Source organism: Theropithecus gelada, chromosome 6, assembly GCF_003255815.1.
Source record: "Theropithecus gelada isolate Dixy chromosome 6, Tgel_1.0, whole genome shotgun sequence".
Classification (NCBI taxonomy): domain Eukaryota; kingdom Metazoa; phylum Chordata; class Mammalia; order Primates; family Cercopithecidae; genus Theropithecus; species Theropithecus gelada.
In genome coordinates, this window is record NC_037673.1 from 66212099 (window position 1) to 66322647 (window position 110549).

A 110549-nucleotide genomic window follows, 5' to 3' on the forward strand; every position below is an offset into this window, starting at 1 on the left:
GAAGGAGGAGGAGGGGAGGAGGAGGAGGAGAGGAGGAGAGGAGGAGGAGGGGAGGAGGAGGGGAGGAGGAGGGGAGGAGGAGGGGAGGAGGAGGAGGAGAGGAGGAGAGGAGGAGGAGGAGAGGAGGAGGAGGAGAGGAGGAGGAGGGGAGGAGGAGGGGAGGAGGAGGAGGAGGAGGGAGGAGGAGGGAGGAGGAGGAGCAGGAGGAGGAGAAGGAGGAGGAGAAGGAGAAGGAGAGGAAGTAGTTGAAGTTGTTGAGGCTAGACTACTGGATAAGATATCACAGGGAAAAAGCTCTGGACAATATGAGGCCATCTTGGATGTTCCAGCTCCAGCCAAGCTCCCAGTTGAATATAGCTGCATGAATGACCACAGCTCCACCACATGGAGCAGAGACACCACCGAGCTTAGCCCAGTCAACTCACATAATCATGAGAAATAATGCATGAGAGTTGCTTTGAGCCACTCCATTTTGGTTGTGTTTGTTTGTTTGTGATGGAGTTTTGCTCTTGTTGCCCAGGCTGGAGTGCAATGGTGTGATCTTGGCTCACTGCAACCTCTGCCTCCTGGGTTCAGGTGATTCTCCTGCCTCAGCCTCCCGAGTAGCTGGGATTATGGGCATGCGCCACCACACCTGGCTAATTTTTTATTTTTAGTAGAGATGAGGTTTCTCCATGTTGGTCAGGTTGGTCTCAAACTCCCAGCCTCAGGTGATCCGCCCACCTCAGCCTTCCAGAATGCTGGGATTACAGGTGTAAGCCACTGCATCTGGTCAGTTTTGGTTTTTTATGGTTTGTTATGCAGCAGTTGGTAACTGAAGCATCATGATTTCACCAAAGTCTTTCTCTTTCCCTTAATTCTTGTTAATTATGTTCTTTTTTAATTTTTATAGTTTTATTCCATTCTATGGAGATTTCTAATGGATCCTAAATTTAACATCACTTTCTTGGCTGTTTGTGGTACATTGAAGAGTTTTATGTCAATCTGCTTCCTGATATTCATATGCTGAAATCTTGGGACAACATTTTCTAAATGGTCTGAAGAGAATTACCTGGAGAGCTTTATAAAAATTAATTCTCCATTCTCCCCTCCACGCCCTCACCATGATGGATAAGAAATTGGTATCCAGCTGCTCCCACAACAGTGTACAAGTTAATTTGATAATCTCACCAAGAAAGCTATTTCAATAACTCAATTAAGTATTTCCTGAATTTTGATTAAAGGAAAAACCAGCATGCTAAACCCTATGCATAAAGTTACAAAAACTATCAAAATATAACCCTTACCCTAAAAAAGTTTATAATTAGATTGCAAAAAAAATGCATGGCAATATATGATTAACATTCAGTCAACCCTTGAAGTTGACTGACATTCAATCGCCCTTCAAGTTTCAGCCTCAGCCTGCCCTTTGAGTTGTCCAACTCTAGGGGGCACCATTCACAAAGAAAACCACATGTACGGTGCCTCCCTAGAGTTGTTTAACAGACTACATTCAACAGCAAAGATAAAAAGGGCTATGACTATTCCTGCATATCGTTCAAGAGTTGGAACTTGTTGTTCATCTTTGTTGATTCACATTCTCCACCCAGCACCTGGCACAACACGGGTGTTAGATAAAGCTAAGTCAGTGAACATCACTGAGATGACAAAATTTCTATGGGCTTTGGTGGTCAAGGAAGTCTTCATGAAGGAGAGGAGAGGAGACTGAAGGAGGAGCGGAAGCTGAAGTTGGACACTGGGGAAAGAGGTGCAGTGAAACAGACATCATAGGAGCTAAATAGGCCTAATCAAGCTTTGCTTCCTTCAATGGAGAAGAAATCCTCAATGTGGAACTAGATGAATACACTGGTCAGCAAATACCACCAGAGTCATGCTTACCCAGGAGTCTTAAAAACTGCCTTCCTCAATTCCAATCATCTGCATGCACCTCAGATAAGATAAAGATACAAAGAGGAAGAAGGTAAGTGCCACCATAACAATACCCCACATGGAAGGATCTATCTCCTGCTTTGAGCAACATAGTTCTCTAGAATCACAGAGCAGGGCAGCCCAAGGACTCTCTTTACAGTTTTGGGGGTTTTTTTTTGTTTGTTTTTGTTTTTGAGACAGAGTCTCGCTCTGTCGCCCAGGCTGGAGTGCAGTGGGGCAATCTGGGCTCACTGCAAGCTCCGCCTCCCGGGTTCACGCCATTCTCCTGCCTCAGCCTCCCGAGTAGCTGGGACTACAGGTGCCTCCTGCCACCACGCCCAGCTAAGTTTTGGATTTTTAGTAGAGAGAGGGTTTCACCACATTGGCCAGGATGGTCTCAATCTCCTGACCTCGTGATCCGCCCACCTCGGCCTCCCAAAGTGCTGGGATTACAGGTGTGAGCTACCGCGCCCGGGTTACAGCTCTTTAAATTGGTATGGCAAGAACTACAGAGCTGTAATATTGAGGTATGTCTCCATCTCATTGTACCTCTGCTGTATTTGAATGGGAGCTCCCAAAAAATGAGACTAATCCTAATTTCTCATCTTCTGGTATCATCAGAGTCTGTAGAGAACTTCAGATGGCTGAGAAGCCAAGCGAAGTCTGAAGAAGACTTGTGTTTGAAGCAGGAGGCACCCAAAGATGGTCACACAACTTTGGTTGGAGCCCCCAGCACTCGATGGCAAAACATAATGCTTCCATGCCAGTTTGAGAGGCTGCTCAGAGATAGGTCAGAAGAAATACATGCTAATTAAAATATAAAACACATCCCCCAACATGAACCCTCTGTCAGCAGGCTGATAGAGACTGTTACCACATCATATCAGTGACTAAATTGTTAAGTAGGGGAAGATCTAAAGCAAGGGTGTCTTATTGACTCATGGGTTTACAGAGCTTTCCCACAAAACCAACAAGTCCCTGAGAAGGAAAAACAAGCATGACTTTCTATTGGTCTAAGACAAAGTACAACTCAGCCATGGGTGACATATTGTGCAAATGCCATGGAGCAATCTCTACAGTGTTCATGAGTCTAGAGTGGGAGGAGTGGGTGGGAGAAGGCGGGCCCTGTGCAATTTGGATACTTCACAAATGTGAAATATTTATTTATAATTTATTTATTATTTGTCCCAGACAAACGTGGCCAGGCCTAAGGTATCACAAATAAATATTTTAGAGAAAGTTGTTGTGTTAGGCACAGAGGTTGTGACCAGGACACCCACTGCAAGAAATGAAATGGGAAGAGAGAATGAAGCATGTATGACTGAGCCCCTTCTGGAGACCGCATCTTTCTTTCAGAGTGGCCCTTTCTTGAGAAGTAGGCATTGTCTTCCACATACAGTAAGCTGCCACCTTGCAGTACTGGCCCAGATCTGCCCATGACTCTTTGAGTAAGTGTAAGTTTCATTCCCCAGTTACCTCTACTAGGAACAAAGCTGTTCTTCATCAATCTATTCCATGTTTTATTACCCAGGAAAAAGGGGTGTTGTATATGCTCCTTCCAAAGCCCCCAGAATGACCTTCTAGCCGCCCCCCCGTGCCTTCTGAGGAAGAATCTGTCTTTGCACTGTCTAGCTTCCGGAAACTATTGCAATGATCTCAGTGTTGGGTAAAACGAAAAGCTGGAAGAGCTAAAGAAAGGTCAAATTAATTTACTTATGAGAAAGAGTATGGAGCTCATCTGGAAAGAATATAATAGACCTCGGAGGTGAGAGGAAAAATCAAAGGGCTAGAGTTTACAGAAAAGAGGCTACAGAGAGACATTGAGAAGCAGCTAAGGAGTTAAGGCGGCCTTCGGGAAGAGAGATCTATATCACAAGAACAGAAAACCAAACACCGCATGTTCTCACTCATAGGTGGGAACTGAACAATGAGATCACTTGGACTCGGGAAGGGGAACATCACACACCGGGGCCTATCATGGGGAGGGGGGCGGGGGGAGGGATTGCATTGGGAGTTATACCTGATGTAAATGACGAGTTGATGGGTGCAGCACACTAACAAGGCACAAGTATACATATGTAACAAACCTGCACGTTATGCACATGTACCCTACAACTTACAGTATAATAATAATAAATAAATTTAAAAAAAAATAAAATAAAATAAAATAGAAAAAAAAAAAAAAAAAGATGATTCTGGGTGGTGCGGTTATCCTTTTGCTCCCTCTCCAAGAGGCATCTGTCTTGACCAGCATACATTGTTTTTCAAGGTGGGTGACTTTTTTAGCCAAACTTGGATTTCCTTTGGATGTCTCAGTATGCTGAGACTGGCATAAAGGACAGCCCTGTTTCACTCAAGTTATAATACATTGAGACTGGCTCAAAAGATCAAGAAAAGGGAAACATTTCCCAGAGTGCTTCTCAGAACACTGGTACCCATGTAGAGATTTACAATGGATATTAACATTCCAGTCAAGGTTCTGGAAAAATGGTCAGCAAAAGAGCTTATAAGTCTTTAATCAGCAGCTCCCAAATGTAATGTGCCACAGAGTTTTTTCACGTAAGACACCTTGAGAACCCTGGCACAAAGGACAAAACAGTAAGACTCAAAATTACTGCTTGGTGATAGGAGGAGAGAGTACATTAGATGTTATTAAAAGAGAACTATAGCATTCATATGTCTGCCTATGAAGAAACTGTTTTAACTTCAGCTTCAGTTAAAAATTAACTGTTGGCCAGGTGCGGTGGCTCACGCCTATAATCTCAGTGCTTTGGGAGGCCGAGGCAGGTAGATCACCTGAGGTCAGGAGTTCGACACCAGCCTGACCAACGTGGAGAAACCCTGTCTCTACTAAAAATACAAAATTAGCTGGGTGTGGTGGCACATGCCTGTAATTCCCAGTTACTCGGGAGGCTGAGGCAGGTGAATCGCTTGAAACCTGGAGGTGCAGATTGCAGTAAGCCGAGATCACGCCATTGCACTCCAGCCTGGACAACAAGAGTCAAACTCCATCTCAAAAAAAAAAAGAAAAAGAAAAAAAGCTAACTGTTTTAATGTTAACTTCAATGAAGAAGAACTCCTGTCATAAAAGAAATTGGAAGGAGGAAAGGACGTTGGCAGGGAGGGAGGAGGTGACGAGAAATAATCTGCCATGGCCTCAAGAGAACAGGAGAGTGCAGCTCTTGCAGAAAAAGAGGTAAAGACACAAGACTCCTGCTTGTTGGAGAGAAAAGAAGCTTTGCACAACCAGGGCCAGTGGATGCTACATTAGAGGGAAGCCTTCCATGAAATCAATAGAGGAAAACACAATACCTAAAGACTGCATAAGCATAGATTAGAATTTACTAGTAAGGCCTTGGAAGCAAGAAAAGGGTGAGACAAGAACAAGACAATATCTACAGAAGGAAAGCCAGACCAGGCCATAACTAGTCACACAAGTTAAATGCTATCTCCAGTTCCTCAGTGAAGCGGCCCTGGAAAATACTGTGAATAGCAAGACCGACCTTAGAACTACTGTGTATCATTATAGTTTATTGTATATTGACTGCTACAGGTGACTATGTTAAATAACCTATATATTCTTCTAGTAACAAAGTGCTTTTCTCAACTCCATAAAGTCCTGAGTTAAATAAACCTATTAGGTGAAAAATGTGACTAGATCAAGCATTGTAAAAAAAAAAAAAAAAAAAAAAAATTTGAAAATGTGATCAATGATGTAATTTCTAAAGTGGCATCTGGCCTAAGAGAGTTGTATTCAATGAATTCCACCAAAATTTTAAGAAACAGGTGATGTTTGGGTTTTTTTTTTAATTTTCACAAAGTATCAAAAAAAAATGCAGGTAATCTGAGGACCACCACTGGAGAACCACTGTCTTTGTAGAATGCTGCCTTAATGAAGCTTATTTTGATCTCCGTGTGTTTCAGCTACTAGAAAAGGAGAACTTGAACTCTAAACATGGAAGACAGTAGTCAGGGCAGCAACACAGAAAGGAATTATATGAGGATCTCCTTATCACAGTGGCCTGGCAAATAGGGCATAATGAGATACAACATTAGATAGACCAGTCTTCCTAAAGATCCAGCTAAAACCAAAGAAGATAATTTGGAGTTGGGCCAGGGTAAGATCCAGAAATTAGGATTTCTCAGTTATTTAAAGAGCAGTCATCATATATGTAAGGTGCATATGAGATACATATATATGACAAAGGAAGGAGGTGGCTCAGGTCTGTCTATTAGGGATTCCTTCAGCAAAGTCCCAACTAGGGTCAAGTCTTGTTCAAAGTAAAGCCTTCTTTCTAAATCCACCTACCTCTGTTAACTATTGTTTTCTTCCCTCTCTTCTCAACTATGCTCTTATGGAAACATCAGCTCCTGGGACATCCCTTGTCTTGTTTCCCAGTTTTGTTCCTACCAATGTCTTGCCAGGATTCAGAGGAGTTGGGTTCTAGCCTTGATTAAAATCTTTTTAATTGTGTCATCTTGTTAACATCTGGTTGGTTATCTGTTTACACCTCTTCAGTATCAGATCTAGCCCAGATCTGATCCATTCCCCCATACTCATATTAAAATGCACCCCCACCTTTGCCTGTGGATGACCATCCTTGCCCCGCTCCGTGCATTTAGCTCAGCAGTTATTGTCTCCATCCTGGCTAATCAGAGTTAACCACATACTAGGAAAACAGAACTGAGAGATGTCAAGGGAATCTGGGCCCTGATGGTATCAATCGAACATCTCTTTCAAGGCACACTGAAAGCTCGTTCTAGTCCTGAACTTTTCAATTTTGTGAGCCAATACACAGAGACAGAGACAGACAGAGAGAGACATATACCTTTTATTGTGTAATCTACTTTGAGTTTTCTGTCGCTTGTAATGCATCTTTCTTGGAAGCATGTTTTTCATCGATAAAACAAGAATAATACTTGCTACCAAGCTTCAGTAGGATGTGAGTATTTTGGAAAATCTAAAGCCTATTCAAATATAAAATATTATCCTACTTCCTCTTTTATGCTCTTGCCTGAGTTTCTTGCATACTAATACTTTTAAAGCATAAAACATAATACCGTACCAAAAGAACATTTTCATTACCTGATACTCCTGTTCTGTGTTCAGGGACTTTTGATCCCATCTGTTCTACAGAATTTTTTGTATAATAGAATTCTTTGAAACCAGACCAGCAAAGTTCTGTTTCAATGAACCATTTGCTCCCTAAGCCACAAAAATAGCTCCTGCAAATAAATCCTATGTTTAAAATGGTGTTTGTGAAAACCTCATTTTACCTGTGATATATGTGAATGTACTTTGCAAATAAATTTGCCTTGTAAATTTGTTGTTGATGTCTAGTAAATTTTCATTACTACTAATTAGTTAAAGTCTTAATTCCTTCTGATTTCTTGATCTTGGGACTTGCTGCTCAAAAAGGGCACTGCCTTTGAAGACCCAGCAGTGAAAGATCTCGGGTCTTTATTCGAACAGCAGACGATATTCTTTTCAGTGCTGCTCATTTTATTTCTGTGTTCTTTTTTCTTCATTTCTGCTTCTCTCTCCTTTTCATGACTCTTTAATTTGGCTTTGAAATTTGATTCTTTGATTTAATCCATCTGCAATATTTATTACTCATAGCTAGTATCAGTTCCTTTGCAGAAAGTCATCTGTTGCCTGAGGAATTAGAAGACAGGGAGATATTAGGGGTTTGAGTTGCACTCTAAAAAATTAGGGAACAGAAGCAATATATTGGTATGTGAATCCGATCTCAATAAAGCTGTTACTTAAAGAGAAAAAAAGCAATGCGTCAATACTGGCCGACCCCTCAAGAACCCATGCAGAGTCACAGACTGATCCTCCCTGAAACAAATCATTTTTCAGGGTTCATCAGCATGAAGAACGATGGCATTCTTTTCTCGGTACCAAAATAAAACCCAGCAAACCCTTCTTCAAGTGTTACCAATGAGGCATGTAGGATCACAGTAAGGAGATTTAACTGATAAAGGCATTTTATTTTCCAGCATTTAAATGTACCCTTTAAAGACTAAAATCAATTCCAACATCCCTATTTATACTCTGGTGGCACACATGTGTATATATAGCAAACCAGCCATTAGGAAAGAAGCTTTACACCTTTCCACATAATCCAAAATAATGGCAAATTATGATGTGGTGATTAAATCAAGAGCTTCCATATGAAAAAAATATATTGTGGACTGGATCTATTCAAAGCTACCTTCTTTTTCAATTTCACTTCCTATTTTTTATATTTTATTCTACCTTGCCAATGTACTTTCCTTATAATTCATTCTCTAGCTCAGCTGGACTTATTGCTACTTAGAATGGCACATACAGCAGTGAAAAGATGATGTCACCCTTTAGCCAAATTACACTATTATTCCAGAACTGCATGTACTCTCATTCATTTATCTCTGCTGACATCGCTCCACAGGAAGGTTTTCCAGGGCAGATGTGTTCTCCCTTGGCAACAAAAGTGGTGGAGATTGCGCATCCATTTTAAAATCCCGAAAGGTAGATTTTAGTAAATCTCGACTTTTTAAAAATGTGTTGTGAATAAAGGAGGCATCAGTTGTTGTCCTCAGACCTGTTCTGATTAAAAACCTCAAAGAATCTTGAATGTGAAACAACCTTCAAAATTTATTCTCATTATACAAATATTTTGTTCATTTAAAGGCATGTTTTAAATGCTGAATTTCAAAGAATTGTGCAGATTAAAGTGGTCTATTTCGCAAGTCTGTGCGTATATGCTAAGAAATAACTATACACTTTAGTGAGCATTTCATAAGGAGTCGGGGAAAAAACTAGTGAAAGATTATTATGCAGGATTCCATCCGAGTGTGCCAGAACAGCTTTAAAATCAAACGCAAGCATTAGAGATAGGAAGAGACTGGGAAGAGGAAGACAAGCAATTGCAGAAATGGTGTAAAACAGAAAAAGCAACGTGGGAAGTAAGAGTGAAGAGAAAATCCAGGAAATATAGGGCTGGGTACGGTGGCTCAAAGTCGTAATCCCAACGCTTTGGGAGACGGAGGCAAGAGGATCGCTTGAGGCCAGGAGTTCAAGACCAGCCTGGGCAATTCAGTGAAACCCCATCTCTACAAAAAATTTAAAAATTAGCCAGGTGTGGTGCACACACCTGTGGTCCTAGCTACTCAGGAGGCTGAGGCAGGAGGATGGCTTGAGCCCAGGAGTTCAAGGCTGCAGTGAGCCACGATCACACCACTGCACTCCAGCCTGGGCGACAGAGCAAGATTCTGTCTCTTAAAAAAAAAAAAAAAAAGTGAGGAGATAGTTTTTAAAAATACATTTTATTATGTTTTAATCTTTTTAGAATGTAATCCATGCACATAGCAAAAATTCCAATAGCACAAAACGATATACAAAGAATAGGAATCTCTTTCCCACTCCTGACTCCAGACCCCTAGAATTCATCCCCCACCCAGGGCAAACATGTTACCACTTTCTTGTTCTCTTCATTTTTGTGTGTGTACCACAGACCCCTTCAGTATCCGATGAAGCTTATGGATCCCCCTCTCAGAATAATGTGTGAAAATATGTAAGCTAAAGTGCAGAGGATTACAAAAGAAACCAGTTTGCCTGTAATACGGTTCTGTCTGTGAATCCCTTAAGGATCCATGGACTCCAGGATAAGAGCATCTACTCTTAGATTCCCATGAATGTACAAGCATATATAGTACAGTATCCTTCCTGCAGTATGCCTTCTGCAGGGGATGCTGCTGCAGCTCGGCCTAGATCCCCCGTGGAAGCCAGTGCACCCATCTCTTGGCCGCTATGAGTGTTAGCAGCTAATGGTTCACAGTTGCCCCCTGCTATAGAGAATTCTCCATCCTGCGGCACATTGTAGCCAGCACAGGGGCACAAAAGGTTGGACAGCTTTACGGTGCAATTCATGCTCCAGAGCTCCCTGTAGGATCAGGCTAACGCTGATATCCACTGAGATCATCTCTTGCTTACCTTTTATCCACTGTTCTATGCTGTTCCCACCCCATCTCCTGGGAGCACCCTCTCCTAAAAACACAAGGATCTCTGTCTCAGTCTTTGTTTCCAGAGATCTCAGCCTAAGACACTTACTGTTTCTTACCTTACTTTTTTCATTTATTAATTTCTTGGAAAGAATTCCATATCTGTACTTTGGAATTGTTGTATTCTTTTAACTGTTGCATTCTTTTAACAGCCCCAATACTATTGTATTCTTTTAACTATTGCATTCTTCTAACAGCCACGTACTATTCCATTAAATGGATTTACCATAATTAATTTAGCCCATCTCCAACAGAGCCATTTCCAATAGTTCCTCTCTGGAAACTTAGAAATCTAATTTTTACACATCTAAATGCAATTACCTGTACCGCCTTGCCACATTTTAAGTATCTAACTAGTTGCTAAGAACCTTTTCTTTAACCTCATGAACTACAAAGCTTTAGTAATTTGCTTTCTTTTTAGGATAAAGCTTTATTCTCAAAAAAATTTATCTTTATATTTGACAAACTGTGAAGACTCAGCTGGCTGTTAGCCCCTGCATCTCTTAATCCCCACACCCCCAGCCTCAGAGCATCAGATCAAGGATTGACCAATGGACCAATCTCCATTCTAAACTGAAGAAAAACAAGGACCTGTAAATGCTTAACTTGGACCCTCAAATCTCTGGTCCTCATCACTTGAGTCCCTGCTGGCGAGAGGAGTAGATGGGCCTCTTGATCCTGCTAGGAAACTGCTAGATCTTTTGCTCTGTCACACAACCCTCCTAATGACAAACATTAATCCCCAGGGACAGCACAGTATAAACCCCTAAAGGGAAGAGAAACAGTTTCCTATCTGCCCACACACTGAAAAGCAGTTTTGGCTGGACGCAGTGGCTCATGCCTGTAATCCCAGCACTTTGGAAGGCCCAGGCGGACAGATAAGTTGAGGTCAGGAGTTCGAGACCAGCCTGGCCAACATGGTGAAACCACGCCTCTACTGAAAATACAAAAAAAAAAAAAAAAAAAAAGCCAGACATGGTGGCACACACCTGTCATCCCAGCTACTCGGGAGGCTGAGGTGTGAGGATCACTTGAACCCAGGAGGCAGAGGTTGCAGTGAGCCAAGATTGCCACTGCACTCCAGACTGGGAGACAGAGCAAGCCTCCATCTCAAAAAAAAAAAAAAATTTTTTTTAATTTAAAATTTAAAATTAAAAAACATAAAAACAAAAAAGAAAAGCAGTTTCACCCCACGGTATAGTACTTGCCAAAGGTATTTGTTTCAGGCTGCCCTGCACATTTTGAAAAGCCTTCTTATGTTTAAGAACTTCCCATAGTTTAAATTCCACTTCCCCAATACTGAAATCAGCACTCACCTCCCCTGTCTTGCAACTGACTCACACTTTGCACGACTGTCAAGAAGAGAGGGATGCAAATAGGCAGGTGCTGCTGGAATTCATTTTCTGGCCAAGAAGGAACTGAGTGACCAAGGGAGCCTAGGCTGAAGGGAGGGTGTCCATGGATTAGTTTGATGGTATAAGTTCTCTTACTTGCATCAGAGAACTCAGGCTGATATCTTCCTACACATTCATTTCTCTTTCCCTCACAGGCTCCTCTCTCCTCCAGCCATAAAAAGATACTCAACTTCAATCAAAATCAGAGAAATGCAAAAGAAATCAAGAGAAATATCATTTTCTACCAATAGATTGGCAAAGATGAAACATTTGATGTAGTGAATGGGGGAGATATATGGTTGATTCATGGGTATTAAAAAACAGTTCGAATGAATAAGGCCTAGTATTTGATAACACAATAGGGTGACTATAGGTAATAATAATTTCAGTGTACATTTTAAAACAGCTAAAAGAGTATAACTGGATTGTTTATAACACAAGGGGTAAATGCTTGAGGGGATGGATACTCCATTTTCCACGATGTGGTTATTATGCGTTGCATGCCTGCATCAAAACATCTCATGTACCCCATAAAATACACCTACTACATATCCACAACAATTATAATAAATTATTTTAAAATTATTTAAATCGTAAGCCAATAAAAAGAAAACATTTGATGTGCTACAATGGTGAGAACATGGTAAAGTATACTGCTAGTGGAAGAATAAAATAGTACAACCTCTATGAATAGAATTTGGCCATAACAATCAAGTAGGAAATGCAAAGTCCTTGACCCAGCAATTCTACCAATAGGAATTTATCAGCTGGGCGCAGTGGCTTACGCCTGTAATCCCAGCACTTTGGAGGCCAAGGCGGGTGGATCACCTGAGGTCAAGAGTTCAAGACTGGCTTGGCCAACATGGTGAAACACTGTCTCTACTAAAAATACAAAAAAAAAAAAAAAAAAAAATTAGCCACGTGTGGTGGCAAGCACCTGTAATCCCAGCTATGTGAGAGGCTGAAGCAGGAGAATTGCTTGAACACCGGAGGCAGAGGTTGCAGTGAACCAAGATCACGCCACTGTACTCTAGCCTGGGCAGCAGAGTGAGACTCTGTCTCAAAAAAAAAAAAGAATTTATCCTATAGCTCAGAGGCAAGCAAACTTTTGCAAAAGGACCAAATAGTAAATGTTTTAGGCTTCCAGGCTATCCATCACTATTACAACTACTCAACCCTGCTATTGTAGCATGAAAGGAGCCATAGACAACAGGCAAACAAATGGGCATAGCTGTGTTCCAATAAAACTTTATTTTTTTTAATGGCAGGTTGAATTTGACCCACAGGCTATACTTTGCCAACCTCTGCTAGGTATCCTAGCACATATAAACAAAAACATGTATACACATAATTATTATATTTATCACAGCAATAGCCTAAGAGCAGCAACCATCTTGATATCCATTAAGAGAGGACTAGACAAGTAAATTATGGCACCTCTATTCAATGTAATACTTGCAGTCATTAAAAAGAAGGAGGTAGCTCTATGTGCACTGATAAGGGTTGGTATTCAAAATACATCAAATTTTTTAAAAACGCAAGTACAGAACAGGGTACAGTATGCCTCCATTTTTATTGAAAATTTATATGCGCGTATGTACATATTTGCTGATCTAAGCATAGCATGTATCTGAAGGACAAAGAGATCGGGGAGGGGAATTGGATGGCTGGGGAACCAGAGCATGAAGTTTTTTTTTCACTATGCCCTTTTGTGCCCTTTGAATTTTATATCACGTGCTTTACCAATGAATGACAAATAAATATAATTTAATGTTTTAAATGTGTATGTTCTTGCAGTAGTGTTTTTAGATTACCAAGTATAGATATAAAAATTAATTGGAGCTCTGGATAGCAGACTATCTATTTCCAAAGTCCTCTCTCATGCCCAGAGGCCATGTGGAATCCATCAAAGAACATCATAGTGGGAACCGGGAGACCTGGCTTCAAGCCCAGGCTGTTACCCACTCTCTGCGCTGCCTGGGGCCAGCCACCTCATCTCTCTGAACATCTCTTTCCTCCTCTGTAAAATGGAGGCAGTAGTACTTGTGAGCTATGTTATATAAAATAATATTACTGTTATTGGGGAAATCTCAATGCCTCTGGACCTATTTCTTGATCTGCAAAATCAGAAAGTTGGACAAAATGAGCCTTTTGACTCCCCTGTCAATAAACAAAATTGTTATTTATAAGAACTCAAGCAAAATCAAACTTGGTAAGCAAGTGAGGACTCTTTTTACTTATCTCAAGAAAGTAATCTCCAAGACCAAAAAGGAAATAGGAGACATGTTTGGACTCAGACATCAAGTCCAACCTGGAGGTGAGGAAAAGCTGCCTTCCTCCAAGGACACCACTTCTTCTTTCCTCGGCCCAGCTGACCCAGTGATTATCAACCAGGCAACATTTTTTGAGCTACCACTGGGTACAGAACACACTCTGTAGGAAGAAGTTTAGGAAATGTCACTCATAAAGAAGGATACATTAATAGAGTTAAATAATCGACTCATGAAGGCCAGTGGGACAAATGAATGAAAAGAATGGCTGAGAGGGACCATTCAGGGAGGGTCCTCTGCCCTGACCTGACTTCTGGTCTCTGCTAAGAGCCATCATTTGTGTTGTTTCAGGGACTCCAGGGAGATGACAGGACAGTAACAAGGAAAAAGCCATGTTGCACTATTCTCTTCTCTTTTTTTTTTTTTTTTTTTTTGGACACAGGGTCCCACTCTGTTGCCCAGGCTGGAGTGCGGTGTCAAGATCACAGCTCACTGCAGGTTCAACCTCCCCTGGCTCAGGTGATCTTCCCACCTCAGCCTCCTGAGTAGCTGGGATCACAGGTGTGCCACCCTGCCTGGCTAATTTTGTATTTTTTGTAGAGATGGAGTTTCACCACTTTGCCCAGGCTGGTCTCGAACTCCTGGGCTTAAGGGATCCACCTGCCTCAGCCTCCCAAAGTGTCCTCTTATTTCTGAGAATTAACAACAGGAACTGGTTACTGTTAAACAAAAGTTTGGGGTGAGTTAAACTGACAGGAAATAGCATACATGCTGAATTATAAGGTGGGAAATGTGAAATCCATTTTCAGACAAAGCCAATTCAATGAGAATGTGCTGATATGACAAGGGGCAGAGCTCTCAGCACCGTGTCAACTGGTGGAAAACTCTTTCCTTTCCTTCCTCACTTCTGTGGGCTTGAGTGTAACTCTCCAGACCCTTTGAAAATAATGTTGCAAAGACTGTGTTCCTGACTCTAAAGAACTTTTTACACCCAAATAAACCGTTTTTGCCCTCTCAACCTTAAAATTAGGGCAGCCAGTCAAATCTAAGAGAATTCAGCTGGAAACCATCATTCTCAGCAAACTATCGCAAGAACAGAAAACCAAACACCGCATGTTCTCACTCAGAGGTGGGAATTGAACAATGAGATCACTTGGACTCGGGAAGGGGAACATCACACACCGGGGCCTAATGGGGAGGGGGGAGTAGGGAGGGATGGCATTGGGAGTTATACCTGATGTAAATGATGAGTTGATGGGTTCCGACGAGTTGATGGGTGCAGCACACCAACATGGCACAAGTATACATATGTAACAAACCTGCATGTTGTGCACATGTACCCTAGGACTTAAAGTATAATAATAAAAAAACAAAATTTTTAAAAAAAAATCTAAGAGAATTTCACAAATCATAGGCTCTCCCTGGCAATACAGAGAGCATGGCAAGTGTACAGTCCCACAAATGATGGGATGGGGCAAGGGCGGGGGATGTGGTACCCTAAGCAAGCAGAAAAAGAGGGTGGGATTTCAAATGTGAATTTAAAAATACACTTTCTCTTTGAGAGGTGGAAGATAAATGTTTATTTAGGGTTTGGTAACAATTTTGGTGGAGTATGGGAACAAGAAGGAATAGGATGAAAAAGGGAAGAGGAAAAGGAAAACGAGGCCGGGTGTGGTGGCTCACGCCTGTAATCCCAGAGCTTTGGGAGGCCAAGGAGGGTGGATCATGGTCAGGAGTTTGAGACCGGTGAAACCCTGTCTCTACTAAAAATACAAAAAATTAGTCGGGCATGGTGGCAGGCGCCTGTAATCCCAGCTACTTGGAAGGTTGAGGCAAGAGAATCGCTTGAACCCAGGAGGCAGAGGTTGCAGTGAGCCAAGACGGTGCGGCTGCACTCCAGCCTGGGCAACAGAGACTCCGTCTCAAAAAAAAAAAAAAAGGAAAATGAATGAGTGAATTCAGTATGAGAAAAATTTGCTATGTGCCCACTCTTTGGGCTGCTTCATGAGGAGGAATCTCCTGAAAGGGGACTTTGTGCTAGAGAAGAACAGGCAAGCCTTGATGGGGCTGGGGCCTAAGAGAGAGCATTTGAAAGACCAGCAGTCGAGAGTGTGAGAAGGGGACCCAGTGGGATGGCCTTTTTGCTCCCTCACAGTCTCAGTCCCCTCAGACTCCCAAGGGAAGCAGTCCCCAACCTTTTTGGCACCAGGGACTGGTTTCATAGAAGACAATTTTCGCACAGATGGAGGGCAGGGGGGTGGTTTGGGGATGATTCAAGCACATTGCATGTATTGTGCACTTTATTTCTGTTAGTATTACATTGTAATATATAATGAAATAATTACACAACTCACCATAATGTAGAATCAGTGGGAGCCCTGAGCTTGTTTTCCTGCGACTAGACGGTCCCATCTGGGTGTGATGGAAGACAGTGACAGATCATCAGGCATTCTCATGAGGAGCACACAACCTAGATGTCTCACATGCATGGTTCACAATAGGGCTCGCGCTCCTATGAGAATCTAATGCCACCACTGATCTGACAGGAGGCAAAGCTCTGGAGGTAATGTGTGCAATGGGGAGCAGCTATAAGTACATACAGATGAAGCTTTGCCTGCTTGCCAGACACTCACAACCTGCTGTCCAGCCTGGTTCCTAAATTAGCTTATTTCCACCATACCAATCCATGGCCCAGGGGCTGGAGACCCATGCCCTGTGAGGAACTGTTACCATGAATTAGACTTAGCATTTTTTTTTTTTTTTGAGACAGAGTTTTGCTGTGTCGCCCAGGCTGTGAGGCGGCACGATCTCGGCTCACTGCAAGCTCCACTTCCTGGGTTCACACCATTCTCCTGCCTCAGCCTCCCGAGTAGCTGGGACTACAGGCGCCTGCTACTGAGCCCGGCTGATTTTTTGCATTTTTAGTAGAGACGGGGTTTCACCATGTTAGCCAGGATGGTCTCGATCTCCTGACCTCATGATCCACCCGCCTTGGCCTCCCAAAGTGCTGGGATTACAGGCGTGAGCCACCACGACCGGCCTAGGCTTAGTCTTTCAGCCTGTGTTTTGCTGCATATATACCTATCCACAAACAAAAGATGCTCTTCTTTGTGTGTTAATTTCTACCCAAGTTGAAAAAAATAGTGGCATCTAGTATACATCTTTCTGCAACTTGCTTTTTCAAAAAAAAAAAAAAAAAACTCATTGCCTCCTAATATATATTGATTGAGTTCATTCATTTCAACCACTTTGTATCATTTCATCATATAAACATACCTTGATTATTTATACATTCCCTTTTTGATGGACATTAGCTTATTTCCAATTTTCATATTTTGCAAGCAGTGCCACAACGTACATCCTTTTCCATGTTTCCTAGTGCATATGTGCAAAAAGTTCTAGACCAATGAATATCTAGAGTTAGAATTATTGGATCCTGTGGCATGCTTACTTTCAGCTTTACAAAATATTGCCAAATTATTTTCCAAAGTGGTTGCACCATCTAGGCACAGTGGTTCACACCTGTAATCCCAGTGCTTTGGGAGGACAAGCTGGGATGATCACTTGAGGCCAGGAGTTTGAGACTTGCCTGGGCTACATAGCAAGATCCCAACTCAATTTTTAAAATAATAAACATATAAAAACACAAAATATATATAAATAAACAAAGTGGATGTATCAATTTACACTTGTACCCACTCCCCAAAGACTATTCAATGACTTTTTTTACTTTTGCCCTTATAACACATATGAAGTGCTATCTTGTTTTAGTTTGCATTTCCAGATTACTAGTGAGGTTGTGCATCTTTTCATATACATTTTCCATCTGTGACTTGTCTATTTATACCCTTTGCCCATTTTTCTGCTTTATTTTTTGTCTGTTCCATATTGATTTGTAGGAGTTCCTTATATATTCTAGAAATTATTCCTGTGTTTCATATACCTGTTTTTTGTCCAACAGTTTGGAAACCAAAATATCAGCAATCATTTCTGGAATATAGCATTCAGTTATATAGATATTAATATGAGAAAAAATACCACTTGGTTTTCTAATCTAAAAAATTCATAAAATAGTTTCTCTCTTTGACTCTGATGCACCAAAAATTTTACAAAGGGTCAGTTACTGGACCGTCCAATAATAGTTTATCACGCTGTCCAAAAAAACTTGACACAATAGAAGAACTTCCTCTCACCCTTGTTTTAAACTTTCTGTATCAGTCCAGTTCTCTCCACCTCAAGGAACAAAAACAGATGGCACACACGAATTAGGAAAATTGGAGGAGGTTTTATTTACAGAGGGACTAACTACAAAGGGGTGAGTGGGGATAGCAGAGCCATAAGAGATAGTGGCAGTGGAACTGTATAGGAATAGGGTAAAAGAGAACTTGCCAGAACCCAAAAAGAGAATGGCATAGAGCAGGCCACCTAGATAAGAGCAGTGACATTCTGTTGAGAGACACAGCAACTTGTGTCAACCTCACAGGAAGGAACCAAGGAAATATATGCCCTGGCCCCATGCTCCTCTCTCTCTCCCTCCCATCTCCTGCAGAAAGCCAGAAGGCATGGGTGCCTTTGCTATGATCCACAGCCTCCCAGAACAGAAAATTATGGAGAAAGGTGGAAAATGAATCTAAAAGATCAAATTGAAGAAATCCAGCAAGCTTGCCTAGCCAAATAACTTCAGATTCTATACCACCCAAAGGAAAGGCAAATAAACTTTTAAATGTAAAGAGTGACTTAAAGCACTTTCTGGGCATGGTGGCTCACACCTGTAATCCCAGCACTTTGGGAGGCTGAGGCATATGGATCACCTGAGGTCAGGAGTTTGAGACCAGCCTGGCCAACATGGTGAAACCTCGTCTCTACTAAAAATACAAAAATTATCCCAGCATTGGGGTTCATGCTACTTAGGAGGCTGAGGCAGGAGAATCGCTTGAACTCAAGAGGCGGAGGTTGCAGTGAGCCAAGATCATGCCACTGCACTCCAGCATGGGCAACAGAGCAAGACTCCATCTCAAAAAGAAATTTTAAAAAAAAAAAAAAAAAAGAGCCCTTTCTGGAATTATACAAGAGTAGTGAAAGATAGATAATAGAGGCAGATACCACTTTATCTCCTATTTTCTGTCTTTAATTTCTGCCAAGGAGAAATATTACTGGCCAGAAAATAATACAACAAGCATCCATATGAGAGATCTATAAATCCAAACTGGTGGAAAGATCATAAGAAAGCATCTGGGTTCTCTACATTGGTGCAAACCTCCTGGCCCAAACAAACTACATCCTAGCCTACACCTAGAAGAGACTGGTGATAAAATGAGCTGCTGTTCATTATCACAAAAGAATTCTAGAAACTGGGGTGGGAATCAATAGTGCAATTCTCAGGCAGGTTGTCCAATACCACCTTGAACACGGAGAGAAGAAAGGGGAGCATTTAATTGTGCATAAGATTCAGATAGGGAAAGTCATGATTTAATGAATTAACAGGACTTTGGTTTTTATCCAAACTCTGCCAGACTGACTAATCAGAAGAAGCTGTCAATATGCAGCTTCATCTTTTGAACTCAGCATATTACAGAGACTTTTACCTTGTGAACAAGACGGAAGAATGTGGCCCAGATGATCACAAAGATAGGTGCTAATTATGAATCAATGTCAGCCCAGAGTTTCTAGTGTCAAGGAATTCTGTGTGCAGTCTTGTCCTGTTCATTGAGTAAATAGCTGAGTGTACAGTTGGCTTGCTAATGCACTTCTCTGACTGCTGGGAAAGGTAGCCAATACATTTAATATGGCAGAGTGAAGATCCAAAGGCTCTAACGACAAGCCAAGCTTAATAAAAATTTTAACTGAAATAAATGTAAAGCCCTATGCTTACATTTCTTTCATGCATAAGAACAGAATCAGGTCTAGGCGCGGTGGCTCACGCCTGTAACCCCAGCACTTTGAGAGGCCGAGGTGGGCGGATCACCTGAGGTCGGGAGTTCAAGATCAGCCTAACCAATATGGAGAAACCCCGTCTCTACTAAAAATAAAAATAAAAAATTTTAAAAATTAGCCGGGAATGGTTGTGCATGCCTTTAACCCCAGCTACTCGGGAGGCTGAGGCAGGAGAATCACTTGAACCCGGGAGGCAGAGGTTGCAGTGAGCCAAGATTACACCACTGCACTCCAGCCTGGGCAACAAGAGTGGAAACTCCGTCTCAAAAAAAAAGAGAACAGAATCAGAAAAACATGACTAGGCCCCTAATTAAACATGGTGGGGTTTATTTCTTCTGTCCTCCAAAGCCCATCAAAATGATAATAGATTAATTGTTGACAAAAAGTAAAACTCAAAAAAAAAAAGAGAGAGAATGAGAGAGGAGAAATGGAAGACAGGAGATGTGAGCAATAATTTGAAAAACAGAAAGTGTATAGTAACTAATTTAGCAGAACCTACCGTCAATGAGTCTGCAAAGAGGAATTCCAATGAAAGTGAAGCCAATTCACTCCCAAGAACCCTGGAAAGACCTAGGACTAGGTTCTGTCCAGGTGCTGCAGAAGGGAGTGGCGAAGCACTGAGTGAAAAGTAAAAGTGTGTGAAAGTATTCATATTAATAGAATGAGGGGCTTAGTGAGGGTGTGTTTTCATTCACTGAAGATGTTTGAGCAGAATTAAACATTAATCAAATATGTTATAAAAGTGATTCAAATGTTGGGCACAAACTTGACTCCAATTACTTTTAAAGCCCCATCACTCTGAAATCCTATGATTCTACAATTTATAGTTACTTACAAAATTGCGTTGACAGGACTTCAACAGGTTTTAGGTACTTCCGGATGTATTTTTATCAGTGTCCAATAGGTGGCGCTGTGGTATAAGATGAGACTCAGCAAACGGCTGCCCTTACTTGATTCTCCTGTGCTCTTCCGAGTGTCTAGTGACACGTAACAGCTAGAATGTTTGATTTTTTAAAAATCGGAAATCTAAACCCAGAGATTCAGAACACCTAGGTTTCATAGTTCTTGTGGCGCATGAGCCTTTGTGTGATTTAGTTTGTCATCCTTCTCTGTCCTTCCGTCTTATTCCTATCTAAGCTGTGCCACTTCATTGATTTGTCGTTCTCGGACAGCAAAGTCAGTCAAACGCGAAACAAGTCCCCCTTCACATCCCGGAGGCCCTGCCTCATTGCGTGTACCCTTTATCTCAGGGCTCTGGGTATGTGGGGCTCTACCAGCATTATCTCCCTTGATTTAAAAAATAATAACAAATAAAAACAAGACAAAACAAAGAACTCAATGTTCCAGCACCAGTTTAGATCAGTATCAATCAGGAATACGATCGTCTCCGGCTGTACTTCCTTTTCTGCTGATTAGGAGATTCATGCTTCGCTTCTTTGTTTTTGTTTTTGTTTTCGTTTTGATTTATTAAATGAATTCCTTCACATCACAGCCAAATCCAATACACTTTGCTTTCCAAAAGCTAATTACTTAATATTCTAGCTCTTCTTGACAAATTTTGCCACTCATCAAAGCTGTAAAACTTGGTTTCTTCATTTCCCTTTATCTGCTTCAGATTTACAAGGTCCCTGGGGAATTTCTGCTCCTCATCAAGGAATGTCTGTCTCTATCAACTCCACGTATTCAGATAACTCTGCTCCTACATTCAAAACTCAAATCCACGAACATTTCCTAACATGAGGCATCTGTAAAGCTGTCCAATTTACCCTCTCAGCATAAACTGTCCCGCAGGGTTTTTCAACTTAATGATTTTTTTTTTTTTTCCATTTTGGCTAAATGCCATTAGTCCACCCAAAAAGCAAGACTGGCTTTTTTTTTAAAAAAAAAAAAAAAAAAAGGAGGTTTCACTCTTATCACCCAGGCTGGAGTGCAGTGGCACGATCTCAGCTCACTGCAACCTCCGCCTCCCGGGTTCAAGCAATTCTCCCGCCTCAGCCTCCCAAATAGCTGAGATTACAGGCACGTGCCACCACTCATAGCTAATTTCTGTATTTTTAGTAAGGACAGGGTTTCACCATGTTGCATGTTGGCCAGGCTGGTCTCGAATTCCTGACCTCAAGTGATCTGCCTGCCTCAGCTTCCCAAAGTGCATTACAGACGTGCGCCATTGCACCTGGCCAATGCTGCCTTTTTTAAATACTTGAGTCTAGTCTGACAAGAAAAGTTAGTGAGTTGAGTTGGGGGGAAAAGGCCCATACTCACAATACAAAACAGTAACAAACCCCAAACAACAGCCACAACAAAAAACCAGCATTCTTTCCATGACCAGATTTTCAATAGTAAGTGCACCTTTGCGCCTTCTGTAAGTACACATCCTAGCAGCCTTGCTCAGTTATATATCTGATTGACTCTGGTTGTTTTGTTTGGTTTTCTAAAATGTCCTCTGTACTAACCTGATCTGAACTCATATATTCCGTCAGTTCTACACCAACTTTCTAGACTTGATCTTTCTGTCATTCTCTGGAAAGAACAGAATTATTTAGAGCAGTTAATATGCACCTGTGGAAACCTCTCTGGGTTGTTTGTCTCACAGAAGGAAGAGTTACATCTGGCTAATTAGTCCTCCAACTACATCATTTCTATAGTTTCAGAACGTTCTCACATTTCCAACATCGTTGGTATAAGTGAACACCCACCCACCCCAAATCACAAAATAAAAAACTTTCAAAGGAATATTATGCATTTGTCATACAGATTCTCATATGTTTATTTTAAATTTATTATGTTCATAACATATTTAGTCTGTTAAGTGCTTATAAGGTTGGGTTGGAAGCAGTGCTCTTTGTGGTCCTTGTAATCTGCTATCAGGCAAATTGCAGAGCCTATTGAAAAGGAAAGAATTTCAACTTTGTGGGTTCAAATTCAACATACAAGCCCCTACTCAAGCCGCATTCATTCATGTTGTGATGAAGCTGTGCACTGGGAGACCCTGGAACTGCCTAATGGGTTCACCTTGCCCGCTGCCTAGACAGAGCAAATTTATCAAGACAGAGGAATTGCGGCAGAGAAAAAGTAATTCACACAGAGCCAGCTGTGCAGGACACCAGAGTTTTTTTATTACTCAAATCAGTCGCCCTGAGCATTGGGGTATCAGAGTTTTTAAGGACAACCTGGTGAGTTGGGGTTAGCCAGTAAGCCAGGAGTTCTGGTTGGTTAGGTAGGAGATGAAATCATAGGGAATTGAAACTGTCATCTTGCGCTGAGTCAGTTCCTGGATGGGGGCCACAAGATCAGATGAGCCAGTTTATCGATCTCGGTGGGGCCAGCTGATCCATCAAGTGCAGGGTCTGCAAAATCTCTCAAACGCTGATCTTAGGAGCAGTTTAGGGAGGATCGGAATCTTGTAGCCTCCAGCTGCATGACTCCTAAACCATAATTTCTAATCTTGTGGCTAATTTATTAGTACTACAAAGGCAGGCTAGTCCCCACACAAGAAAGAGGTTTGTTTTGGGAAAGGGCTATTCTTGTCTTCGTTTTAAACTGTAAGTTCCTCCCAAAGTTAGTTCAGCCTATGCCCAGGAGGGAGAAAGGACAGCTTAAAGGGAAGAACCAAGATAGAGCCAGTTAGATCTCTTTCACTGTCTGTCATAATTTTGCAAAGGCAGTTTCAACCCTAAGGATGAGGCACACCAGTGTCTCTGTAACTCAAGCATCTTAAACATAGATGTGGTTTGCCTCCCACCAGGACAAAGGAGAAGCTTTCTAAAGCTGATGAAAGAGCTGCTTAAGAGAGCATACAAGGCCAAGCGCAGTGGCTCACCCCTGTAATCCCAGCACTTTGGGAGGCTGAGGTGAGCAAATCACTTGAGGTCAGGAGTTCAAGACCAGCCTGGCCAACATGGTAAAACTCCGTCTCTACTAAAAATACAAAATTAGTCAGGCATAGTGGCGCATGCCTGTAATCCCAGGGATGCCCAAGGCAGAATTACTTGAACCCAGGAAAGAGAGGTTGCCTGACCCGAGAGATGGAGGTTTCAGTGAGCCAAGATCATGCCACACTGCACTCCAGCCTGGGCAACAAGAGTGAAACTCCATCTAAAACAAAACAAAAAAAAGTATACAAGTTTTTGGTTTCTAAAGAAAAATAATAATAATCAACTTGAGCCTATACCTGCTTCAAGAACATTTTCAGCGAGATTTAAAACAAATAACAACCACCAAAACAAAAAAAAAACCCAGCATAACAGATGCTACAGAATTAATTTCTCATTAGGGAACCAAGCAGTCCAGCATAGGTCTCTCCAATAATCTACTCAAAGAAGCCTAGGAAAATTTCCCCAAATTGTGACAGTTGTGATATTCCTCTTCTGATGTTTCTAGTAAAACTATGGCCAGTTATATGAAGATAAAAACTGACTTGGCCAGCACAGTGGCTCACACCTGTAATCCTAGAACTTTCAGAGGCCAAGGCAGGATCATGAGATCAGGAGTTTGAGACCAGCCTGGCCAATATGGTGAAACCCCGTCTCTACTAAAAATACAAAAATCAGCCGGGCATGGTGGTGCATGCCTGTAATCCCAGCTACTCAGGAGACTGAAGCAGGAGAATCACTTAAACCTGGGAGGCAGAGGTTGCAGTGAACCGAGATCGTGCCATTGCACTCCAGCCTGGGCAATAAGAGCAAAACTTCGTCTCAAAAAAGCAAAAACAACCTGACTAGATTTCTATGAGATTATATCACCTAAAGTATGCCTTAGCTCAGGCTGGCACAACAAAATATCACAGGCTGAAGAGAAACGATGGAAATCTATTCTCTCACAGTTCCGGATGCAGTTCCCAGAACCGGAAGGTGCAATGCTGCCATAGCAACAAATAAACCCAGGTCACCATGGTGACTCTTCTGCAGCTGTGTTCATTGACCCACACCATCATGGTGACTCAGCAACTTTCTTTCTCTTCTCCTCCAGCTCCACTGCTACCATCCTCTTTGATATCAACTTTGAGTATCTTTTCTCTGCCTCACAACTAATATAACTTCCACTAGACCATGGCTTTTACAATCTCTTGCATTTGTGAACTGCATCTCTGGGCAGCCCAGATCTACTGCCTCTTGTCCTTTATTCATCACCAGTACAAATTCTTGAGAGAGAAAACCTGATTGAGTTAGCAAGTAACTATAGGCTTCCTCACAGGCCTCCAGCCCAGTGGTTCTCTAATGTGAGCATGGAATCACCTGGAAGGCTTCTTAAAACACAGATTGCAGCCCAGAGTGGTGGCTCACGCCTTAATTCCAGCACTTTGGTAGGCCAAGGCAGGCAGATCACTTGAGGTCAGGAGTTCGAGATCAGCCTGGGCCAAGATGGTGAAATCCCATCTTTACTAAAAATACGAAAATTAGCCAGGCATGGTGGTGCACACCTATAATCCCAGCTACTCGGGAGGCTGATGCAGGAGAATCGCTTGAACCTGGAAGGCAGAGGTTGCAGTGGGCCGAGATTGCACCATGGCAGCACTCCAGCCTGGATGACAGAGTGATTCCCTGTCTCAACAAAAAAAAAAAAAAAAGAAAAGAAAAGAAAAAGGAAAAACACACAGATTGCTATGCACTACCCTCAGAAGTTCTAATTCAGCAGATCTCCAGCAGAGTCCAATCACCCATATTGCTATACATTTCCAGGTGATGCTGATGTTTCTGATCTTGAGATCACACTTTAAAACCACTGCTCTGGCCTGTAGGTGGATGGTCCTCAGCTGTAGGCGGATGGTCCTCAGCTGTAGGCTGGGGAATATGTGATGTGGTTGTGGATGTAGCCACCTATGGATAAGGATAATAAGCTTTCCAGGTGATTCCATGCTCACATTTGAAAACCACTGGGCTGGAGGCCTGTGAGGAAGCCTATAGATACTTGCTAACTCAATCAGGTTTTCTCTCTCAAGAATTTGCACTGGTGATCAATAAAGGACAAGAGGCAGGAATTGGTAATCGAAGTAGATCTGGGCTTTCCAGAGATACAGTACACAAATGCAAGAGGCTGTAGAAGTATCCATTTCCCTCAACAAAAGGCTCTGGACATAAACATTTTAATATGGCCTGTGAACAGGCAAGCTGTTATCTGACATTTTCCCTATTCTTTTAGTAAGAGAGGTCCACCAGGCTTTCACTGAGTGCCTACTACATGCCAGGCTTTCATTGTGCTAAGCACCGGAGATACAAAACTCAGCCATTTTAACTTGTAGTCACTGAGGACTTAGCTAGATAAATTTTAATGGCTTGTAAAAATTAAGATAAATGTTTTGGTTCCCTTTTAATAGAAAGACACATCAAAAGATAACTATAGAAATTCTCAAAAGTTTCTACTCAAATCATGTTGTGATAAAAACAGAAGTATGAGGGGTGCATAAGTAAGAAAAGCACATTCAAAAAATAATAGAGTTAAAAGAATTAGTTATGAACTACTCAGGATGTTTAACACAGAGCAAACCAATATATTATGTTGAAAATAGACTAGCCTCGGTGCTCTCAAAATCCAGATTCATGCAAAGAAGTAAAGCCAGCATTTCTGAAAAGGAAGGGGTATTCAGCAGGTCTGCTAGAGGCAGAAAATAAGCCAAATGTATACTGTTTTTTTGGTAAAGGCTAAAAACCTGCTTCCATCCCCTAAGTCATTCAGGTTTCATTGCCCACCCTTCCCGTCTCTGAATTTTGGCATTTGGCCTGCCTAAATTCAGGGTGGATTGTGTTGTATTATGTCGTCCTCTAGTGGTTTCAAAAATTTCTTTTCTCCCTTCTCTACAGGCAGTGCCTATCACAGGGCCACACAGACGCTTGATATGTCATGCATGTCTGTTAAATGGACTGATGGATGACATAGGTCCTACATCCTACTCAATGATAATGAATGTCTGTTAAATGGACTGATGGCTGACTTAGGTCCTACATCCTACTCCATGACTGAGCCTGGGTGACACAAACTATGTCAGCTTCACTAGAAGAATGAGCATACAAGTATTTTAGGCTCGAGCTACTTATGCCATCATTCATTGTCCTTAAAAATGGACAATGAAGCCGGGTGCAGGGGCTCACACCTATTACAAGTAATAGGTGTAATTCAGGCACTTTCGGAGGCCGAGGCAGGCAGATCACCTGAGGTCAGGAGTTCAAGACCAGGCTGGCCAACATAGTGAAACCGCATCTCTACTAAAAATACCAAAAATTAGCCGGGCGTGGTGGTGGGTGCCTGTAATCCCAGCTACTCAAGAGGCCGAGGCAGGAGAATCGCTTGACCTAGGAGGTGGAGGTTGCAGTGAGCCGAGATCGCCCCACTGCTCTCCAGCCTGGGCAACAAGAATGAAACTCCGTCTAAAAAAAAAAAAATTATGTGACCTAAACTTTTGTTGTTGTTGTTGTTGTTGTTGCCAGCTTGGTATATTATGCTTTGTGGTTTGAGGTGTTTTTTGTCTGTGTATTTTTTTTTCCACTTTATGTATTTGTTCAACAGGTGTTTATTGCTCCCACTATGTGCAAGGGACCCTGATGGTCAGTTTGGGGAGCAATTGAGGTGCAAATGGGATACATCCTTGCCCTCGAAGTGCTTACAGCATAGGAAGAAAGCAGCGTAAACACAGATTCCACTCCAGCACTGTTTCAGGGTGCCCCAAGAGAGGAGTGGTTTTAATAGTTCAGAGAAGGGAAAGTTGCCTCTGAAATAATTATCTCTGGACATATGACACCTGTCTCTCTTTCCTAAATGAAGACGACTCAACAGCAAACAAACCACAGGATGTCATCATGACAGAGCTGATGTCATAGTCTACACTGAAGCTGTGACTAAGTTCAAGACTCTATTCCTGTTCTTCAAGTAACAAAAATGCTGCTAGATTCCAACACAGAAATAATATTCACTCAGTATTTACTGACTTTAAAATACCTTACCAGTTACCATGAGGAAAGAAAAAACAATAGCTAAGATATTGACTCTGACATGAAGGAAATTATTATATAGTGGGAGAAAGTTGCTTAGGATTAATAATTAAGTAATATATCAGAACTGAGATCTTATGATTCTCAGCTATTTTTAAAGTTTATTAAAATAATTTATACCGTATCTAGTATTGAAACTGGAGGTAGAAAAAAGTTTTATCTTCTTTGCTGGAAAGAAATTTGCAAAACGTTTGTGATAAAGAAATGATATAGGCAGAATATAATGTTTTCCTACAAGTTAGTAATAAAAAGACAAACCACCTAAACAAAAGTTAGATGAAATACTCAAACAGACATTTGTCAAAAGAAGACATTAAAAAGGTGAGCACGTTTTCAGGTGCTTATTGATCATTTCTATTAGTCATCAGGGAAATGCAAAGTGAATGAGATACCACTACCCATCTATCAGAATGGCTTATAATTAAAAAGATTGATAGCACCAACTGTGATGCAGATCTAGAAAACCAGAACTCTCAGAGATTGTTGGTAGGCTTGTGAAATGATACAACTATTTTGGGAAAAGGTCTGACATGTTCTTATAAAGCTAAACAGACACCTGCTCTGTGATGTCACAATTCTACTCCTAGATATTTAACAAAGGAAAAAAAAATACTATCTAGCCAAATGTGGTGGTTCCTGCCTGTAACCCCAGCTACTTGGGAACCTGAGGCAGGAGGATCCCTGGAGGCCAGGAGTTTAAGACCAGCCTGGAAAACATAGCAAGACTCTGTCTCTACAAAAAAGAAAACAATGTTTAATTAGCTGGATGTAGTGGTGTGCACCTGTAGTCCTAGCTACTCAAGTGGCTGAGGCAGGAGGATTGCTTGAGCCCAGGAGTTCAAGGTCATAGTGAGCTACGATTATGCTACTGCACTCCCGCCTGGATGACAGAGTGACCTCGTTTCTTTCTTTTTTTTTTTCTTCTGTGAATTATAAATAACCTTGGAAGAGACCTTGTTTATTTAAAAAAAAAAAAAAAGCCTATCTTTCCGCTAAACTGTATTCATCAATAAGGGAATTAATAAACTGTGCTGCACTTATGCAGTGAAGAAAACGTAACAAAATACACATCAACAAAAAATAGTAAATTATTGATATAACAGCAACATTGATACATCCCAAAAACATTATGTCGAGTGAAATAAGTCTTACTCAAAAGAGAACATGTTGTAAGATTCCATTTATATGAAGCTCTAGGACAGTCAAATCTACTCTGTGGTAGAATAAAAAATGAAAACAGTTGTTTCTTCTTTTGGGTGAGTGCTATCACCTGAACGTGTATGTTCCCTCAAAATTCATATCTTGAAACCTAATCACCAATACAATAGTATTAAGAGATGGGGTCTTTGGAAGGTGATTAGGACAGGAAGGAGGAGCCCTCATCAGTAGGATTTGGGCTCTTAGAAAAGAAACCTAGCCTGGCACTGTGGCTCACACCCATAATCCTACAACTTTGGGAGACATGGATCACTTGAGCTCAGGAGTTCGAGACCAGCCTGGCACCATGACGAAACCCCATCTCTACAAAAAACTACAAAAATTAGCCAGGTGTGATGGTATGCTCCTGTAGTCCCAGCTACTTGGGGGACTACGGCAGGAGGATTAGCTTGAACCTGGGAGGTCAAGGCTGCAGTGAGCTGAGATCTTGCCACTGCACTCCAGCCTGGGTGAAAAAGTGAGGCCCTGCCTCAAAAAAAAGAGAAACCCAAGACAGCTGCCTTGCCCCTTCCACCATGTGAGGATGTAACAAGAAGTGCCATCTATGAACTAGGAAATAGGCCCTCACCACTCACTGAATCTGCCAGAGCCTTGATCTTGGACTTCCCAGCCTCCAGAACCATAAGAGACAAATTTCTGTTGTTTATAAACCTCTAGTTTGTGATATTTTGTTATAGCAGCCTGAATGCACAAGGACAGTGGGCGTGGAGATTGACTGAGACAGGACATGAAGGAACTTTTTGAGTTGATGATAATGTCTCATGTCTTGATGGGAATTTGGTTAGAAATATATATGTATTTGTCAAAACTTGATAAATGTATGCATAAGATTGTGTATTTCATTTTACATAAATTTTATATAAAAAGAAAAATCTACAAATATTAAACTTCGCTTAGTAGTATACATGCTGAAGTGTTTGAGGAAAGTGTATTGATATCTGCAATTTGAAATGCATCAAAAAATATAATGGAGGGGTGTGAGTGGGGCTTGTGGGTTAAAAATACACATGATGAAACAATTAATAAGTAGATGAACAGAGATGACCAAACAAGCATAATATTACATTAATAGAATCTATATCATGGGTATGTGGATGGATGTTCATTGTAATTCATTGTAAAATTCTTTCAACTTTGCTGTATGTTTGGAGATTTTTATATCAAAATGTTGAAAAATATATATATAATCAATAGACTTAAAAGTGGAGCATAATGGTATAAATACTGAAATAAGTGTATCTACAGAAATTTATTTTATTTTATTTTATATATTTATTTATTTTTTGAGATGGAGTCTTGTTCTGTGGCCCAGCTGGAGTGCAGTGGCGCAATCTCGGCTCACTGCAACCTCTGCCTCTTGGGTTCAAGCAACTCTGCTACCTCAGCCTCCCGAATAGGTGGGATTACAGGTTCATGCCACCATGCCCGGCTAGTTTTTGTATTTTTTGTGGAGACGGTGTTTCACCATGTTGGCCAGGCTAGTCTCGAACTCCTGACCTCAGGTAATCCACCCGCCTCAGCCTCCCAAAGTGCTGGGATTACAGGCATGAGCCACCACATGCGGCCTACAGAAATATTTTTTAAAATACAGTTGTAGTCAGCATTATTACCATGATATTCTACTTTTTAAAAATCTGTCATTATTTTACACTGTTCTATGTTTATTCATTGTCTTCATATTTATCCTTTTAAATGACTGCATAGTTGTACACCAATATCACTATGCCAAAATCAATTTAGCTATGCCTCTACAGTGGACATTCACTATAGCAGAGGCAGGAGGAAAAGCCCTAGAATAGCGGCCAGTTGTTTGGGGTTCCAGTCCTCCTCATCTCAGTCTCTGCTGGTTACGCTCTGTCTGATCCTTGCTGGGCAGTTTCTCTATCTCACCTGTCCTCAGTCGTCTCCTGTGTTAACTGAGGTACCAAGATTAAAAGAAATATACAGCCCCTGCCAGCTCTGCACTTGGTGCTTTTATAAAGGTGATTTGTAGTTTTTACTTTGTTATTAATAAAACCATTATGAATAATTTTAGAGTTACTTTTCAAATTGTAAAAATAATAATATTGACTGAGTGACTTAAGATTCAGAAAAATAAGAAAATGTTTAAAAGTTTAAACAAAAAAAACTAATCACCCATGAGCCCTCTACCCAAAGATTATAATTGTCAACATTCCAGTGTATCTTCTTCTAGATTAGATTTGCAGTGAGCCATGATTGCGCCACTGCACTCCACTGTATGTATTTTCAAACATACAGCAAAGTCAAAAGAACTTTAGAATGAATTACAATGGGGCTGGGTGCAGTGGCTCACGCCTTTAATCCCAGGACTTTGGGAGGCCGAGGAGGGTGGATCACGAGGTCAGGAGTTCGAGACCAGCCTGGCCAACATGGTGACACCCTGTCTCTACTAAAAATGCAAAAAAAAAAAAAAAATTAGCTAGTCATGGTGGCATGTGCCTGTAATCCCAGCTACTTGGGAGGCTGAGGCACGAGAATCGCTTGAATCCTGGAGGTGGAGGTTGCAGTGAGCCAAGATCATGCCACTGCACTCCAGCCTGGGAGACAGAGCAAGACTCCATCTTGGGGAAAAAAAAAAAAAAAAGAATGAATTACAATGAACATCTATCCACATACCCATCACCTAGATTCTATTAACATAATATTATACTTGTTTTGTCACATCTGTCCATCTACCCGTTAATGGTTCTGTCATACATATTTTTAACCCAGAAGCCCCACTCACACCGCTACATGTTTTTTGATGCATTTTAATTTTTGTTTTTCTTTTTGAGAGAGGGTCTCATTCTGTCACCCAGGCTGGAGTGCAGTGGTGCAATAATGGTTCACTGTAGCCTCGAACTCCTAGACTCAGGTGATCCTCCCACCTCAGCTTTCCAAGTAGCTTGGACCACAGTTAGGTGCCACCATACCTGGCTAATTTTTTTTTATTTTTTGTAGAGACAGGGCTCTCACTCTGTTGCCCAGGCTGATCTTGAACTCCTGGCATCAGTGATCGTCCTGCCCTGGCCTCCCAAAGTGTTGGGATTACAAGTGTGAGCCACTGTGCCCAGCCTGATTTGCCAGTTTTTTAATGTGTTAGTTTGAAATTTCTCAGAAAAAATATCTGACACAAGTTGGGTTCTCCAGGAGCACAGTGATTTGGGATCTGCATGCAATATATTTATTCAAAATCAACACCCATAGAAGGAACAGAGAAGGAAGCAGGATAGGGCAGATGGAAAAGTGGAATGTCAATGCAGGCCTGGCAAAGTCTCAACCACAGGATGTGCTGTGGAGTATGTATGATGGAACAGAATTGCTGTGCATTACGACAAAATAACCAGGCCTTGCAACACGGCTTCAATCAGTCATTGGTTGTGGGCTACCCCAGGAAGCTGAGGCAAGCCTTAAAGAAGCTGACAGTTGCAGGCTGTGAGCTAACAACTAGACAAGCTCCCCCTGAAAGTGGGATCCATGACACACATCTCTGTGTCCGCCACGGCATATTTTCTTTTTTGATTTGCATTTCTTTCACTATTAGTGAAGTTTTAAAATATTTACAGATTAAAATGCACATTGAATCCTGCTTTAAAACACTTTCAGTCTAATGTACAACCCCTTCCCCAACAAGAGGCCGTTGAATTATTCCATTCCTTGAAGTGCCTTCAAGCCCCAGTGCAGTTTAGGCAGGAAAGATAGTGACGAGGTTGAACAGAGAGGGAAGAATAGAACCCAATTGAGGAGAGAACTTGGAACTTTATGTACTGGCAAGAAGACAGTCACCAAATGTCCCTGAATAGGAGGGTGTCATGATGAAATTCTGGCCTATCACAGTGATTCTAGCCAAAGATGTCAGCACCACAATCCAGCCTTAAACGACACTCAGACAACTCTCCTTGAGCAAGACTTGACCTTTCTGACTTTCTGAGAGTTTGACCTTTCAGAGTTCTTCCATATCCAATTCTCACTGGACAACCACCCAACCACGGTGAGTAAGTTAAGGTTAAAGATTATGGTAAGCAGCAACAAGTGACAGATTAGAAAATAAAGAAAACATGGCCAGGTGTGACGGCCCACACCTGTAACCCCAGCACTTTGGGAGACCAAGGCAGGCCAATTACCTGAAGTCAGGAGTTCCAGACCACCCTGGCCAACATGGCAAAACCCTGTCTCTACTAAAAATACAAAAATTAGCTGGGTGTGGTGGCAGGTGCCTGTAATCCCAGCTACTCAGGAGGCTGAGGCAGGAGAATTGCTTGAACCCGGAGGCAGAAGTTGCAGTGAACCAAGATCTCAGTACTGCACTCAAGCCTGGGCAATAGAGCAAGACTGTCTCAAAAAAAAAAAAAAGAAAGAAAGAAAGAAAAGAAAAGAAAGAAGCAAGTAAGGAGGGAGGGAGGAAAAAAGGAAAAAAAAGAACACAGTGTAGAAGCTATACCTGAACATGGTCCAGGCAAGAACCCCACAGTTGGAATTAGAGTCAAAGGAGGCCAGATGCAGTGACTCATGCCTGTAATCCCAGCAGTCTGGGAGGCCAAGGCAGGCAGATCACCCGAGGTCAGGAGTTTGAGACCAGCCTGGCCAATATGGTGAAACCCCATCTCTACAAAAATACAAAACTTGGTTGGGCATGATGGCGGGTGCCTGTAATCCCAGCTACTCAGGAGACTGAGGCAGGAGAATCACTTGAACCCAGGAGGCAGAGGTTGCAGTGAGCCAAGATTACGCCATTGCACTCCAGCCTAGGTGACTGAGCAAGACTCGTCTAAAAAAAAAATAAAGTTGTTAATTGTTATATTGTTATAAGTACATAATAGATATATATATCTATGGGGTATATAAGATATTTTGATACAGGTATACAATGAGTAATAATCACATTAAAGTAAATGGGGTATCCATCAGCTTAAACATGTATCATTTCTGTATGTTACAAACATTTCAATTACAGCTTTTTAGTTATTTTATTTTAATTTTATTTTATGTACTGTTTTTTTTGAAATGGAGTTTCACTCTTTTTGCCCAGGCTGGAGTGCAATGGCTCGATCTCAGCTCATTGCAACTTCTGCCTCCCAGGTTCAAGCAATTCTTCTGCCTCAGCCTCCCGAGTAACTGGGGTTATAGGCATGCGCCACCACTCCCAGCTAATTTTTGTGTATTTTTAGTAGAGATAGGGTTTCACTATGTTAGTCAGGCTGGACACGAACTCCTGACCTCAGGTGATCCACCCGCCTCAGCCTCCCAAAGTGCTGGGATTACAGGCGTGAGCCACCGCATCTGGCCCAGTTTTTAGTTTTTTAAAATGTACAGGCCCGGCGCGGTGGCTCACGCCTGTAATCCCAGCACTTGGAGAGGCTGAGGCAGGTGGATCACCTGTGGTCAGGAGTTCAAGACCAGCCTGACCAACATGGCAAAACCCCGTCTCCATTAAAAACACAAAATTAGCCGAGTATGGTAGTACACACCTGTAATCCCAGCTACTCAGGAAGTTGAGGCAGGAGAATCGCCTGAACCCGGGAGAAGGAGGTTGCAGTGAGCTGAGATCGCACCATTGCACTCCAGCCTGGGCAACAAGAGTGAAATTGCTGGCTGGGCGCGGTGGCTCACGCCTATAATCCCAGCACTTTGGGAGGCCTAGGCGGGTGGATCACGAGGTCAGGAGATCGATACCATCCTGGCTTACACGGTGAAACCCCATCTCTACTAAAAATACAAAAAATTAGCCGGGCTGGTGGCGGGCGCCTGTAGTCCCAGCTACTGGGGAGGCTGACGCAGGAGAATGGCGTGAACCTGGGAGGCGGAGCTTGCAGTGAGCCGAGATCGCACCACTGCACTCCAGCCTGGGCGACAGAGCAAGATTCCGTCTCAAAAAAAAAAAAAAAAAAGAGTGAAATTCCATCTCAAAAAAAGTACAATAAATTGTTGCTGACTATAGACACCCTGTTGTGCTATCAAATACTAAATATTATATTCATTCTATGTAACCGTATTTTTGTGCCCGCTAACCATCTCCACTTCTGCCCACTCCCAACTATCCTTCCCACCCTCTGATAAACATCCTTCTACTCTGTCTCCATGAGTTCAATTGTTTTAATTTTCAGCTCCCACAACTAAGTGAGAACTTGCAAAGTTTGTCTGTCTGTTCCTGGCTTATTTCACTTAACATAATGTCCTCCAGTTCCATCCATGTGGTTGCAAATGACTCGATCTCATTCTTTTTTATGGCTAAATAGTACTCTATTGTGGGCGGGCACGGCAGCTCACGCCTGTAATCCCAGCACTTTGGGAGGCTGAGACAGGTAGATCACAAGGTCAGGAGTTCAAGACCAGCCTGGCCAAGATGGTGAAACTCTGTCTCTACTAAAAATACAAAAACTTAGCCGGGAGTGGTGGTGGGCACCTGTAATCATAGCTACTCAGGAGACTGAGGTAGAGAATTGCTTGAACCCGGGAGGCGGAGGTTGCAGTGAGCCAAGAGCACCACAGAGCAAGACTCCATCTCAAAAAAAAAAAAAAAAGAAGGCCACGCAGTGGCTCATGCCTGTAATCCCAGCACTTTGGCAGGCCAAGGCGGGCAGATCAAGAGAAGGAGATCATCCTGGCCAACATGGTGAAACCCCATCTCTACTAAAAATCCAAAAATTAGCTGGGCGTGGTAGCATGCACCTGGAGTCCCAGCTACTTGGGAGGCTGAGACAGGAGAATCGCTTGAACCGGGAGGAGGACGTTGCAATAAGCCTAGGTCACGCCACTGCACTCCAGCCTCAGTAACAGAGGAAGACTCCGTCTCAAAAAATAAATAAATAAATAAATAAAAATAGTACTCCATCGTGTATATGTACCACATTTTCTTTATCCATTCATCCATTGATGAACACTTAGGTTGCTTCCAAATCTTGGCTATTGTAAAGAGTGCTGCAATAAACATGGAGCGCAGATACCTCCTCAATGTGCTGATTTCATTTCCTTTGGATAAATACCCAGTAGTGGGATTCTTGAATCATATGGTACCACTATTTTTAGTTTTTTGTTGAACCTCCAAACTGTTCTCCATAATAGCTGCACTAATTTACATTCCCACCAAGAGTTCCTTTTTTTCCACATTCTCACCAGCATTCATTATTGCCTGTATATTGCTTAAAAGCAATTTTTACTGGGGTGAGATGATATCTCATCGTAGTTTTGATTTGCATTTCTCTGATGATCAGTGATGTTGAGCACTTTCTCATATACCTGTTTGCCATTTGTATGTCTTCTTTTGAGAAATGTCTATTCAGATCTTTTGCCCTTTTTTAATCACATTAATAGATTTTTTTCCTGTAGAGTTGTTTGAGCTCCTTATATATTCTGGTTATTAATGCCTTGTCAGATGGATAGTTTGCAAATATTTTCTCCCATTCTGTGGGTTGTCTCTTCACTTTGTTGATTGTTTCCTTTGCTGTGCAGAAGCTTTTTAACTTGATGTGATCCCATTTGTCCAGTTTGGCTTTGGTTGCCTGTGCTTTGGGATATTACTCAAGAAATCTCTGCTCACACCAATGTCTTGCAGTTTCCCTGATGTTTTCTTTTATTAGTGTCATCGTTTGAAGTCTTAGATTTAGGTCTTTAATCCATTTTGATTTGATTTTTTATATGGTAAGAGATAGGGGTCTAGTTTCATTCTTCTGCATATGGATATCCAGTTTGCTCAGCATCATTTATTAAAAAGACTGTCCTTTCGCCAACGTGTGGTCTTGGCACCTTTGTCAAAAATGAGTTCACTGTAGATGCGGGGATTCGTTTCTGAGTTCTTTATTCTCTTCCATTGGTCATGTGTCTGTTTTTATGCCACTACCATGCTGTTTTTATTACTGTAACTCTGTAGTATAATTTGATGTCAGATAATGTGAGTCTTCCAGTTTTGCTCAGGATGACTTTGGCTATTCTGGGTCTTTTGTGGTTCCACATAAATCTTAGAACTAATTTTTCTATTTCTGTGAAGAATGTCATTGGTATTTTGCTAGAGATTATATCAAATCTGAGGATTGCTTTGGGTAGTATGAATGTTTTAACGATATTCATTCTTCCAATTCATGAACGTGAAATATCATTCCATTTTTTTGTGTCATGTTCAATTTCTTGCATCAATGCATTATAGTTTTCATTGTAGACATCTTTCTCTGCTTTCATTAAGTTTACATGTAGGCATCTTATTTTATTTTTAGCTATGATTAATTCTTGATTTCTTTTTCAGATTGTTCACTGTTCACATATAGAAATCCTACTGATTTTTGTGTTGATTTTGTATCCTACAATTTTACTAAATTTATTAGTTCTAATAATTTTATGGTGAAGTCTTTAGGTTTTTCCAAATATAAGATTATCTCAACAAACAAGGATAATTTGACTTCTTCCTTTCCAATTTGGATACCTTTTATTTCTCTTATCTGATTGCTCTAGGTAGGACTTCCAGTACTATGTTAAATAACAGTAGTGAAAGTGGGTACCCTGGTCTTATTCCAGATCTTAGAGGAAAGGCTTTCAGTTTTCCCCTGTTCAGTATGATACTAGCTATGGGTCTGTCATATATGCCTTTTACTGTGTTAAGGTATGTTCCTTCTATTCCCAGTTTTTTTGTTTTTTTTTTTTTTAGGGATGTTGGATTTTATCAAATGCTTTTTCAGCATCAATGGAAATAATCATATGGTTTTTATCTTTAATTCTGTTGATATGATATATCATGTCGATTGATTTGCATATGTTGAATCATCCTTGCATCTCTAGAATAAATCCCACTTGGTCATGATAAATGATCTTTTAAATGTGTTGTTGAATTTAATTTACTGGTATTTTGTTGAGGATTTCTATATCAATGTTCATCAAGGATATTGGACTATGGTTTTCTTTTTTTGATGCATCTTTGTCTGATGTTGGTATCAGGGTAATATCGGCCTCATAGGATGCGTATGGACTTATTTCTTCCTCCTCTATTTTTCAGAATAGTTTGAGTAAGATTGGTATTAGTCCTTCTTTAAATGTTTGGTAAAACTCATCGGTAAAGCCATTGGGTCCCAGGTTTTTCTTTGCTGGGAAACTTTTTATTATGGCTTCAATCTCATTACTTGTTATTGGTCTTGTCAAGTTTGAGATTTCTTCATAGTTCAGTCTTGGTAGGTTGTATGTATCTAGGAATTTATCCATTTCATCTAGGTTTTCCAATTTACTGGCATATAGTTGCACGTAAGAGCCTCTAATGATCCTTTGAATTTCTGCAGTAACCAGTTCTAATGTCTCCTTTTCATCTCTGATTTTATTTGGGTCTTCTCTTTTTCCTTTTTTTTTTTTTTTAATGAGTATTTTAATTCAGTTTCAGAAAAAAAGGGTACATGACTTCGATGAGAAAGCATAAAATTAAGAGGCTTTTCTGGAAATCCAAGAAAAAGAAATAACCACTAATATGTTCAATAATTTTCTGGATCTTCTTCTTGTGTCAAAAGCTATATATTTTCTCCTCAAAAGTAGCTGCTCCAAGAACTAACTAGCCTTCTTTATCTCCCTCTAACTGGAACAGACTAATTCCCCTCCACCCCCACCTCTCTTCTTTCAATAACACTGCATAGGTGTTAATGGCCTGGGCTCTCACCAATGAACAGAATTGTCCTTTAAGCCAGCAACCCACAGGCAGTGGCACCCAAAGCCTCACCCCCAGTCCCCAGGGCAGAAGCCACAGAGCTGGCATTGTTTCCACTGTCTCAGGAAGAAGGAGCCAAAAGCTGACCCTCAGCACAAATCAAAGCCCAATATGGAGACACAATAACTGCTTCTAGAGTTGGCAAGTTGTGGGCAAAAAAGGGGAGTTTTTGCAGCCACCCCATCTTTAGAAACAAGGGGGAAAACTAGACCCTTTTCCACTATTATGGTCTGCAAGGTACTCTACTGCTCTAAGGGGATCTGAAAGTACAAAAGGATCTAAACAAATAAGGAGAACTTTTCCCAGGCTGGAGATAAGAATGAAAAATAGAAAGATGGATGAATGTAATAAGGTGTAGGAAGATGATGCTGGGAACCTCTGTTCTTCACATGGCTGCCAGTCCCATAGAGGACAACACGGTAAGAACCAGGACAACCACTCCAGACTGGTATAGCTGGGGAATCTTCAGGCCTTTTCCTAGGTCCCCCACATCAAGTGTTGGATCCCATTCCAGGTATGATATATGAGAGGGAAGACGAGTGCAAACTTAGCTGTGTGGATCAGTGCTGGCCCCAGACACAGGGACTTTACGAGTTCCAAATAAGACTCAAAGTTCCCCGGGAGTAACAGGGCCGACATGCCAGAAAGAGAGACCCCTGCACTCAAAGCAATACCAGTGCCACAGTGGCAGATGGACATCGCCATGGGAAGAGACCAACTGTAGATAGTGACGTGGGGAGATACAGGACGGTTTGAACCTATATTCGTATTCCAGAACCGCTCCATCTCTTCTTTGGCTGTGGTTCCCAAAGGAACAGCATTTCTGATACAGAGCTAAGGGCTAAAGTAGACTCAAAGGCAATCACGACCAACATGTTTCAGCAAGAGCACAGCCATCTTGGGTTCCAGTCTCCTCTCTTTTTCTTAGTTAGTCTGGCTAACGGTTTGTCGATTTTCTTGATCTTTTCAAAAAACCAACTTTTTGTTTCATTGATCTTTTGTATTTTTTTCACTTCAATTTCATTTATTTCTGCTCTGATCTTTATTATTTATTTTCTTCTACTAATTTTGGGTCTGGTTTGCTCTTGCTTTTCTAATTCTTTAAGACAGTGGTTCCCAACCTTTTTGGCACCAGGGACCAGTTTCATGGAAGACAATTTTTCCATAGACAGCAGGGGGTGATGGGGGATGGTTTTAGGATGAAGCTATTCCACTTCAGAACATCAGGCATTAGATTCTCATAAAAAGTACGCAACCTAGATCTCTTGCGTGCACAGTTCACAGTGGGATTTGTGCTCCTATGAGAATCTAATGCCACCACTGATCTGACAGGAGGCAGAGCTCAGGTGGTAGTGTTCACTTGCCCACCCGCCACTCACCTCCTGCTCTGCAGCCTGGTTTCTAACAGGCCACGGACCAGTACTGGTCCATGGCCAGGGGTTGGGGACCCCTGCTTTAAGATGCATTATTAGGTTGTTTATTTGAAGCTTTGCTACTTTTTTATGTAGGTGCTCATTGCTATAAAGTTTTCTCTTAATACTGTACCCCATATGGTTTGCTATGTTGTGTTTCCATTTTCATTTGTTTCAGGAAATTTTTTATTTCTTCATTGACTCACTGGTCATTCAGGAGCCTATTGTTTAATTTTCTTTCATGTGTTTGTATAGTTTCCAAAGTTCCTCCTGTTATTGATTTCTAGTTTTATTCCACTGTGGTCAGAAAAGATAATTGGTATGATTTCAATTTTTTTGTTTTTTAAGACTTGTTTTGTGGCCTAGCATATGGTTTATCCTTGAGAAGAATCCATTTGCTGAGAAGAATATGTATTCTGTAGCCATTGTATGAAATGTTAGGTGAATATCTATTAAATTCATTTGCTCTATAGTGCAGATTAAGTCTGATATTTCTTTGTTGATTTTCTGTCTGGATAATCTCTCCAATGCTGAAAGTGAGGTGTTGAAGTCTCCAACTATTGTTGTATTGGGGTCTATTTGACTCTTTAGCTCTTATAATATTTGCTTTTTATATCTGGGTGCTCCAGTGTTGGATGCTTACATATTTGTAATTGTTATATGCTATTGCTTAATTGACCCTTTGTTATTATATAATGACCTTCATCATCTCTCTTTATAGTTTTTGTCTGGAAATCTATTTTGTCTGATATAAATAGAGCTACTCCTGCTTTTTTGGTTTCCATTTGCATGGAATACTTTTTTCTATCCCTTTATTTTCAGTCTATGTGTGTCTTTTTAGGTGAAGTATGTTTCTTGTAGACCACAAATCATTGAGTCTTGTTTTTTTATCCATTCAGCCACTCTCTGTCTTTTGATTGGAGAGTTTAGCCCACTTACATTCAATGTTATTTTTGATGAGTAAAGATTTATTCCTGCCATTTTATTATTTGTTTTCTAGTTGTTTTGTGGTCTTCTCTCCCTTCTTTCTTTCCTTGCTGTCCTCCTTTTAGTGAAGGTGGTTTTTTCTGGTGGTGTATCTTAATTTTTTCTTTTTACTTTTTGTGTATGCATTGTGTGTATGTATTTTTCATTTAAGGTTACCATGAGGCTTGCAAGTAACATCCTATAACCCATTATTTTAAACTAATGACAACTTAACACTAATTGTGGCCAGGCACAATGGCTCACGCCAGTAATACCAGCACTCTGGGAGGCCAAGGCAGGAGGATCACCTGAGGTCAGGAGTTCCAGACCAGCCTGACCAACATGGAGAAACCCCATCTCTACCAAAAAGACAAAATTAGCCAGGTGTGGTGGCACATGCCTGTAATCCCAGCTACTCGGAAGGCTGAGGCAGGAGAATCACTTGAACCTGGGAGACGGAGGTTGCGATGAGCCAAGATCGCACCATTGGACTCCAGCCTGGGCAACAAGAGTAAAACTCCGTCTCAAAAACAAAAACAAAAACAAAAACAAACTAATTGCATAAACTAACCAACAAGCAAAAATAAAACTAATAAAACCCTCTACACTTTTAACTTCTTCCCCCAACTTTTTAACTTTTTGTTATTTTTATTCATTTCTTTTTTCTGTCTTTTTTTGTTGTTGTTGTTGTTTTGTTTTGTTTTGAGACAGAGTCTTGTTCTGTTGCCCAGGCTAGAGTGCAGTGGCGCAATCTGAGCTAACTGCAACCTCCACCTACCAGGTTCAAACAATTCTCGTGCCTTAGCCTTCCATGAAACTGGGATTACAGGTGCACACCACCATGCCCAACTAATTTTTGCATTTTTAGTAGAGACGAGGTTTTGCCATATTGGCCAGACTGGTCTCAAACTCCTGGGCTCAGCTGCCTCAGCCTCCCAAAGTGCTAGAATTACAGGCATGAGCTGCTGCACCCAGCCTCTTTTCATATCTCTCTTTTTTTTTTTTTTTTTTTTTTTTTTGAGACAGAGTCTTGTTCTGTTGCCCAGGCCAGAGTGTAATGGCACAATCTCAGCTCACTGCAACCTCCACCTCCTGGGTTCAAGCAATTCTCCTGCCTCAGCCTGCCAAGTAGCTAAGATTACAGGCATGCTGCCACCACACCTAACTAATTTTTTGTATCTTTAGTAGAGACTGGGTTTCATCATGTTGGCCAGGCTGGTCTCAAACTCCTGACCCCGTGATCCACCTGCCTCAGCCTCCCAAAGTGCTGGGATTACAGACGTGAGTCACCACATCTGGCCCTCTTCTATTCATATCTTATTGTAATGTCTATGTCTTGAATAGTTGCTGTAATTTTTATTTTTGATTGGTTCATCTTTTCATCTTTCTACTTAAGATACGAGTAGTTTATACACTACAATTACAGTGTTATAATATTCTGTGTTTTTCTGTATACTTACTATTACCAGTTAATTTTGTACCTTCTGATTATTTGTTTTATTTATTTATTTATTTGTTTGTTTGTTTATTTTCGAAACAGAGTCTTGCTCTGTTGCCCAGGCTGAAATGCAATGGCAGGATCTTGGTCTCACTGCAACCTCCCCCTCCCAGGTTCAAGCAATTCTCGTACCTCAGCCTCCCAAGCAGCTGGGATTACAGGCACGCACCACCAGTCCTGGCTAATTTTTGTATTTTTAGTAGAGATAGGGTTTTGCCATATTGCCATGTTGCCCAAGCTGGTCTTGAACTCCTGACCTCAGGTGATCCACCTGCCTCGGCCTCCCAAAGTGCTGGGATTACAGGCCCTTCAGATGATTTCTTATTGCTCATTAACATCCTTTCCTTTCAAATTGAAGAACTCTCTTTAGCATTAATCTCTTGTGGAACAGGTCTGCTGTTGATGAAACCCCTCAGCTTTCATTTGCATGGAAATGTATTTTTCCTTCTTTTTTTTTTTTTTTTTTTTTTTTTTTGAGACGGAGTCTCGCTCTGTCGCCCAGGCTGGAGTGCAGTGGCCGGATGGCGGCTCACTGCAAGCTCCGCCTCCCGGGTTCACGCCATTCTCCTGCCTCAGCCTCCCGTGTAGCTGGGACTACAGGTGCCCGCCACCTTGCCCGGCTAGTTTTTTGTATTTTTTGGTAGAGACGGGGTTTCACTGTGTTAGCCAGGATGGTCTTGATCTCCTGACCTCGTGATCCGCCCGTCTCAGCCTCCCAAAGTGCTGGGATTACAGGCTTGAGCCACCGCGCCCGGCCCAAGTATTTTTCCTTCATGTAAGCTAGTATGATGCTACATTCTTAAACATGTCTCCTGGGGAATATATGTATATATCTGTATTGGGTATCATAGGAGTAAAATTTTCTGTATTATAGAGTATGTATATGTTCAACTTTCATCAATACTTTCAAATAGCTTGCAGTGCTATAAGCAATACACAGGAGTTCCAGGTTGTTCCACATCTTAGACAACACTTAGTGTTGTCTGGCTTTAAAATTTTACTTGTTTTTGTAGTTGTGATATCACATTGTAGTTTTAGTTAGCATTTCTTGAATGTCTAATGAACTTGACCATTTTTTAATATTTTTGCTGGCCATTAGGCTAGTTTCTCTGTAAAGTACCTGTTCTTTTGCCCATTTTTCTATTTTTCTATTGAGTGAGTGAATTATATGTTTGTTTTCTTACTGATTGGCAGGGGTTATTTATACATTTTGAATATGAGTCCTTTTGGGGGATTATGTGTTGTAAATATTTTGTCCTACTCTTTGAATTGCCTTTTCACCCTTTAGCCATGCCCTTACATGGAATAAAAGTTTTTATTTCTACTATAGCCCAATCTGTCATCATCATCATTATTATTATTATTTTTTTTTTTTTGAGATGGAGTTTTGCTCGTGTTGCCCAGGCTGGAATGCAATGGCATGATCTTGGCTCACCACAACCTCTGCCTCCCAGATTCAAGCGATTCTCCTGCCTCAGCCTCCCAAGTAGCTGGGATTACAGGTACCCGCCACCACACCTGGCTAATTTTTTGTATTTTTAGTACAGAACGGGTTTCACTATATTGCCCAGGCTGGTCTTGAACTCCTGATCTTGTGATCTGCCCGCCTCGGCCTCCCAAAGTGCTGGGGTTATAGGCATGAGCCATCACACTCGGCCTCCTATTTTTAACTTCTGAAAACCTATTTTGTTTTACATTTCAATTTAGATCGCAATCCTCTAGAATTTTTTTCTAATTTAAGGAAATTGTTTATTACTTAAAAGTATCTTAGCAAAATAGAAGCACCAATTTTATGCCATAATTTAATTTTTTTTAAATTGATAAAACATTTTACGGTTTTTTTTTTTTTTTTTTTTTTTTTGAGACAATCTTGCTCTGTCACCCAGGCCAAAGTGGCACAATCTCGGCTCACTGCAACCTCTGCCTCCAGGGTTCAAGCAATTCTCATCTCTCAGCCTCCCTAGTAGCTGAGGGTTTGCAGGTACATGCCACCGTACCCGGCTAATTTTTGTATTTTTAGTAGACACAGAGTTTCACTATGTTGGCCAGGCTGTTCTCAAACTCCTGGCCTCAACTGATCCACCAGTCATAGAATCCCAAAGTGCTAGGATTACAGGCATGAGCCACCACCCCTGGCCATTCTGTGTTTTATCGTGTACAACATGATTAAAATTCTTTTTTAAGGTAGGATGTAAGGGTAGGGATCAAGATTCTTTTTTTTCTTAAAGATTTATAATTGCTTCAAAGAAGCTTACATTTTTAAAAAGCTTGTTTTCCACTTTATCATAAGTTAAGTGATCATGCATATGTGATCAATTTCTGGACTCTCAATTCTATGCCTCTGGTCTGTTCATATACACACACACACACATATATACACACACACACACATATATATACACACATATGTATATACACAAATGTGTGTGTCTCTGTGTGTGTGTGTGTGTGTGTGTGTGTGTGTATATATATATATATATTTTTTTTTTTTTTTTTTTTTTTGAGATGAAGTCTCACTCTGTCGCCCAGGCTGGAGTGCAGTGGCGTGATCTCGGCTCACTGCAACCTCCGCCTCCCAGGTTTAAACAATTCTCCTGCCTCAGCCTCCTGAGTAGCTAGAATTACAAGCACACACCACCATGCCCGGCTAATTTTTTTTTCTTTTTTTTTTTGTATTTTTAGTAGAAACGGGTTTTACCACGTTGGCCAGGCTAGTCTCGAACTCCTGACCTCAAGTGATCTGCCCACATCAGCCTCCCAAAGTGCTGGGATTACAGGCATGAGCCACCACACCCGGCCTCCATATATTCTTGTAATAATGCCACACTTGTAAATCTAACATTATAATAAGCATTGTGTCTGATAGTGTCAGTCCTATAGCTCTGTTCTTGAAGATTGTTTTCGCTATGCTTAGTCCTTTACATTTCCATATGCATTTTATTTTTTTCCACTAATAGTCATTTATATAATTTGATGTCAGTCAAAACATACTATTGTCTGTTTAGCTGGGATTACAGGTGCCCACCACCATGCCCAGCTAATTTTTGTATTTTTAGTAGAGACGGGGTTTCACCATGTTGGCCAGGATGGTCTCGATCTCTTGACCTCATGATCCGCCCGCCTCAGCCTCCCAAAGTGCTCGGATTACAGCATGAGCCACTGAGCCCGGCGAAAGGATTTTTATGGGTTTTTTTGTTGTTGTTAAAATACTGAGAGGAAAATAACTTACTGGAATATAAAGATAAGAGCTGAATGAGCATGCCTCTAATGGAGAAAGGGGGTATTTTCACAGAATCAGTATTTTTCCCCATCCCATCCCCACTTGATATCAATCAAAACATACCATTGGCTGTTTAGTTTTTAAAAATTGCGATATGCTTGGGCATATATACCAGTTACTTTATGTACAATAAAGGAATGGGGAAGTGGGAAATGAAAGAACAGAGAAAACTACACTGTAGTAGTCAGGATGTGGTGGAACCGAATTGCAGTTTTCTAATGCAGAATGTAATCTTGATCTTTAAAGAACAGAGTTCTGGCCAGGCATGGTGGCTCACACCTGTGATCCCAGCACTTTGGGGGGCCGAGGTGGGTGGATCACCTGAGGTCAGGAGTTCAAGACCAGACTGACCAACATGGTGAAACTCGTCTCTACTAAAAATATAAAATTTAGCTGGGCATGGTGGTGGGCACCTGTAATCCCAACTACTCGGGAGGCTGAGGCAGGAAAATTGCTTGAATCCGGGAGGCAGAGGTTGCAGTGAACCGAGATCACGCTATTGCACTCCAACCTGGGCAACAGAGCTGGACTCTGTCTCAAAAATAAATAAATAAAATAAAGAACAGAGTTCTGGAGTAAAGAAGCAGGTTCCCTTTTCAGTAGACACCTCCCGTCTGCTGTTGGAATGCATCAATTGTATCGTCATTCCCCATTTCCAACTGTGCAAGTGTGTCTATTTTATTGATTGGTTGCCCGTCAAATCGGAATCTATTCTGCTTCATTGACAATCCCTGTCATTCACAATAGGCTTTCATTAGTTTACTAAGTGGTGTATGCCTCTTAGTCTTAAACTGCACCACAGAACCATCCTGCCCCAACACCTTCGAATTAATATGTTCTTTGTTCTCACTCCTGACCCCTTCCTTGGGCTTTTCATCGGCCATGCAAGCACCAGTCTCCTCAGCTGCTGCTTCACAAAAAAGGCACCAAGTCCACACCAAACCAGCACACAAGCAGCCCCAGGAGCAGCAGAAGAGGGAAGCAGCAGTGGTGGATGAGGGCTCCATATGCATTTTAGAGTCAGCTTATCAACATTCACCAAACACATATTCTCATACCAGACTGCTGGGATTTTACTTTAGCTTTCGTTGAATCCGTATATCAATTCAGGGGCTTTGTCATGTTTAAAATTGTGCTTTCTAATCCATGAAGATGGTATATCCCTCCATTTATTTAGGGTTGGTTTTGAAGTTTTGTTTTTTGGGTGTTTTTTGGGGTTTTTTTTTTTTTCTGTTAGTTTGTTTTTGAGATGGGGTCTTGCTCTGTCACCAGGCTGCAGTGCAGTGGCAAGATCTCAACTCACTGCAACCTCCACCTCCCAGGCACAAGCAATCCTTCTGCTTCAGCCTTTTGAGTTGGGACTACAGGTGTATGCCACTATGCACAGCTAATTTTTGTATTTTTCGTAGATGGGTTTTCATCATGTTGCCCAGGCTAGTCTCAAATTCCTGGCCTCAAGCAATCCGCCTGCCTCAGCCTCCCAAAGTGATGGAATTACAGGCGTAAGCCACCATGCCTCGCCTTATTTAGGTTTTGTATAATTTTGTCTCAATAGTGGATACTTTCTAGTTACATTTTTGTTTGTCTTTTTCATTTTTATTTTAGGTTCCAGGGTATATGTGCAGGTTTTTATATAGGTAAATACCATGGGAGTTTGATGTACAGATTATTTCATCATCCAGGTACTAGGTCTAATATCCAATAGACTTTTTTTCTTACCCTCTCCCTCCTTCCACCCTCCACCCTTAAGTAAGCACCAGTGTCTGTTGTTCCCCTCTTTGTGTCTGCATCTTTTCATTTTCTTGGTAGAATCCTTTGAAGCATAAGATTTAAATTTTGATGAAGTCTAATTTATCTATTTTTTCTCTTGTTGCTTGTACTTTTGATGTCATATCTAAGAAATCATTACCTAATTTAAGGCCACAGATATTTATACCTATGTTTTCTTCTAACAGTTTTATGGTTGGTGTGGTTCATTGAATGTTTATGTTCCCCCAAAATTTATTTGTTGAATTCCTGATCTCTAAGGTATACACACATAGTCAGCCCTCTGGGTCTGTGCGTTCCACACCTGTGAATTCAATGAACCATGGATGAAAAATATTTGGAAAAAAACTGCATCTGTACTGAACATGCACACTTTTTTTCTTGTCATTATTCCCTAAACAATACAATATAACTATTTACAGAGCATTTACATTGTATTAGGTATTGTAAGTCATCCAGAGATGAATTAAAGTGTAAGGGAGAGTGTGCATAGGTTATATGCAAATACTATACCACTTTATATCAGGGATTTAAGCACCCATGGATTTTGGTATGAATGGGAGGTCCTGGAATCAATCCCCCTGCCAACAGGTACCAAAGGATGACTGTATATGTACATGTGCATGCACACATGTACACACACACACATAAATGCAATGAGTACACCAGCGGCAATGAGCGTACCAGACACTGAGACTTTGGTTTTAAATACTATTCTCCCCAAAGGAACCAGAACTCCTTGAAGAAATGGCTGACTTTGGGGCTAAAGCAGAGAAAGCATACAATACACCTAGAACATATTGTACCATAAAGTATGGCAATTCTCAAAGGATCATGGGGACGTGTCAAAGTGACACAGGAGCCAGCCAAGGGGCTCCCACTGGCTAACTCTGGGATAACTAGAGCATCAAAATAATGACATAATTATAGCAATTTCTTATAACCCATTAAATAGGAACCTATGAGCCCATACTAATATCAATTAATAGATAAATATTCCTCATAAGTATTGACAACATAAAATAGAAATTACAAACAAAAAAATAAATTTTTTTTCCTGGATGACAGAGGGAGACTCCATCTCAAAAAATATAATAAAATAAACAAAATTTTTATTAAAGTCAAAAAATTAATAGAGAAATAAATGAGAGCAGAGGGAGGGGAAAGCTTTCCCTTACAATATGAAGGTCAACTAATAAATGTGGAAGAAATAATAGAAGGAATGATTTTTTTTTTTTTTTTTTTTTTTGAGGCAGAGTCTCACTCTGTCACCCAGACTGCACGATCATAGCTCACTGCAACCTCCAACTCCTGGGCTTAAGCAATCCTCCCACCTCAGCTTTCCACATAGCTGGGACTACAAGCATATGCCACTGCGCCCGGCTAATTTTTGTATTTTTTGTAAAGACGGGGTTTTGCCTTATTACCCAGGCTGGTCTCAAACTCCTGAGCTCAAGTGATTGGCCCTCCTCAGCCTCCCAAAGTGCTGGGATTACAGGTGTGAGCTACCGCACCCAGCCAATGATTATCATTTTGTAACCTTCACAGTAATAATCGTTTTGGTGAAAAAGCAAATAAAATGGTACTTATATAAATAGGTAAAGTCTGGGCAACACTGAGACCCCCCCCCCATCTCTAAAACAAAATTAACTTAAATAATTAGCCGAGTGTGGTGTGGTGGCTGGCACCTGTAGTCCCAGCTACTTGGGAGACTAAGGCAAGAGAATCACTTGAGCTCAGGAGTTCGAAGCTATAGTGAGCTATGATCTCACCACTGAATTCCAGCCTGGGTGACACAGCAAGACCCTGTCTCAAAAAATAAATAAATAGGCCAGCCATGGTGACTCATACCTGTAATCCCAGCACTCTGGGAGGCCGAGGTAGGCAGATCACCTGAGGTCGGGAGTTCAAGACCAGCCTGACAAACATGGAGAAACCCCGTCTCTACTAAAAATACAAAATTAGCCAGGCACGGTGGCACATGCCTGTAATCCCAGCTACTCGGGAGGCTGAGGCAGGAGAATCGCTTGAATCTGGGAGGCGGAGGCTGCAGTGAGCCAAGATTCGCCATTGCACTCCCGCCTGGGCAACAAGAGTGAAACTCCATCTAAAAAAATAAAAATAAATAAATAAAATAAATGCGTTATCAGTAACAATATTTTTGCACAGTCTCAAAGTATCTCAAGACAAAAATACTTACTAACTTTACGTTGCAAAATCTGGCAGACATCATCATACCAAATGATGAAAGTTAATTTCACCAGTGATGAGACAAATCAACATCATATGCCTTCTGATGTGATGCATTAAGAAGAACACAGCTGGTTGGGTTTGGTGGCTCATGCCTGTAATCCCAGCACTTTGGGAGGCCAAGGCAGGTGGATCACTTGAGGTCAGGAGTTAGAGACCAGCCTGGCCAACATGGTGAAACCTCGTCTCTAACAAAAATACAAAAATTAGCTGAACATGGTGGCACAAGCCAGTAATCCCAGCTATTGGGGAGACTGAGACAGGAGAATCGCTTGAACCCACGAGGCGGAGGTTGCAGTGAGCTGAGATCGCGCCACTGCACTCTAGCCTGGGCAACAGTGCGGGACTCCATCTCAAAAAAAAAAAAGAACACGGCATCACTTCTGCAGTATTTCTGCCAAAATGATTATCCTAAATCCAATCATGAGGAAACATCAAACACAATCTGGCGGACATTCTGCAAAATAATTGACCTGTCCTCTTCAAAATTCCAGGTCATGAAAGAAAGAAGAGACTAGGAATTGTTCCAGAAAAAAAAACAAACAAATGAGACATGGCAATTAAATGCAACACGTGATCCTGCATTGTATCCTGAATCTATAAATAATTTTACTGGGAAAAATCAGTAAAATCTGAATGAAGTTTGTGGATTAGAAGATGCTATGGTGGCCGGTCATGGTGGCTCACGCCTGTAATCCCAGCACTTTGGGAGGCCGAGGCAGGTGGATCACCTGAGGTCAGGAGTTTGAGACCAGCCAGGCCAACGGCCAACATGGTGAAACCTGTCTCTACTAAAAATATAAAAAATTAGCCAGGCATGATGGCAGGTGCCTGTAATTCCAGCTACTCAGGAGGCTGAGGCAGGAGAATTGCTTGAACCCTGGAGAAGGAGGTTGAAGTGAGCCGAGATTGTGCCATTGCACTCCAGCCTGGGCAACAAGAGTGAAACTCCATCTCAAAAAAAAAAATAAGATGCTTTGGATTCAATGTTAATTTCCCGATTTTCATGGGCATTCTATGATTACATAGAAGAGTATCCTTATTTTTATGAAACAGACACTAAAGTATTTAGGGGTGATTGGCAGCATGTCTGTAACTTATTCTCAGATAGTTCTGGAAAAAGAATCTGTATCTACACAGAGAGAAAAATAATAATAAGGCAGATATGGTAAGTTACTAACGATTAGGGAATCAGGTGAAGGGAACACAGGAGTTCTCTGCAGCATTCTTGAAACTGTCTTAAGGTTTTTAATTATGTGCACTTTAATAGCTGAAAAATATTTCCTATAACTCTATTTTGTAAATCCCTGGCATCTCTTTAATTCAAGATCCGAATAAAATAAGAACATGAAGGTAATGAGAAATAAGTCAGGCACAAAGAGAACTTATAAAGATAAATAAGAGCTATTCACTAAATATACTAAGGCCTATGAGTCTTAGGTTCAATTTTTTTTTTTTTTTTTTTTTTTTTTTTTTTTTTTTTTTTTTTGAGATGGCGTCTCGCTCTGTCACCCAGGCTGGAGTGCAGTGGTGAGATCTCAGCTCACTGCAACCTCCACCTCCCGGGTTCAAGCGATTCTCCTGCCTCAGCCTCCCCAGTAGCTAGAATTAGAGGCGCCCGCCACCATGCCTGGCTAATTTTTGTATTTTTGGTAGAGACAGGGTTTCACCGTATTGGCCAGGCTGGTCTCTTGGCCAGGCTGGTCTCGAACTCCTGACCTCATAATCCGCCTGCCTCGGCCTCCCAAAGTGCTGGGATTACAGGAGTGAGTCACCACGCCCAGCCCTTGGGTTCTATTTTTTAATTACATATGAAATTTTAGTGTTAAAGAGCCAGGAGGAGCTTGAAAAGTCTAGTTCCTCAAGTCTTTTTGTCATATATGTTTACATTAGGATTAAGAATAGAAAGGGACTGAGCACCGTGAGAAGCCAGGAAATGAGGTCCCCTGAAGAGAGACATGTTTTCCAAGGAAAAGGCGGAGGGACGTCTGCTCACCATGGAAGAAAGTGCCACAGAACATGCTACAAGGGCTGAGGACAGCAGAGGGATGGATGGAGGTGGGGGATACAGGTTGCTGCAGGCAGTGGATGTGAGATGGGCCCCACCCTATTTTGCACCTCTGGCCTGCCAACCCGGGATCCTTTCGTCCAGCCAGACTCTGGGTAAAGAAGAGGGGTTCTGGGAGGCAGTCCCAAACTCGAAGAGTGAAGAAAGATGGCAGTGCCAAGGCTTTGGGAGTGGAGCCAGAAGCAGGAATTGGAATTGGGGTCTGGTTTCCCCATGGCAGAGCTCATCCAGGTCCAGGATCTGCCCTCTCTTGGCATTGACTGGCCAAGCCCTGGCTCAGGTATTCCACACCTGGGCCCGGAACCACATGCGAGGAAACCCAACACTGTTCGGTCCCAGCCCGCAACTTCCAGCAGCTAGGAGCAAACAGGGCTTGTGGAGGAGGCAGTGGGCCTCCAGAGCCCAGCAGCAGGCAGGCTACTTCCCCGGAGACGGCAGCGGCACAGGAGAAGGCCCTGCCGCCGACAGGGGTCCTACTCCACTCCAGGACCCTGCCCATCTGTGGCCACGCTCCCACCAGAAGCCTGTCACCTCCCATCCCTCCCGCTGGTAACAGGCACCGGGGTACCGTGCCCAGCCCCCAGGCACCTCCCCAAGGCTGCCACGTGGCAGAGGAAGCCGGTGAACAGACGCTCGGCTGCAGCCAGGCAGGCCTAAACTCTGTTTCCCCGCCACATCCCAGCTACACCCGCAGGCCTGGGTGCCAACCAGCTGGTGTCAGTGCCCGCGGTGCCTTCCAGCACCCGCCTGTCCTGGAGGAGCTGCATCTGTCCCGTAAGGTCCTCGCCCGCTTCTTAGGGGCAGCCTTCTCGTTCCTGGCGGGGACGGTGCACCATCTCAACCTCTCTGAAAAGCTGACCTCGGTGCCCGTGGAGGCCTTCGTGGGGCTGCAGATCCAAGTGAACCAATCCGCCAACCCGTGACACTGGGACTGTGCCCTCCAGGGAGTGCTCAGGCTGGTGAGGCTGGCACCGGGCACCAGGACAGGCATCGTGTGCGGCCCCAGCACCCGACCAGACCTCGGTGGAGCAGGAGCTCCTGCTGCTGGCAGGGGAGGAAGAGCTATGTGGGACGGGGCAGGGCCCAGGGGAGCACCAATGTGGCCCCTGCCTTTGGAGGGTGGCTGACCTGGTGCATTATGTGTGGCAGAACCGAAATGAAACCTGGCGCACCCTCAAGCGGCCCCTGCTGCCAGGGCACCCGGAGTACTACTCCACCCTCAGCACAGTGATCCGATGACCAAGGGCGCTCCTGGGGCCACACCACACACTCCTCCTCCTCCGCCCTTTCCCTTCCTCTGACCCCCTCAGCTTCCTGTGCAGCCTCACCCCAGCCCCCTAAATACCTGTCCTCTCTCCTTCTCTCTTTCTCTCTCCCCCCCCCTCTCTCTCTCTCCCCGCCCCCTCTATCTCTCCCCACCCCCTCTCTCTCTCCCCGCCCCTCTCTCTCGCTCGCTCTCTCTTTCTCTCTCAAACACACACACACACACACACACACACACACACACACACAAAACCCATCTCTGGTGCCTGGATTTATCTAGTGCTCCAACTTAACTTAAAAAATGGGAAGGACTTTGGACAGAAAAGAGGGAGGGACCCTAGATGAAAGGTTGTGGAGGTGGCAAGGAAGATATACAACTTGAAATGTCTGGGCAGTGGCAAGACCAGCCTCAGGGCTGAAAGTAGAGGATGCAAAGAGGGATGGGGAGGTGGTGAGACCAAGCTGCAGGTGGGGTCCAAAATCGGGGTACGGCCAGATTTAAAAGGACACTGTGGGCTCCACCTCTCTTCTCCCTCTGCCTCTACTGAGAGCCTCCTTCTTGCTTCTTGTCTCTCTCTTGCCCCCAGGCCCCTCTTCCCGCACTCTGTTGGAGACCTCTCATCTCAGACTCCCTGCTTCCTTCTCCAGACTCTCCTTATCTCTCTGTGCCCTCCTTTATGCACTGACAGGGTTCCTGAGCTCCTTCCTGTGCGGAAAAGGTGGTCTCCTCTATGACTGAGTTGGGGACGGGTGACTGGAGAGAGCTGGGGGAAGGGGGCAGACCCCAAAACATCACCAGAGAAATCAATAAAGTCACCTTTGTGAAGGAGGAAAAAAGGATCAAGAACAAAGTACTATGGGCCAGGCATGGTGGCTCACACCTGTAATCCCAGCACTTTGGGAGGCTGAGGCAGGCGGATCACCTGAGGCCAGGAGTTTGAGATCAGCCAGGCCAACATGGCAAAACCCCACGTCTACTAAAAATACAAAAATTAATCAGGCGTTGGGGCACATGCCTGTAATCCCAACTGCTCAGGAGGCTGAGGCGGGAGAATCAGCTGAACCCGGGAGGCAGAGGTCACAGTGAGGCAAGACTGTGCCACTGTACTCCAGCCTGGGCAACAAAGAGAGAGTCCGTCTCAAAAACAAAAAGAAAAAAAAAAAAGAATAAAGTACTACGATCCCAAGAGGATTATGTATCAGAGTTTTTCTGGAGTTCATGTATATAAGTTTCACTTTATTTCAATTCTTTATAAAACAAATCAAGCAAAAAAAGTCTAGAAAATACATTATGTGGCCAGGTGCGGTGGCTCACACCTGTAATCCCAGCACTTTGGGAGGCCGAGGCAGGCGGATCACCTGAGGTCAGGAGTTCAAGACCATCCTGACCAATATGGAGAAACCCCCTCTTTACTAAAAATACAAAATATTAGCCGGGCTTGGTGGTGCATGCCTGTAATCTCAGCTACTCGGAAGGCTGAGGCAGGAGAATCACTTGAATCTGGGAGACAGAGGTTGCGGTGAGCTGAGATCTCGCCATTGCACTCCAGCCTGGGTGACAAGAGTGAAATTCCATCTCATAAAAAAAGAAAGAAAGAAAATACATTAGGTAATACAATGCACACCCACTCAGTCTAAAATAAAACATTTCTAAACACAATAGACTCCCTTCCCTACCACATTCCCAGTACAATATCTTTAATTTAGCATTTGTCATTCTCTTTTATGTATTTATACTTTTACTACACAAGTATATATTTCTTAACAAAAGATAATATTGTTTGGCATGATTTTTGACTTTACAGAAATTGTATAATACTGTATATGTCCTTTTAAGCTTATTTTTCTCACTCAAGTTTTCTTTGGTGGGAAAGGGGGGGTTGGTTTGTTTGCTTTCTGAAAATTCCTAAGTCTTATCACTCAAGTTTAAATATTTATTTAGCTTAATACACATAATTTTAATTCACTCATTGTATCTGCTATATAGTGTTTCATGATATGAATATATAATTTTTCATTGTGTATCATATTGATGAGCATTTAAATTGTTACCCCATCTATTCTACTACCATCAATGCCAAAATGAACCCCAAATCTGACTCCTTGTGTTGATTTGCAAGTATTTCTCTAGGCCAGCGGCCCTCAAATTTTAGAAAGCCTCAGAATCACCTGAGAGTTTTATTAAAGAATAGACTGTTGAATTCCACCCCTGGAGTTTCTAATTCATTTCTAACAAGTCCTTAAGCGATGTTGATGCTGTTGGCCTGAAGACCGCACTTTAGAACCACCGCCCTAGGATGTTCATCCTGGAGTAAAATTGCTATCAAATAATTGTGCATCTTCAACTTTACTAAACGACGCTAAATTGCTCTGCAAAGGAATTTTTTTTTGAGACGGAGTCTCGCTCTGTCTCCCGGGCTGGAGTTGCAGTGGCCGGATCTCAGCTCACTGCAAGCTCCGCCTCCTGGGTTCACGCCATTCTCCTGCCTCAGCCTCCCGAGTAGCTGGGACTACAGGCGCCGCCACCTCGCCCGGCTAGTTTTTTGTATTTTTTAGTAGAGACGGGGTTTCACCATGTTCACCAGGATGGTCTCGATCTCCTGACCTCGTGATCCACCCGTCTCGGCCTCCCAAAGTGCTGGGATTACAGGCTTGAGCCACCGCGCCCGGCCAGGAATTTTAATGATGTGCTCTCCCAAAGAAGTCAGTTCTCTTTCTCATGTCTGAAACCACCTTTGCAAAATTGTGACTGAGACAGTGAAAGAGATCTAACTTAATCGACTTCATCTTGCTTCTAACCTCCAAGCTATCCTTGTTCATTCCTGGGCGTAAGCTGAACTAACTTTGGGAGAAACTTAGTTTATAGTTTAGAACAAGGACAATAACAGCCCTTTCCCAAAACAGACCTCCTTCTTGCCTGGGGACCAAACTGCCTTTGTAGGACTAACATTAGCCACGAGATTAGAAATTATGGTTTAGGAGTCATGCAGCTGAAGGCTACAAGATTCTGACCCTCCCTAAACTGCTCCTAAGATCAGCGCTTGAGAGATTTTGCAGACCCTGCACTTGATGGATCAGCTGGCCTCATCGAGATCGATAAACTGGCTCATCTGATCTTGTGGCCCCCACCCAGGAACTGTCTCAGCTCTAGATAACAGCTTTGACTCCTTATGATTTCATCCCTGACCAATTAGCACTCCTGGCTCACTGACTTCCCCCCACCAAGTTGTCCTTAAAAACTCTGCTCCTCAAATGCTCAGGAAGACAGATTTGAATTAATAATAAAACTCCAGTCTCTCGCACAACCAGTTCTGCCTGAATTACTCTTTCTCTATTGCAGTTGCCCTGTCTTGAGAAATCGGCTCTGTCTAGGCAGTGGGCAAGGTTCACACTACATTTGATGATGTCATAACACTTCAAAAGTTTTGCCAATCCAAAGCATACGGAATTGTATTTCGCTGTGGTTTCCATTTGAAGTTCCCTGTTACTAAAGGGGTCAAGCATCTTTTTATACAGCTGTAGCCACTCAGGCTAAATTATACTGTCTCGTATCTGTTCATTTCTTGGCCTATTTGCTATTAGGATGTTTGACTTTAATTTATTTCAAAAGACAAAATTACAGGCTGGGCACGGTGGCTCACACCTGTAATCCTAGCACTTTGGGATGCCGAGGCAGGTGGATAACCTGAAGTCAGTTTGATACCAGGCTGGCCAACATGGTGAAACCCTGTCTCCACTAAAAATACAAAAATTAGCTGAGTGTGGTGGCTGGTGCCTATATTCCTAGCTACTTGGAAGGCTGAGGCAGGAGAATTGCTTGAACCTGGCAGGGGCAGAGGTTAGAGTGAGCTGAGATCGCACCACTTCACTCCAGCCTGGGTTACAGAGTGAAATTCCATCTCAAAACAAACCAAAAAAAAGACAAAATTACAACAAATTTAGTTTAAAAATCCACTTGCTTTTATTTGTGATTCTAGAATCAGGCAACGCCTCACTGTATGAAATAGAACGGCGTTCTGGTAGACAGAGCAGAGGAGGTTGGCTTTGTAGGCCAAAAAGGGCTGAAGAAAACGGAAACAGAGACCAAAAGGTAAATTGGCCATTTCATAGTTACTTTCCTTCTAGGGTTAAAAACAGAGGGGACTGGCCGGGCGCGGTGGCTCACGCCTGTAATCCCAGCACTTTGGGAGGCCAAGGCGGGTGGATCACAAGATCAGGAGATCGAGACCAACCTGGCCAACATGGTGAAACCCCGTCTCTACTAAAAATACAAAAATTAGCTGGACATGGTGGCGCACGCCTATAGTCCCAGCTACTCAGGAGGCTGAGGCAGGAGAATCGCTTGAACGCGGGAGGTGGAGGTTGCAATGAGCTGAGATCATGCCACTGCTGCCCCTGCACTCCAGCCTGGGAAATAGAGCAAGACTCAGTCTCAAAAACAAACAAACAAACAAACAAAAACAGAGGGGACTTCCTTATTATGCTGTCTCAGGTTGACTGGAATCTCCTGTGTTTTGGAAAACTGGCCCATTTCAAAGTTCTGTTTGATTACGTGGCACTTAGCATAAGTGACTCCATTCTGGTTTGGGCTGCTGGGGCCTAGGGCAGGAGGTTATCCCAAAACAATGGCCTGCTATAAACCTTACTTAACACTTATGTAGTTATAGTTACTAAACCATCATTTTTAGAACATAATGAGGAAAGGCTGGGCACCGTGGCTCACGCCTGTAATCCCAGCACTTTGAGAGGCCGAGGTGAGTGGATCACCTGAGGTCAAGAGTTCGAGACCAGCCTGGCCAACATGGTGAAACCCCATCTTTACTAAAAATACAAAAATTAGCCATGCATGGTGGCGCATGCCTGTAATCCCAGCTACTTGGGAGGCTGAGGCAGGAGGATCACTTGAACCCAGCAGGCAGAGGGTGCAATGAGCCAAGATCGTGCCATTGCATTCCAGCCTGGGCTTCAGAGAGAGAGACTGTCTAAAAAAAAAAAGAAAGAAAGAAAAGAAAAAGAAAAAAGAACATAATGAGGAAAATGCATGTCTAGCACATTTTTCAGAAAATTCAAGATATACATTTATACTGAATTTACTATAATACAGAAATTTCTGTGTTCTGTTAACCTAAAAGGGCAAAACTGAGGCAAACTTTAAATATAGAGAGTTAATTTGGGCCAAGGTTGAGGACCGTAGCATGGGACATACTTCCAGCTTGCTTTTTAGAGTGCTCTGGGAAGCAAAGGAGAGGCTCAAACCCACATGTCAGGAGGGTGCAATTACTAAAGTTGCTTGTCAGGAAGTCTCCTTGGCTTACAGAAACAACATTGGTTAGCGATTGGCTATCCATTGTTGAACTATAGTCTAGTGCCCCGCGTTGCAAGTGGCTTCAAGAGGGGAGTGACTGCTGTTGCAGTTTAAATGCCTCTCTGGGCCTGGATAATTTAAAGAGGCTTGCCTTTCTCAGATTAAAAGATGTTTTTTCTCTCTCAGTTATAGTATGAGAAAAAAGAATACAAAATTATACATGTACCACAATATACAAACTAAAATTCCAAAACACTATCCTTAGAAAAGAGACTAAAAGGAAATATGCTATTATTGCATGAGCATTTTAGAGATAGATTTCTTATTTTACGGCTTTAAGTGTGTATACTTTCTTCCAATTTTCTATATTTTCAGTTCTTTTATAAAACAATGCAGTTTTGTCGGGCGCAGTGGCTCACGCCTGTAATCCCAGCACTTTGGGAGGCCAAGGCGGGCAGATCACGAGGTCAGGAGATCGAGACTATCCTGGCTAACACGGTGAAACCCCGTCTCTACTAAAAAGACAAAAAATTAGCCAGGCGTGGTGGTGCGTGCCTGTAGTCCCAGCTACTCAGAGGCTGAGGCAGGAGAATGGCGTGAACCCAGGAGGCGGAGCTTGCAGTGAGCCGAGATGGTGCCACTGCACTCCAGCCTGGGCGACAAAGCGAGACTCCGTCTCAAAAAAAAAAAAAAAAAAAACAATAAAACAATGAAGTTTCATATTCCATGGAGATTCAGTGCCAAGCTAATACAAAAACCAAAAATCATGTATGCAATATTACCCCAAACATCCCTTAAATTGGGCCATCTCAGTCAGCCACGGTGGCTCATGCCTGTAATCCCAGCACTTTGGGAGGCCAAGGCGGGCAGATCACCTGAGGTCAGGAGTTCTAGACCAGCCTGGACAAAATGGTGAAACCCCATCTCTACTAAAAACACAAAATTAGCCAGTGGTGCAGGCCTGTAGTCCCAGCTACTCAGGAGGCTGAGGCAGGAGAATCGCTTGAACCTAGGAGACGGAGATTGTATTGAGCCCAGATCGCACTATTACACTCCAGCCTGAGCGACAGAGCCAGACTCCATCTCAAAAAAAAAAAAAAAATATATTGAGCCATCTCTCAGAAAGTCCAATAGTGATTTAGTAACTGTTCAGGGTAATTTTGCAACATGGCCTATTTTTTTTCCCCTATCATTGGAATTGTTGCTATTTGTTTGATTGAGCACCAGATGGAACAACAGAAAAGCAACTATCTACATGTATTTCTTTTTAGAATAACACTTAACTCCAGTAAGATGATGTTATCAGAGGCACCCAGGAACTAGGACCAACAAACTAGGGACCAAGGGAAAGCAGATTTGCACATCCCATCTCATGCTCAGCCTACGGTTCACTGAACGGAATGTTAGGTAGAATCATGCACCATTTACTTTGCCACTTTCTCCCTCTCTTATTTTCATGGGGTTGAGTTAATATGGTTGAGTTTGCATATGGTAAATTAGTATGTGATGAGACTCCTTTGTACATAATTCATTTATAATAGAAGAAAACCTCTTTTTTAGAAGGAACAGATTTCTGGAATATATAAAGATATACACACTTTCTGTTTTCATCATTCATTTACTCTTTCAACAAGTATTGTATCTGCAATTTTTTTTTATTTTTTTTATTTTTTTTATTTTTTTGAGATGGAGTCTCACTCTGTTGCCCAGGCTGGAGGATAGTGGTGTGACTTCAGCTCACTGCAACCTCCACCTCCCAGGTTCAAGTGATTCTCCAGCCTCAGCCTTCCAAGTAGCTGGGATTAGAGGCCTGCACCATCATACCGTGCTAATTTTGTATTTTTAGTAGAGATGGGGTTTCACCATGTTGGTCAGCCTGGTCTCAAACTCCTGACCTCCAGGGATCTGCCCGCCTCAGCCTCTCAAAGTGCTGAGATTACAGGCGTGAGCCATCACGCCCAGCAATTTTTGATAGAGGAGATAGAGGGAAGAAGTAAAACAGTCTCTGTCTCTACTCTCGTGGAGCATAATCAACTAATCTATCAGTAAAATAAATAAAAAACTACCCTGTGATAAAGAAGAAGTACACAGTAGCTTAATAACATATAATAGTAATATTTTAACTTCATTGAGGGTTTTAGAAAGGCTCCCTGAGAAAGTGATTACTGAGCTGGGTCAGAAGTGTGGTGGATGCTGTGATGCGTGACCAGCAGTGGTACTGGAGTCAGATCATACTGCCTCATGGGAGCCAACGGTTGAACTGTTAGGAATTTTGAGACAGGTTTTAAACAGCCATTATTAAATATTATGTAAACTTATAACTATATTAAAAACACAAATCAATAATACTCAAAACGCATCACTTCCTAATTATTTTTTGCTACATTTTACTATTATCCGTGCTTTTGAGGTTAACTGTTGTGCATCTTTTCCCAGTTCCACATTCACTGATATCACAATTGATAGCTTGAAACTGGCCATGGTGGGGGTATGTACACCATGGAAATTGGCAAACACTATAAAATGGGGCTTTTTCTCCCAAAGAGCTGGTTGTTAAACATGTACCAACATACTACTGAGATAGCCAAGTGTAAAGAGTCTCCCAGAGAAACTCTGACCAGCCTGTGCACACTGGGGTAGAGCCACAGAAGTTCACCGCCTTTACAGCAGGAGGAGCCTGGCCCTTCTCTTCCTGGGTGGAACCTTTGATTCAATCTGTAAGGTGGGAAGCCTGTATACTAGCAGGACTCTCCCTCTGCTGAGAGTCCCTGTTTCCCTTTTTTTTTCCCTTTGTGACCAATAAATTCTACTTTTCTCACCCTTCAAAGTGTCTGCAAGCCTAATCTTTCATGGTCATGTGACAAGGATCTTGTTTTTAGCTGAACTAAGAAGGAGGTGCTGCAACACTACTGTGCACAACCCAAATCCTCCTTCAAAGAAAGATCTCTTGCCCTACGGGGAATGTGGTCAGCAGATGATCTTTAGCTATAGGGACCTTTAGGGATTCCTTACATGCAAAGAATCATCCTTCCAAGATTGATGTACATCTCATGAATGATTGAAGTGGGAGTATAAAGGCCCAGTCATTTCAACTGAATGTAAAATACCTGAAAGTTCATTTTAGCTCAAAAGGTCTCCATGAGGCTTTTGTTGGACTGTACTACTTCTTGACTTCTCCCTCTTCCAAAGTATGCTTTCTTTCCCTCTCTTTCCCAGGTGTTGTCCCAAAAACACCCTTTTCCACACTAAACTCCATGTGAGTCTGCTTCTGGAGAACTCAACCTGCAAGAAAAAGGATAAGGAGGGTGTTAATGAGAAAATGTTAAGGTAGGGAGTGTTAAAAGAAAGGCTTTAGCCAAATTAAACGTAGAAGAGTTTAATTGAGCAAAGAATGATTCATGAATTGTGCTGCCTCCCGAACCAGAGTAGGCTCAGAGACTCCAGCACAGCCATGTGATGGAAGAAGATTTATGGACAGAAAGTGGAAATTGGCATACAGAAAATGGAAGTGAGGTACAGAAAAGGCCAAATTGGTTACAGCTCGGTGTTTGCCTTACTTGAACACAGTTTGAACAGTTGGCCACCTTTGACTGGTCAAAACTTAGCACAAGAGTAGGCTACAATCTGTTTACAAATCTATTTGGGTAATAGTTCATGATGTACAGAGAAACTTTTAGACTGAAGTTAAAATATGTAAGGAGGCAGCTTTAGGCTAAACTTGATTTAACAGGAGTGTTCTAGGGCATGGAAAATTATCTGAGCAATGTCTTGTATTGGAAGACAAAACAGCGCTATTGAGGAAGGTACAAAAGGGGCTAGTGGAACCCAGAGAGCAGGAAACAGCTTAATGTGAAATGAAGCTGGAAAGGTAAATTGGGGCAAAACCATGTAGGATGTTATTGGCCATTGGTAATGATTTGAGTTTGTCATAAGGATAATGGAAAGCCACTGGAAAGCGGGGGTGGAGTGTTATGCGGCGGGCAATGCATTGTAAGATTTGCATTTGGAAAATATTACCACGACAGAATGTGGAAAATAGATTGGATAAAGGAAAGTGTAAACTTGGAAGGCTTAGCTAGGAGATGACTGTACTGGTAAAGATGATGGCAGCGTAGACTTGATAGTGATGGAGATGAAAATTTTTGGATTGATTTGAGAAACACTTACAAGGTAAAAAATGATGCAACCTGGTAATAGATTACAAGAAAGGGGAGGTGTTAAGGATGATAACTAAGTTTTTGATTTGCTAAACTGGATAAATGGCGCCATCCAATGAGATAGAAGAGGATTAGGTTTGGGGGAAAGAGTGTAAGTTTATTTTAGGACACAAAGAACTCGAATTTCCTTTGAGACAATCAAATGCAGTATTCTGGAAGCCAAGGAAAGAGAATGTTTCAAGAAGGACAGAGAGATCAATTATATTGAAAGCTGTACAGAAATGAGATAATATACAGCTGAAAGTATGTAGGCCCCTTATGGTTTTGCTTTCCACAATTTCAGTTACCTGTGATCAACCACAGTCTGAAAATAGTAAATGAAAAATTCCAGAAATAAACAATTAATAAGGGTTTTTTGTTTTTTGTTTGTTTTTGAGACAGAGTCTCACTCTGTCACCCAGGATGGAGTGCGATGGCATGATCTCGGCTCACTGCAACCTCCACCTCCAGAGTTCAAGCAATTCTCCTGCCTCAGCCTCCCAAGTAGCTGGGATTACAGGTGCTTGCCACCACACCTGGCTAATTTTTTTTTTTTTTTTCGAGATGGAGTTTTGCTCTTGTTGTCCAGGCAGGCGTACAATGGCACAATCTCAGCTCACCACAACCTCTGCCTCCCAGGTGCAAGCAATTCTCCTGCCTCAGCCTGCCAAGTAGCTGGGATTACAGGCATGCACCACCATACCCAGCTAATTTTGTATTTTTAGTAGAGACGGGGTTTCTCCATGTTGGTCAGGCTGGTCTCGAACTCCCAACTCAGGTGATCCACCTGCCTTGGCCTCCCAAAGTGCTGGGATTCAGGCATGAGCCACCGGGCCCGGCCAATTTTTTTGTATTTTTAGTAGAGATGGGGTTTCTCCATGTTGGCCATGCTGGTCTCGAACTCCCAACTCAGGTGATCCACCTGCCTCGGCCTCCCAAAGTGCTGGGATTACAGGTGTGAGCCATGCACCCGGCCTGTTTTTTGTTTTTTGTTTTTTTAAGACAGAGTCTTGCTCTGTCACCCAGACTGGAGTGCAGTGGCATGATCTCAGCTTGCTGCAACCTCTGCCTCCTGGGCTCAGGTGATCCTCCCACCTCAGCCAGCCTCCTAAGTAACTGGGGCTACAGGTGCGCACTACCACCCCCTGGCTAATTTTGGTATTTCTTGTAAAGACAAGGTTTTGCCATGTTGCCCAGGCTAGTCTCGAACTCCTGGGCTCAAGCGATCTGCCTGCCTCAGCCTCCAAGAGTGCTAGGATTACAGGCATGAGCCACCATGCCCAGGTGATTCATAAGTTTTAAATTCAGCGCAGTTCCAAGTAGTGTGATGAAATCTAATGCTGTCCCACTCCAGCCCAGCTGGGACATGAATTCTCCATTTGTCCAGCATAGCTGTACACGCTTCCTGTCCGTGAGACACTTATTATCCTTGTCCGATATCAGTTTGACTGTCACAGCATTGCAGTGCTTACATGCAAGTCACCCTTATTTTACTTAAAAATGACCCCATTGCACAAGAGTAGTGGTGCTGGCAATTTGGAAATGCCAAAGAGAAGCCATAAAGTGCTTCCTTTAAGTGAAAAGTTGAAAGTTCTCAACTTAATGAGGAAAGAAAAAAATTGTATCCCAAGGTTGCTAAGATCTACAGTAAGAACAAATCTCTCTGTGAAATTGTGAATGGTATATCATTATAATTGTTCTATTATTAGATATTGTTGTTAATTTCTTACTGTGCCTAATTTATAAACTTTATCATTGATATGTACATATAGGAAAAAATATAGTATCTATAGGGGTTGGTACTATCCATGGTTTCAGACATCCACTGGGGGCTTGGAACATTTGCCCCACAGGTAAGTGAGGACTACTGTGTCCTGCTGCTTCAGGGGAGTGAGGAGTATAGAAGCCAGCTTGGAATGGGTTCAGAGTTGAACAGGAAGAAAGAAAAGAGAGGCACTTTTCCTTCTACCACAAAAAACAATTGTAAGAAATGTACTTACATTTGGCCTAAAAGAAAAATATACCAGGCCCAGCCAGGCGTGGTGGCTCACGCCTGTAATCCCAACACTTTGGGAGGCCAAGGCAGGCAGATCACCTGAGGTCAGGAGTTCAAGACCAGCCTGACCCACATGGAGAAACCCTGTCTCTACTAAAAATGCAAAATTAGCCAGGCTTGATGGCACATGCCTATAATCCCACTACTTGGGAAGGCTGAGGCAGGAGAATCGCTTGAACCTGGGAGGCGGAGGTTATAGTGAGCCGAGATTGTGCCATTGCCCACTAGCCTGGGCAACAAGAGCAAAACTCCATCTCAAAAAAAAAAAAAAGTTTAAAAAAAGAAAAATGTACCAGGCCCGATGGCTCATGCCTATAATCCCAGGACTTTGGGAGGCCAAGACAGGAGGATTGCTTGAGCCCAGAAGTTCAAGACCAGCCTGGGCAACATTGCAAGACCCCATCTTTACAAAAAAAAAACCAAAAATTAGCCAGGCATGGTGGTATGCACCTATAGTCCCAGCTACTCAGGAGGCTGGGGTGTAAAGATTGCTTGAGCCCAGGAAGCAGAGGTTGCAGTGAGCCAAAATCACACAACTGCACTCTAGCCTGGGCAACAGAATGAGACCCTGTCTCAAAAAAAAAAAAAAAAAGAAAAGAAAAGAAAAGAAAAAGGAAGAAAGAAAAATGGAAAAATGTGATTCTAACCAAATCAAAATATCAACTGTATTCAAGTTCCATTTAAGATAAAAGCTCATCTCAATTCATACATGTCATTTCACCTAGTTCATTGAGCTCCAAAGGAACTAAACTAGCTCTGGAAAAATAGTTATTACTGCTGCCATCCTAATTAGAAAACAGCAATTTTACGAAGAAACTGCTACCCAAAAACTGCTACAGAAAAGTCACTTTGCTGGGCATAGTGGTTCACAACTGTGATCCTAACATTTTGGGAGGCTGAGGCAAGAGGATTGCTTGAGCTTGGAAGTTTGAGACCAGCCTGGGCAACATAGTGAGACCTCATTTCTACAAAAGAAAGCCAGGCGTGGTGGCACACACCTGTAGTTCCAGCTACTCAGGTGGCTGACATGGGAAGATTGCTTAAGCCTAGCAGGTTAAGGCTGCAGTGAACCATGATCCTGCCACCACACTCAAGCCTGGGTGACAGAGTAAGACCTTGTCTCAAAAAAAAAGAAAAAGAAAAGTCACTTCGAGAAAGTGAAGCAAGATTATCATTCTTTTCTGGGCCTTATCTGGCCCACCCCACTCTGAGTCAATTATTATCAGATATAGGCAAAAGACACGGATGTTTTTATAAAAATTCAATAAATAGACATAATACTATTAAACATCCTGAGTTTAAAATCCCAACATAGCTGATGGAGTACTGTAATGTAAACCAAAAACAAAATTCAAAGGCCCCCCAACCATCCGAATGGACCCCTCCTCTTGGCCCAGGGCATTCCGAAGTTAACCTAAAAAGCTAGGCCATGATGAGATGGGGGAGCCAGACCTGCCTCATTGTACCCTTCTCCCTGTTGGAATTCAGGCACAGCTGACCAGCTTTAACATCAACACAGAGACCTTAACACTGGCAGAACAGATTCTTTATGTCTCCTTTTTTTTTTTTTTTTTTTTTTCAGACGAAGTCTTGCTCTGTTGCCCAGGCTGGAGTGCAATGGCACGATCTCGACTCACTGCAACCTCTGCCTCCCAGGTTCAAGCGATTCTCCTGTCTCAGCCTCCCTAGTACCTGGGACTACAGATGTGCACCACTATGCCCAGCTTATTTTTGTATTTTTAGTAGAGACGGGGTTTTGCTATGTTGGCCAGGATGGTCTCGAACTCCTGACCTCGGGTAATCCACCTGTCTCAGCCTCCCAAAGTGCTGGGATTACAGCTGTGAGTCACTGCTCCCGGTGACTCTTTATGTCTAATAAGAAACATTTACAAGCTATTCTCTCTGAAGCCTGCTACCTGGAAGCTTCATCTACATGATAAAACCTTGGTCTTCACAACCACTTATGGTAACCCAGACATTCCTTTCTATTGATTCCAGGTCTTTAGATAATAACTCTTTCAACCAATTGCCAATCAGAAAATCTTTGAATCTACCTGTGACCTGGAAGCCCCATACCCGCCTTGCTTCCAGTTGTCCAGACCCAACCAATGTACTTTTTTTTTTTTTTTTGAGATGGAGTCTTGCTCTGTTGCCCAGGCTGGAAAGCAGTGGTGCGATCTCAGCTCACTGCAACCTCTGCCTCCTGAGTTCAAGCAATTCTCCCTGTCTCAGTCTCCCGAGTAGTTGGGATTACAGGCACCCGCCACCACACCCGGCTAATTTTTGTATTTTTAGTAGAGACAGGGTTTCACCATGCTGGCCAGGCTGGTCTCAAACTCCTGACCTCAGGTGATCTACATGCCTCAGCCTCCCAAAGTGTTCCAAAGTATTGGGATTATAGGTGTGAGCCACCACATCCAGCCCCAATGTACATCTTATATGTATTGATTGATGTCTTATGTCTTCCTGAAATGTATAAAACCAAGCTGTAGCCCAGTCACCTTGGGCACATGTTCTCAAGGTCTCCTGGGACTGTGTCATGGGCCGTTGGTCACTAGTTTGGCTCAGAATAAATCTCTTCACATATTTTACAGAGTTTGACTTTGACTATTTATCAGCAGTATCTTTCTTACTCTTATTTGCCTCAAACAAAAGTGTACGCATCTTTAGCCTTTAAAGGTCATACCTTCTGCTGTGTTCTCACAGGATGAGTCTTCCTTCAAAGCCTTCCTCTCGCATCCAAACTCTTATCCAAGTTTTAGATAGAGTCTTTTCTGCTTATCATGCCTTATTTGGGAAACCTTGGTATTTGTGCCTTTTATGTGTAATATTGCCAACTGCGCCTTGCTCTCAAATTGCCAAATATTTCCACAATGAAACCACCCAATGGGTTCTTCTTGCCTGCTACCCAGATAGAGCCAATCTATCAAGGCAGGGGAATTGCAATAGTGAAAAGTTTTACACACATAGAGCAAGCTAAACAGCAGACTGTAGTTTTATTATTACTCAAATCAACCTCCCCAAAAATTCAGAGGCTAGGGATTTTCAAGGATACTTTGGGGGAAGAGAGTGGGAGTTGCTGCCGACTGGTTGGGGTGCAATCATAGGGGTGTGGCAAATGGTCCTCCTGTGTTCTGAGTCCTTCTGGGTGGGGCCACAGAAGTGGTAGTTGGATCGAGGTGGAGCTATGATACACCTGGACCCATCAGTCTTCAGACATGCCCAAAAAATACAGAAAAAAGCCTGAAAAGATGTCTCAAAAGTCCAATCTTAGGTTCTACAAGAGTGATGCTATCTGCAGGAGTAATTAGGTAAGCTGTGACCTCTGGAATACTGGCTAGCACTCCTTGATGTCTACACTTTAGCAGAATTCAGGCTCCTCTCATTCTCCTAGCCTGATGTTCTCTCAATAGCTTTACAAAGGTGATTGAGTTTGGGGGAAGGGCCATTATCATTTAAACTATAAATGTCTCCCAAAGTTAGCTTGGCCCAAGCCCAGGTATAATTAAGGGCAGTTTGAAAGCTAAAGGCGAGACAGGGTTTGATTAGGTCAGATCTCTTTTGCTGTAATTTTCTCACTGTTATAATTTTTGCATAGGTGATTTCAACAATAAAGTTCCAGTAGGCAGACTGTGATACCTCATTTTTTATGCTACTAAAGCTCTTTGTGTGTATTCAAATTAGAGTATTGTAAGTTAATTATAATTTATACTGGTCAAAACCCCATTTTCATCTCCAAATCATCCCCAAATTTCCCAGAGTAATAATAATATTTAACATCTATTGAGTGACATTTTATACTAGTCATAGTGTTACAGGAAAGAGGTCCAGATCCAGACCTCAAGAGAGGGTTCTTGGATCTCATGAAAGAAAGAATTCAGAGCCGCGCGTGGTGGCTCATGCCTGTAATCCCAGCACTTTGGGAGGCTGAGGCAGGTGGATCACCTGAGGTCGGGAGTTCGAGACCAGCCTGACCAACATGGAGAAACCCCGTCTCTACTAAAAATACAAAATTATCTGGAGTTGGTGGTGCATGCCTGTAGTCCCAGCTACTGGGGAGGCTGAGGCAGGAGAATCACTTGAACCTGGGAGGTGGAGGTTGCAGTGAGCCAAGATCATGCCATTGCACTCCAGCCCGGGCAACAAGAGCAAAACTCGGTTTCAAAAAAAAAAAAAAAAAAATCAGGGCGAGTCCATAAAGTGAAAGCAAGTTTATTAGGAAAGTAAAGGAATAAAGAATAAAGAATGGCTACTCCATAGACATCTCTTAGAATGTCTTAAAAGTCTGGGAATACAGCCCAGTAGGTCTGAGCCTTATTTTACCCAGCTCCTATTTAAGATGGAGTTGCCCTGGTTCAAACGCGTCTGACAACAGTTCTGTTAGTCCAAACTGCACCATTTTGTAAGCTCCTCACTATTTTGCAGACCTTGGTCAAAGTGAAACATTTCACAGGGTTTCAGGGCTGTAAGAAACATCCTGTCTAACCACTCGACCACAAGGTGGACAAAGGCCCAAATAAAGAAACATCCCTATCATATGTTGCTGGGCAAAGTTCCAAGGAACACCACGATGACATCTGCCAGAACAAGGGCCAGAACTGCCTCATCACAGGAACATCTTATCAATATCCTGCCAGGCAGCAAGCCATCCTGCCCGGCAGCAAGCCATCCTGCCCAGACCACTCCCACCCATACCTATAAGTACCCCCAGCCTGTAAGCAGTGGTGGGCTCTGGCATTAGGCTGGTCCCCCACTTCTGTAGGTTTTATGCTGGACATGAAGCCTGCATTTACTGTCGAGCCACCCTCTTTCTGTGTGTGTTTGTGTGTGTGTGTCTTTCTCTAACCCTCGCGTTCCCTTCAAAACCTAACAAGTTCTAGAGACTTTTCACATATTAACATATGTATAATCCTCCCAACAACCCTACAATATAAATACTACTATTCCTACTTTGCAGATAAGAAAACTGTGGCACAGAAAGGCCAGCTAACTGACCCAAGATCCCACAATTACTAAGTGGCAAAGTTGGGATTCAAACCAAGACTGACACAGGAGCCCACATTCCTAAATTTTTAGCAACAGAAAAATAACCTTTATAATACCCAGTCCTACCTCAGAGGCGTTTGAGCCAGAGTGCCTCCATCTTGAATAGGGGCTGGGTAAAATAAGGCGGAGACTTACTTGGCTGCATTCCCAGGAGGTTGGGCATTATTATTATTACTATTATTATTATTATTATTATTATTATTATTATTGAGACGGAGTTTCACTCTTGTTGCCCAGTCTGGAGTGCAATGGTGCGATCTCAGTTCACTGCAACCTCCACCTCCCGGGTTCAAGCGATTCTCCTCCTCAGCCTTCCGAGTAGCTGGGAGTACAGGCATGCACCACCACATCTGGCTAATTTTGTATTTTTAGTAGAGACAGGGTTTCACCATGTTGGTCAGGTTGGTCTCAAGCTCCTGAGCACAGGCGATCCACCTGCCTCAGCCTCCCAAGTGCTGGGATTACAGGCATGAGCCACTGCGCCCTCTGCCTATGGAGTACCTGTACTTTTATTCCTTTACTTTCTTTTTTTTTTTTTTTTTTTTGAGACAGAGTCTCGCTCTGTCGCCCAGGCTGGAGTGCAGTGGCCAGATCTCAGCTCACTGCGAGCTCTGCCTCCTGGGTTTATGCCATTCTCCTGCCTCAGCCTCCCGAGTAGCTGGGACTACAGGCGCCCGCCACCTCGCCCGGCTGGTTTTTTTTTGTATTTTTTAGTAGAGACGGGGTTTCACCGTGTTAGCCAGGATAGTCTCGATCTCTTGACCTCGTGATCCGCCCGTCTCGGCCTCCCAAAGTGCTGGGATTACAGGCTTGAGCCACCGCGCCCGGCCTATTCCTTTACTTTCTTGATAAACTTGCTTTCACTTTACTGTATGGACTTGCCCCGAATTCTTTCTTGCACGAGATCCAAGCTCTCTTGGGGTCTGGATGGGGACCCCTTTTCAGGTAACACTACCTGACCTGTTTTTACAGATGTGCCCGAATTACACAGTTTCACAGGCAGAGTTTAAAGAAAATCAATTCTAAAAAAGAAGACAAAACAGTTTGCAGCAACACTTAACAAAATCCTCTTCCTTCTCCTATGTTCTGTCCTTACACACTTGGATTTCAGGGACTCCAACAACGACAGTTACCAGTACTCCAGGCCCCACACAAAAAGCCACAAAAGCAGTCACCTTCCTCAGTTATTTTATTTGATAGATGACCCCAGGCTCCCTGTGGCAAAGAAGAATCCTTTCTTTTTCTTTCTTCCCCCCGCCCCCCGCCCGCCCCCGAGACTTTCTTGCTCTGTTGCCCAGGCTGGAGTGCAGTAGCATGATCATGCCTTATTGCAACCTTGACCTCCCACGATCCTCCTGCCTCTCCCTCCTGAGTGGCTGGGACCATAGGTACATGCCACGCCTGGCTAACTGTTCTTTGTATTTTTTGTAGAGACAGGGTTTTGCCATGTTGCCCAGGATAAGAATGTTTCTTTAGAAATCTGGAAATTGCCTTTACGTTCCCTTAGGAGTAGGAGAGAAGGCCCTGAAGATTCGCACATAGAAAATTGCCCTGGGATAGTTTGCTGAGGAGGCAAATTTTGGTCAATACTAGTTTCTTCTCTTCAAAGTCCATCAAAGGCATTGTTCAAAAGAAATGGCTGTACCGCTATTTGTAATCGATTCTCTACAGCTTCAAAAATAGTTATCTCAAGCCGGGCGCGGTGGCTCACGCCTGTAATCCCAGCACTTTGGGAGGCCGAGGCGGGCGGATCACAAGGTCAGGAGATCGAGACCACGGTGAAACCCCGTCTCTACTAAAAATAGAAAAAACTAGCCGGGCGAGGTGGCCGGTGCCTGTAGTCCCAGCTACTCGGGAGGCTGAGGCAGGAGAACGGCGTGAACCCGGGAGGCGGAGCTTGCAGTGAGCCGAGATCGCGCCACTGCACTCCAGCCTGGGCGACAGAGCGAGACTCCGTCTCAAAAAAAAAAAAAGAAAAAGAAAAAAAAAAAAAAATAGTTATCTCTGGTTGGGGGAAGGGCACCTGAACTTTTAAGACTTGAGGCCTTCTTATCACAAAAATGATCCATACTCACAAAAACCTAAGAGGCAGAGGGTATGTTAACCTGGATTAAGAATCCCTAGGCCGAGTGCGGTGGCTCACGCCTGCAATCTCAGCACTTTGGGAGGCCGAGGTGGGTGGATCACCTGGGGTCAGGAGTTCGAGACCAACCTGACCAACATGGAGTAACCCCGTCTCTACTAAAAATGCAAAATTAGCCAGGCGTGGTGGCACAAGCCTTTTATCCCAGCTACTTGGGAGGCTGAGGCAGGAGAATCGCTTGAACCTGGGAGGCGGAGGTTGCAGTAAGCCGAGATCGCGCAATTGCACTCTAGACTGGGCAACAGGAGCGAAATTCCATCTAAAAAAAAAAAAAAAGAATCCCTAACGCAGAGGAAAAGATTGGTGAGCTTTGTTTAATCACACTGGCTGTACATTTTCGACGCCCCCTCCCTCTGCTCTGCAGGAATCCGCTGTACTTCTGACGGCCCATAGGTGGCACTGCAGGGACAGGAAAGTGCACCGGGAGCGCCAACCGGAGAGGCTGATAGGAGGCGGGGCTTCAATGCGCCACAACATGGCGGGAGGAGCCTAAGAAGCGGCGAGGAAAGGCAAGTGTTCCGCTTGCGCAGACGCAAGGCTGGGCACTCCCCTGGGAGTGAGGGTTGCTGGGCTTGATGACGTGGCTTGGCAACGTCCCTACTGGCGCTGCCTCCCGGGAACCTGGCGCCGCCGGAACTGCCCGCGGCCTAGTCCCGACGCGCGTGTGCTAGTGGGCCGGAGCCGGGGACAGCAGCAGCGGCAGCGGCAGCGGCGGCCCGGCCTGCGGGAACCCGACGGGGCAGCTGCCATGGGGGAGTGACGCGCCTGTGCCCGCTGTTCCGCGACAGCGGCGAGACATGAGGAGACCCCGCGGCAGGGGCAGCGGCGGCGGCTCGTGAGCCCCGGAATGGAGGAGAAATACGGCGGGGACGTGCTGGCCGGCCCCGGCGGCGGCGGCGGCGGCCTCGGGCCGGTGGACGTACCCAGCGCTCGGTAAGGGACCTATCCGAAAGGCAGCGACCGGCCGGGCCGCTCAGGATACACCTTCCCAGGCCTCCGTCCGGTCCCCGCTGACAGCCCGGGACGTCCCGGGGTCGGCGCGCCCTCTCCCTCTGCCTCTCTCCCTGCGCGCAGGCTGCCTCCGGGCTCCCCGGGCCCTTTGGGTGCTCGCTGCAGAATGAAGGCGCTAAAGCCAGAAAGCTTCTGCTTGAATTTCTGGGTTACAAGGCAGTCAGTCAATCTTAGAACTGCCCGCCAGTTCAAGTGAGAGGTTTTTCTGATCTGTGAGAAGCCTTTCTCTTGGCTGTTTCTCCCTGAAATAGTCTGGTGACTACTTAACCTCTCTGACGTTGCCCTGCATAAGTTAGGGGAAGGTGTCGCCATCATCTCTCGTCAGGCAACGAAACCAAAGTACTTACGTGAACTTGGATGTTCAGATTAACCGAGCACATCGAGGGTCCAGCCCTATTTTCTTTTTTTATTTTATTCTTAAGTAAGAAATGTGTCTTCGTTGTCAAAAAAAAATCTAAACAGCACAGCAATTCATAGAGTAAAAAGTGAAAATTACCACTTCCTCTCTCCAATTCTCCCACCAACCCCAAAAGTAAGGGACCAACAGGTGCAGCGACCACTTTCGAGTATGTCCTTCCTAAATTCTGAGATAGTGTCAAAGATGTACAAAATATAGCCCTGCAATTTGGCTGGAACTGTGTTCATTGCCTCCAATTTTAACGAGTTCTTCTCATTCTGGAATAAATATTTTCTTTGATATTTAAAGAAAGTGATAAATGTGATAAATTCTTTAGAACTGTAGTAATAACATTATAAAGTAACCTTTTTTTTTTTTTTTTTTTTTTTTTTTGAGACGGAGTTTCACTCTTGTTGCCCAGGCTGGAGTCCACTCACCGCAACCTCCGCCTCCCGGGTTCAAGCGATTCTCCTGCCGCAGCCTCCCGAGGACGTGGGATTACAGACATAGGCCACCACGCCTGGCTAATGTTTTGTATTTTTAGTAGAGACGAGGTTTCTCCATGTTGGTGTGACTGGTCTACCTCAAGTGATCCGCCTGCCTCGGCCTCCCAAAGTGCTGGGATTACAGGCATGAGCCGCCGAGCCGGCCCAACATAAGCATTTTTTATAAAAAGGAAAGAACACCACATAGGACAGAACTTAAAGCAACTGCATTTTTGTAGCATACATTTAATTTTCTAATCTATTTTGAGCATCTCATTTTGTAAATAACAGCATATCAGATGTTAATTATTGAGACATGACAACTAAATGCAGTAGGCAATTCTGGTCTGATTTGGTAGGGGGGAAAAGTGCTTTGAAGGACGTTACTGGGTCAATTGACAAAATTGTACTATGGACAGTAGATTAGATAAAAGTATCATATCAGGCCAGGCGCAGGGGCTCACGCCTGTAATCCCAGCACCTTGGAAGGCCGAGGCAGGCGGATCACCTGAGGTCGGGGGTTCGAGACCAGCCTGGCCAACATGGCGAAACCCCGTCTCTACTAAAAATAGCAAAAAAAAAATTAGTTGGACGTGGTGCATGCCTGTAATCCCAGCTACTCAGGAAGCTGAGGCAGGAGAATGGCTTGAACCCAGGAGGCAGAGGTTGTGGTGAGCCGAGATCGCATCACTGCACTCCAGCCTGGGTGACAGAGCGAGACTCCATCTCAAAAAAAAAAAAAAAAAAGCATATCACTTAAATTTCCTGAAGTAAACAACTCTGCTGGTTTTATAAGAGAATGTCCATGTTCTTGGGAAAAACAAGTATTTAAGCATAAAGAAGCATGAAGTATGTAACTTACTCTCAAATAGTCCAGGGGAAAAACCTGTGTGTGTGCATTTAGAGAAAGAATAATAAATCACATGGGATGATACATTAACAATTACGGAGTCCAGGTAAAGGATATACTATTGTAACTTTTACGTAAACTGGAAATTATTTTTAAATGAGTAGTTTAAAAGTGTTATTTATTCAAGAGTGTAAAGAGCGTAATGTCTCAGGTAGGGAAATGTGGTAAACAATCCTTTGCTATTTTATTTGTACTATTTACTTAGCAGAGTTGCCCTTCTATTGTAGTTTATTGCAGAATCAAATTCAACTCAGAACTGGTTGAATTTTGATGAATTCCAGGTTGCAAGAGTTTTACTTTATTTTAGGTTGCAAGAGTAAAGGAAGGATGAGGTCCTGGATGGAAAATGTGGAGATTAAAAAGGAGTTTCCCCTCTTAACTCTGCCTCCCATTCTCTCATTTAACTCCAATATCCCAAAAGCCAGGCTTCAACCTTCCGGAAGGACCCTTCTGGAAAACTTACCAAATCTCCAGCAGTTGTCTAGGTATAAAGTAAATGTAGGCTGAAGCAGGAGGATCAGTTGAGCCCTAGAGTTTGAGACCAGCCCTAGTAACATAGTGAGACCCCCATCTCTACAAAATATAAAAATTAGCCAAGCACATTGGCAGTGCATGTAGTTCCAGCTACTTGAGAGGCTAAGGCAGAAGGATCACTTGAGCCCAGGAAGTCAAGGCTGCAGTGAGCTATGATCCCATTACTGCACTGGAGCCTGGGTGACAGTGCAAAACCCTGCCCCACCTTCCCCCCAAAAAAAACTCCAAAAAAAAAACGCCACAACAAACCAACAACAACAACAAAATAAAGCAAATGTATATGTACTAGAAAAAAATAGAACACAAAAAACACCCTTAGAGATTTTAGTGGTTTCTTCCCTTCCTTTCTTCCCTTTTTCTTTCCTTCCTTTCTTCCCTTTTTCTTTCCTTCCCTTCCTTCATTCCTTCCTTTCTTCCTCTTCCCTTTCTTTCTGACAAGGTCAGTTCCTCTGTTGCCCAGGATGGAGTGCAGTAAAATAATCATGACTCACTGCAATCTCAAACTCCTGGGCTTAAGCAATCCTTCCATCTCAGCCTTCCCAGTATGTGAGATTGCAGGTGTGCACCATCATGCCCAGTTCATTCTTTAATTTTTAGTAGAGATGAGGTCTTGCTATTTTGCCCAGGTTGGTCTCGAGCTCCTAGGCTCAAGCAATCCTCCCACCTCAGCCTCCCAAAGTGCTGGAATTACAGGCGTGAGCTACCATACCTGGCCTGGATTCTTTGATTTTTAAAGTTCCAGTTAATGAACTATTGGGCTAAAGATGAAAAACCAGGCTAAGTAACCTATATTGATAAGCAAAATTATTAATAAGGAGACATTCCTAGTTCATGTTATGAGGGAAAAACAATGGCATTGATTTATCAGGAAGTGAAGATGGGAGAGGAGAGGAAAGGGAGGCTAATTTTTAAAAACTTTTTGGAGAGACGGGGTCTTGCTATATTGCCCAGGTTGGTCTTGAACTCCTGGACTCAAGTGATCCTTCTGCCTAGGCTTCCCAGGCATGAGCCACCATGCCTGGCCCATCCTCCCCACCCCCCAATTTATAAACCATCATTTCCCATTAACTAGTCTTGTCAAAAGTTATCAGTGGACTTTTCTGTGAAGGTTTAGAAAATTCCCTGGTTCTGGCCGGGTGCGGTGGCTCAAGCCTGTAATCCCAGCACTTTGGGAGGCCGAGACGGGCGGATCACTAGGTCAGGAGATGGAGACCATCCTGGCGAACATGGTGAAACCCCGTCTCTACTAAAAAATGCAAAAAAACTAGCCGGGCAAGGTGGCGGGCACCTGTAGTCCCAGCTACTCGGGAGGCTGAGGCAGGAGAACGGCGTAAACCCGGGAGGCGGAGCTCACAGTGAGCTGAGATCCACTGCACTCCAGCCTGGGCTACAGAGCCAGACTCCATCTCAAAAAAAAAAAAAAAGAAAAGAAAAGAAAGAAAATTCCCTGGTTCTAAACGTGGTGGGCTCACGCCTGTAATCCTAGCACTTTGGGAGGCCAAGGCAGGTGGATCACCTGAGGTCAGAAGTACGAGACCAGCCTGGCCAACCAACATGGCAAAAACCTGTCTCTACTAAAAAATACAAAAATTAGGCCGGGCGCGGTGGCTCAAGCCTGTAATCCCAGCACTTTGGGAGGCCGAGACGGGCGGATCACGAGGTCAGGAGATCGAGGCCATCCTGGCTAACACAGTGAAACCCCGTCTCTACTAAGAAATACAAAAAACTAGCCGGGCGAGGTGGCGGGCGCCTGTAGTCCCAGCTACTCGGGAGGCTGAGGCCGGAGAATGGCGTAAACCCGGGAGGCGGAGCTTGCAGTGAGCTGAGATCCGGCCACTGCATTCCAGCCTGGGCTACAGAGCGAGACTCCGTCTCAAATAAATAAAAAAAAAAAAAAAAAAAAATTAGCCTGACATAGTGGCAGGCACCTGTAATCCCAGCTGCTCAGGAGGCTGAGGCAGGAGAATCACTTGAACCCAGCGGCAGAAGTTGCAGTGAGCTGAGATCGAAGATAATTCCCTGGTTTTCTAAACCTGAAATTACTGAAGTTTGGATTTAGGTTCAAACCTGCCTCTTGGGCTTTGCCTACTGCAGTAGCTCAACAGTTCTCTGGCTAAAAAATAAAAAATCAGTGTGTAATTCAAGTTCAATTCATTCAATAAATACTCAAGTATCTACTATGTAGAAGGCACTATATATGGGGTTTTAAACAACTCAGACTACCAGCTCATTTATTACTTGTGTAACCTTGGGCAACTTACTTTTCTACAATTCAGTTTTGTGAAACAGGGATACCACTTCTTGGTTTGTAGGACTGTTGTAAGAATTAAATGAAATGATGTATTCAAAGCACTTGGAACATAGCAGGTGCCCAACAAATGTTAGCTGTGACCCTGTGCCCTTCCCCACAAAGAGGACTTAAAGCAAAATAAACCTTTGTTTAAAATAATACATATTTGTAAATTTGGGCATAAAAATACCCACAATTAAAGGACTTGTCAACTAGTTTTTGTTGCAGATTATAACCAGTATTTGATTTTTGGTCTATATAAAGTAAAACTCTTGCAACCTGGAATCCATCAAAATTCAACCAGTCCTGAGTTGAATTTGATTGATTCTGCAATAAACTATAATAGAAAGGTAACTCTGCTAAGTAAATAGTACAAATAAAATAGCAAAGGATTGTTTACCACATTTCCCTACCTGAGACAATACACCCTTGAATAAGTAACACTTTTAAACTACTCATTTAAAAATAATTTCCAGTTTATGTAAAAGTCACAAGAGTAGTATATTCTTTGCCTGGACTCTGTAATTGTTAATGTATCGTCCCGTGTGATTTATTCTCTCTCTCTCTCTCTCTCTAAATGCACACACACAGGTATTTTTTTTCCCCTGGACTATTTGAAAGTAAGTTACATACTTCATGCTTCTTTATCCTTAAATATTTGTTTTTCTTAAAAACATGGACATTCTCTTATAAAGCCAGCAGAGTTGTCTACTTCAGGAAATTTAAGTGACCTTGCCAGAGGCTATGACTCGTGACTCCTAATAGTGGTTGAGGAGAGAGAGTTGCCTGCCGGCTGGGCAGGAACCTGGGAATCTGATTACTTGGAAGACTTCCTAGAGATCCTCTTCTTTTCAGCTTCTCATTCCCCTCCTGAGGTGTTTCCAATTCCTGAGGCTTTTTAGGACTCTAGGTCCAGTCAATTGACCTTTCAACCACAACTCTCACTGTAGTCACTTAACAAGGCAGAAGAGGCGCGAACCAAAGGCATTTACCATTCTTCCGTTTCTTCCTTTATTGTGGTCTTTTCATTTCATAACAGAATTTAGTTTTTATTTAGTTCTCCTTATTTGTTTGGAGGAGTTATTAAGTTAGAAAGCAGATAACAAAATAGTCCAGCAACTTGATCAAGAAAATTTTCATTTTTTGTTGGGCATTTTTTGTTAAAGTAGACTGTAGCTGTACATAATCATTCATATACATTGAAAAGAAACCCAAAATGTTGTGGTTGGTTGGTTTTTGTTTTGAGACAGAGTCTCACTCTGTTATCTAGGCTGAAGTGCAGTGGTGCAGTTTTGACTCACTGCAACCTCTGCCTCCCGGGTTCAAGCGATTCTCTTGCCTCAGCCTCCCAAATGGCTGGGATTACAGGCACCTGCCACCACGCCCAGCTAATTTTTGTATTTTAGTAGAGGTGAGTTTTCACCATGTTGGCCAGGCTGGTCTTGAGTTCCAGACTTCACATGATCCACTCACTTAGGCCTCCCAAAGTGCTGGGATTACAGGCATGAGCACCCAGCCTGTTTGTTTGTACTTTGAGACAGGGTCTCACTCTGTTGCCCAGGCTGGAGTGCAGTGACACTATCACAGCTCACTGCAACCTCAGCCTTCCAGGCTCAGGTGATCCTCCCGAGGAGCTGAGACTGCTGCCACGCGCCATAATGCCTGGCTAATTCTTAGTATTTTTTGTAGAGATAGGCTTTTGCCATGTTGCCCAGGCTGGTCTTAAGCTACTGCACCTGGCCTCAAAATGTTAACAGCAGGTTGGGCGCGGTGGCTCACACCTGTAATCCCAGCACTTTGGGAGACCAAAGCTGGAGGACTGCTTGACCCAAGAAGTTCGAGACCAGCCTGGGCAACACATTGAGACCCCGTCTCTATGATTTAAAAAAAAAAGTCAACAGTAATTATCATGTGGATGGTGAGTTGTTTGGGGACTTTGTTTTGTTTCATTTTTTGTTTATGTATATTTCTATGGTTTCTATAAGGACCTCTTGTTTAAAAAACCAGATTGATGAGTTCCTTGTAATTTCAATGATACTAAAAATTGTTTCTGCTTTTATTTTTCAGATTAACAAAATACATTGTGTTATTATGTTTCACTAAATTTTTGAAGGCTGTCGGACTTTTCGAATCATATGATCTCCTAAAAGCTGTTCACATTGTTCAATTCATTTTTATATTAAAACTTGGGTGAGTGTGTGGATTTTTTTTTTCTTGATTTTTTTTATTTCTTTGAAAATCCTGTTTTAACAGAGTATCTTTAAGAAACTTTACATGCAATATTTTGTTTGTTCCTCCTGACAAGTATTTGATAAATTTTTTTAACTGGGAGTATACTTAAGATTAGAGGTACAAAGAGACTGAAAAGAAAAGGGATTGTTGTGCTCTAATCACTTGCCTAAACACAGACTTTGATGAGATTTTTGCAAATTGATTTTAATATCTGGCTTAATAGAGGATAGCCAGATTCTCATAAGTGCCTCAGTATTGAACCTGTTGCAGTATTAGCAATTTTGCTCTACACTCCTCGAGAATAAGAGTGAAAGGGGCAGATAATGTCTTGGTATTTTTTTGAAAATCATTTTAACCTTGCTGACTTCCTGAAAGGGTCTCAGGGACACTAGGGATTCCTACACTATTTGACTGACACAACCTAATCTTCAAACAGGCACAGGGTGTTATCTGAGGCCTGTCTTGGAACAAATATTCCTTATTTTCTAAGTTAAACTATGGTTGGGCTGTGTTCACTACATAATCCTTTCTTAGTACAGTCCTCATACAGTATGTACATTAAATTATCCTACTTATAAGAAATGCTTTTTTTTTTTTTCTTTTTTGAGACACAGTCTCACTCTGTCACCAGGCTGGAGTGCAGTGGCGTGATCTTGGCTCACTGCAAGATCACTGCCTCCCGGGTTCAAGCAGTTCTCCTGCCTCAGCCTCCCGAGTCGCTGGAACTACAGGTGCCCACCACCATGCCCAACTAATTTTTGTATTTTTAACAGAGACAGGGTTTCACCATGTTGGCCAGGATGGTCTCAATCTCTTGACCTTGTGATCCGCCCGCCTCAGCCTCCCAAAGTGCTGGGATTACAGGCATGAGCCACCACGCCCAGCCTACATATAAGAAATTCTGAATAAAGATTTCTTGGATCTTGAGATTGATAGTGACCACCCTCTCTGTTAATAAAAACCAATTAAAGACTCTTGGGAGTCATCTGGGTGCAGTGGCTCACACCTGTAATCCCAGCACTTTGGGAGGCCGACGGGGGTTGATCACCTGAGGTCAGGAGTTGGAAACCAGCCTTGCCAACGTGGCAAAACCCCATCTCTACTAAAAATACAAAAATTAGCCAAGCATGGTGGCACATGCCTGTAGTCCCAGCTACTAGGGGGTCTGAGACAGGAGGATCGCTTGAACCTGGGAGGCGGAGGTTGCACAGTGAGCTGAGATTGTGCCATTGCACTCCAGCCAGGGCAATAGAGCAAGACTCCATTTAAAAAAAACACTCTTGGGAGTATAATTTTGGTAATTTGGGAAATAGATTATTGATTAAGAAATATTAAGCCACCGGTTATGTGCTTTTTTTATTTTTTATTTATTTATTTATTTTGAGACAGTCTGGCTCGGTTGCCCAGTATGGAGCGCAGTGGCTCAATCTCAACTCACTGCAGCCTCTGCCTCCTGGGTTCAAGCAATTCTGCCTCAGCCTCCTGAGTAGCTAGGATTACAGGTGTGTCCCACCATGGCTGGCTAATTTTTGTATTTTTTTTTTGTAGACACGGGGTTTTCCCATGTTGGCCAGGCTGGTCTCCAACTCCTGACCTCAGGTGATCTGCCCACCTCAGCCGCCCAAAGTGCTGGGGTTACAGGCTTGAGCCACCATGCCTGACCAAGTTGGGTGCATTTTTATACAACTGTTTTGGCAATGTGAAAGGTAGGGACGTATAATTAGTAATTTCTTCATTTTCATTATACTATTTCAAGATTTATTACTGAATTTTAGAGAAAATAGGAATTATTTTCTTTGGTATTTTAAGATATAAAAAAAATTTTGACTCCTTTACTTTTGTGGCTTGTTAGCTGGTTCTGAAGACAGAAAATAAGAGTTCTCGGCCAGGCGTGGTTGCTCATGCCTGTTTTCCCAGCAGTTTGGGAGGCCAAGGAAGGCAGATCAACCGAGGTCAGGAGTTCGAGACCAGCCTGGCCAACATGTTGAAACCCCGTCTCTACTAAAAATACAAAAAATTGGCTGGGCATGGTGGCGCGTGCCTGCAATCCCTGCTACTCAGGAGGCTGAGGCAGGAGAATTGCTTGAACCCAGGAGGTGGAGGTTGCAGTAAGCCAAGATCATGCCACTGCACTCCAGCCTGGCAACAAAGCAAGACTCTATCTCAAAAAAAAAAAAAAATTCTCTAAATGTTGAAAAGGAGTTTTACTAAAATGAGTATAATTCTCCAGTATGATTTATTCAGAGGATAACACTTCAAGTTCTGGCATATTTGTTTAAAATAAGTGTCTTAAAACTGTATCTTGTGTCTAATATTGATTAATATTAATATATTAATGTTTCAATATTTACAGGACTGCATTTTTTATGGTTTTGTTTCAAAAGCCATTTTCTTCTGGGAAAACTATTACCAAACACCAGGTAAGATCTTTGCAGAATCTTTTATTCCTAGCAGCTTCTCGTTTAGTGGGCCAGGATGCAGTGCTTATGTTTTGATAATGGGTACTTAATAATTTAAGATATGCCGCAGAACAATTTTAGAGTTAACTTGCTCTTGTCTTTTCTGAATGGAGACTTTAAACCATAAAGTACTCAGATCATGAAATGTTTTAAGAGGCTAAAAAAAATTATAAAGCATTCATGTAATTGTTTTCTTCAGTACACACTTCTTATTCTGAAAGATTTACAAATTGGACATGAAAGCATGCCCAAGAGCCTAGTACAAATGTCACTGGAAAGCTGACAAAGCATAGGGGTTAAGAGTGAGGTTTCTGGAGTCAAAGGCATGTTCTGTCTGTCCTCCTTACTGACCTTTACTTTGGGCAAGTTACTTGATTTCTCTCTACCTTAATATGCTCACCTGTAAAATGGAGATAATAGTAACTTCCTAATGGAACTGTGAGGAAAAAATGAATTAATACTTACGAAGTTTTTGGAATGATGCCTCATCATTGTGACAGTGTGACACCCTCATGATCATTGTCACTATTCTCTTTAGGCAGCTGTGGTTCAAACTAGAACTGTCCTACATTTTGCATAATCATCTCACATCATCACTCTTTGGGCAGCAGTTATACCATACTACATGTTTGCTTTATACCATGACTTACAAACCTGTGTCATAATTTTTTTATTAGAAAGACAAATTTAAGTACTTCTGTTTCAGAGACCAAGAACATTTTTTAAAATAGGATTAACAGTCTAAGCCCCATCTTAACTTTTTTCTCTCCTTTCAGATAATTGGATCACTAAAAATTCCTGGTAGAAAAGAATTTAAAGACAAAAAGTTAAATGATCCTAGGAAACTAGTGAGAAACTGAGAAATCATAAAATTGTACTCTGAAGAAAAAGATTTCAAAATCTACTAGCAGACAAGAATATAGACAATGGAAAACAGAATACTGTCTTTTTTTTTTTTTTTTTTTGGGAAAGAATCTTGCTCCATCGCCCAGGCTGCAGTGCGGTGGTGCAATCTTGGCTCACTGCAATCTCCACCTCCCAGGTTCAAGCGATTCTCCTGCCTCAGCCTCCTGAGTAGCTGGGATTACAGGCATCTGCCACCACACCCAGCTCATTTTTGTATTTTTAGTACAGATGGGGTTTCACTATATTGGCCAGCCTGGTCTTGAACTCCTGACCTCAGGTGATCCACCTGCCTCAGCCTCACAAAGTGCTAGGATACAGGCGTGAGTCACCGCACCCAGCCCAGAATACTGTCTTGGAAATCTAGACTTAGTCAAGGGATCTTATGTGTTCTACTTAATTTCAAAATACGTAATTATTTCACCTTTAAAATATTTGTTATTATTATCTTTCTGTATTTTATTTAAAATTGGAATATACAGCAAAATATATGTGACTGAAATTTTTAATTTTTTTGTTTCCATTTATAGTGGATCAAAATATTTAAACATGCAGTTGCTGGGTGTATTATTTCACTCTTGTGGTTTTTTGGCCTCACTCTTTGTGGACCACTAAGGTAAATAAAAATGCGTATTTTGAATGTGTGTTTGTATTTCTTCATTTTGAATATTGTTTTTGTTCCACTGTGTTTTATGTCAAATATTTATCTGTGCAAATGTGTCTGGCACTTTTATAGCATCAGAGAGAATTCAACAAATAGAAGAAACCTGTTGAGTTTCTGGACTAGTTCTTTGGTGAATACCATTAATAAATTTATTCATGATTTGTCATAGATAGTCTACTAGTTAGAATTCCAAGTTTCAGAAAATTTTTAGCGTATATGGCTTTTTAATCATTTATTCGTGATCCCTGTTAACAGCTTAGAAGCTATAATAAAAGGTCTGAAGTGGTAAATAAAATCAGCCAATAAGAAGAATAAAATCTCTAAAAGCACTCATTTTTTGCACAATTTTGCAAGTACTCTCATAAATAAACGTCTCAGAAGTAGTATATCAGTTATCAGATTAAATGCGTGGTGGATAAAGTAAACTACTCCCATTTCATATTTCCCTAGATCTATATAGATTAGTCTTTTTCTGCAAGTGGACTGGTTTAAGGAGGAAATGCTTAGCAACCACTTGATAGGAGTTGTATCATGCAGCTGTGTATGAGCATTCTTTTAACATTTCCCCATCTGTGAAGGATTTTACTTAGTGAATAAGTGTAAGAAAAAATGCCTTGCCATGAGAGTGAGAGGTAAGGAGTGAAATGAAGAATGTTCTTGGCCAGCACTGTGGCTCACGCCTATAACGCTAGCACTTTGGGAGGCCAAGGGGTGGATCATTTGAAGTTAGGAATTGGACACCACCTAGCCAGCATAACGAAAGCCCGCCTTTATTTAAAAATATACAAAAATTAGCCAGAAATCACTTGAACTCAGGAGGCAAAGGTTGCAGTAAGCCAAGATCACGCCACTGCACTGCAGCTTAGGCAACAGAGCGAGACTCCATCTCAAAAAAAAAAGAATGTCCTAAAGCAGGGATCCCCCACTCCCTGGCTACAGACCAGTAGGGCTTCGTAACCCAATAGGAACCAGGCCGCAGAGCAGGAAGTGAGCCATGGGGGAGCAAGCATTACTGCGTGAGCTCTGCCTCCTGTCAGATCAGCAGTGGCATTAGATTCTCATAGGAGCACAAACCCTATTGTGAACTGTGCATGGGAGGGATCTCTGTTGTATGCTCCTTATGAGAATCTAATGTCTGATGATCTGAGGTGGAACAGTTTCATCCTGAAACATCCCCCCACCACTGCTGTCTGGAAAAATTATCCTCCAGGAAACCAGACCCTGGTGCCAAAAAGATTTGGAGACCACTGTTCTAAAGGATCTCACTCAGAATAGTGGGGTAGACAGAGTGGAAAGTGAAAGGTGAGAAATTTGGAAATGCCTTGTGAAAAGTCCTTTCCCCCATCCTGGCTAACACAGTGAAACCCTGTCTCTACTAAAAATACAAAAAATTAGCCGGGCGTGGTGGCGGCGCCTGTAGTCCCAGCTACTCGGGAGGCTGAGGCAGGAGAATGGCGTAAACTCGGGAGGCGGAGCTTGCAGTGAGCCGAGATCGCGCCACTGCACTCCAGCCTGGGCGACAGAGCGAGACTCCGCCTCAAAAAAAAAAAAAAAGAAAAGTCCTTTCCCCTATCATGGCCAATAGAATAGCTTCTGGATTGGGATCCCTTTGACTCGTTTGCTATGTACTTTGTCAGATGCAGAGTAGGTATAATTGGAAATGTCATATCTCTAGCCGCAGCTGCAGCTTGGAGGGGTGAGAAAGCTAGCTGAATTTCCTAGCGTGAGAAGAGGTTTTTCACCTTATGCTTGAATATAATTGAATATGATTGAGTGCTGCTATTGCTTATCATCTGCAATATTTTAAATTTGTTATTCATGAAGTTATGTTTTGGTTCTTGTGTTACTATATTACTGTCCTTTTGTGTTACAATAAGGAGGGAAAGAGGAAGTACTTACATTTTTACTTGGCTCCCTATTTAGTCATCTAGCTCCTAACCTTATCACTACCAACACTGCCCTCTCATTCTCCTACTAAAACCATCATACAGTTTCTCAATTGCAAAATCTTTAATCCCAGCATATTGGGAGGCCGAAGTGGGCAGATTACTTGAGCCCAGAAGTTCAAGACCAGCCTGGACAACATGGCAAAATCCCATCTCTACAAAAAATACAAAAAATTAGCCAGGCATGGTGCTGCGTGCATGTAATCCCAGCTACCCAGAAGGCTGAGGTGGAAGAGATCACCTGACCTTGGGAGGTAGAAGCTTAACCTTAGCATACTTTACTCTTTTGGAAAAACAGCTTAAAACATAAACACATTGTACAACTGTACAAAAATATTTTCTTTCTTTACATCCTCATTCTATAACTTTTTTCTGATTTTAATTTTTTTCAACTTTTTTTGTTTTTTTGGAGACAGGATCTTGCTCTGTTGTTCAGGCTAGAATATATGGCACAATATTGGCTCACTGCAGCCTCCATCTCCTTGGCTCAAGGGATCCTCCCACCTCAACCTCAGCAGTAGCTGGGACTACAGGCACCTACCACCACACCTGGCTAACTTTTGTATCTTTTTTGATAGAGAGCAGGTTTCCCCAGGTTGCCTAGGCTGGTCTCAAACTCCTGGGCTCAAGGATCCACCCTTCTCGCTCTCCCAAAGTGCTGGGATTACAGGCATGAGCCACTGCTCCTGGCACTTTTTTGTTAAAAACTAAGACATGCACGCATTAGCCTATACCTACACAGGGTCAGGATTATCAATATTACTGTCTTCCACCTCCACATCTTGTCCCACTAGAAAGTTTTCAGGGTCAGTAACATGCAAAGAATTGTCATTTCCTATGATAACAATGCTTTATTCTGGGATACCTCCTGAAGGACCTGCCTGAAGCTATTTTACAGTTAACTCTTTTTTTTTTGAAACCACTATTTGAAGTCAAAGGATATAGTTACCTTTGTTTTTAACAAGCAAAAGTACATTCTAAAGTAATTAAAAGTATAGTATAATAAACACCTAAACCAGTAGCATAGTCATTTATTATCATTATACAGGCTTATGTTCTGTAAATAATTGTATGTACTGTATTATATGACTGGCAGTGCAGTAGGCTTGTTTACACCAGCATCACCAGAAACACGCGAGTAATGCATTAACGCTAGGTGATTGGAATTTTTCAGCTCAATTATAATCTTATGGGACCACCATCGTATATATGTGGTCTGTCATTGACCAAAATGATGTTATACAGCACATGGCTATACGTTGCCTGTAAATTTTTTTTTTCTTTTTTCTTTTCTTTTTTTTGAGATGAAGTCTTGCTCTGTCACCAGGCTGGAGTGCAGCGGCCCGATCTTGGCTTACTGCAACCTCCACCTCCCGAGTTCAAGTGATTCTCCTGCCTCAGCCTCCCGAGTAGCTGGGATTACAGGCGCATGCCACCATGCCCAGCTAATTTTTGTATATTTAGTAGAGACAGGGCTTCACCATGTTGGCCAGAGTGGTCTCGATCTCTTGACCTCGTGATCCGCCTGCCTTGGCCTCCCAAAGTGCTGGGATTATAGGTGTCAGCCACCGCACCCAGCCACATTGCCTGTATTTTTTGGCTTACTGCAGACAGTGCTGGTATGAGCAACCTTTTAAGTGTTACTTGATACATATCTATACAAGAATAAGAAATCTGTATGACGTAATTCTATGAGGGGTATGATTGGGTATTTGTAGCTTCAGTCTTTCTAAGGTAGATAATGCCAAACTATTTTCTAAAGCGGTTGTACCTATTTATTTTTCTTATGTTTTGTGAAATCAAGGGGGAAATGTTTTTCTTTCTCTAACTCTAGTTGAATTCATGCGTCTTGATAAAGATAAATTACATTTCATGAATGATAATGTTTTATTTTTGTAGGACTTTGCTGCTATTTGAACACAGTGATATTGTTGTCATTTCACTACTCAGTGTTTTGTTCACCAGTTCTGGAGGAGGACCAGCAAAGGTAGAATTTTCCGTTATCAGTTACTTGGAAATGGAAAGTATGTATGTCATATATTATCCAAAGGAATAAAATCTTATCTTTCACCATTTAAAAGAATGCAGGGAGGCTGAGCACGATGGCTCACGCCTGTAATCCCAACACTGTGGGAGGTTGAGGTGAGCGAATTACATGAGGTCAGGAGCTTGAAACTAGCCTAGCCAACATGGTGGAATCCCGTCTCTACTAAAAATGCAAAAATCAGCTGGGCATGATGACGGGCACCTATAATCCCAGCTACTCTGGAGGCTGAGGCACAAGAATTGTTTGAACCCGGGAGGTGGAGGTTACTGTGAGCTGAGATCACGCCACTGTGCTCCAACCTGGGCGATAGAGAGAGACTCAGCCTCAAAAAAAAAAAAAACGTGGCCGGGCGCAGTGGCTCAAGCCTGTAATCCCAGCACTTTGGGAGGCCGAGACGGGCGGATCACGAGGTCAGGAGATCGAGACCATCCTGGCGAACACGGTGAAACCCCGTCTCTACTAAAAAATACAAAAAAACTAGCCGGGCGAGGTGGCGGGCGCCTGTAGTCCCAGCTACTCGGGAGGCTGAGGCAGGAGAATGGCGTAAACCCGGGAGGCGGAGCTTGTAGTGAGCCGAGATCTGGCCACTGCACTCCAGCCTGGGCGACAGAGCGAGACTCCGTCTCAAAACAAAAACAAAAACAAAAACAAAACAAAACAAAACCAAAAAACAAAAACGGGCTTTTTCTGCTAGTTTTACATTTTCTTACAAATATTTTTTGGTTTTGAAGAATTCTGTAAGTTTACAAAAATAGATGTTTGTAAAAATATAAAATAATCTATAGTTGAAGAAATTTCTGAACATGAAAACAATGGAAAATGATCTTGAAATGATTATAGATTCCCAGGAAGTTGCTAAAATAGTACATAGAGGACCCTCACCCTTCATTTAGTTTCCCCAAAAGGTAACTTCTTAACCAACTCAAGTACACTATCAAAACCGGGCAATTAGACCTAGTATTTCATATCACAATAGGGTGACCATAATCAATAATAATTTAATTGCACATTTAAAATAACTATAAGAGTATAATTGAATTATTTGTAACACAAAAGCTAAATGCTCAAGGGGATGGATACCCCGTTTTACATGATGTGATTATACACATTGCATGCCCATATCAAAACATCTCATGTACCCCGTAAATACGTATACCTACTATGTACCCACAAAAATTAAAAAAAAAAAAAACAGGAAATTAAAATTGGTGCAATCCATAGACCTTACGCAGATTTTACCAATTTTACATACAATCGTGTGTGTGTATGTATGTATGTATGCATGTAGTTCTATGAAATTTTGTCGTGTGTAGATTTATGTAACCGTTACAAGCAAGATAGACAACTGATGCATCACCACAATGATCTCTTTCATGTTGTACTCATGCACCTTTCCCCCAAACCCCCTACTCATTCTTAAACCCGTAAATCATTTTTGAAAAATAACTAAAAACTTGTTAAATTTAAATTATGATGAACATTTATCTAACATTTTGCCACCTAAGTATTCCTATTCATCCTAAGTGATTCAAGTATTATCTTTTTGTTAAATGAGCTACCAATCTACAGTTCCAAACTGTTAGAACTATACAGTGTTTCTGTTTTACCAAATTAAACACTTCCTTGCTGGGTCTGACTGGCAGACCCTGACTGAACGACAAATGCACTCAGACACAGGTATTTAGTGAAGGAGTGGGCTAGGGGACCAGGCCACTTACAGACCCCAAGGAGGGTGGTATAAAGAGTCAGCAGCTGCGGCTCTGACAAGCTGGCACTGTGGGCATTTATTCAGTATAGATTTAATGACAAAGGCTTTGAATCAACATGCTTTGTGGGTAAATAACATTGCTGACCCCCTACGTAGAGAGCAGTCTTGAGCGCAGATGATCAAAGGTCGGTTTTAGGACAACATGAGTAAACAAGCTATTTAGATAAACTCCTGTACATTCCCTTGTATCTAAGCCTTAAGCTTTTAGGCTTCTGATAAGAGAATCTGGCTGCCTTCAGTCAGAGTATCTCAAAACTTGCAAAACCCCCTGGCCTTCCAAGAAGGTTTGCTTCTATTCCTGTAATTTCTCCCACTACCGAGACCGATCTGCCACACTTCCTGTGCATGGTGCATTTTCCTAGACATAGAGGAAAGGATACATAAAGACAAATACGGTGTAATAGTGCCTATTCTGAAAGGGACTTTCAAGCAAAGTAGTGGAGAGAGATAAATGAAGTAATGAAGTGAACAAAGTAATATGCCAAGTAGAGCAGAGTAAAAGAATACTCTGCCTGCAGATTTCAAACTGGGTCATTAGTATTAAAGCATGGGCCACTGTTTAATCCTTTCCCCTCACTAATAGAGTACTCCAAAATAAATTTCACGGATTGAAGAGCTTTGTGAGTTTACAAAATAGACATTTGTAAAAACATAGAATAAAATACATAGATGGAGAAAATTCTGAGCATAAAAGCAGTGGAAAAAATCACAAAGGGAAAACTGACTATATTTGGCTTCATAATGATTATAAACTTAACGTATAACAGAAATCAGTATGTAAACAAAAAACTAACAACAACAAAAATTGCCACAAATAAGTTTTATGTTTCTTTCAAAGTATAAATCACCCATTTCAGTTTAAAAAATGTTTAAGATCCTTGGCAGGAAATCAGCAAAAAACTGGGAATGACAACTCACAAAAGACATAAAAATGACTTGCAAACATTAAAAAAAAAAAGTTTTCCTCCTTAAGTAACTAGAAATGAGAGTGTTCTCATTAGTGTGAGAAATGGATCAGGGCATCAGTCCAGGATTTGATGATTGTTTTTTCTTTTTCTTTTTTTTTTTTTTTGAGATGGAGTCTCACTGGATTGCCCAGGCTGGAGTGCAGTGGTGCCCTCTTGGCTCACTGCAACCTCCACCTCCCAGGTTCAAGCAATTCTTCTGCCTCAGCCTCCCTAGTAGCTGAGATTACAGACACATGCCACTATACCCGGCTAATTTTTGTATTTTTAGTAGAGATAAGGTTTCACTGTGTTGGCCAGGCTGGTCTTGAACTCCTGACCTTGTGATCTGCCCGCCTTGGCCTTCCAAAGTTCTGGGATTACAGGCGTGAACCACCACGCCCGGCCTTTTTTTTTGAGACAGAGTTTCACTCTGTCACCCAGGCTGGAGTGCAGTGGCACGATCTCGGCTCACTGCAACCTCTACTGCCCAGGTTCAAGCAATTCTCCTGCCTCAGCCTCCTGAGTAGCTGGAATTACAGGTACCTGCCACCGCACCTGGCTAATTTTTGTACTTTTAGTAGAGACGGGGTTTCACCATATTGGTCAGGCTGGTCTTGAACTCCTGACCTCGTGATCCACCCGCCTCAGCCTCCCAAAGTGCTGGGATTACAGGCGTGAGCCACCGTGCCCGGCCTTTTTTTTCTTGATTATGAGACTGAAGCATTACAAAATTCTCAGTTGCCTTCTTTGTTAACAAAAGATTAAGTTATGTTCTCTGTATTTGATTGTTGTTGATGTTGCCATATCCTAACTCAGTGAAAACTTAAGAAATTTAAAATTACACGGTTTTTCTTATGTGTAGAATACTGAATTTTGTTGTAATACCACACTAACAGAGAATTTATCCATTATAGTGGTAATCATATAATGAATAGAAGAGTATCCTCACTTTGCATTGTAAACTTTAATAGAAGTATTGTATTATACTTCCATGTAGTTATATATAATACACTTATGTATCCATATATAATAGGTATTCTACAAGTATATGTATCATACAAGACATGTTATACCTGTAAATTTGTAAATATAGAATGTATAGTAATGCTATTTAGCCAGGCACAGTGGCTCATGCCTGTAACCCCAGGACTTTGGGAGACCAAGGCGGGCGGATCACAAGGTCAAGAGATCGAGACCAGCCTGGCCAACATGGTGAAACCCCGTCTGTACTAAAAATGCAAAAATTAGCCAAGCATGGTGATGTGCACCTGTAATCCCAGCTACTAAGGAGGCTGAGGCAAGAGAATCACTTGAACCCGGGAGATGGAGGTTGCAGTGAGCTGAGATCATGCCACTGCACTCCAGCCTAGGCAACAGAGTGAGACTCTTCTCAAAAAAAAAGGAATGTATAGTAATGCTATTTAGATTGCTCTTGAAGCTACCTTTCTGAAATATTTACATAAACTAAGCTAATAATTTTCTTTTATGAAAACCTTTTTCCTCAACCTGGACAACATGGCTAGACCTGGTCTCTACAAATAAAAAATTAACTAGGCATGGTAGCACATGCCTGTGGTCCCAGCTATTTGGTAGGCTGAGGCAAGAGGATCACTGGAGCCCAGGAATTGTAGGCTGCAGTGAGCTGTGTTCACGCCACTGTACTCCAGCCTGGGCGACGCAAGACTTGTCTGGGAAAAAAAAAAAAAAACTTTTCCCTGGAATGAGAACATAAATTTTAAGTTTATCAGCTTTGTAAGTACTTTATACTTTACTAGATCTTAGAAATGACTTTGCTGGTTTTACCATGCCCTCTGGATTATTCTTCTGTAGAGGAGTAGTATCTAGAATATTCTTTATTCCTTGCATATTGTAGAGTAAAACAAGTTCCTACTAGTTATTCTTTAGCTACTTGGGCTTTTCAACCAAAAGTAAAGTAGCATTTAGGAAGATTGATTCTGTAAACAGTAACAATTTGAGCACAGTAATATGTCTAGCCATGTTAGCAAAGAGATAATCAACGTTATCATAAGTTTATATCTCTTTGATGTCTTACTGCTAATACTGTAAGCTTATCTAAGAGCTTTAATGTCAGATGTTTTTTCAGTTTTTTAATGCATTTTTGTAAATGCTTACTTGAGAAAATGTTTTTCTACGGTCTTAAAAATCAACCCTTGAAAAAGTCATCCTTGATGTTATTTTCTTTATTTTCAGACAAGGGGAGCTGCTTTTTTCATTATTGCTGTGATCTGTTTATTGCTTTTTGACAATGATGATCTCATGGCTAAAATGGCTGAACACCGTATCCTTTTGGAATAGATCAGAGTTGTTTAAAGTCTTGCAGAAAACCAGAAGGCTGGAACAATGGAAAAAGAAAGGATGAGTGAATTAAACTGATCAATGATGAATGAAACTTTCATAGATTAATGTAGATATTCTAAATCACTATTCAAATAATGAACAAACTCATTATGAGTTAAATATTTTATAGCATCTCTGTATCACCTACAGTACCCTAAATTTTCAGAAAGGTAGGGACATTGAAAGAATATTTTGGAATGTCCTGGTGTTGGGGGGAAAAAAAAAAAGGTGATTTGCCACTCAACATAATGTTTGCTCCCTTATCATTTAACAATTTAAATGCTCATAAATGAAAAACCTTTGGTATCTTCTTGCCTGAAAGAAAAAGTTCAAATTCCCTTACCTAGTATTCATTGTCTTGCTCTAAATTATCATCTCTAGCTCAGCCCCAACTCTTCTCTTGTAGAAACCCAACTCTCTAGTCAAATATATCTACTCATTTTACTCTACAGACATGCCTTTTTTCTATTTTCTGTTCATACATCCTTACCCACTCCATCCAGCAGAACTCTAAGCACCAGTTTTTATTCTATTACTGATACTCACTGCCCTAAAACTTATTAGTAAACTAATAATAATTTTCTTTGTTACAATGAGGGAGAAGAGTATGACTTTGGAAAAGCTCCAGGTTGCTTGTGATACAACCTCTATTGCCCACCCTCTTTTGCTGGCCACTTACTCTGCTAAGATTTATGTGGTCAGTGACTTAGAAGACAGATTTAGGGCTCCTTTTACAAGTCCGTTTTAAAGGGCAACCTTAATTCTACTGGACAGGAGTGGTCCAGGGAGATTCCTTGCTCTTGTACCTTTGTTGTACTTAAAGTATGTATGCAGTATGTCTTTTAGAGGTTAACTACTAAAATCTGGCAAGTTGATCTTAAGCACTATTATAATTGTTTTGGAGACAACAAAATAAATACAGGCATTCCAATTTATAAATGAGGTCCTGGAATTAAATGTTAGATTGTTTTATTTTGTTTTGTTTTTAAGTGAAACACATTATTGAAAGTAATTAGGTTTGGGGGCCTCAGATCAGTCTATATGCAATCCAAAATAGTGTAACTAAAATTTCAGGAGAACTTCAGGTGTCAAAGAGTGACTTTTTGGAATTTTTTTCCTTTACTTCAACTCACTTAGCTGAGGGACATCATGACAGTGCTCTAACTCATATGCTTTACACAGCCATTGCCTTCTTAGGTGTGGCAGATCACAAGGTATGATTTATTTGTTCCTAACAAAATCAAAAGATTCTGAAAAGTTGTAGCAACTATAACTTTAAAGGTACATTTAAAATAAATTATCAGCTGGGCCCAGTGGCTTACGCCTGAAATCCCAGCACTTTGGGAGGCGGAGGCAGGTGGATCACCTGAGGTCGGGAGTTCAAGACCAGCCTGACCAACATAGAAAAACTCTGTCTCTACTAAAAATACAAAATTAGCCAGGTGTGGTGGCGCATGCCTATAATCCCAGCTCCTCAGGAGGCTGAGGCAGGAGAATCACTTGAACTCAGGAGGCCAAGGTTGCAGTGAGCCAAAGTTATGCCATTGCACTTCAGCCTGGGCAACAAAAGTGAAACTTTGTCTCAAAAAAAAAAAGAATTACCATTAATTTATAACATTGCCTGCCATTTAAGTAGTTAAGTAATTCAGTATATGGGAAAAATATACTAGTTCCATTTCTTTAAATATTATGTTAGCCTGGTGTGGTGGTGTGTGCCAGTAGTCCCAGCTACTTGGGAGGCTGAGACAGGAGGATCTCTTTGATCACAGGAGTTTGAGGCTGCAGTGAGCTGTGATCAGGCCACTATACTTCAGCCTGGGTGACAGAGCAAGACCCCGTCTCTGGGGAAAAAAAAAAACCTCATGTATTTAAGGATTGACTATTGAACTGTATGTGTTTCTAATGAGACTTATCTAATTTTACTCACAGGGTGGAGTATTATTGCTAGTACTGGCTTTGTGTTGTAAAGTTGGTTTTCATACAGCTTCCAGAAAGCTCTCTATCGACGTTGGTGGAGCTAAACGTCTTCAGGCTTTATCTCATCTTGTTTCTGTGCTTCTCTTGTGCCCATGGGTCATTGTTCTTTCTGTGACAACTGAGGTAAGATAGGAGCAAGGATTTATTGCTATTAAATTGCTAGTAAAATGAATTGCTATTAAATTTTTAGTTCACTATATTCAATAAATTGTATTTTAATTTGAGGTTGAAAGTGGCTTAAATTGTCTTTGCTTTTTCTTTGTAGTTTTTTTTTTTTAATTGGAGTTAATTTTATTGTTTATAGAAAATACAAATCAAAGGCTATTACATTTATATATCCCTCACATTCCTATGGCCCAAAAGAATCATTTGAAGAAGCAGCAATTAACCATGTGTTAGGCTTAAGGATTGTGTGTCGCCTAGTGTTTATCGAATGATTACACAATAGTGCTTTTGTTTTTTAAAACTTTGGAGAATACTGAGAAAATGTACCAATATCTTACAGCTTTTATAAGTTGGCATATTATGAATCATATTGAATCATGCGATTATTTATATATTAAAAGATTAACAGAAACATCTTGTAAGATGTGAACTTTATACATGTATAGTCTTGACAATTCTTTTTTTTAATTTCTAGAGTAAAGTCGAGTCTTGGTTTTCTCTCATTATGCCTTTTGCAACGGTTATCTTTTTTGTCATGATCCTGGATTTCTATGTGGATTCCATTTGTTCAGTCAAAATGGAAGTTTCCAAATGTGCTCGTTATGGATCCTTTCCCATTTTTATTAGTGCTCTCCTTTTTGGAAATTTTTGGACACATCCAATAACAGACCAGCTTCGGGCTATGAACAAAGCAGCACACCAGGAGAGCACTGAACACGTCCTGTCTGGAGGAGTGGTAGTGAGTGCTATATTCTTCATTTTGTGTAAGCATTTTCCCCCTTGTTTTTATTTTAACAAATTTCTATTTATGGATTTTGATGGTCAAATCATTACTTAATTTGGGAAATTCTTCAGTGCTTGCATTTAGTGCTGACAGTTACTGTGTTGGTTTTGGTAGCTTAAACTTCTAAAATTTAAACAATATTCTTTTTTTGTCTTTGTAGCTGCCAATATCTTATCATCTCCCTCTAAGAGAGGACAAAAAGGTACCCTTATTGGATATTCTCCTGAAGGAACACCTCTTTATAACTTCATGGGTGACGCTTTTCAGCATAGCTCTCAGTCAATCCCTAGGTTTATTAAGGAATCACTAAAACAAATTCTTGAGGAGAGTGACTCTAGGCAGATCTTTTACTTCTTGTGCTTGAATCTGGTAAGATTTTTAAATGTTAATTGGCATATCCTAAAAGCATAATATTTTAATTATGACAGTTCTTGTATAAGTTTAGTACTTCCCAAATTTCTGATAATAAGATGGGCTAAAATTTAAATTTCTTCTAAGTATAATAGCAAGATTACGAGATCATATTCAGACTACTTAGGCAATTCTTAAGTCGTGTGCCACCATGCCCAGCCATTTAAGCAAACAATTTGTGAGGCATTTTAGAAGCATTGATTTAGTATGTTCCTTCAAATCAGTAAATATAGTAGCATTTAAAGAATTCTAATAACTTACAGGATCTCACTATTAGCAATCAGTGTTACAAATCACCTATTGCTAACATTTTATAACCTAGTTTATTATTTTTTATAGACATATAAACAAAACCATTTTTAAATAGTTTATAAAATGGATTTATCTTAGTTTTTTACAATTTAATAGTTTGTAAAATGGATTTATCTTGGTTTTTTACAATTTGTGTGAAATAGGGTTTCTAATATAAGTGGCAGTTAACTAAACAATTATAGCAGATCTTCAAGTAAATTTGGATAATTAAGGGTTAAAATCCTCCTAATTGAAACATAGTTCCCAACATACTCCTCCCTTTTTTGTGTGTGTGTGATATTTTTAGCTTTTTACCTTTGTGGAATTATTCTACGGCGTGTTGACGAACAGTCTGGGCCTGATCTCAGATGGATTTCACATGCTCTTTGACTGCTCTGCTTTGGTCATGGGACTTTTTGCTGCCCTGATGAGTAGGTGGAAAGCCACTCGGATTTTCTCCTATGGGTAGGTACATTGACTATTGAGGTGGTATATCTTAAGTGCAAATTCCATGTTAAGGAACAGAATTATGTTACTTATATTACTTTTAGTACAAATAATTTCCAAATCTTCATTTTTAAAAAATGTGAAGTAAATAAGGGGATATTAATTGGGCATTTGATAAATACTGAATGGAATTAAGCTCAAAGGTTATGCTCCCTTGGCCGAGCACAGTGACTCATGCCTGTAATCCTAGCACTTTGGGAGGCTAAGGCAGGCAGATCACCTGAGGTCAGGAGTTCGAGACCAGCCTGGCCAACATGGTGAAACCTCGTCTGTACTAAAAATATAAAAATTAGCCGGGTATTTTTTTATTTATACCCGGCTAATTTTTATTTATACAGGTGGCACGCACCTGTAGCCCCAGCTACTCGGGAAGCTGAGGCAGGAGAATCGCTTGAACCCAGAAGGCGGAGGTTGCAGTGAGCCAAGATCGCACCACTGCACTCCAGCCTGGGCAACAGAGTGAGACTATGTCTCAAAAAAAAAAAAAAGAGAGAGAGGGCCGGGTGCAGTGGCTAACGCCTGTAATCCTAGCACTTTGGGAGGCCAAGGCGGGTGGATCATGAGGTCAGGAGATGAGACCATCCTGGCTAACATGGTGAAACCCCGTCTCTACTAAAAATACAAAAAAATTAGCCGGGCATGGTGCTGGGTACCTGTAGTCCCAGCTACTTGGGAGGCTGAGGCAGGAGAATGGTGTGAACCTGGGAGGTGGAGCTTGCAGTGAGCCAAGATTGTGCCACTGCATTCCAGCCTGGGCAATAGAGCGAGACTCCGTCTCAAAAAAAAAAAAAAAAAAGAGACTGTAAAGAAGGACTTTGATGAATATGTAAAATTTTAACAAACAGATATATATATATATCTCTAGATATAAAAAATATATCTAGATATATGAAGGACCTTCCAGGCATTAATATGATATTTAAAATATTGCTAACTTTCTAATATTATTAATTACTTAGTAGTATGAAAATTTGGACTTGTTTCCTCATTTATAAAGTTTGTACTTTAAAAATATTTGCCATTTTTCTTTTCTGAAAAATGTTCTATGTTTTTAGGTACGGCCGAATAGAAATTCTGTCTGGATTTATTAATGGACTTTTTCTAATAGTAATAGCGTTTTTTGTGTTTATGGAGTCAGTGGCTAGATTGATTGATCCTCCAGAATTAGACACTCACATGTTAACAGTAAGTCTTTTTATTTTCCTATTTGAATTTCTAGTCATACTTACATAGTTTTTTCTATCCTAAAGTTTAACTGTTTGTAGTTATTGCTCTAAGAAGATTTTATTTTATTTTTTATTTATATCAACATGACTTCCTATCTTGCTGTTTACATTTATACTGCTTCCTCTTAGAAATTCTCTTTTTTTTTTTTTTTTTTTTGAGGCAGAGTCTCTGTTTTCCAGGCTGGAGTGCAGTGGCACAATCTCAGCTCACTGCAACCTCCACCTCCCAGGCTCAAGGGATTCTCATGCCTCAGCCTCCCGAGTAGCTGGGATTACAGGCATGTGCCACCACACCCAGCTAGTTTTTGTATATTTTGTAGAGACAGGGTTTCGCCATGTTGACCAGGCTGGTCTCGAACTACTGACCTCAAGCCCTCCCGCCTTGGCATCCCAAAGTGCTGGGATTACAGGCGTGAGCCACTGTGCCTGGCCAGCTGTAGCAACTTTTAATGTTCTCGCTCTACCACCAAAGCTTTACATGTGCTGTTTCTTGTAGTTGGCATGTCCTTTCCTTACTTCTGCCCTTCAGCCTCCGTCAAGATTTTGCTTGTGTGTCTCCTCTAGTGAAATACTTTTTTTCTTTTTTTTTTTTTTTTGAGACAGGGTCTTGCTCTGTCACCCAGGCTGGAGTGCAGTAGCACAATCTCGGCTCACTGTAACCTCCGCCTCCCGGGTTCAAGCGATTCTCCTGTCTCATCCTCCTGAGTAGCTGGGACTATAGGTGCCCACCACCACACCCCGCTAATTTTTGTAAATACTTTCTTTTAATCCCCCTCTTATCTCCGCAAAGTTTGTTAGATTCCTTTTCTCAGTATTCTCATTATGTTTTGTGCGCTCTTCTTTTAGCAACATTGAGTTGCAGTTATTTAATTTGTCATTCTTCCACAATTAAGATTATATAAGTATCTTCAGGACCTGAATTATGTATTATCAACTCGTAAGTTCTAGCACCTGGCTTGTCATAGGAACTCAGTTGTTAAATGACTAAAAGCAGCTCTGAGTCTTGCTGGTGGAAGCATACATGAGTAAAATGTTTCTAGAATAAGTTTGGAAAAATAGACTTTTTTGAGTTTTTAAGAGCTTGTATCCTTTGACATTTAATATTTATCATACATAAACATTCACACAAACATATAGAAGTACATGATTCAGGCCGGGTGTGGTGACTCACGCCTGTAATCCCAGCACTTTGGGAGGCTGAGGTGGTTGGATCACCTGAGGTCAGGAATTTGAGACCAGTCTGGTCCACATAGTGAAACCCCATCTCTACTAAAAATACAAAAATTAGCCGGACGTGGTGGCACACACCTGTAATCCCAGCTAGTTGGGAGGCTGAGGCAGGAGAATCACTTGAGCCAGGTGGCAGAGGCTTCAGTGAGTCCAGGTTGCGCCACTGTACTCCAGCCTGGGTGACAGAGAGACTCTGTCAAAAAAAAAAAAAAAAAAAAAAGTAGTACATGATTCATTGTACCCTTATTTATAATAGTGAAAAAATGGAAACAATTCACTGTCTACCAGTGAAAAAAGTAATTAAATAAAATTGTTATCTATATAATAGAATACTATGGAGCTACTGAAAAGAATGAGATATATCTGTATATACTGGCATGAAAATATTTACAAGATGTACTAGTGAAAAACAAACTGCAGGCCAGGCGTGGTGGCGGGCGCCTGTAATCCTAGCTGCTTGGGTGGCTGAGGCAGGAGAATTGCTTGAACCTGGGAGGTAGAGGTTGCAATAAGCTGAGATCGTGCCACTGCACTTCAGCCTGGGCGACAGAGCGAATCTCTGTCTCAAAATAAGAAAAAAATTGTAAAAGAGTATTATGATTACATTGTTGGTTTTAAAGGGTGTTATGTGTATGTATGTTAGTACATAGATGGAAAATACACCATTTTAAGCATGACTAACCCTTGGTGGTAGAATTATAGGAGACTTTCATCTTCTACATTTTTATTTTCCTGATAAAATACATAATGATGATGTATTTTTCAGTAGGGGAGAAGGAGTACTTATGAGATGATGGAGTCTCTGTAAGCAGTACTTGGTTTCATTCAAAGTCATTAACCATCTACAAGCTTATAAAGCCTAATGACATATTAAAATCTGGAGTCAAATGGTCCCAATCACAGGAAGAAGTAAATAATTACTACTTTTGAAAAGTAATTAAAAGTATTTGTCCTTCTCACTTTATATTTTCCTTTTATAAAACAAACGGATTGCTTTAAATTGTAGATGTAGACAAATTAACACCCTGAGCTACTACTATTCAAGATCATTTTGTAAGAGCAGATAATCAAGGATAAGTAACTTTGTTTATCCTTTGGAGTATTATTGTGGCACCATTAAATTAAAGTAATTTCATTCACTTTGTTAAGAAAAAAATGAGAGACCAGGCATAGTGGCTCATGCCTGTAATCCCATAATCCCAACACTTTTGGAGGCCAAGGCGGGAAGATCACTTGAGCCCAGGAGTTTGAGGACAGCCTGGGCAACATAGACCCTGTCTCTACCAAAGAAAAAAGTTTGTTTTTAGTTTAAATAAATGAGCGATTACTATTGTATGTTTGCTTTTTCATTATACTTGTTTTACTTTGGAAAATTTTACTGTGTTTAAGACATAATAAGACCATATTTGGAATCTGCTCATTAATAAATTATAATTATTTGCATATAAACTGTTCAAATTTACCTAGTAATATAAACAAGATTTCAGGTACAGTGTATGCTTGCCCTAGTAAACAGTACTTTCAAACTCTTAAATAAACAAAACTTGGCATCATTTATTTATATATAAACCATAAACCAAGTACATACCATTCTTAATTGAAATAAGTCCAAATTCCTCTACTTACCAATTTTGCTTGATATTTGAAAGTTAAAATGTTTCTTCTAAAATGTTCTAAAATTCATATTTTTAAAATTTGGACTTACTGAAACCTAGTAAGGTTTTACTGTAAATACTTTCAAAACTGTAAACAGAAAAACATATATAGCTATATAATAACTTTTAAATAACAAGTTTATTTTTAAATTACTAATTTAAAGGGTTTTTTTTCTCCCTTTTGCTAGCCAGTCTCAGTTGGAGGGCTGATAGTAAACCTTATTGGTATCTGTGCCTTTAGCCATGCCCATAGCCATGCCCATGGAGCTTCTCAAGGAAGCTGTCACTCATCTGATCACAGCCATTCACATCATATGCATGGACACAGTGACCATGGGCATGGTCACAGCCACGGATCTGCAGGCGGAGGCATGAATGCTAACATGAGGGGTGAGTCCTTGCAAAATATTATCCTACTTTTCGACTGTTCTAAATTGACCCTCTGTGTTTATTTGTATTAAGTTTTGGGCTTCTGGTATGATAAGATTTTTAAAAAGCAATCTGTGAGTAAAAGAAAGGTCTGAAGCTATCGCTATAGAAAATACTCTTACCTGAACACACATAAAATTAAATATTTTTCAGCCTTTATAAAAAGGGATATTCTGGTTGGGGGTGCGGTGGTTCACGCCTGTTAATCCCAGCAATTTGGGAAGCTGAGGCGGGAATACCACCTGAGGACAGGAGTTTGAGACCAGCCTGGCCAATATGGTGAAACCCTATCTCTACTAAAAATTCAAAAATTAGCCGGGCATGGTGGCGGGTGCCTGTAATCCCAGCTACGCAGGAGGCCGAGGCCGGAGAATCCCTTGAACCCAGGAGGCAGAGGTTGCAGTGATCCAAGATCGCACTACTGCACTCCAGCCTGGGAGACACAGCGAGACTCCATCTCAAAAAATTTTAAAAAAAAATTAAAAAGGAACATTTTATGCTTTTTTTGGCAACACATATACTAAAATTAGAAGAGTACAGCAAAGATTAGCATGGCATCTAATTTAAAAAAATAAATAAGTTCTATAATATGTGACAACATAGATGAACTTTAAGGACATTATGCCAAGTGAAATAAACCAGTCATGGAAAGATAGATACTGCATGCTTCCACTTACATGGGATGAAATTCATAGAACCAAAGGATAGATTGATGGTGGCTAGGATGAGGGGGAAATGGAGGTCACTAACCCACAGGTATAAAGTATTAATGGCAAGACGAACAAGTTCTAGAGATCTGCTGTACAACATTGTACCTAAAGTCATTGATAATGTTTTGTGCACTTAAAATTTTCTTGTTAATTGTTCTTACCACAATAAAATTTTAAAAATTTTAATGAAAATGAATCTTGCTGTAGAACACAGAAAATAAAATAAAATGAAAATAAAAATATAGCAGGAATTCTGATGTCACAGAAATTTTTTTTTTTTTCTTTTGAGATGGAGTTTTGCTCTTGTTGCAAAGCTGGAGTGCAATGGCACAATCACGGCTCACCACAACCTCCGCCTCCTGGGTTCAAGTGATTCTCCTGCCTCAGCCTCCTGAGTAGCTGAGATTACAGGCATGCACTACCACATCCGGCTAATTTTGTTGGGTTTTTTTGTTTTGTTTTTTTTTTTAATAGAGATGGGTTTTCTCCATGTTGATCAAGCTGGTCTCAAACTCCTGACCTCAGGTGATCCGCCCATCTCAGCCTCCCAAAGTGCTGGGATTACAGGTGTGAGCCACCATGCCTGGCCGTCACAGAAAATTTTTTAAAAAGAAAATGAGGCCAGGCACAGTGGCTCACATCTGTAATCCTAGCACTTTGGGAGGCCGAGGTAGGCAGATCACCTGAGGTCGGGAGTTCAAGATCTGTCCCTCCAACATGGCGAAACCCTGTCTCTACTAAAAATACAAAACAGCTGGGTGTGGTGGCAGGCGCCTGTAGTCAGTCTCAGCTACTCAGGAGGCTGAGGCACGAAAATCCCTTGAACCTGAGAGGTGGAGGTTGCAGTGAGCCAAGATTACACCACTTTACTCCAGCCTGGGCAAGAGAGTGAGACTCTGTATCAAAAAAAAAAAAAAAAAAAGAAAATGAAAATATATTTGTTCTTAAATGTTAGTGTTTAAATGATTATAATTATAGAGTCCTTTTCATAGTAACAGCTGAATAGATATTAGTTGCAAGGTAAATACAGTGTGCCATTATGAACCCTCATTACAAAAAGGAAATTCTTACTCCTTTTTTAGAAACTTTTATTGCACTATAAAAAAATGGAGGAAGTACTAATCATTTATTATGATGAATTGTTTATTCTGATTGCTTAAGTAATTTGGGTAATGTCAAAACTTGCCTCAAGTATGATTTTTGGGAAGCCTTTCCAGACAAAGTACACCACAAAATTCAGCACGCTGTGTCATGAATGCCCATGTCCTTATATTTTTACCACTGTATTCTGAATTCCTTGAGGGCAGTGATCATGTTTTAGGCATTTTGAAGTACTAGCCAGTATCAAAGTACGTGGTACACTGTAGGTATCCAGTAATATTGGTAGAATGTATTAAAAAACTAATTAGATGTGCCTTAATTTTTAATGTCCTTATATATTTTATTTGTAGGTGTATTTCTACATGTTTTGGCAGATACACTTGGCAGCATTGGTGTGATTGTATCCACAATTCTTATAGAGCAGTTTGGATGGTTCATCGCTGACCCGCTCTGTTCTCTTTTTATTGCTGTATTAATATTTCTCAGTGTTGTTCCACTAATTAAAGATGCCTGCCAGGTTCTACTCCTGAGATTGCCACCAGAATATGAAAAAGAACTACATATTGCTTTAGAAAAGGTACTGTATGTAATTTCTTCACTACTTTCTTCCTTGAAAATCACATTTTTGACGTCTTTGCTGGAAATAAAATAAACACCCAAATAAATAATAAAACAAAACAAAAAGAGGCCAAAAAAGAAATATAAAGTAGCATTTAAAATTTAGTAAGTTGACCTAACAAGAAATATGCAAGGTATAAATGAGAAAAATACAGTTTTATTTAAAGGACATAAAACAGTGACTGAGTAGATGGATGAGATTTTCTTGGATGAGAAGACTCTTTATTATAATGATGTTGATTTTATTTTATTTAGATTTCAATTTAGTTGCCTTCATTGGATATTTTTGTTTATGGTTTGTGATGTTCTAAAATTATTTGGAACTTACTTGGAAGAGTTAGTGCTTGAGAATAAGAAAACATACAGAATTAATTAATAGGATCCTACTTTGTAATTATAAAGTAACAGAATTAAGTGACAAAACTAATAGTTTGGTCCTTGCGTAAGAATAAAGACATAAATCAACTTTTAAAAAAATAATAAGTTCCCATTCTTGTGACCTGGGATTGGTTCCTGGGCAGTGCAAAAAAAAAAAAAAAAAAGTAACAATAATAATAATAGGTCGTCTGTAAAAGAAGAAATAATAAAAAATGAAAATAAATGAAGAATTATGGTATATAGCATAAAAGAAGAAATAAAAATAATAGGTTGTCCAGAAACAGACACAGGAGTTTATAGAATTCAGTATATAGCAAAGATGGTATTTTAGATCACTGGGGAGAAATAGTTGACATAAACAACCCACTTTCGGTTAATTCTCTACTTGGTGGGGGGAAAAAAGCTATTATCTCTATGCCATATTACATAAAAATACATTTCCAGTGGATTAAATATGTAAATGACAAAAAAATTTTGAAACTACTAAACAGAAAAATATTTTTGTTTGTTTTTTGAGACGGAGTCTCACTCTGTTGCCAGGCTGGAGTGGAGGGGCACGATCCCAACTCACTGCAACCGCCGCCTCCCACGTTCAAGCGATTCTCCTGCCTCAGCCTCCCAAGTTGCTGGGATTACAGGCCTACTACACCCAGCTAATTTTTATATTTTAGTACAGACGGGGTTTCGCCATGTTGGCGAGGCTGGACTTGAACTCCTGACCTCAAGCTATCCACCCACCTCGGCCTCCCAAAGTGCTGGGATTAGAGGTGTGAGCCACCACGCCTGGCCAGAAAAATATGTTTATAATCACGAAGATAGGGAAAGCCTTTTTAATATACTTGAAACCAGAAGCCAGACGTGGTGGCGTGCGCCTATAGTCCCAGCTACTTGGGAGGCTGAGGCAGGAGAATTGCTTGAACCCAGGAGGCAGAGGTTGCAGTGAGCCGAGATGGTGCCACTGCACTCCAGCCTGGCGACAGAGCAAGACTCCGTCTCAAAAAAAAACAAAAACAAACAAAATAAAGATACCTGTAAGACCCATTTGCCTTCCAACTCCGAACTGCCATACGAGCATCATTCCTAGGTGAGATATCTTTTTTCCCCCACACATCTGTAGCCTCCAGAAATAGATCAGAATATTTTAGGCACCTTTAAGCTAATTTCCCATCTTCTATTCCTTCCTGCTTCTGGCTTCTCCTCATTATGGCTGGTTTTTTGTTTGGTTTGTTTTGTTTTTTTAATGAGCTTAATAGTGATCCTGGACCAAGGAACCTGTGTGTTTACTTTCTGTCAGAAAGTATCTCCATTGTGTTGTGTAAAGGAGCCTGTATGACTGTTTATATCACCTCTTTTATTTTACAGATACAGAAAATTGAAGGATTAATATCATACCGAGACCCTCATTTTTGGCGTCATTCTGCTAGTATTGTGGCAGGAACGATTCATATACAGGTGACATCTGATGTGCTAGAACAAAGAATAGTACAGCAGGTAAAATATTTTGTTTTTAAAGTAATTTCAATTGAGGTAATTCATACCCCAAATTGTATACCTCATAAGTTATATGGCTCAGTAGTCATTTACTATTCAAAAATATCAATCTTCCAACTCTTTTTTTTTTTTTTTTGAGACAGGGTCTCACTCTGTTGCCCAGGCTGGAGTGCAGTGGCATGATCTCGGCCCACTGCAACCTCCGCCTCCTGGGTTCAAGCAGTTCTCCCTACCTCAGCCTCCCAGGTCGCTAGGATTATAGGCACCCGTCACCGTGCCCGCCTATTTTTTTTTTTTTTTTTTTTGTATTTTTGGTAGAGACGGGGTTTTGCTATGTTGGCCAGTCTAGTCTCAAACTCCTGACCTCAGGTGATCTGCCTGCCTCGACCTCCCAAAGTGCTGGGTTCACAGGCGAGCCATCGTTCCCAGCCTAATCTTCCAACTCTGTAATGATAATATCACTTACTTTTTATGTCTAGATTTGTTTTATATCTAAAAATTGCTAAAATTAATGAAGTTTTGTGTTTAGAGGATAAGCTTTAGTTAATGTAAAAAAATTCATTTATGAATTTGGTTCATCTTGGTTCCCAGTAGATTTATCAAAAAATAAGTTATTATAAATATACTCCTAAATTAGTAATAATCAACTTGGCAGGGTATATGCTATGTTTGGAGATAGAGGTCAGAACAGTTACTAAAAGCCCTATTCTAGATGTGCCAAATTGGAAACAATGGCTGTTTTCCTTTTCTACTGTGAATGTCAAATCAGTAATTTACTGACCTAAAAGAGTCTAATATTTTAACTAACTAAATGATGAACATTACTTTGAAGATTTATCTTGGACTACTGTAACTGTTTGTTTGTTTGTTTGTTTACTCATTCATTTTAGAGACAAGATCTCACTGTGTTGCCCAGGCTGGTCTCAAACTCCTGGGCTCAAGCGATCCTCCTGCCTCAGCCTTCCTGGGCCACTGTGCCCGGCCTGTAACTATTTTAAAAATGTGACACAGGTTTGGCCCGGCACGGTGGCTCAAGTCTGTAATCCCAGCACTTTGGGAGGCCGAGGCGGGTGGATCACGAGGTCAGGAGAACGAGACCATCCTGGCTTACATGGTGAAACCCCGTCTCTACTAAAAATACAAAAAACTAGCCAGGGTGGTGGCGGGCGCCTGTAGTCCCAGCTACTCAGAGGCTGAGGCGGGAGAATGGCATGAACCCGGGAGGCGGAGCTTGCAGTGAGCCGAGATCGCGCCACTGCACTCCAGCCTGGGTGACACAGCGAGACTCCGTCTCAAAAAAAAAAAAAAAAAAGTGACACAGGTTTAATATTCCTTATCTAAAATGCTTGGACCAGAAGTGTTTTCGATTTGGGATTTTTTTTTTTTAATACTCGCCTTACACTTACCAGTTGAGCATCCCTAATCTGAAAATCCAAATCCAAAATGCTCCAATGAGCATTTCCTTTTAGCACTATCTTGGCACTCAAAAAGTTTCAGATTTTGGAGCATCTCAGATTTCATATTTTCAGATTAAAGATACTCAACCCGTATCAACAATGTACAGCATATTAAGACATATGTACTAAATGCATTACTCTAAATGCTTCAAAATGTATGGATTTTTATAACAGGTTACAGGAATACTTAAAGATGCTGGAGTAAACAATTTAACAATTCAAGTGGAAAAGGAGGCATACTTTCAACATATGTCTGGCCTAAGTACTGGATTTCATGATGTTCTTGCTATGACAAAACAAATGGAGTCCATGAAATACTGCAAAGATGGTACTTACATCATGTGAGATAACTCAAGAATTACCTCTGGAGTATGAACAATGAAGATTAAATGACTCAGTATTTGTGACATTGCCAGAAGGATAAAATTTCACATTAACTGTACAGAAACAGAGTTCCCTACTACTGGATCAAGGAATCTTTCTTAAAGGAAATTTAAATACAGAATGAAGCATTATGGTACAAGTGGAGTAATTATTTAAATTATGTGTATAAAAGGAATCAAATTTTGAGTAAACATGATGTATTACATCATCTTCAAAAATAGATATGATGGATTCTAGTGAAGACCAAAATTACTTCTGTTTACTTTCTATCAGGAAGCATCTCCATTGTAAATATGTATTTACATGTTTATTACAAAGACCCAAATGAAAAATTTTTAGTCCATTTTTTGCATAGCCTAAGGATAAAATAGGAATAAAAGTTCTATATTTATGGATTTTCTGTATATAAAACTGGTTTCTAATTATAACTTAAGTCCATTAAGTAAAATCTGTATTGCCACTTTAAATGTAAACTAAATTATTTAGGAGAAACTTCAACCACTGATATAAGCAGTGAGAATAGGGAAGTGTATAACATCACGGTTTTTGATGTATTACAAAAATCAACCACTCTATAAAATAAATTTTTTTTACTTTTGGTAATATTTGCAAATGAATAATTTATTAGGTTAAAGAACTTATACTAAGTTGTGTCCATGTTATTCATTTACTTACCATGTTCCTTTAAAGTAGAATATTTCATTTCTTGTTATATATTTGACATTCCAAGCTGCTTATCAAGCTGGTATCCAAGCAGTGGTAAGCTTTCATCCTTTCTTAGCTCCATAATGTTGTGAAACAGCCAGTTAAGACAATCGTAAATAATTGTCAACTCACAGTTGAATTCTCTGCCTATGGAGGTAACTTTTTTCTAATTTCTGGAACATACATAAGAAATACCAAAGAATAGGTAGTTATTTCAAAATTTAATAAGTAAAACTTGTCCATAAACATTTGAGCACCATGAAATCAAAATACCCTATAACTACTTTCTATAGTCATATCCAATTTATATTTTTTTATTTCCAGTTGTAACTAGATATGTAGTAAAGTCTCAAAAGACTTTACGATAGATAATAACATACAGTTTTATCAGCACCAAAGAATGTTGTCCGAAAGAAACTTTTTAATACCTGTCTATTTATAACCATTTGAATATTTTCATTCTTATATTAAGAATTTTGATAAGTAGGTTGAATTTAGTATGAGTACTATTTTCTTATATATAACACAATGGCAAACATGTATTATAAATCATATTTTTGTCTTACCAATTTTAATATATGAGGGATTTTAGAAATTTGTTGTAAGTTATTTTTATATTTCTTGTCTTTTGCATATTTTTTTGCCAAAATCTTCAATACATATTAAAATTTTTGAGTGGTGGGAAAATAATTGCATATTGATGTTTTAATGCAATTTTTGTACATTAAAAAAATTTAAGTAGATAGGTGCAATAAATATTACACCAAAGTTAAAATTGTCATTTCCCTTAGAAGACATATAAACAGCAAAAAAATAATTGATTGTGAGATATTAGAGTAAGAGAGAGAGCGGGGGCTGAAGGTTAGGGAGGTAAAATTAGAAAGTATGAAAACTCTAATACTGAAAGCACCAGGGTACTGTGTTTCAGCTCATGCAAATCATGCAACTAGGCCAGGTGCAGTGTCTCATGCCTGAAATCATGGCACTTTGGGAGGCTAAAGTGAAAGGATAGCTTGAGCCCAGGAGTTTGAGAACAGCCTGAGCAACATAGCAAGATTCCATCTCTACAAAAATTTTTAAAAATTAGGTGGGACATGGTGGCACACACCTCTTGGGAGGCTGAGGCAGGAGGATTGCTTGAGCCTAGGAGGCCAAGGCTGCAATGAGTCATGATGGCACCACTGCTCTCTAACCTGGGTGACACAGCAAGATCTTACCTCAAAAAAAAAAAATTCGCCGGGCGCGGTGGCTCAAGCCTGTAATCCCAGCACTTTGGGAGGCCGAGACGGGCGGATCACAAGGTCAAGAGATCGAGACCATCCTGGCTAACATGGTGAAACCCTGTCTCTAGTAAAAATACAAAAAAAACTAGCCGGGCGAGGTGTCGGGCGCCTGTAGTCCCAGCTACTCGGGAGGCTGAGGCAGGAGAATGGCGTAAACCCGGGAGGCGGAGCTTGCAGTGAGCTGAGATCCGGCCACTGCACTCCAGCCTGGGCGACAGAGCGAGACTCCGTCTCAAAAAAAAAAAAAAAAAGAAAAATTCATGCAACTTTAGGCAAATCAGCCTCTCTGAGGTATCTTTTTATTTTTTTTCCTCATACATAAACTAAATAAAACCTGCTCAAATCTACTGCACAGGATTTGGGAACAAAAAGTATAATGTGTATGGAAATGCAATGGAAGTTGAAAAAGGCTAAATAAAGTCAAAGAATTGTTACTATTTTAAGCCTGACTTCAAAGGTAGCCATCATTAACTTGTCTCTTTTTTTCTATAAATCAGCATCTCAAGAGATTAATTAGATGTTTAATGTATAAATAAGTTAAAAATAATATCCAAAATAGAAGCCTGTTTTGAGGGAGGGGAGTGTGGATTTTTTTTTTTTTTTTTTTTTTTTCAGAGACAAGGTCTCTGTTGCCCAGGCTGGAGTTCAATGACATGATCATAGCTCACTGCAGCCTTGAACTCCTGGGCTCAAGCAATCCTCCCACCTCAGCCTCTCCAGTAGGTAGGACTGCAGGTGCACACTACTATGCCCAGCTAATTTATTATTTGTTTGTAGAGACAGGGTTGCAACATGTTGCCCTTGCAAGTCTCGGAACTCCTCGGCTCAAGTGATCCTCCCACCTCTTTTTCCCAAAGTATTAGGATTGTAGGCGTGAGCCACTGCACCTGGCCCAGAAGCCTGTCTAATAGTTCATTTGCCCCAAGAAAGGTGATGATGGTTGTATACCACACCTATTAAATTATCTTCCTTCCCTTTCTCTCCAACCATTGTTTTCTATTATTACCAATTTGGGAGCTCATGATGTAGACTTAGAATAAATTTTACATCTTTTATAATATAAATTTATTGTTTCTTTTTTTTTTTTTTTTTTTTTTTTTTTTTTTTTTATTTTCTTTTTT

General features: G+C 41.5%; 1 protein-coding gene and 2 pseudogenes across 3 annotated transcripts; 1 reads left to right on the forward strand and 2 right to left on the reverse strand.

Annotated features, from left to right (window-relative positions):
- Positions 1–38810: 38810 nt before the first annotated feature.
- Positions 38811–39322, reverse strand: LOC112626887 (annotated as a pseudogene).
- Positions 39323–46177: 6855 nt separating this feature from the next.
- On the reverse strand, positions 46178–46465 carry LOC112626876 (annotated as a pseudogene).
- A 25440-nt stretch (positions 46466–71905) lies between these two features.
- SLC30A5 (solute carrier family 30 member 5) lies at positions 71906–108832 on the forward strand. Of its 3 annotated transcripts, XM_025388721.1 has the most exons (16): positions 71906–72608; positions 79370–79492; positions 81888–81954; positions 83427–83512; positions 87406–87493; positions 92480–92567; positions 93764–93840; positions 94556–94726; positions 95244–95532; positions 95713–95921; positions 96562–96719; positions 97817–97946; positions 101061–101262; positions 103463–103689; positions 105471–105599; positions 107231–108832. In XM_025388721.1, exons 1-16 carry the CDS (start codon positions 72523–72525, stop codon positions 107399–107401), a joined length of 2301 nt encoding a protein of 766 aa, XP_025244506.1. In that variant the 5' UTR covers positions 71906–72522; the 3' UTR covers positions 107402–108832. The 3 variants fall into 3 exon arrangements, with proteins under 3 accessions (XP_025244506.1, XP_025244507.1, XP_025244508.1); XM_025388722.1 differs by lacking the exons at positions 87406–87493; positions 92480–92567; positions 93764–93840; ... (7 more) ...; positions 105471–105599; positions 107231–108832 and having other exon boundaries at positions 82770–83536; XM_025388723.1 differs by lacking the exons at positions 79370–79492; positions 87406–87493; positions 92480–92567; ... (8 more) ...; positions 105471–105599; positions 107231–108832 and having other exon boundaries at positions 82770–83536.
- The last annotated feature ends 1717 nt before the right edge of the window (positions 108833–110549 follow it).

What these genes read in the sequence shown, in the direction of transcription:
- SLC30A5 (XM_025388721.1), top strand. Translation starts at nt 72,523, where the DNA reads ATGGAGGAGAAATACGGCGGGGACGTGCTGGCCGGCCCCGGCGGCGGC. An exon ending in TAGGTGTGGCAGATCACAAG is followed by an intron (nt 93,841 to 94,555) that starts GTATGATTTATT and finishes TTTTACTCACAG; the next exon opens with GGTGGAGTATTATTGCTAGT. An exon ending in ACTTCTTGTGCTTGAATCTG is followed by an intron (nt 95,922 to 96,561) that starts GTAAGATTTTTA and finishes TGATATTTTTAG; the next exon opens with CTTTTTACCTTTGTGGAATT.